Source organism: Girardinichthys multiradiatus, chromosome 11, assembly GCF_021462225.1.
Source record: "Girardinichthys multiradiatus isolate DD_20200921_A chromosome 11, DD_fGirMul_XY1, whole genome shotgun sequence".
Taxonomy (NCBI): domain Eukaryota; kingdom Metazoa; phylum Chordata; class Actinopteri; order Cyprinodontiformes; family Goodeidae; genus Girardinichthys; species Girardinichthys multiradiatus.
In genome coordinates this window covers 40,191,850-40,314,962 of record NC_061804.1, presented here as the reverse complement: position 1 = coordinate 40,314,962, position 123,113 = coordinate 40,191,850, and the positions used below count along the sequence as shown (strand labels likewise).

Sequence of the window (123,113 nt, the reverse complement as noted above, 5' to 3'; positions counted from 1 at the left end):
AGATCGTCTGTTAAGTTCTTGGAGGGTACTTAATAATTTGGCATTTTAAACACAATTCATTTGGTCACATATATTTCTAATTAAAGCCAATGTGTGGTAAAAGATATGAAAGTTTTTCCTGCATCATCAAAAACAGACCCAGAAGGATCCAGAGGATTCAATGCTGACACCATGTAAGGCACAGTTTAGCTGCACAGCAATTCGCTGCCACCACTATGTTTCACCATGTGGATGGTATGCTCAGGACGTTAGTTTTGTCACCTCATCACAGTGTTCTGTATGTATACCAAAACGTTTTGTCTTTGAATGTTGTTTTAGAACCTCTTCCTGCTTTAGAAATAGAATAGAAATATATTCATTAAAATATAGATTTTCAAAAAAGGACAAAAAGTGCATGTAAATTTGTGGATAAAAAACAACAACAGACTATTTAAATGATATGAGAAAAACTGTGCAAATAACAGCAAGGATGTAAACACTTACTGAGTTTGTTGGGAGCAGTGATGGTTATAAAGTCTAACAGCTGCTGGGAGGAAGGACCTGCAAAGTTTGTGCAACTAGGATGCAGTGGTCCGTCACTGAAGGAGCTCTCCAGATCTGCAACGGTTTCATGCATGTGGTGGAAGACATTGTCCAACAGTGATGTTATTTTTGCTTATTTATTATGTTATTATGACTATCTTGGCATTTTAGGACATAGCTGGCCTTCCTGGTGCGGTTTTCTGACCACTTTTGCTCAGTTGTAGATAAACTGATGCTTCAACAAACTACACTATAGAAGATTGGTGATTACCACCACAGTGTCCAAAAAGGTCTTTAGGAGCATTAAACTTCTCTAAAATTGTCTCCCCAACCCCTCTGCTGTGGTCATTGGTTTTCATGATACTGTTTGTTCTCTAATGTTCTCTAACAAACCTCTAACAACCTTTACATAGCAGCTGGATTTACACTCAGGTTAAATTGCATACAAAATGACTATATTTAACCCTCCCCTTTCCACTTCTCAGATATGAGCAACTTGGTGTTGGTCTATCACATGAAATCCCCGAAAAACACCTGAGTTTTTTGTTATAATGTGTCAAAATGAAAAATGGTCCAAGGTTCTAGGTGTTTGATTTTTTGCCACAGCATGCATACATAAAGAGATCTTTAAAAAAAGAGTTGTTGTTGGATAAATCAGGAAGTATGAGACTTAGGAGGTTCAATTCAATAGACTTTAAAATGCAGAGAAGGTAGATAATTCCAGATAATGTCAAAATGAAAAGAAAGGCCTGTGGTTTTCATGGCTGTTAACATCGGCATGTTAATTAGACTTCAACTGTCAACCTTGATTGCTCGGACGAATTATCTGGCTGCTGTAACTGAAGGTGGTGATGCACCAGTGGCAAAGGTCAATGTTTGGGAACAGGTCCATTCAGTCTACGGAAGTTTTTGCAAACAGCTTCAGCTTTTGTGGTGATGGCACACATTGCTTTCAGATTAGTGGAAATTTTACTGTATTTTATTTTACCTTTAAATGATCTACCTGTAGGTACAGTCACATCATCAGATTAGGTAAAGCAGGGAAATCACTCTATCAACCTAATCTGCAGACTGATTGCTATAAAAGAGGGGCAGATGTATTTGAAATCCTTGTCTTTTTGTGTAATCAACAGTTACCTCCAAAGACATAGCTGCTAAGGAGGAAGTGTTTTCTGGAGCATTTGGAGCTTCAAGATGATAGATTGAGCTGCTGTGTGGAAGGGTTGAGGATGTCTGTAACTGCAGAAAATGATCTTTGGCATGATTTTTATGTATTAATTGTATTTATTTTATATTCATTTTGTATGCAAAGGGTTGAGAGGGATTTTATTTTGAAGGGCTCTTACATCCAGGAAGTTGTTAGAGCAGTGTTTTGACATGGAAGAGCATTTGGGGACAAGCTGGTGTTCTATTAACTGAAAACGTTTGAGACCTACAGCGTTTGTTCCTTTGGAGCACATAGCCAATGAGGCATTTCATTTGTTTTCTGTTATATGGCATTTGTAAACGTAATTTTGTGCCATACGTGCAGTTTCTGTCAGTTGAATTTGCATCTGTTATATTTAGTTTTCACGGTGGACTTGCTGCTTGAAGATGGACTTAAAACTGTCAATAAACCCATATAAGTAATCACTTGCGTCTGTCGATGCTTCGAGGGAGTTACAATGTCCAACACCGGGACCATCTCCTACTGGGAAATTCGCAACAGGAACATATCGCCACCAATGCAAAGCTTGCTAAGCATTGGCAGCAGGTGATAAGTACAACAAGGGTGGAAGGCGGAAAAAAACTCATGAACTTCTTGGATGACTATCTAGTGTTTTGGAAGCTCTGGCGAGATAAGATTTGTGTCATATCATCAGTGCAGCATCCTGTGGGGTGGTCCCTCATCCATAGGAGTGAGCTTACTCACAGTTTATTTACAGTGTATTTGCTGACATGATGGAGCACCACATGACAAGGCACACGTGATAAAGTGGTTCAAAGATTGGGGCATAGATATTTTGCTCCTGGTGTCAGGAAAGCCATTCAAATCTTAACCCTACTGAGAACCAGTGGTCGGTTCTCACACGCTGGGTGGAAAAACAACAGCCAACAAATTCTAATTATCTCCAAATACCAAACAAACAAGAATCCATCAGTCAGGATTTTGTCCAAAACTGATCTCAAATGTATCTAAGAGATTGGCATGAAATGCGGGAAAAATGTTAGGCCTTCTAAAAAAAATTGTATTGTTCTTTTGCATAACATAGAAGTGGTCAAGAAAATAAAAATCCTAAAGCACCAAAACACAATTTGTCACAGTCAAAGCTTGTCGGTGATTCATTCAATGGAATTTTGAATATAATATCTGCAGGATCTTTGTTGTTACTTTCAGTAAAATTCTTACTAATCTCACTGTTTTTGCTGTAAATGTCCCCCCTGCAGGTTAAGGCAGCTCTGCAATTCCCATGAATGCTGGTGGAGAAAGGGGCAGGTAGAAAAAGTCAGGAATGTTAACAGAATACATAAGATTCAGAATAAGCCTGGTTGGGTCTGGTCTCCTCCTCCGAGAAGGTCTATAAATACGAGGGTCTCCTTCTTCATTTAAAGACACGTTGAGGAGACGTGCATGAGGCCATCTTGCTGTTCTTGTTGAGACAGGAGCATTCACACATAATAAGCAGGTGGTTTTGGTTGCTTTGCATCCAGCTCTGTTTGTCAGCTGTGCAGCACTGACGGATACTCTTACTCACACTTCTACCTGCTCAACATGAACCTGGTCTGCATGCTTGTTCTGACTCTTATGAAGCTCCACCAGAGTCCTGTGGTGGCTTCACCCCTCCGCATCCAACCTTCACAACTTCCTATTGGACTATCTGAGGCTGACCAGAAGTTTGCAGAGGTAATTTAACTTTTATCTGTTGAGGCAATATGAGTAAATATGTGAAATACAACCTGCTGGGTCTGCAAGTTTATCTGTTAAGATAATGCAGTTTTGTATATTAGGTGTCATTTTTTGACATCTTTAAGGCCTTATTGGTAGAACCTGAGTGAATTGCTATTTCTAATGAGTGATGCTGTCACCCCCCCCCCCCCAAAAAAAAAAATTAAAGTTGACCCGCTTAAAAGTTCGGAGGCAAACACACAGCAAACAGCTAAACGCATCACAAAGGTGCTGCAAACACATGAACGATGCAAACTCCAAAACAGAAAAAAAGAAAAATGCTGCAAAAGAAAGATGCTACAATGACAGAAATTAGACAGAAGAAAAATAAATGCAAATTCCAAAAACTACAAGAAGTTCAAAAAAAGCTGCAAGTTTGCTCTGCAAAATGGAAGTGTGCCATATTAAAGGGATCTTAAACAAGCTACATTTCAAGTCCTATTTCAACTCCTTTTATTGTGGTTGTGAAACAGACTCATTTCATTCTTTGGAATGATAATTATATAACTAATTTATCTATGTGCAATCTGCTTTTGAAGCTTCACCTGAAGCAAAATGTGGTCCGTGGATATTGGCAGACAGGATTCTCCGTGTGAATGGAAGCCAGCTGGCTCCATGTTCAATCTGCCAGGGATTTTTTCAGAAGAAGGCAGCAGCAGTGGAAGATGAGATATGTCTTCACAGTCAGCATTATCTCGTGGTGACAGTCAAAATATGCATGCAGCCACACGCTGAGTTGCTTTAGGCAAATGTAGTTTTACCCAGAAAAACATCCTTTAAGTTTTACCTTTAAAACTAGGGGATGGAATTGGTTACCAAATGTAATATTTTAACTGAATTGGATGTTTTAAAGTGAAACAGCAATGAATGCATAAAAGTTCTGTGAGACAGCGCTAAACTCTTCAGTGTTGGTTAGTGTAATGTTATTCTTGTTATAACTAATTCTTACAACATGGATAGAACAAGCAGAATTTACCCATTAAACTTGGTGTCACAAGTTGCCATGTGTCAAGATCCTGAGTACTTACGGCATAGTTTTGTATTATTCCGGTATTTCTGTACAGTTTTAGGTTCTGGTGTTTAGATGGTCCTATTGTTTGCTCACGTTTACCGCTTTCCCCTCTCTAATTAGTTTCCCTGACCTCTGTGCTTTCCTTGCACTTATTCTGTGAATGTCTACATTCTGGCAATTAAGATATACCATGTCCTTGCTCTACCAATCAAAGCTTCTCAGTATTTATAATATCCAGCCTTTATTCAGACCTTGCTGGTTTCCTCTGTTGTTTACTGTCCTGGTCCCTTTGCTTTCATTGCTCCCGTTGCTCCCGGTTCCATGCAGGATTTTGTTCTTCTAAGTTATGTTTTCTTTAGGTTTCCTATAAATCAACATTATGATGATTCTGCCTTTCCCCTGCTTGTGTTTAGGTCCTTCCAGTCCACAAGACATCACACTTACATTTATTTGGCTCGATTGTAAGTAGATGAGTTGAAATTATGAATGTTTTTACTGCAAAAAGGGATTAAAATGATGTAGTCAAATGAATAAAGTTACTCAAAGTAGCTAAATTTGAACTATTCTGTTTTATATTAATTTACATATCATGCAAACAAGCAAATTTTTATTTTATTAATTAAATGGAAGAACGAACATCTGTAGTTCTGAACAGTCCTGAAGCAACAAGATAATTGGCATTTATTTAAAATGTTTTAGTCATGAATAATCTTCCTTAATATACACTTGAAAACCTTTAAGGTCAGATCGATTATTCCTAAATGCAGTAGCTGACATAAACTCATTTTATAATATGCAACGATTCTGATAAGGTGGCAGGCGAGCCTCCTTGACAACACGCTAAGCAGGTAGCTTAGAGATGCAACTCAAAATATGCTGAATTTAACCCACAAGTGAATATGATTTGGATCGTGTTGACAGTATTCCTTGTTATACTCATGGTGAGAGATTGGAACCTGTATTTGACGTTGTGAGGTTGTTTGTGGGTTTTAGAATGACATCGTTGGCTTTAATCTGAAAATGTTATTTCTATCTGAACAAAGAACAAAATCCAGTTTTGGCTGTTTTGCTAAAATAAACATTAAGAATGTATAATAGATAAAAAATGGGCTGCACGGTGGTGCAGCTGGTAGCACTGTTGCCGTGCAGCAAGAAGGTCCTGGGTTCAATTCCTGGCCGGGGGTCTTTCTGCATGGCGTTTGCATGTTCTCCCTGTGCATGCGTGGGTTCTCACCGGGTACTCTGGCTTCCTCCCATAGTCCGAAGACATGCCTGTTAGGTTAATTGGTCACTAAATAACCATTAGGTGTGTGCGTGGTTGTTTGTGTGTTGCCCTGCGATGGACTGGCGACCTGTCCAGGGTGTACCCCGCCTCTCGCCCATAGACTACTGGAGATAGGCACCAGCTCCCCCGCAACCCACTATGGAATAAGCGGTAGAAAATGACTGACTGAAAGAGGAAAATTCTTTCAATTTGTGAACTGTTTGATTTATTTCAAAGACCTTTCATTATTTACTGTGTTTTTTAGTCTTAAATATGTGAACATGTCTTTGTTGTGTTTTTGTTTCTTTCTTATGACTATGAGATTGTAATTAGGTAATATTATTCCCAGTCCTGTTGTGTATTTATGTTTATGAATGTTTATGAAAATGTTATGAATAACATTTAAAAAAAAGTCTGCTTGTTGCTATTGCCGTGACCCAGCAATGAAAAGAGAGGAAACGTGTATTCAGTTGGGTCGGTGCTCAGTTCATGCTACCTCACTGGGTCCAGAGCCATATGGAAGCCAGACAGGAAATCGGGGGAGAGAGAGGGGGAAGACATTCAGCAAAGGTCTCCAGGTCTTGAACCCAGGACGGCCGCTTCGAGGACTGCAGTCTATACATGGGGTGCATGCTTAACCCCTGCACCACCAACGCCGCACCCACATCGATACTTTCTAAGTTACTAAACTGAAAAGAAGTCAACAAAAAACTTAGCAGATGTTGTTTGGGGGAATTTAATCAGTACTGACCTTTATTTTAAGAACTGAACATATTTGCTTTAAATCTGAATACTTTTAAATTCCTTAACTATAACATTCTTGCTTAGACAACATCTCTGAACACTGAAGCAGCTACATGTGTTTACTATAGAAATGTTATAATTCAGATGTTGAACATATTCCAGCAGCTCATAATGTTGGCAACTATAATAACATGTGTGCAGCAACATTTCTTGCAACATACTCATACTACAACTGTCACTTAAGTCCAGAAAACATGTCCGCTACTGTCTGAGTTTAAACATGAGTCACTTCACACTGCAGAATCACATAAATACTACCTTCTAAACACCAAACGTCCAAAGATATGATTTGATCGCTATCGCAGGCCGACCACACCTTGTCTTTATGTAGGCAAGAAAAATACGTTGAAAAACATTTTTAGTCCATGCAGTCCCTTTTAAAAGTATCCATACTTCCAATTCTTGTCACTATAGAACCACAATCTTGTACCTAAATTGGGATCTTCTGTGATAGACCAACACAATGTAGAGCATAATTGTAAAGTGGAAGCAAAATGTCATTGCTTTCACTTTTTGTTTTGAAATTAAAAATCTAAAAAACTGTTATATACATCCACAGTCCAGTCCAATCAATTTACTTTAGAAGCCACCATATTAAGAAATAGTGTGTAATTTAATTTCAACATAAGTCCAGCTGTTCTGTGAAGATCTCTGAGGCTTGTTTGAGAACAATTGTGAACAAACAGCATCATGAAGAAACAGCACACAGGTCTGTGAGAAAGTTGTGGAGATGTTATAAACAGGGTTAGCACTTAACACCTCACAGTTTAACCCATCATTTAAAAATAGATAAAGTTGGGCATTACGTCACACCTACCAAGACATGGCTGTCCAACAAAACCAACCGCAAAGAGCCACTTGGTCAGTCTGGCTGAGCTACAGAGATCCACAGCTCAGGTGGCAGAATCTTTAGACACAATGGCAGAGTGGCATGGAGAAAAAAAATCTCCATTTAAAGGGGAGAGAACAAAAAAGAGGAAGAAGGTGCTCTGGTCAGTTGAAAACCAAAACGGAACTTTTTGTACCTCTATGCAATTCTTCATGCCTTATGGAAAGCAAGGAGCATCGCCTTGATCTCACCACCCCCACACTGAGACAGGGAAGTTGATCAGTAGGTTGATAGGTATCAGGAAAATGGATGGAGACAAACATAAGACAATCCTGAAACAAAACCCCAAATTTACCCTAAAATAAACCTTTCACTTTCAGTCACATTTATATATTATTTAGATATAAGGAAGGCAGTGTTGCCTCTTCTTTTTGCTCAGGTGGTAAAGGAAAACAGAGTAAGCTTTTTGAGTTGTTTTCCACAGGAATATCTGCAGCACTTCTATGGTTACCAACCCAAGTCAGACAGACAAAAAAGGGCTGCAGACTATAATGAAGATTTGGACTGGACAACAGGACTCTGTGATAAGGTGAAGGAAATGCAGCGTTTCTTTGGGTTGCCTCCAGATGGGGAACTCAATAAGGAGACTCTTGCAGTGATGAAGAAGCCGCGCTGTGGACTGTCAGATGTGGAGCCATATGGGAGCACATTTCGGTGGACAAAGCAGACAGTCAGTTACAGGTGAGACAAGAGCTCACAAACCAGGGCTTTAAGGCTAAATGCTAATACAAGCAATGCATGTCACATCTTTGAAGTGAGGTTGCTTTGAGACTCCTGTTCTAAATAGCGCATGTATATTGGCATCAAGGGTTCTGATTTTGCAGTGTTCTGCTGCATCAGGATTGGATAGATTTCTTTTGCTGTGACCCCACCATGTTGTTTTATGTTATTTGTCTTCCTCTCTAAAAATCATCTGAATGTCTAAGGATGAAACGTCCCCTAAATGGTCAGATAGATGCATTAATCAAAAAGTAGGCCAAGCCATCAGTATTACATTCAGTATCAAGCCTCTTGCCTGCTGATGTAAGTAAATCTCCATTATTGCAGGCAGCAACATTCGACTGGCATTTGGGTCGATTCCATCTCATTTGGAAACAGAGATTTCATACTTAAGGGTCCGGTCTGGGTGCTTGTGCGACAGTTCTTTCCACACTACATTGGTTGTAAATCATTTTAGACATACCACCTCAACAAGAATATGTTCAATGCAGAAAAAGTATTAGTGACTCCAAAATCAAAATCCCCCCCAAAAAACAAAGACAACGGCATTTTTTACACCGTCAGCAGCATGTAAACCACCATCAAACTCAACTAAATTAGTCAGAATCGACATCAGAGGCGTTGGATGCAGAAGTCTCATTTCATGTCAGCCACCTCAAGCCTTTGCCAAGTCAAGTGTAGTAATACATCATACGACATTTGTGCAGACAGAGCTCTTGCATAATGTACAATGAAATTATGTAACAATATAGTTGAGTCACTGTTATGGAACGTTAGAACGTTATTGAAGTATATGTAATGTAATACCCTTGCTGGATTAATGATAAATTTTCAGGAACCTGCTGTTGTTGAAGACCGTTCTATATATTTTGGAGTTGTCCTAATCTGCAGGGCCAGTCCCCCTAACAGACTTTAATATCAAACAGGCTGTCAACATGTTTTGCACATATTCAAAATAATAACACACTAAGATGAATTAAAAAGAATAGCATCATAAGCTGATTGTATATACATTTCCAGATTTCCTAGGAGAATGAGGACAAAAAGACATATTGCAAAATCGAGCTTGTTGTCAAAATGAGAGCAAATCTTTCTAAGATAAAATTGTCCGGCCACGGAGCTGAGCGCAGGTTGGTAGTGTTTTGTGTGGAGTTTTCTCTCTCACTTCTTTCCACAGGGTGTGACAGGCAGGAGCACTACCCAGCTGTTGCTCATCGAGCAATCAGGGAGAACTCTTATGCTACTGGAAACCAGGAGAAGGCGTTAGATTTTTTGCTCGCTGCGATGATTACCGCCCTAGCCTGGTTTTTCTGTCTTTTGTCTGGTGGATAATATTTAAGTGTACTAAATCACCACTTAAAGCATGCCCTCATTTCTCTGGACCAGCAAATACAAGGAAAGAGGTGAGAGCACCAGGAACATAGCTAATGCTAAACTCTCTGCCTGTCCACCCTCCAACACCGTTTACCACCTGGAAGGAACTCCTCGCTGCTCTCACCAGCCAGCCAAACTCAGTCTTCCCGGATCCTCTTCCTTCACCTACAATCAACTCGTCCTCCTTACTGCAAATCCACCATGCACTTACCTCCTTAAACTCGCGCTCATCTCTTCCTCCAGTTCTGTGACCTGCTGTGGCCTGACGACGACTGGTCCTGAAACAGTCACTTCCTGAAAATAAACTTGTTTGACCTTTCTTTATGTCTCCGTGGTGGTTGCCTGCACTGGAGTCTCCTGATTCCGCACAATATCACAAAAATAATAGAATTCCTGTGCAGAATTACAAAAGACAAGGTAACTGTTTTCCTTTTGGTATTTGTGTATATGTGTGCACCAGTGGCGATTGCTCTAAGACTGCAAGGGAAACTCAGCTTGCCCTAAAATGTCAAAAAATAAGTGATCAAATATATATTGTTGTGTGTACATGTCATTGACTAAATATGCGCTACAACGTGCTCAACTTTTGTTCAGAATCATCTTCTTATGTCTGGTAACGACGTGGCTTTCCTCACTCATTCCCGCAGCTTCACGGTGCTTTAAACAGTGAGTTCAATAGCGAAGCAAAAATACTGGGCTTTGTCCCACCTATCGGATGCTCAGCGTCTCTGGGGGTCTATTGGGCAGTGGGCTGGCCTGGATGCTCAGCTTCTGCATGATGATTGGATGATCTGTCTGAGGCTGAATCCCTTTTTGATTGACAGCGAAATGAGCGAATCAGCGATCTTCAAATTGAGCTTCCCCTCCTTGAAAGACCAGCATCCTCCACTGGTGTGCACAAACATGAATGTGCACATGGGTAGCTGTATGTGCAAGTTTCCGCATGTGTGCACTGTGCAATAGTCATGCAAGCAAGAAGGGGAGCTCTCATTAAAAGAGGTTGGAAGCCACTGTTGGCCATGTTGTGACGTCATTTTTTGCAGCCATGCATCTCAACACACCACAGAAAGGCAAGGCGGACACACAAAATGAAAAGGATATACTAATCAAGTGACTATCCAAAGCATTAGTTCATGAACCTTGTCACCTGTTTAAAAGCAAGCGTTCAGATTCCTGGCTTCTGTATGAACCTGCAGCAGCTTGTGCATCCATTGGATAACATAAGCGTTTGTCAAGCCTGTGAAGGCAAACTTAAGGAAGGTTTTACTCTTTTTTTGTGTTAATCAAATATATTATTTCAAAAGACCTTATATGAATTGCATTGAATTGTGCAATTTTCTCCGCAGGATTGCTAGAATAAACCTACCGTTTCCAGCCACGAAAATTCACAAAGTCATCAAGGGAGCACTGAATCTGTGGTCCAGTGTTTCCCTGATTAAATTCCACAAGCGGAAACGAAGAGAGGCTGACATTGTTATTGCCTTTGTCAGCAGTGGTGAGCTTTGTGATTAGATCTCCCCAGATACTGAAATGTAAAATAAAGTGTCTGAAATGATAATGCAGTGAAGTTTTTTGCAGAGCATGGAGATAGGGCTCCTTTTGATGGTAAAGGGGGTATTCTGGCCCATGCCTACCTCCCTGGTTCAGGCATTGGAGGCGATGTGCACTTTGATACCGCAGAGGAATGGAATTTAAATTTTACTGGTACGTCAAGTAAAAAAAATTAAATCCTGCTTTCTTGCATTAGAATTATTCACATGTGAGCAGCAAAACCCTAACATTACACTGGATTTCAGTGAAGTTTTGTACTGATTCTGAATCAATATGACTTGTCATCCCGATTCAGGTATCAGCCTACTTGTTGTTGCAGCTCATGAATTTGGCCATGCTCTTGGTCTGTCCCACTCATCTGACCCTGGATCCATCATGTACCCAGCTTACAACTTTGCACCCAATTTTGAGCTTCAGCTCTCCTTTGACGATGTGAAAAACATCCAACGTCTTTACGGTGAGCATGAATTCAAAGGTCCATGTTTCAGTTGTGGGATCTGAGAAGTTGCTTTTCAGTGTGGAACCAATACATGTTCTTCAATTACATGGAAACAAGTAAGTTCCAATTTTAAGGGTTAATGCTTATATGTCACTCAGTATATGTAGAAAAAGTAAACACTCCATTGTTAAAAAGCTAGGTTTTTGTTACTGAAAAATGACACCATTTAAAAACATTTGTCACCTTGATGTGATATAATGTAGAGTTACACTGAGAGACAACAAATCTGTGAGGCGAAAATCTAAAAGCTGCATATGAGGGCACACCCAATCTAATTCAGTCATTTGTTCTTGGAGTCTATCAGCAGCCCACATCCTATCTTCTACCATGAAAAGTTCTCCATTGACCATTCTTGTCCACAGCATTCTTCAGGTGGCCCCACAGATTTTAATTCCCATTTGACTGATATCTTTGAACAGTTATTTGTAATCTCTCTGCAATCTATGACTTAACCTGAAGGCAATAAATAATCAAATATCTATAAAATGCTAAAGCTTATTTCAGGTTCATCAGATTTTGTAAACAGTTAAAAATCTGAAGACAAATTTTTAAATTATTAAAGCAGGCAAGTGAAAATATAGAAATGAAATTTATTTTCCCACAACCCCCCTCCCCATGAGATTATGATTTAAGAGAAGACATTTTTGAGTGCTCTCTATTCAAAAGCATTTTGTGGTGGGACCATAGCCTAATGCAACATCCACAGATTTCTGCATTACTGGTACCTATTTGTAACTACCAGACAGATCTAACGTCACCGCCTCCAGGGTTGCAATTAAAAACAAAAACCGGTTCACAGCCACTTGCTTCTGCCTGCACTTCCAAATGTTAGGAAAATGCAGCAACATTTGTGTTGTACAGGGTAATTCTGCAAACACAAGTGTTGCACTCTTTCCCACATTGCACACTCTTTGATGGCTCTGATCTGAACACCTCTACCATCAGCTACTGTGTGTGGCAGGCCCAAGAAAAGCAGGAATAACAATATAGGAGAAACAGTGTGCATGTTGAAGCAACATGTGGAGAGTAATGCCTAAACATCAGAATCAGAACCAGACATATATTAGGCTAGAAGAACAGAGCCACCATTCACAATATAGACTAATATAGAAAAGTGGAACAAAAACAGACTCAATGTGGCTACTAAGAGAACAAAAAGGAACATAGAAGATGAGAGAAAGCAGCACTTGCACTGTGCAGTAAATGTATTATTAGTCAAATACTCAGGTCTGACATGATCCAGTCTTTTACAGTTACAGCCTGAAATCTAAACAATACAGTAGCATTCTTAGAAATTGTCAGTTGCATTATGTTCAAATGGTTTTAGCACTGTATCATTAGAATTTCAGCTACTACATGGAAAAAACATCATACAAAATATCCCAATCTACTATATGATGAGTTTTCTCATCTGTCTTTCTTTGTAGAAGTGTTTGGAAATTAGTGAATGTTTGTTCCTGACAGCTTTCACTGATTTATTATTTTCATTTGAGGGGACTCATTGTTCAAAGTGATGTTTTAATAAGGATTTTTTTTGTTTTTTCTGTTGCCTCAGGTATAAACTCCAACTTTCCTTCACTACTCTTAAAAAAGCCTCCCCCTAGAACTCCAGACAAATGTGATCCAGATCTGTCCTTTGATGCTGTGACTGAATTACAACAAGAGGTTGTGTTTTTCAAAGACAGGTGTGTACATTTGCTCAGTATGAAGGATACGCTTTTTCTATTAAAGACGAAGGATTTGTTCAAAGGTTTCTGTCTTTACAGATTCATGTGGCGCAAACATCCAAATTTTGTTAAAACAAGCATCACCCTCATCAGCAGCCTGTGGTCAGACTCTGTACCATCTTACTTGGATGCTGTGTATGAGAATGGAGAGAAAAACCTTATTTTATTTTTCAAAGGTATTATATAATATATAAGAACTGTAGACAGAAGCTTCACATGAATTAGAAAAACAAGGTTCAGCTGATCTACAAGCACACAGGAAATGTTTGTGTGGAGTTTTTAAAGCATAAACACATTTTTCTTTTTTTCTAATTTTTCTTTAAGGTGATCAGTACTGGAAACTACAGCAGTTAATTCTGCAGGAAGGTTTTCCCAGAAATATCTCAGACCTGGGCTTCCCCAACAGAATAAAGTCAGTGGATGCTGCTCTGCACTTCAGAAATAACCGCTATACTGTGTTCTTCACTGGCCATGAGTGTTGGAGGTAGGTTATATCAGTGCATCCCATCTTTTCCATTGATTTGGGTATTTCTATCATGCTAGGATACATGGATAACACCACTTACATTAGATCTAGATAACATGGAATCTAATTGAGATTCTCACCTAACGGTACTTTCCATAAGTACAGTGACACATGAATGTGTTGGTATAAATACCTGGAAACTTTTCTAAAACTACATTTTGATTAGAGGTATCTTATGTCATTAGTTGATTAGGTTTTCCGAGGTCTTAAAGGAGTGGTTTGTGATGTACTTTAATATATGACAATTGAGATTAGAATATTGTATCAGACCAAGAAAAAAATATTAAAACAGAAATGTGGGCTTAATGAAAAGTATGTTTAATACCTGCTTAAAGGTATGCGATTTATCTGAAAGCATATTCTAAGTTATTGAATATGACTGTATACTGTTTTATCAAGGACAGGATGATATAGAAGTTGACAGACCTTATTACCTTGTCTCCTCTGTGCCAGAATGCCTATTTTAACATTCATCTGTAAAATCTTTACCATGCACATAACTCTAAATGGATCTAAGCTTTTGCTGAATTCGGTGAAATTAAAATCATTTTTATTATAAAAGACATTGTATTGTCCATATCTACAAATCTTCCTGTTTGGGGTAGCATTATTCATTGGAATCATGACAAAGTCTGTGTTATTGGTTAAACTAGAGCAGACCAGATGCTCTACTTCCTTTTCAGAGATGTTGAAATAAAAACACAAACTTTTTCCCATGTGAATGCAGAAGGATCTTAGTAATTACGTGCATCAAGTGCTTGTTAAATAAAATGTCCCACCGTGTATTATTTTGTAACCCACTGAAACCTAGAAGCAAGACACATCTGTCACCCATGATGCTGTTGTGTGTCACTTTAGGTACAATGAACAGCAGGGTGTGATGGACGGATCATCAATGCTGATTGAGCAACAGTGGCCGGGAATTCCATTCCCTGTAGATGCAGCTATCTTCTATGAGGGTAGTTAAATAATCTCTCCTGTGTTTTTTTTCTTTGTGGACAAAACACATATAAATGCAATTGAAGTTGTTTTTATAAAAGATTCTACAAAAACAGAGCTTAGAGTTTTATTTTTGGGATAAAAAATGTTATCATAATCCATCTTTCACTCTAATCTGTGGCTATATTTTTACAGTTTTTAAGCAGAATCCGTTTTCAAGTCTATATATATATGTTATCATAAGTCAATAACAGTTTTTTAAGCATGGTATATAAACATGTATATAAACATGTAATATCCCTCCTAATGGTACAATTAGCTTTAGACCAATAAAATTAAATCTGCACTTGTTACATGCAACATCTAACTATTTTAATGAGCATCATTATGCACAGAGTTTTGCAAAAGGATTCTTACCCTTGATTTTTCCACATTTATTTTTTATTTTATAGCCACAAACGTCAGTGTATTTTATTGGGATTTTATTGTTTTTACGAATGCAATCTGAAAAGTGCCACACCTTTGAATTCAGTCCCCAATGATGTATTAAGCTCCACCTGCTTTGCATCTATAGAATAACAAAACCTCTAACTGGCAAAACGTGAGCCGGCATGACATGAACAAACTAACGTGGACAGCTTGGCGTGGCAAACTTTATTTTCTAGCAAGGAGTAAACAGAAGAACAAACAAGGAGACTAATAGGCATACAGTAGGTGGACCGAATGAAGGTGGCAAGGGCTGAGAGTGGAAGCAAAAGATGACTTGAAATGTCTTCCAAAAATAACAGAACCAAAAAATGAACCAGGAACAGAAAATAAGAATAACTAAGAACCTAAACCTAATGGAATAATCTAATAAAGCACCACCTGGAGAACATAAACAATAATTATCGTAGCTGAAACTCAAAACAAAGCTCAAACATCTACGAATCACAACAGTCTGAGGTGGAAATGCAAAGAACAGCACACGAGGGATCATCACTAAGAAAAGATCTGTATCTGGATTTGTCAAATTTCATCAGTGAGAATGTTTGTTCATAGATGTAGGTAGCTACAAAGAGAACCAACATCCTCTGAGCAGGCTTCCTCAAAGATTTCCTCTTTTAGTAAGGAATAAAAACTCTGACAGTGACTTAAAATGCTCTGCTAGTAGATTATCAGACAGCAGATCAATGACTTCAAGTAGGACATGACTAGGTGCACGTAATGGGGGGCGAAATCATTTCACTCTTACCTGTATTGAAGTCTTCAGATCTTCTTGAAAACTAATCCTGCAGTTCCCCTAACATAGATGAATACATCCGGATGTAATTAGCTGATAGTGTCACTTCCTGCAGTGTTGTTCCTGAGTGAGAATGTTGCCCTCCAATTGACTTGAAAGAAACTTCAACTTTCTCATGAAAGCTGTCACCAAACTGTACTTTTAGGGCCTGATCTTCAAAAGGTTTGTGTGTACAAAACGCAAACCTGTTTCGTCCGCAAAGCTGATCTACAAATGAAGTGCTAATTGGATTGCGTGTGTAAATTCAGTGTAACAGTGGGCGCAAAGTTTTTAGCGTGTTTGCCTTCAGGAATATGCAAAACACATGATAATGACCCAAACTCGCAAATGTATGGGAGGAGGATATGCAAATGTAATCCCTTACCACCTGAAATGCATTTTATCAAACCAGAAATGGATCGCGGTGCTGTTTTATGTCTAGATTTGCAGGTACTAACTGGTATGCAAAAATCTCTGCTGTCACTGTGGCAAGAAGAAGGCATAGCTAGAATGACAGATGATGGGGAGAGAAAAAACCTTCTCTACGTGTGTCAACAGATTTGGATTGTCAAAACTAAAAATAATAAAAACAGATGAGAATAGAGCATTCTGTGTAGGATTATCTAAAGTCTGATATGGAGCCAATCACAAACAAGCCTATGATAAAACTAATTTTTTCTTGCATCTAGACGATTCTAGCACATCATCGCAGTCAGTGTGATCTGCTGAACAAACCTGATCATGGGAAAGTGCACACATAACTGATCAAGCACGCTCAGCCTGTTAACTGTAATTGCACATTATACAAAGGACCCACTGTGCTTTGTTGTGGATAATATAATTAATATGAAATAAATAAAGTCATTATAAGGCAGATTAAATGCTTCATCTGCTAAAATCACTTTTTTAGCAGATGAAAAATCACCATTTTAGGGCGGCCTATTCCATGTGGTGAAAAAGACTGTCACTTAACAAAACACATTGCATCATTGACAGTAACATTGTGTCATTACAGAGCACCCGGAGATGGACCAGTTTGATTACACCCTTTAAATGTGAACATATGCCTGGGGAGGGTTTATACAGTAAAAATGATTTCGTGTCACCAAAAAACAATTTAAACAATCAACCACACGTTGTATATCAATAACATATTGGCAAAACAAACAAAACAAATTCAGTAAAATCATTGGAAAATGATTTATTTTTATGTATATAAATGTTTGATTTAAATTCTTTGTAGGAAAGTTATGTGGTATCATGTTTTAATATTAGCAAAGCTATAATATAACGATTGCCAACTCCTACAACTATCTGTTTTTATGCTGCTAATATTACATTCAGGCTTAAATATTGTGGCTGTTTATGATAAACTCCAAACTCTTCAAACACACTCTGAAAAAAAAAGGAACACTGTGATTCTCCAAAAAGAATTAAAAGTTCAAGGAAGCAAACCTCTAATAAATTAATTGACAGACATGTTTGTCTTTTATATTGGCAATATTGATTGGCCAATCTGTTGTCCAGCAACACAGTTAACATGCTGTACGCGCTGCTGTGGTGCTGCCAGCCCAGTCCAGTTGCCCTGTGTGCGCACCAATGGCGGAGGGTGCACTATTTTGGACACAGCTCTGCCCTCCTGCGCAATAGCCTGTAATCCAACATTTTTATTAAAGACGAAGCAGGATGTAGTCTTTGTCTCACTGGGTCCGTCTGCACCACAAACAGAAAGCATCTGCTTACAGAACAACTTCAACCTCAGCCATGTGCAATTACGCACTCAGAGGCGCCCCGCACAAATGAACAGAAAGGAGACATATTCTTGTCAGGACACAGGCTGCGATGACAAACCTGCTGCTGTGAATAGCGCCGAGAAAAATTAACAAACTTTAACAGTCCAGAAAAGCAGAAGCAGAATAGAACAGAAGGAAAAAATCAGCAACTGGATCATTTATAATGTTGCAGCACAACAACCCCTGCATGTCTCAAGCAACACAGCTTTTTTTCATTTTTCCTTTTGTTTTGGGGCAATAGCAGCCAGCCAGTAGCACACGCAATTTCTTCATTTAAATGGGGCGGTCCGCACCTCTTTTGCACGTTTTCTATTGGTCGTGCAATCTTTGAACATCACGCCCACTTATTGCACATGCAATTTTTTTTGTACAAACAATTTAGCGCCCCATATTTGCAATCTTTGAAGATCAGGCCCTTAGTGTACAAAGAGGCCCTCACCTTGCAGCTTAGTATTTTTGTTCATCCATTAGTGCAGCAAAGGCCAGATCTGCTATCCAGTGTGCATCTGAGAGCTCTGGGGTGTTCTTCTCTTTCTTTGAATCTCTCCTCTGAGGTTCCATACTCTCTAAGTGTGTTTTGACACCTGCCAACTCTGGTCCGCTTTAAACGGACCAAAGTTCATTTCCCCCCTTGGTTCGGACCTTTTGTGCAGGTGTGAATACACTCAAGCGAACCCTGGTCCGGGCCAAACAACCGGACCGAGACCCACTTTTTGAGGTGGTCTTGGTCCACTTCCAAATGGACTCTGGTGCGGTTAGCTTATGGTCTGATTATGAATGAGTCCCGATCTGAATCAACTACAAAAAATGTATGTCTCTTTGGACTTAACAAGCCACCGTAGCCGGTAGCAAAGGTGTGTGTTGTATTGATATCATACCTGATAAGCTGTATGTTGCTTAGCAACGCTACTGGCTTGTTGTGAGACAGGGCACATGCATTCTCCAAGGGCGTCCCAAAATTATAAATAAAACTTCACAAAATCTGTGTTGAATGAGCTGCTCTTGACTCTCACAATAATATTGAAGCTGTAATAACGGCACAAATAAGCAGAACAGAGTTGCTGCACGCAGCACGTCTACAGATGTTTTCCTAAATATCCGTGTCTGTGTTCTGTCCCGCCCCCGTCATTCCTGTCCAATGGGAGCAATGATCGTCACCCGCGTAGCTTTATTGACAAGTAATAGTTCTCTTGCAAAAAGTACAATGTGAAAACAAATCGCACCAAATGAAAAAAAATAATGTCCGCTTTTTGTCAGGACCAGACAAGCGGTGTGAATACACCCTTAAGCACATTGTCCAGGCTGACCCATCTCACAGCAACTATGTCGCTTTGTTCACTGTCATGATCCTCCATCAGTGAAATAAACGTGTGTGATTCAGTGCTCTTCCCCTGATGAAATTTACTATTTTAGTTATGTCAACATGCCTAATTTTTAGCACAGACTTGCACAACATCTCCTAAAATGATATGATGCAAAAATGTCAGTTTCTGTTCTGGTTTCATTTCAGTCACTTTATTTTGGCGTCAGATTTGGACTGGACAGCCGTTGGTTGTAATGCCTTCCAGTTTGTCCCATTTTAGTCCCAGCGAGTGCATGGATGCATTTACCTCTGTGATCAAATCACTCTCAGTTGGAGTGCCTTTCATTGGCCACATAACTGCCAGCTCGAAGTCTTTTGTTAAATAAAATACAAAGGTAAGTACATGGACTTTATCACGACATCACAACTTTCCTCCAGAGCCAGAAAAACAACTCAAAATTATTTGTTTTCTGCAGCTGAGGCACTAAATTCTTCACGATGTCCTCAATTTGCCTCATTTCAGTGAGCCTCGAGTGGGACACATTTGCAAACGTATCTTTTTCTCAGGACAAATTAGCACTGCAGATTCCATCAAACTCCCCATTAGAGAATGGCTTACCATGCCAGTATTGCTCTGCATTTCTTCATCTATCTTCCCAACAACTCTGACCAGCTTCCTTTTCCCTGATGAAGAAAGGCATCATGACAGCATGATGTTGCCACCTCTATGTATGATAGTGGGGATAGTGTGTTTAGGCTGGAGTCTTAGTTATCTGCCACCCATAGGCCAAAAAGGTTTCAGGTTTGGTCTTCTGTCGCCAGAGAACCTTGTGATTCCTGTATCCGTTACATGGTTGTAACAAACTGCAGATGGGACTTTTAATGATTTTCTTTTAACAAATGCTTTTTTGTTGTCTTCCATAAAGGCCAACTTTGTGGAGTGTTTATAGATTGCTGTCCAATCAACAGATTCTCCTTTCTGAGCTCTGGATCTTTGCAGATCCTCCAGAGATACCTTGGGTTTCTTGGTTGTTGTTCTTATTAATGCTCTCCTTGCCCGACTTGTTAGTTCAGGTAGCTTCCATGTTTGGGAAAGTTTGCAGTTTTGTCATTGTATTTTCATGGATTGAACAGAGCTCTGGAAGATGCTTGTGATTTTGTTTTCTAACCTAACTTCGCTTTGAACTTCTCCTTAACTTTCTCCCAGACCTCATGGCTGTGTTCCTTGGACTTCATGTTGCTGTTTGTTCTCTAATGTTCTTTAACCTCCACTGTAAGGCCTCACAGAATAGCTAGCTTTATACTAAATTACACACAGGTTCACTTACTAATTAATTCACCTATAAATGCAATTGGTTGCACAGAATTATTTAGGGGAGCTGAACACAAATGCACTTCACATTTTCCGATATATTTGCAAATTCATTTTTAAAACTATGAATATCTGTTTCCTTCCATTTCACATTTATGCACTAAATTGTGTTTGTCTGTCACATGAAATCCCAATAAAATGCATCAAGGCTTATGGTTATATGAGACAAAATGTCAAAAAAGTTAAAGGTTGTGAATACTTTTGCAAAGCATTGTATCTGAACCTCATTATCAATTCTTGATTTCCTACAGGATTTGTGAACTTCTTCCAGGGAAACAAGCAATATAAATACGACTTTGTCCAGAACCGTGTCGTCTCCGTCAGCAGTGCTAATGGTCTGCTGGACTGCAAAATGGAAAAGAGCAATGATGACACACTCTGATGATGAAATAACCTGATGATGACAGGGCAGTGTGTGTGTGTTCACTGAAAACTGGATCTCTCCAGAAGTAACCACAATGTACCTAATTCTGAGAAATAATAAATAATGCAGGGAAGTGGTTAAAAGGCTTACCTCAGTGTGCAACAGTGTTGTAAGAAAGGGGATTTTTACTGTTTATCGAACTGTTGAATGAAATGAGTGAGAGCCATACTTGTATTGGATAATTAAGTAAAAAAAGAGATCTATATTTAAAATCTTTCTGAAACTATGACATTGTGATCAGTGATTGTTATATGGAGAAACCTAATGTCAGGTATGTTTATGCTTAAAACAATAAATAATATGTGGTTTTATTTATTACTGAAACACATTTTTAAGTAAGTATCTGCAATCACTGTTTTTGATCAATTTCCTTTAGATTGCACATGGCTCAGTAGAGTCATTGCTGTTTCTCTCAGTACTGGTGTTGTGCAGCTGTTGACAAAATGTAGCTTTCCATTTAGAATGCAGAACATACTAGACTTAGATTAATACAGATCTATGGGGATAAAACAAAAAAATCACCTGGTGACTCACAAAACTCCCTAATCCTAATAAGAAAAAAAACAGCGGAGTAAAGTAGTTTTCTTTTTAATCATATAGCAACGATGAGCCTCAGTATTCTATCGAAATTACAGTTACAGTAGAATCAATCATGCTTTCAGAGTTTAGATCTGTAAACATAAAAGCCCCATCTTGGTATCAAAGTCTTGCTTTGAAAGGCAGTATGAGCTGCAACTTTACTTTGAGAAAACGTAAAACTGGATGGCAGAACGGGCCACATTCATACACTTACAGCGAGGAGAACAAATATTTAATACACTGCCGATTTTCCAGGTTTTCCCACTTGCAAAGCCTGTATAAATCTTTCATTTTTATCATAGGTTCTCTTCAACTATGAATGATGGAATCTAAAAGAAACATCCAGAAAATCACATTGTGTGATTTTTAAGCAACTCATTTGCATTTTATTGCATGACATAAGTATTTGATACATCAGAAAAACAAAGCTTAATATTTGGTACAGGAACCTTTGTTTGCAATTCCAGATATCAGACGTTTCATCTAGCTCTTTCCAAGGTTTGCACACACTGCAGCAGGGTTTTTGGATCACTCCTCCACACAGATCTTCTCCAGATCCTTCAGGTTTCGGGGCTGTCGCTGAGCAATACGGACTTTTAGCTGCTTGGCTGTTTTCCTGTAGCCCATCCCTGCCTTGTGCAGGTCTACTATTTTATCCCTGATGTCCTCACACAGCTCTCTGGTCTTGGCCATTGTTGAGAGGTTGGAGTTTGTTTGATTGAGTGTGTGGACAGGTGTCTTTTATACAGATAACAACTTCAAACAGTTGCAGTTAATACAGGTAATGAGGTGGAGAACAGGAGGGCTTCTAACTGGCCTGTGAGAGCTGGGATTCTTACTGGTTGTTAGGTGAATACTTATGCAATAAAATGTAAATGAATAACTTAATTAAACAATGTGATTTTCTGGATTTTTATTTTAGATTTTTATTTTCGTCTTTGGTTTTTGCAGATGTGTTTCTGTTAGCGTCTTTAGGCCACAACCTCCAGCAAGCAATGAAGCAATTCACAGTTTTAGGTGCAGTGCAAAGAGCTCATCTAAAAAACACAGCTCATACTTATTACATCCATCTGCTTTTCGACCACCACCTAAGATCAAGAATTCTGGATCATAAAAAAAATAATGGTGTGCCAGATACAAGCTGCTAAAATGAACTATCTGTGTAGAGTGGCTGGGCACACTCAGAGATAGAGTAAGGAGCTCCACCATTTGGAGCTAACTTGAACTAGAGTTGCTTCTCTTGCTCAGAGAAAGCAACCGACTGAGTTTGTTGGAGCATCAGGTAGCTTCATGAACACCTTCCTTGAGGGGATGTCCCATTCGTAGGAGACCCAAGGTTAGACCCAGAACCCAGAAATAATTAAATGAATAATACTGCAACATATTGAAACCTGTCTTCCCTTTTGTTCTCTTTTAAATGGGGAAATTTTGTCTCGGATGAACAATCAGTAGCAAACTTCCTCTCTTATCCATAAAAGGAGCACGAGTCACTCAGTCAAGTATGTTTGCTCAACACACCCTGTCCAGGACCTATATAACAGCTCTCTCCAGGTGGGAGACACAAGTTGAGTTCAACAAGGAAACATGAAGACATTCACTCTGAGTTTTCTCCTGAGCCTTTCAGCTGCAGTGTTCTGCATGCCATTGTCGCAACCTACAGTGCAGGATGAACAGTTTGCAGAGGTATGTAAACCTGGTTTGATCTTACATTTGTCTACTTAGATAATTCTGCATATTATGTTTTCACTGACACATGGAGAGCGACAGACAAAAGCCTCTTTTTGTGGTCGTAGTTGTTCATGTTTAGGCAAACAAGTCTCTTTCTCTCCACCAGCATTACCTGAAGAGGTTTTTCAACCTGACAGAGGAAAGTGGTCCTGCGTTCAGAAGTGGCATCAGTTCAGTGGCTAAGAAGCTGGTGGAGATGCAAAAATTCTTTGGCCTTCAGGTCACAGGGAACCTGGATGCTGACACCTTGGCCATGATGAAGAAGCCACGCTGTGGTGTTCCAGATGTAGAGATTGCTCAATTCTCCACTTTTGGAAACAATCTGAAATGGGGTAAAAACGACCTCACATACAGGTGTGTGATCTAAGGACAGCAGCTGTTTAGAGATGTTTACTACTGAAGATGTAGGTAATGGTGAATCTTTTTCTCCTTTTTACAGGATAGAGAACTACACACCGGACATGACTGCAGCAGAGGTGGATGACTCCATGGAGAAAGCTCTTCAGGTTTGGGCCAAAGTTACTCCCCTCAGATTCACAAGAATTTACAGTGGCACAGCAGACATCATGATCTCCTTTGGTCGCGGTGGTGAGTATAAAACTGTTTTCATGGTTACTGTATTGGATGTTCTTGAAATCTTTTTTTTTTTTTCTTTCATTGTTGAAATTGACATGAAACATGTTCTTTCAAACAGCACATGGTGATTTTTACCCCTTTGACGGCCCTGATGGCACTCTTGCCCACGCCTTTGCTCCTTCTTCCGGCATTGGAGGAGACGCTCACTTTGATGATGATGAGACCTTTACTTTCCGCTCCAACACAGGTAAGTTTATTCTTTACACAGTCAGCGACCACTCTGTCAGCACTTACTGTGACCTGATTCAACCTAGAAAACGTGTAACTCATTTGCCTTGTCCGGCTTTAGGCTACGTCCTCTTCATGGTTGCTGCCCATGAGTTTGGCCATTCTCTGGGCTTGTCCCACTCTGAAGATCCCGGTGCTCTCATGTACCCTATCTACTCTTACCAAAACCCAGAGAGGTTCATTCTGCCGCAGGATGATGTCAGAGGGATCCAGTCACTGTATGGTTAGTACCAAGAAATGCCTGCTTGAACAAACTAGCACTGGACTGAAATCCTTGAATAAATTCTCTGTCACTGATTTCTCTGACTCAGCTGTAGTACACCATCTATTTTCCAGGTGCGAACAAGGATCCAATTCCTCCTGGACCAACTGCTCCACCCACTCCTGATGCCTGTGACTCCAACCTGGTCTTGGATGCTGTTGCCACACTACGAGGAGAGACGCTCTTCTTTAAGAACAGGTATGGTAGAAATGTAAAGCTCCAATAACTCAAAGCTGGAGTCAACTAACAATGAGTTTTTTTTTGTATAAAAACCTCTCCTACATGTGTTTTAAGTTTCTTTATGTGTCTCTTCTCAGCTTTTTCTGGCGTAGCTACCCTCAGAGTAACACACCTCAGCAAACTCTCATTGCAAACTTCTGGCCCGATGCCCCTGACAGTGTTGATGCTGCTTATGAGAGTCAACAGTCAGACAAAGTTCTTCTCTTTAAAGGTATTTGATTTCTGTCTCTGTTCAGTGGTGGCATTTTTATGTATTGCCCAAATGGCTTCATCTCAAAAACTACTTTGAACTTTTTCTTGACAGATCGTAGAGTTTGGGCTTTCAGTGGGTATGATCTTGTACAGGACTATCCCAAATCAATTTCCACCTTTGGTTTGCCCAAGAATGTCAAGAAAGTTGATGCAGCCCTCTATGACCCAGAAACTGGCAAGACTCTCTTCTTTGTTGGCAGCAATTACTACAGGTGTGTTCAAGCAAGACCTGAAATGAATTGTGAATTGTGTTAATTTAAAGTACAGCCCAGCAGAGGGCCTGGAGTGTTCTCTTTTGGAGTGTTTCCTAGCTTATTAATAGGAAAGACTGATTTTTTTATTTACTCTTTTTTAGCTATGATGAGACTAGGAAGAGAATGGATGCAGGATTCCCCAAGCGAGTAGATGAAACCTTCTCTGGAATGACCAGCAAGGTGACAGCAGCTCTAGAGTACAGAGGTGAGTAGCTGTTAAACACACAAGACTAATGAAATGACTAAATGACAGCAGTGACCCTGTTTATTCTGTAACACTAACATGTAGCACCTCTGGTCTGCAGGTTTCACCTACCTCTACAGTGGTCCCTACATGTATGAGTTCAGCTTGAGGACTGGGCGGATGTTACGGGTGCTTAGTAACAGCTACTTCCTGCCGTGCACCAACTATTAGATCAGCTTTGCCATAGCAATGAAGATACAATAATTCCGGAATTCCATCCATAATTTATTATAATAGAACCTATTTATGCTGTTGTATTGCCACACAGTTTTAGTTAAATAATTGACTCTTTATTCTGTTAATAATGATTTTTTAATGCCAAACTGTTTTTTTTTATATTCCAGCTTTAATTTTTGCCTTATATATTTAGATTGTTAAATTATTGCTGTTTTGGCTTTGTTACTTTTTGCTTTTATGTTTAAATAATTTCAATCGAACAGTAAGAACAGTGTTATCATTTTGTGTGTCCAATTGTCATGACTTTTTGACTGTATGAAAAAAACAGGTAATTGAAAAATAAAATGACAAAAAACACCTGGTGCTTAATTTCAGAATTCCATCCATAATTTATAACACAGCCTATTTATGCTGTTGTATTGTCACACAACTTTCTATAAAGTATTCTGTTAAACTAGTATTTTTTTATGCCAAAATGTGTTTTTATTATTTTTATTGTAATTTATTGTAATTTAAAATATTTGGAAAATGTAATTATTTCTGCTATTTCTATTACTATTTCCTTTTAATACGTTAAATCAAATTGTTTGTTGCACAAATGTGGAGAATTGTTTGTCCAGTGTCTATGACTGTTTGTATGCAAACATGAAGTAATTTTTAAAATAAAATTACATTATGAAAAAAGGTGTATTTTTACATATAAATATATTATAATTTGAAGACAACCATTATATTTACTCAAAAAACATCTTAAATAATAAAAACTGATTACATGACATGTTATGCCCAGAGCTAAGTTCTACGTTTTGCATGTTTTTATACACCAGCTCATCTAATTAAAATAAATGGGTTATGATTAGATATGGGATTCTGATTGTATAATGACCTTGAATAAAAATATAACAGTTTATTGCATAACTTTAACACAAAAATGCTGAATTAAAGACTAGCATATTTCTAAAAATGTGTTCCTTATCATGACTATAATTGCATTATTTAAAATATTTATAGCACTCTGGCTTTGATACCATAACATATATAAAGAAACACTGAGACAGCATAGAGGATGCCTTTGACATGTAGGCTACTATACGTCATCTATGCAAGAGATTATGATTATTGATTATAAATATTTATCAAAATTATAATTCAAAATCATAATTAACGTCAGAGCTGCGACGCCTGTTGAGCTGCGTAGTAACAGCCGTTTACCCGACCAAAATGGCGGTGGCCCAACATTAGTCAGTGCAACAATGTTAAGGCATTTTTGATCCTTATTTGCATTGCTGTAGACAGTGACGTGAGTGCTTCCAATGGGTGTATCGACATTTATGGGGTGCCAGAGCTGCCAAAAATGTGTGGCCGTTGTGTTAGGTGATAGGGCCAGCGCAAAATGCTCTAAGACAGAGTTTGATGAACACCAACCATCAACCAAGATGGTGCCGACGATGACAGCCTCGGAGCTTCGTTCTCTCTTTGTTTTTGTATTTTGTGTGTTTTTATGTTTTTCGAGCCACAGTACTGTGGTCTCGGGCCAAAATCCTGTGGTCTCATTCAGTAGAGAGGAACTTCTCAGCTGGCGCGCTGGTAAAGCTCCGTAAAAGAGGACTTCGCACACCACTGCCTTCAATCCACCTGGCAAATGTCCGCTCTCTAAACAACAAGATGGACGAGCTGCTTCTCCTCACCGGTAAAAACACGGACCTCCGCGGATCAGCGGTTCTCTGCTTCACCGAGACATGGCTGAGTGAAAACATCCCGGACCGCGCACTGCTGTTGCCGGACTTCCAGCTGTTCAGAGCAGATTGCAGCGCGGAGCTATCGGGGAAGAGGCGAGGAGGCGGAATCTGCTTTTATTTAAATGAAAGTTGGTGCAGAGACGTAAAAGTGCTGGGAAAAACATGTAGCCCGGATCTGGAGTCATTTTCCATAATCTGTAAACCGTTTTATTCACTGAGAGAGTTTTCCTCGTTTATAATAATCGGCTCATATTTTCCACCGCATGGCTGCACTTCTGCTGCTGAAAAACATCTTGCTGAGCTGATTACAGACCTGGAGAAAAAATACATGGACTCTTTCATCATAATACTGGGAGATTTTAGCAGCGCTAACCTCTCCAATGAACTCCCCAAATACAGACAGCATATTAAGTGTCCCACCAGAGATAAAAACACACTGGACCATTGTTACACAGCTTTAAAGGACTCATATCATGCAGTTACCAGGGCTGCTCTGGGTTTTTTGGATCATTATCTAATCCACCTCATCCCAACCTACAGACCTAAGAGCTTCCAAACCCAAGGTTCACACTGTTAAGAAGTGGACTGAGGAATCAAAGCAGATGCTACAGGCCTGCTTTGAATGCACAGACTGGACTGTTTTTGAAACCTCAGCCATTGACTTAAACCAACTAACTGATGTGGTGACATCATACATCAGTTTCTGTGAGGACATGTGTGTGCAGACCAAGACCTTCTGCACCTTTGGGAACAATAAGTTTACTCCACACCTCAGGAATCTGCGCAGGGAAAAGGAAGAACCTCACAGCAGTGGAGATTGGGCGCGGTACAGGCAGGCCAGGAACAGACTAACAAAAGAGATCAAAGCAGCTAAGAGAAGCTACAGTGAGAAGCTTAAGAACAACCTTTCTACTGGTGATGCTTCAGCTGTATGGACTGGTCTGAGAAACCTGACTGCCTACAAGAGCCCCTCCACCCATCCTGAACAGAGTCGTCTCCTGGCCAACCGTCTGAATGGCTTCTACTGCAGACATGACAAGAAGCCAGTCACACCTCAAATTATCCCCTCCACATCCCATTCAGGAACAAATTCCTCCCATAAAGCAACCAACCCCCTACCTTCAGATCCTCTGCCTGCACTAAAGATCTCCGAGGAAGATGTAAATAGGCTCTTTCAGCGCATGAAAACAAAGAAAGCTGGAGGACCTAATAACGTCTCCCTATCATGCCTGAAATCCTGCGCACATCAACTTGCTCCGATCTTCACAAGGATCTTCAACAAGTCACTGGAGAAATATGAGGTCCCCTCCTGCCTCAAACGATCCACCATCATCCCGGTTCCCAAGAAACCCACCATCCTAGGATTAAATGACTACAGGCCTGTAGCCCTGACGTCTGTGGTCATGAAGTCCTTTGAGCGGCTGGTGTTGAAGCACCTGAAAGACATCCCAGGCCCCCTGCTGGACCCCCTGCAATTTGCTTACCGAGCAAACAGGTCGGCAGATGATGCTGTCAACTTAGGTCTACACTTCATCCTGCAACACCTCGACCGTCCAGGGACGTACGCCAGGATCCTGTTTGTAGACTTCAGCTCGGCCTTCAACACTATCATACCAGACATCCTCCACCAGAAGCTCCCAGCCTCCACCTGTCAGTGGATCAACAGCTTCCTGACGGACCGACAGCAGCAGGTGAGACTGGGGAGCATCTTCTCCCGATCCAGATCAATAAGTACTGGTGCCCCCCAGGGGTGTGTTCTATCTCCACTCCTCTTCTCCCTCTATACAAATGACTGCACCTCATCGGATTCGTCCGTGAAACTCCTTAAGTTTGCAGATGACACCACTGTCATTGGACTGATCCAGGACGGTGATGAGTCTGCATACAGACAGCAGGTGGATCGGCTGGTACACTGGTGCGGTCAGAACTACCTTGAACTGAACCAACTCAAGACTGTGGAAACGGTGGTGGACTTTCGGAGAACACCACCCCCATACACCCCCCTCACCATCCTCAACAACACTGTATCGGCCGTGGACCACTTCAGGTTCTTAGGAACCACCATCTCTGAGGACCTGAGATGGTCTTCACACACAGACACTGTTCGAAAGAAGGCCCAGCAGAGACTGTACTTCCTGAGGCAACTCAAGAAGTTCAACCTTCCACAGGAGCTGCTGGTCATCTTCTACACTGCCATCATTCAATCTGTCCTGTCTTCATCCATCTCAGTGTGGTTTGGCTCCTCCACAAAACAGGACAGGTCCAGACTGCAACGAATAATCAGGAATGCAGAGAGAATAATCAGGGCTGACCTTCCCTCCATCCAGGACGTATACAGGTCTAGGGTCAGGAAAAGAGCTGCTAAAATCTCTGCAGACCCCACATACCCTGCACATAAACTGTTCAGAGTTTTACCTTCAGGCCGCCGCTACAGAGCTCTGTTTACTAAGACCAGCCGCCACAGAGACAGTTTCTTCCCCCAGGCTGTTTCTCTGATGAACATTCAATAGAGTACAGAACAACAGCATACAGATGTTGCAAATGCACCTTTTTATTATATATGTGTATATTGTACATTGTAAATTTGTATATTCTGTAATGCAAAAACAGAACAAAAGAGCAAAGTGTACCGGAGTCAAATTCCGTGTTTGTATGTACATACTTGGCAATAAAGCTGATTCTGATTCTGATTATGTCTTCCACAAAGTCATAATGAAGCTGTTTATTTTCCTTTAAAGAAGTATCTGGCTGGTTGGGGTAGGACGTGGGTTTAGGATTGGAGCTAATTATTTAAATTTTCTTTGTTCTCAATAGGAAAAATTGTTTTTCGCGTGCAAAGTTTAAAATACAATTTGCCTATTAAATGGCATAAATTTGTATTCAGAGGGCCCAATGTATTGTACAAAGTGTCAATTATACATTTCTTGAATCAGTTAGTATTATTTATTTCCACTACTTTATTGTTGCTACTCAAAATTCCCAGATCTAACACTAGAGATAAAAAATATACATTAGTTCATTTGCTTGCAGTAAAATATGTGGGTTAAAAACTAAAGCTAGAAAGGCAAAACAATAACTTCATTTCAACATTTAAACTTAAACAAAGAATGATTAGTCAAAGTTAATATAACAATTTAGTTATTGTTATCTTAAAAACTATGATTTTTTTGGCTATTTAAATTATTGAGCCTAAAAATAATTTTAAATACACAGTTATGTGTTAAGTGTTGCAGATTCTCACTATAATCACACAATAACCTAAAAACATGATAAAATGAACAATTATCACAAAAATCTGCAAATTTTACTACAGTAAAATTACATGTTAACATTTCAAGTATTCCCTTTTTTAAAACTGACTGATTTCCCCTGATTATTGTCTGTGCACTGCAAGTCTCTGTGCTTTAAACCAGAACCTAAGAAAGGTATCAGCACCATATTCATGTCTTATAAAATCAACTGATCTGTAAGTTCACTTTTAAACTATTTTAAACTATTTAATGATCTGAAGTTACTATTGAAATAATGCAAAAGCAGGTTTGTACTGTTGTAGTTGTTTTACAGATAATTTAATTTTGTACATAAATCCAGATACTTCTGTTATAGATCAGTTTCCTTGTTATTTTCTGTATTCACTGGCTCATTCATGTGTTTCAGTTTATATTTACTATTAAAAAAAACATCAGCACTGATTTTCAGACAATTTTGAAGTCCACTTTCTCTTGCTGGTTGTTCTGGGAAAACAAATACACCTTTTAAAAATAACTTGTAAGTTGTGAAATTGTTAATAATTACCATATGATTAAATCACATATTTGGTCAAATGACTTGTTGACTTTGGTGGCATTCCTCAACAATGAAAACCATTCAGGTCCATGTTTTGTTTTTAAATTTGAAATATTTCCAAAGAATCCACTTATTTTTCTTTCTTTCTCCATTGCATGCTGGGAGTGTGTTGGTGGTGGTGTTGCGGCATGTGGTGAGTGAATATTTTGCTTATAAATGTTTTTTCACATATTTCTTTTTTCCTAAAAGTCTTTATTGACTTTGAATTATATCTAGGGTTTGTAACTTAGTTTGCAACGCTAACTGCGCTGTTTGTTTATGGGGATGAAGACTCCAGGAGCACTGCCCTTCTCTTTGAGGAATGGGATTCTGTCAGAGTCTGAGTCTGTATGTGTGTGTGTTTGGTGTACTTGTCTACAAAACCATTCAGTGTTTCAGTTGGTGCTGGAGTTCTCAGGTGTGCTGGATGACAGGTGTTTCCTATCTGCTGATTGCTTGGAGGAGTACTTAAGCGGGAGGCTGCCAGCACTTCGATGCCAGAGTGTTTGCCTTAGTGGTAACAAGCTCAGCCTCTACTGATCTTTTACTTTGTTTTTGAACTTCAAGTAACTTTGTATTTTGTTCCCACGCAGGTTTTTACCTGAGGCTTTGTTTACCTTGCTGAGTTCCGACTTTGTTCCAGAGTTTCTCTAAGCATCTGGATTATTAACTACTGAGTTAAGGATCTATCTTCCTGTGGATTTCTCTCTCTACCGTCTGTACCTTTCGGACACGGACCAAGCTGGCGGCTTCCCGTTTCCTCCAACTCCAGGACACAAGCATCAGCATTCCCTATCCCTTCTTCCATCTCAAACATCGGCACCTGAGCTCCATTTGGCTGGCACCAAGATCACAAATATCTTCCAAATTCTGAGTTATGGATTTGGTCAGCTGGTCTCTCAATGCAATTGATCAAATGTTCTCGACGAGAAGACAGGGTGAAGGAGAGCCCAACTTGTCCGGACGGGACATTTTTCTCTGGATACACAATGGACTCCTGGCAGAAGTGGAGGATTGTGTGTCTGTCGATAATGTCAGTCGAGGATGTGGAAGATGTGTATATAATTGGATGTTTGATATCAGGATTTCTGCTTTTTGGAGTCAGCGGTTACCTGGCATATCAAGAAATTCGGAGAATGTCAGCAGCTGTTCTGGCAATTGTGAGGCTGCCTGGCATGTATGATGGGATCTTCAGGGCAATCAGCACTCAGACTGAGATGTTACGTGAGCTGAATCGCAGACTGGATGTGATCCTTACACAGGATCGCAGGCAGGTTGCGGTTCCTGGACTCAGGGGTGAAATGGGATAAATCTTGGAGAAAGTTGTTCGCTCGGATCTGGCGAAAGACCAGGAATTTGGCTATTTGGATTCGCCTTTGAGAAGCACCAGCGAGACTCTCAAGGCTGACGGAAAATTAAGAGTCAGCCTAACCCAAATAATTGTTGTTTTTCTGAATCTGGCTCCCCTGCACGGCCTTGATGGCTGGCTATCTGCTAATAATGACCAACTTAAACAAAAGAAAGAACAGTTAGTCTGTCAGTCATTTTCTACCACTTCTTCCATAGTGGGTCGCAGGGAAGATGGTACCTATCTCCAGCAGTCTATGGGCGGGAGGGGGGGTACACCCTGGACAGGTCGCCAGTCCACCGTAGGGCAACAGAGACACACAAAGGACAAACAACCACACATACATACACACCCATTCACACCTAAGGTGTGTGTGAAGGGAAACCAGTTAACCTAACATTCCTGTTTTTGGACTGTGTGGAGGAAGCCGGAGTACCCAGAGAGAACTCACGCATGAACACGAAGAACATGCAAACTCCATGGAGAACGACCCCCGGCCAAGAGTCAAACCCAGGACCTTCTTGCTGCAAGGCAACAGTGCTGCCACCGTGCCCAAAAGAAAAAAAGAGTTCAGCTTATTTTTACATGAAAGGGCTAAAGGAGCTTTGGTCTAGTCGAGGTTTGCCACTGTCAAAGATATGCATGCCCCCCCATCTTCCTTTTTTAACCTGAAGGTTTTCAACTGGCTTCCAGATCTGACTATGATCAGTGATCCCACTGCCATGAAGCAGCATGCTGTGGATTTTTGCAGCGACCTCTTCAGGCGCCAGGTTTGCAACAGAAGCTGCATGGATGCTCCACTTGATGGCCTTCCTCAACTGACTACTGCAAATAGGACTATTCTAGAGCCTGGAGTTTCCTTGGAGGAATTGACTGCTGCTGTTAGACAAAAGGCTTCTGGCAACACTCCAGGTTTGGATGGTTTACCTGCATACTATAATAAACACTTTTAGAGGCTGTTGGGAGAAGACTTGTTGGAAGTGCTTCAAACAGGTATAGTATCTTGCAATCATCGTGTCATTACGACTCTAATTTCCTTACTTCCAAAAAAAGGCCCTGGTAAAAAATCTGGAGACCTGTTACCTTACTTTGTGTGGATTATAAACTGCTTTCTAAAGTACTCTAACAAAATGAATAACTTTCTGGAATTATTATAGAATTTTAAATTCTCCTTCTCACATATGAAGCTCTTAATGATCAAGCTCCATCAAACATCAGAAATCTGATTGGTCCATATGTTCCTAACTGAGCACTTCGTTCTCAGACTGCAGGTTTACTGGTGGTTCCTAGAGTCTCTATAAGTAGAATAGGAGGCAGATCCTTTAGTTATCAGGCTCCTCTCCTGTAGAACCAGCTCCCAGTTTTAGTCCATGAGGCAGACACCCTGTCTACTTTTAAGGCTAGGCTTAAAACTTTCCTTTTCGATAAAGCTTATAGTTAGAGTAGTTTTGCTGCTGTAGGCTTAGGCTACTGAAGAACATAATGACCACTTTCACTCTCTCTGCTACATTATCATACTACTCTCCAATTTTGTGTTATTTGCTGTTATTTCAGCTTTTAACTCCATGTTCACTCTGTTTTTTCTCTTCCTAGAAGCTACATCTGATCTGGCTCTGTGTTTAGCTGTGGCACCTTCCTGGAGGGGGACATCGGCTGAGCTGCTGCTGCCAACAACTTAATGCTCTCTTCTACCGATGATACACTTGGCCCTTTCAGTGTTTAACCCTGTCTCTCCTTGACTGGCTGAGCTTCTACTGTGACTAACTGTATGTGCTCTCTTTCATACTGGAAACTGCCTCAGAGTTCATCTGCTTAGCTGTGTTTCTCTCCTAGATGAAGCCACTAAAAGAGCTATAACCATTAATGTTTCACTTTTCCTTCCACAGAAAGTACTACTGGATCAGTGCTTCTGTGTTCTTATTGTGTCTCTGCTCTGTTCTCTCAAACCCCCAGTTGGTCGTGGCAGACGACCGCTCACACTGAGCCTGGTTCTGGTTCTGGTGGAGGTTTCTTCCTGTTAAAAGGGAGTTTTCCTCTCCACTGTCGCTACATGCATGCTCAGTATGAGGGATTGCTGCAAAGTCAGTGCAAGCAACTACCCACTTTTGGTACATGCTCATCCAAGAGGAGTGAATGCTACAAGTCACTGACTCAATGCAATCTGCTGAGTTTCCACAGATAGAAGAACTTTGAACCAATTTGAATAATAAACAGAATCTGACTGCACTGTTTGATAGTTAGGATTAATTGGAATGTATGAACCTGACTTGAAATCTGTATGATTCGATTAAATTGACTTTGTAAAGTGCCTTGAGATGACATGTGAATTGGCGCTATATAAATAAAACTAAATTGATTTGAATTATACACAGAGATCAGTTGTATTGTGTACTTGACAGATCTATCGTAGATAATCTTTTACTTTTGAGAGACTTATTTCTCGTCTGTAAACTTTATGATATTAATGTTGGCATTATTTCATAAAGGCGTTTGATAGGGTTGATCATTTTATGTCCTTTTTCTACACTAAGAACTTTTGGATTTGTTGAAGGTTTTATTTCGTTTTTGGGTTTATTGTATAATGAGACTCTTTGTGTTGTTAAAGTCAGGGGAGGGTTGGGTTGTCCTGTTAAAGTTCAAAAAGTAGACTAACCAAGCTAACCAAGGTTTAAAATTCTTGGGTGTGTTTAGCCTTACGTTAAGGCTAAACGAAGAAACCTGTGGGTCTCTGCCAGACTCCATCAGAGCATTTGCTGCTAACAGTACTCTGTCTGACCAATGTCATGATGAATATGAGTATGTGTTTCCTCATGGCAGGATGAGCCAGAGAAGCTGCTGTCCCCACAAACTTCATAGCTTTTTTGTTTTGAAATCTTGGGGAAGAAAGATTTGTACTATATCAGTGTGAAGGTTCTGAATTTAGGTTCTCTGTCAGAGGTAGGGGTGTCAAAGTGGGCTACGTTTCTTGACACCAGCTCTATTCCAAGAGGCTGTTGTCCAAACCGTCCATTGAGAAACAGGTGGGAGACCTCCAGTGGAGGATTGTACATGGGGTCATAGCAACAAACAGGAATCTGGCTCTCCATGATCCTAACATTTGTGTTATCTGACCTTATTGTTCCCAAAAGAAAGCATTGTATCACATTTTTATTGAGTGTTCCAAACTGAATCCTCCTTTGTTCTTTTACATAATTTCTTTGGTGGACTTGGTGTAGTCTTCTAATTGTATTTTTATTTATGGTCCACGGTACTGCACAAAAAAGAAATCTGTTCACACACGCTCTTGTTTTATAGTTACCCGAGTTCGCGTGAAATTTCAGTTATTTAAGCTGACAAGAAATAAAGATGTCTCTGTTGGCAAGTGCCATATTAATAATTTCTTTCTTTCTCTTTCTTTCTTTCTTTCCACATCCCTCAATTTATCAGTGACTAATTAATGGTGAAAGAATTGTCATTATTTCCCCCATCAGATAGCTGTCATCAGTTTGTCAATACCAACTGCCACAGCAGATTGTAAAATCTTTGCCCTTTGCACATTTGCCATTCTTTCTGATGTCAACATACCACTTGGTCTAAATAAATATATTTAGTTAGATAATTCTTTAATATACTGGTTGAAAACAACAACTATCAAAGGAATTACAGTATTATTTATTACTTTACAGTAATTGTTTCATTTGATAATCCAAGAAAAATCTTCCCATGTTACATATAACAACAATACAAAGCACGTGTCATAATTACAGTGTCTTGTTTTGGGGAAATTTTGTCTCGGATGAACAATCAGTAGCAAACTTCCTCTCTTATCCATAAAAGGAGCACGAGTCACTCAGTCAAGTATGTATTTGCTCAACACACCCTGTCCAGGACCTATATAACAGCTCTCTCCAGGTGGGAGACACAAGTTAAGTTCAACAAGGAAACATGAAGACATTCACTCTGAGTTTTCTCCTGAGCCTTTCAGCTGCAGTGTTCTGCATGCCATTGTCGCAACCTACAGTGCAGGATGAACAGTTTGCAGAGGTATGTAAACCTGGTTTGATCTTACATTTGTCTACTTACACTGTAAAAAAAGGAACTGTAAAATTTACAGTAAATGGCTGTAATTTTATTACAATTTTACTGTAATTTTATTACAATCTTACCGTAATTTTATTACAATTTTACTGTAATTATATTATCATTTTACTGTGATTTTATTAGTTTTACTGTAATTCTGTAACAGTATTATTATTATTATTTTACAGTAGCCTAAGAACACTTCCTAAATTGTAATTTCAACAGTATTTGAACTGACTGGCTATTGCTAGCTGTTAAAATTGAAATATCAAAATTCAACTTAATTTAAACACAATAAATGTCAACAATTGTTATTTCAAGGAAACAAAAAACAATACATTTTAAACATACTTTATTTCAGTGTTAATGTTTAAAACCGACACACAGCAGTGCAACAAAATATTACATTTTTAAAGAACAGCATCATTTGCTTTTGACATAAATGTCAAAAGGTATTGCAACCTGAATGTAAAAATACTCAAGAATTGACTGAAAAATATATATTCATACACCGTTTTAAATGCATAACTCCCATGGTTATAACATAATGCACACAAGCTGTTAAATAACCAGAAAAGTAGAAGTGCCAAAGGTTAAAAATTACACACAAAAAAACTGCTTGTCAACCAAAGGCATAAGAACAAAGCTTTACAAGCTTATAATGTAAAATTTCCAGACCGGACGGATGGAAAAATAATGGACAGTGCAACAGGGAATAAAGTTTAGGCATATAAGCAATTTCAATACTCTGTTGTCTTCATCAAACTAATCCAGAACTGTAAAATATTTAAATCACATACACACTGCATAAGAACCATGCTGGTACATCTTTAAAATGTCAGCCAGTTTAAAACGTAGTGAACAGCCAAACAAAACCAACGAGAACAAGTAATGAGTCCTGAACACACCTCTGAAAATAAGGTAGACTGATCCAGGTCCTGCTGCTGATCCAAGTAATTCATCAAAGGGTTGCTAGAGGATAAAGAAAAGAAAATTTTTATTAAACACATAAAATGTACAGCAGATTTATGTCACAGGGAGAGAGAGACAGAGATTTTACTGTTTCTCACCACTGTTTTAGACTCTCCCTAAACAGAGTCTAAAACAGTGGTTGGTCTCCTGAAGCTGGTAGAATAGAGAAAAAAACAAAGAGCACATAACAGAGAGAACAGATTGTGGGTAAATGTGTAATCTTACCATTTTAAAAGTTCCACTGGTAGTCCATGATTTGGCAGAGGAGAGTGGAGACCTGGGTTCACTGCCATCTGTTTCTTTTGAACAAGTCTTCCTGTTGTTTTCGATGTCACTTTTCCTTTTGCTGCTTTTGTTCCTCTTTCAGGGTTGAGGCCTAAAAACCCGCCTAAAAACAGACGAGAGACATAGCTCAGAGTTCAAACTACCATCCATCCATTTTCTACACCCGCTTCTTTTGTACAGGGAGCTGGTGCCCTACGGGCAAGAGGCAGGGTACACCCTGGACAGCTCACCAGTTTATCGCAGGGCAACAGAGACACAAGACAATCAACCACGCACACACCCATTCAAACCTAAGAGCAATTTAGAGAAACCAATTAACCTAACAGTCATGTTTTTGGACTGTGGAAGGAAACCAGAGTACCCGGAGAGAACGTCCAGACTACCTGTTTCTTTATTTTAAGGTACATATTGCATTTTTAAATCAGACGCTTCTAAACTACAAAATACGTTTAGCAAAAGCATTAGTGAATTAGTTCTCACCTTTGAATAAACTCCAGTGTGCATGTCGCCTCCTCTGGATACTCAAGGTTAAATACATAGATGGTAGCAAAAAGTGCTGCAAGACCAGCCAGGAAGGTAGGTTGAGTCCCCTCAGAAACAATTTCACCCTCAATGCTTATCATCCATTGGTCAAAGGTAAAGCCGTCTCCTTGAAAAAAACAAAACAACAAAACAATATTAACAGATATTATTTTAATTTGATGTTCAGGTTCTTTGTTTCCACAATTTTCTTGGTTTCTGTGTTTCTAGGTGAATAAATTTAATTCAATTCAGACAATTCATAATTCTACAGACAGGGATTATAGAAACAGCAAGTCTGCCATCCCTCTGCCTATTGACACAGATACAGTGAGACGATGTGGAGTGTTCCACTGTCTATAGAAGGACATTTTTATAGACAGAGACAGAAAGGAGGCAGATACATCCCTGTCTATCCCCCACCCTCTGAAGGGATATATCTGCCAACCCTCAGATACATCCTGTCTCTGTCCACATACTGTTTCCTCCACATCATCTCACTGCATCTTCAGTTTTTAAATAGGGATGACACACACAGCAAGATGACAGAGTCCCAATGTATCTGACATCCATTTGTCTATAGACAGAGGGATAGGAGATACAGTGAGACACACTGAACAATACATTGTACAATATATGTTGTACTTACCAAGGGCAATGAGTCATGGACTTGGCGGCAGGTTGTGTGTTCCTTCAAGATCTGCAGCTGTAGCACACCTCTGTAAAAGTGAAGTCACAACATATGATTACCCACAACAAAAACATGTGATGTGAATGTAGACAAAATAGTAAAAGTTCTTTTGCACTTTTTAAATGGACAGGTTACACCTTTACCTTCCTTCAAATGAGTTTTTAAATGTGAAAGAAAGCTGATTAGGTCATCACAATGCACAGTGCAATGATTCAACATGACAGGTTAAATCATTGGTGTAGATTGGAGCCATAGCTGCAGGTTGCTGCTTATGATATCGGTATGTGTGTGATTTGAAAGCATTGAAGTTCTTGAACACCATGTTGCAGTTTGTCATTCCACATCGAAAAATGACATTTGGCAAATTCCTGTGAAATTTTATGTGCCTCACATAGGCAAAAAGAGTTTCAGTTTTATGTGGGCAAAACTGACAGGAAATCATCTTGATCCTGAACTTATACAAGTTACTTTAGTCCAGAGTGCAGACTCAAACTGTTCAGCAGTAAAAATGATCTGGATTGTCTACAACCACCACAAACAAACAAAAAAACTAACTGTGAATAGTAGGGATTTTTTTTTATAATATATGTGAGCGCTCATTTAAGCTGCCAGTAAAGTGTAATAAAAAATAAAAAACTCACAGTGGAGGCACCGTGCCTGAAAGGCGGGAGAAAAAAAAGGGCGCGAATCTATTGTTTTTTTTCCACAGCTAAATGTTAGTTGTCATTTAAACAAGAAAAAAAAAAAAAAATTAATCTGCTGATTGTACTATTATAACGGAGAACCTATATCTTTGTGTCGCGCAACTTAAAATCCAATAATGTAGCAGTAACCCATTACTGAATGTAAGAACACTACAAGAAAACGAAATATTTTTTTTTATTTAAGCAACAGCTCAGTATCACTTCAGTGAGAGGCAGCCTAAACTCTGACATCAAATCATCGGAGTGAGATGCGCTTACTCTGACAACAGTTTTAAGTGTAGGATGGGAGCACAGCAGAATAAACTTTATGATTAAATGCATTTGTTAAGTACGGCAAAGTACAATTGTTTTTCATTGGTGGAGTTGCGTATGGCAACTACATTGATTGAGTGTGAGCAGTGACAGGATGTCTGGTCCGCAATGATAAAATACTACAATGCTAGTTGCCTGAACATAAGTGTAAAATGCTAATTATTTTTGGGAAGAACAATTACAGTTTAACCGGACAAAGCAGCGATTAACACACTGTACAAAGCACTGTAAAGTCGCTTGAGACACTGTATGCCAGAGTTGGGATCAGAACATGCCAGTTTAAGGCTGCCACCGGACATAACAGAAAAAAATAAAGGATTTACCCCGAAGTCACTGCCAATATTAGTGTTAACTAATAATGTAACCACCGGCAATTCTGGATGAAAAACAAACGTTAAAACGGAACCAAACAGTACTTGTGTTGCACATGAAGGTAGCTTAGAAATAACCGAAGTTAGCTTTAGCAGACAAACTGATAGACGGGCGAGAGAAGCTAGCTCAATATAACCATATAAAATACGTTTTTATCCACTAACAGACACAAAATGCAATGAAAATGTTTGATTAAAAAGGTACTTACCCGGTGAAAATCCCTTTTGGCCCCGCTTTCTCGCCCGCAAAAGGTCGCCACCTGCCGGTCGGTTAATATCCCACAATGCAACTGTACGTTTAAAATTTACAGTACAGCTTTGCACATGATCCAGCGGTACAATTAAATCTCATATTCTTTCCATCCACATCTCTGTTCACAGCAAAAAGCTGTATTTTAAAAACACAGCCAGCTTACTGTGAAATCATGATGTAGTTTTTACAGCAATTTTTACAGTGTAGATAATTCTGCATATTATGTTTTCACTGACACATGGAGAGCGACAGACAAAAGCCTCTTTTTGTGGTCGTAGTTGTTCATGTTTAGGCAAACAAGTCTCTTTCTCTCCACCAGCATTACCTGAAGAGGTTTTTCAACCTGACAGAGGAAAGTGGTCCTGCGTTCAGAAGTGGCATCAGTTCAGTGGCTAAGAAGCTGGTGGAGATGCAAAAATTCTTTGGCCTTCAGGTCACAGGGAACCTGGATGCTGACACCTTGGCCATGATGAAGAAGCCACGCTGTGGTGTTCCAGATGTAGAGATTGCTCAATTCTCCACTTTTGGAAACAATCTGAAATGGGGTAAAAACGACCTCACATACAGGTGTGTGATCTAAGGACAGCAGCTGTTTAGAGATGTTTACTACTGAAGATGTAGGTAATGATGAATCTTTTTCTCCTTTTTACAGGATAGAGAACTACACACCGGACATGACTGCAGCAGAGGTGGATGACTCCATGGAGAAAGCTCTTCAGGTTTGGGCCAAAGTTACTCCCCTCAGATTCACAAGAATTTACAGTGGCACAGCAGACATCATGATCTCCTTTGGTCGCGGTGGTGAGTATAAAACTGTTTTCATGGTTACTGTATTGGATGTTCTTGAAATCTTTTTTTTTTTTTCTTTCATTGTTGAAATTGACATGAAACATGTTCTTTCAAACAGCACATGGTGATTTTTACCCCTTTGACGGCCCTGATGGCACTCTTGCCCACGCCTTTGCTCCTTCTTCCGGCATTGGAGGAGACGCTCACTTTGATGATGATGAGACCTTTACTTTCCGCTCCAACACAGGTAAGTTTATTCTTTACACAGTCAGCGACCACTCTGTCAGCACTTACTGTGACCTGATTCAACCTAGAAAACGTGTAACTCATTTGCCTTGTCCGGCTTTAGGCTACGTCCTCTTCATGGTTGCTGCCCATGAGTTTGGCCATTCTCTGGGCTTGTCCCACTCTGAAGATCCCGGTGCTCTCATGTACCCTATCTACTCTTACCAAAACCCAGAGAGGTTCATTCTGCCGCAGGATGATGTCAGAGGGATCCAGTCACTGTATGGTTAGTACCAAGAAATGCCTGCTTGAACAAACTAGCACTGGACTGAAATCCTTGAATAAATTCTCTGTCATTGATTTCTCTGACTCAGCTGTAGTACACCATCTATTTTCCAGGTGCGAACAAGGATCCAATTCCTCCTGGACCAACTGCTCCACCCACTCCTGATGCCTGTGACTCCAACCTGGTCTTGGATGCTGTTGCCACACTACGAGGAGAGACGCTCTTCTTTAAGAACAGGTATGGTAGAAATGTAAAGCTCCAATAACTCAAAGCTGGAGTCAACTAACAATGAGTTTTTTTTGTATAAAAACCTCTCCTACATGTGTTTTAAGTTTCTTTATGTGTCTCTTCTCAGCTTTTTCTGGCGTAGCTACCCTCAGAGTAACACACCTCAGCAAACTCTCATTGCAAACTTCTGGCCCGATGCCCCTGACAGTGTTGATGCTGCTTATGAGAGTCAACAGTCAGACAAAGTTCTTCTCTTTAAAGGTATTTGATTTCTGTCTCTGTTCAGTGGTGGCATTTTTATGTATTGCCCAAATGGCTTCATCTCAAAAACTACTTTGAACTTTTTCTTGACAGATCGTAGAGTTTGGGCTTTCAGTGGCTATGATCTTGTACAGGACTATCCCAAATCAATTTCCACCTTTGGTTTGCCCAAGAATGTCAAGAAAGTTGATGCAGCCCTCTATGACCAAGAAACTGGCAAGACTCTCTTCTTTGTTGGCAGCAATTACTACAGGTGTGTTCAAGCAAGACCTGAAATGAATTGTGAATTGTGTTAATTTAAAGTACAGCCCAGCAGAGGGCCTGGAGTGTTCTCTTTTGGAGTGTTTCCTAGCTTATTAATAGGAAAGACTGATTTTTTTATTTACTCTTTTTTAGCTATGATGAGACTAGGAAGAGAATGGATGCAGGATTCCCCAAGCGAGTAGATGAAACCTTCTCTGGAATGACCAGCAAGGTGACAGCAGCTCTAGAGTACAGAGGTGAGTAGCTGTTAAACACACAAGACTAATGAAATGACTAAATGACAGCAGTGACCCTGTTTATTCTGTAACACTAACATGTAGCACCTCTGGTCTGCAGGTTTCACCTACCTCTACAGTGGTCCCTACATGTATGAGTTCAGCTTGAGGACTGGGCGGATGTTACGGGTGCTTAGTAACAGCTACTTCCTGCCGTGCACCAACTATTAGATCAGCTTCGCCATAGCAATGAAGATTCAATTATTCCGGAATTCCATCCATAATTTATTATAATAGAACCTATTTATGCTGTTGTATTGCCACACAGTTTTAGTTAAATAATTAACTTTGTATTCTGTTAATAATGATTTTTTAATGCCAAACTGTGTTTTTTTTTTATATTCCAGCTTTAATTTTTGCCTTATATATTTAGATTGTTAAATTATTGCTGTTTTGGCTTTGTTACTTTTTGCTTTTATGTTTAAATAATTTCAATCGAACAGTAAGAACAGTGTTATCATTTTGTGTGTCCAATTGTCATGACTTTTTGACTGTATGAAAAAAACAGGTAATTGAAAAATAAAATGACAAAAAACACCTGGTGCTTAATTTCATATCTAAAAACATTACAACTCTAAACCAAGCACTTGTTTTCATCTAACAGACATACTAAATACTTAATAATAATAATAATAATTGACCACCCAAAATTCCCATTTCTTTTCCCTTAGCACCAGCTGAGTTGTATGTTTTTCATGTTTTTACTTTAAGTGTTTACAATAGGTGTTCACATTTTCAAATTCAAATCTTTTTTATTGCTAACAATAGTTGTAGATAACGCTCCTCTACTAGAAAAGCCATCCTGGTCCGTGTCTTTCTAAATTAAAAATATTTCCAAAGAACCAACGTTTTGTTAAGATTAAAAGTTCTGGCCCCTTCATTCAGCCAGCTGATGGGGAGGAGGAGCACTTCTCAGCCTGAAAAAATATCGGTTGCTCTGGCACTCTCACTGACATATCATTAAAAGGAAACTATCTGACAAAAAATGTTACTGGTTGTAAGCTGTATCTTCTTAAAAATATTGTATTCCTCAGCATCAGGAAGTTTCTATGCTCCGCATCTCTGGAACAAACTCCCTGAAAACCTGCTGTGTGTAGAAACTGTTAATTCCTTTAAATCAGGACTCAAAACAGTTTCACAGCAGCCTTTGATAAAAGAATCTAACTAATGAAATGTTTGCCCGATCACTGATGAGTTATGAAAGCATAAGATTAAAGGTGTTCCCACTTTTCCCATTTCATCATTTGTTTCTTTTTATTCATTGTTTTTAAATGGTTTTGTTATTTGAATTTTTTTTACTTTGGCTTTGTGTAAAGTACTTTAGACTGCTTGGTGTATGAATGGTTCATGTACCTTATCCTGCTTTACCTTGCTTGGAGGAACAGCTCAGTAGAGACCCAGCCATAGGTTACAACATTAAAGGCCAGTAAGACATTTTCTGGAACTTTCAAAATAAATTGCATTAACCTACTTCCAGCACAGCCAGGAACAGGAACAAGAAGGAAGTAACGGCAAACTTCACATGACGTCACTGTTTGAATAAAACCCAGCGTTCCAACAAACAGACCTTTTCCACACAGGTCCCCAGTGGAACTGGAAGGAGAGACACTGCGCTGATGTCTCCTTGGTGGGAAGCAGACATAACTCTTCAACTTGGATCCAGAGTGACTACGATCACATGCAACAAAGTTAAGTAATGATTTGCTGTTCGAGTATCTGGCATTAATTTATATAAAGGGTGTAATGAGACAAGGGTGACTTGACGTTTCTTTTGAGACCTCCAGAAGCAGCTCTAATCAAAGCGGATTTCCCCCACGGTCTAAATATTGTTCGTTTAATGACCTTTGTTTTTGTTTGTCTTGAGAATCTCAGCTAATGATGTGTTCTGTGTTGTGTTTTTGAAGTTCAGACAAACTTTACTTAAAGAGTGGTTTTTAAACACAGAAGATCAGCCATAACTCGCTGTCCACACTTATGCATATCAACCCTATTATTAGTTGTATTTTAAAGGTATGTGTTGGATTCTGGTTGCAGAAGCTGAAATTAACCTAAAAAATGTTTAGATATTTTGAGTTTATGGTGGGTAACAGTCAATAATTATAAAACTCATGATTGTACAAATGAAGGCGGTGCAATAATGTAATTAAACATTTAGGTTTGGTTCAATGTCTTTTAGTTTAACTGGCTTTTATAAATATCTTGGTTTAGTTTTTAATTGAAATACGCACCTTACTGAGGGAATACAAGTTCTGTCAAACTCAGCAGGAAGAGCTTTGGGATCCATACATGACATTATATCCTGACCTTAGTGTTTAACTCTTTCTATTCTGATTGACTCTATGGTATGTCCAGTGTTACTTTATGTTGCAGGGGTGGGGGGTTTTTGAGGATGCTCTCAGTAACAATGTTGTCCTCTACAAAGCTATAAGGTGTTTTTTGAGGGTGCACAGTTTTGCTACTAAGTGGGCTGTAGAAGGAGAAATGGGGTGGGAGTCTAGTACGAGGTTATGGACGCGCTTTGTTTACATGCCAGAGGAAAGACTAACCAGGAAGAGTTTTAATTGGGTCTGAGCTCACACTTACCCTTCGTTTAAAGAGGCTGCTACAATATTTTGTCTTTGAGATTTAAATATTATTTACAGCAATAATTAATTGTTTATGTAAATACAGCTAAACTAAAGATGTTTAAGACGTATAAAGATCACTGGGTTCTGGATATTTATAGGAACCTCAAACTTAGAACTTACACTATATTGCCAAAAGCACTGGGGCTCCTGGTGTTCCAATCACTTCCATGGCTGCAGGTGTATAAAGTTTGGTGTGAAGAAACTTGACTGGCCTGAACAGATTTCTGACCTCAACCTTCTTGAACACCTTTGGTATTGTAACTTTAATGATCGTATTGCTTGTAACAGTTTTAGCAGTCAAAGGATAGGGTCATCTAAATATTCTGATGAAGAGGTTTGTTATAATTAAGCTGTATATGATTTTAGATACCACCCCAATAATACACAGAATAACAAATTAACTTAAATGTAAAATATATAATTATTGGTTGCAACTAATATTCAAAACCACATTCACAAGTATCAACACTGTCAGGCATGTAATCTGAAAATATAAAGTTGAAGCAAAATGAAAAAGAAATTCAAATATAACAATACCCCTGAGTGCATTAAAAAAAAGATAGTCCTACCACCCCTTTAACATTCAATGTTCATCAGAAGGACGTTGAAGGAAAACGTTGCAACGCTGTTAGTACAGGTGTGGGCCAAGAAATCAGGCACCAGGGCAACCAAAGGTGATGAGATGAAGGGATGAACTACTGGAATCCAGATCCAAAAGAAATCTCTAAAAATACCACTCTACAAAATGTGTGCAGAGAATTAATAACTATACTTAAAATAGTGCATCTGGATCAAACAGTATAGAATGAGATAAATAACCTACAATCTGCGTATTTATGCTCAAATACAGTAGACATGATCTGTACTAAGCCAGTAACTTACAGTCAATGAACATCTCGCACAGAACAATAAACAATAAATAATACAAATGTACACTGAATAGCTAACACAGTACGTTCTGAAAACATCCCGACTTAGACATCTTTCTACACTCATTTACCCCGTTTTTTCAGTGACCACTAGTGCTAATTACAGAAAATGAGTCCTATGACTCATCGAGACAATCTCACTTCTTAAAGATTCGGGCATGAGTTCCAAGGCAATTTAATGGCATTCAAAGCTCCTCGAGGACATATCTGCTTGATCTGTAAGGTGATAAGTTCCTTTCTGAATCCCTTTTGCTCTTACAACATCTTATTCTTACAAATCACTTATATCAAGCATTAGCTCCAGTTTCTGCTCTTTCCTCTGCTCTTTCTACTATTGCGGTTTAGTAGCTTGCCACCCGATGACAATAATAGACATTGCACTTCCATCAACTTATTTGAGCACAATCAACACTACAGCAATAATGGCTAATTGATCAGGGTTTACACTGTTGCTGGCAACAGTGGGTCCATCAACAAATTTGACTTTATAGATTAAGGATAGGATGTCATCAAAGTTCATTTACATGTAAAAGTAGATAGACAAATACTTTTAGCAATATAGTGTATATTTCAATTTGAGGATGTGTTTCAAACAGTTATTTGCAAAGTTAAATATGAAAAGAGGACGCAGTCACTTTGTCCTCAGTTAAGAAATGGCACTCGTCCTCGCTGATTTGAAGTGGGCGGATTCAAAGAGGTTCCTGTATTATGATCTATGAAAATAAATTATTTAAGAAGATGCAACAGAAAAATCATGATTTCTTTTAGTTGACTGAAGCAGATCTGCTTTGGTTGTTTAAAGAAGAGACTTTTGTTTTGGCTAAATATATTGAAAATGCTTGGCAACACAGACGAGTTTTACTTCCTCTATAATGTACATTTCTTTATGTAATCTAGCTTTTATGAATGTTTTATCCTGTTGTCATCTTGATGTTTCTCCTTGAGTATATGTTGTATAGTATCGTGTAAGTCTATGTAGGCTGGGCACAATGCCATGGTGCCCATGGTGCATGACACTTTAATAAATGAATCAATCAAATCATATCAATACATGCTTCTTTTCTGTGCAAAGGTTAACTGGTATGGAGCCCCCTGCTAGTGTGTTACAAAAAGGTTTTGGTGATACCTGGTGCTTTGGTCACGTCAGGCTGTGCTTTTCTTTGCCCAAAGAACAAGGCTGACAGGGACTACTTCACCTAGAGACCAGAGACACAGCTTATAGGTGACAGCTTTTCCAGAAGTACCTGATGAGAAAGGAGGAAGATGTTTTCTGGAAACCAGTAGGAGAGAGAGAAGTAGGAGGGTTAGGCCTGGTTGCTTTTCTGTTTTTATTAAATTGTAATTAGGTTCTTATACATTTTCAGTGTTTTATTAAGATCTTTTTAAAGCTTGGACTATTTTCGAATGTAGAAGCTTCATTCTTTTCTCTCAACTATTTACACAGGATGAAAGCAGACTTGTTTTTTTCACAAAGACTGTTTGAGGCGAAGGTTCTCAATTGACTTTTGTTTAAAAATTTGAGTCCTGATGTCAAATGTGAACCTGATCCTTTGCAAGAAATGGGATTAACTATTGATTTTATAGTAATGATGTGTCCCTTGCCGTTGAATCAGAAAGAAAATACGGTATAAAATGTATGTTCAAGGATTAAATGCAGCTGAATGGAAAGAGATTCTATTTGGAGAAGTTAAAAGCTGGTCAGGTGACCTGTTGTGAAGAACTGTCAATGGGTTTTTGTCTAATATTTAAAGAAGCTAGTAAGTTATGTACTTTTTATCAGTGAATAAAAAAAATTTTTTATATGTTTTTTCTTGTTTAAATACATATAAAGTATGGTCTTTCGGGGCTTTTATGTTTTGTTCCAGTTACACATAAACAAAAATGATAAATGAAAATTGTTCAGTTTTGAGGTGGAACAAGCAGATTCTTCCATATATATTTCCTAAAAGCAGAATAAATAAACTAGTAATGGGGAGAAAAGTTGATCCAATTTAAATGTTCAGATACAGAGTTAAAGCAGGATCTGTGTTTTATTCATTGACGAAGAACCCGATTGATTTTTGTTTCTTGAAGTGGTGTTATAAAAATGTTTGCTCGATGTTCTGTGTTGCTGACGGTCAGATATATTTTAACCTTGTGTTTCTAGGTTTTGTGGCTACAGTGCGATCTCATAATGTTTATTTAAACAAACTGGCACAACGGCAGGTGTCAGGGGGTGGAAATGGAGAATGTGCTGCTATAATGTCAAAAACGTTCTTAATTGTTAAATAAATGATGATCAAAAGTCCAGATGAAACTATCAAACAAAATAACTTTTCCAGGTGTAGTTATGACAGTTCGGCCTTGACATGCAGGTGCATCGTTCCAAATTCCACATTATATAGAAACTCGGAGAAAAAGGTAGAAATTGTCATTTGGGTAGCAACAAGGTTATACAGTTACAGTATATTCAATAAATTAGAATATCATTAAGTCAATTTATTTCAGTAACTCAATTCACTAAGTGAAACACATAATATATAATAATTACACATTGACTAACAAAATATTGGTGTGTTTTTATTTCATATAGAAGTTTGCTAAGCTTACTACACCGTTTTCCTAAAACATTGAGTCATGCTACAAAATGCAAAACTCAGTTAAAAGACCATGGCCATACATGCTATAGTGCCGGACAAAGGTTTTCACTGTTTCACAGTTTGTCATGTTACAACCATTCAGTTTAATCTTTTACATTGTTTTACATGGATTGTAGGTGACAGACTAATCCATAGCAATGCATAAGGAAAATTAAGAATTTTTTACACATACTTTTATAAATAGATATCTGAAATCCTTCAGTCTGATACCCTGAAACAACATGAGGTTCAACCAATTATGTTTAGAAAAAACTGAACATACCTAAACCTTATTGTTCTGTGAGGGCCTGAAAGGTTTTTTGTTTTTTTTACAGAACATTAGCATACAAACAGCAATGAAGACCAAGTAACACAGCAAACAGGCTGGGGGGAAAAGATACAGTAAATTTTAAAGCAGGGTCAGTCAGTCAGTCATTTTCTACCACTTATTCCATAGTGGGTCGCGGGGAAGCTGGTGCCTATCTCCAGCAGTCAATGGGCGAGGAAAGCAGGGTTAGGTTAGAAAATAATATCTCAAGCTTTGAACAATTATCAATAATAAAACCATAATCAAACCATTCTGAAATAGAAATGAAATCATCCAAGACATGGCTATCAAGCTAAACTGAGGCTAAGTAAGAAGAGGATGTCACTTAATACTTGGCAAATCCTGAAAGAAAAAATAAAAAGGTTAGAGGCTGCAAAACATTTGAGACAGGGGTGATGGTTCACCTTCCAGCAGCACTGCAACATGCAGCCAAAGCTACAATGGAATAGTTCAGATCAAAGCATTTTCATGTTCAAATGCCCCAGTCAAAGTCCAGGCAAAGAAAACAGATGTGCAACAGAATAGATGTGCAAAGCTGGTAGAGACATACCCCAAAGATATATATATATAAATACATATATATATATATATATAAGAAAAGCTGACAGGAAAGTGTACCAGAGTCAAATTCCTTCTTTGTGTCACAAACTTAGCAATAACACTGATTCTGATTCTGATGTAACACTGTCTTCTATGCTGTCCTTAATTGAATAAACTTTGTTACTACTATATTGTGGTGCACCAGATATAATCTTTAGAATTGTTAAAAAAAATTTAAAACCAAATAGAACTTTTCTTCTACTTCACAATTATGTGTTATGTGCTACTTTGTGTTGGTAAAAAAAAAAACAGTAAAATAGCCTGAAGTTTTTTGCAAAGTGATGAAATATGAAAAAAATTTAAGATTTGAATATTTCAAGATAATGTATGGTTCAATCACAGAACCCAAAGATAAATAAAAAAGAACTTTGAAAGTACATATAGTCTAGAAAGTGGACCAGAAATACCAAGGTAAAAGAAAAGATTATAAATGTAGGAAATGTGATAAAGATGTAGGAGAAGATTATCTTATTGTCTGCATCCATGGTGAGCTGTCCTTCACCACAACATAGGGGTGCTTGGAGAAGGCATAAGAGGGGGCGGGGGGACCATATCATATAATTGTGCATTAAATTTCGAGTCAAACATTGTGTTAACTCAATAGAAACTGGTCAGAAATTCAAAACATAGTTTTGCATGATAAATGACTTGATTTTACATTTGTGTTTGTCACCCAGAAACATCTTTCACAAATATTTATTTGAGGAGTTATAAAACTTTTAAGAAGTTCATATTACCATATATGTTTGATTCTGATGCATGAATGCATGTGTGCACTTGATTTCTGCTACCTCTTTAGGACAGTACCTTGTCAAGACAGGTATTTCATGTTGGCTCCTATTCTCTTTTTCTCCTCTCTCTCCTTTGTACTACTTTTCCTCCTTTCTTTCTCTCCTTTGCCCCCTTTCTCTGTCCTCTTTTTCTCTCCTCTCTTTCACACCTTTCTGTCTCTCTCTTTTCTTTTTCTCTCCTCTCCTCTGTATTTTTGTTGTTTACTTCTTTCTCTTTTTGTCTCTCTCTACCTCTCTGTCTGCCATGTCTCCTCTCTCTCTATCTTGCTTTTCTCTGTCTCTCTTAGCACTTGTGTGTGACTGAAGCTGCAGTCCAGAATAGAATTTAAAATTCTCCTTCTCACATATAAAGCCCTTAATGCATGATCAAGCTCCATCATACATCAGAGAGCTAATTGTTCCATATGTTCCTAACAGAGCACTTCGTTCTCAGATTGCAGGTTTACAGGTGGTTCCTAGAGTCTCTAGAAGTAGAATGGGAGGCAGAAATTTTAGTCATCAGGCTCCTCTCCTGTGGAACCAACTTCCAGTTTTAGCCCATGAGGCAGACACACCATCTACTTTTAAGACTAGGCTTAAAACTTTCCATTTTGATAAACTTATAGTTACCCCCAAATTAGACTGCTCAATTCCGCTCACGTCTGTTCCCGTCCGACTGACGGAGCAACTGCATTGTTATGTTAATTAATGAGAGTGGTTCCGCATTCTCCTTTCCTACTCCGAACGTCACCGTCGATGGACCCGCTCTCCGTTGTCCTTCGACAAATTACGGAACAAGTACAATTTTCTATTCCCTTCTGGTCCGTCTGGTCCCAGCCGGGTCAAATTCCATAATTTCAATTGTAAACAGGATAAAGAACACCAACAAAACCTGGTGTGTCAAAGTTAAATAGAGTAAATAGAATCGTTAACCACATATTAAATACATTTTGTTTAATATTCACAAAAAGGGTAACTGTTTTACTTAAATATTAGATGCAAACCACTCTTTTTGCTCCAAATAAGGAAGCAGAATTGCCATTTAAAAAGTCAATTTCAAACGTAGTAATCCTCTCTAAATAGATTTGTATCCTGATTATAATTATGATGCTAACTGTGTTAGCTTTTTTATGGTCTATATTTTGGTGGTACCCGGAAAAACACAATGTCTGATTATATATATAGATTAATATGTTTATTTTATGTTTATATTATGTTTTATTTTGAAAGGCTTAAATTTCGTAACTCGTACTGCTTGCATACTCTTCAGGCTTCAAGGAACTCGGAGCGGAGCTCGACGGTTACCGCGGATGTGGGAGGAAGCAACACCTGACCTGACTCTGTGTTTAGCATCTGAAAACTGGCTCAGAGTTAATCTGCTTAGCTGTCTTTCTCTCATAGATGAAACCACTAAAGAAGCTATAACCATTAATGTTTCACTTCTCTTTTTTTTTGTGTCTCTGTTCTGTTCTCTCAAACCCCCAGTCGGTTGTGGCAGATGGCCACTCACACTGAGCCTGGTTCTGCTGGAGGTTTCTTCCTGTTAAAGGGGAGTTTTCCTTTCCACTTTCGGTACATGCCAGAGACTAAAATACACCCTTTAACCAAACTTTTTGACAGGTGACCTTTGACCTTAAGGGGGGTCATGGGGGATTGAGAATAGGTGGTGTGAGGGTGTGTCCGAGGGACGTAACCGTGGATGCTGATTGGTTGTCGTCATTAGGGGCGAGACCTTAAATGAACCAATTATAATACAGGGGTGTGTTTAAGGGTGTTATTAATAATCTGTATGTTTTTCAGGCATTAATACATCTAAAAAAGACATGCATCCTTTTATATTTTTAAAGGTATAATAAACTTAATGCTGGCCTGTCACATGAAATCCTAATAAAATGAACTGTGTAACCTGACAGAATTGTAAGTTCATTTTGCTTTACAGCAGGACCTATTTGCTGAATATATGAGCCAGTCTAAATCAGTTCAAAATAGAAAAGACCTAAAAGTAAATAAAGATTGTGCTTCACTACATTGGTAGAACGAGCAAACCTTCCACTTCTGCGTCAACATACTGGAAAACAGGAGAAAGAGGTAAGACAAATATGAAATTAACAGAAAAACTTTACGAGCCCTCAGTATCATGTTTCCAAGTTATAAATTGACTCTAGCGATGATGTGTTTGTAATAGGTATTATTTAGTCAACTCAGAGGTAAGGAACGACACAGACTCAGTTATACTTGCGGCAAGGGTAGGTCACACTCTGCAGTGCAAAACTATAAAGTGTTGGCACTCCTCTCTCTTTATTTATACATGCTTGGTCACACACAGTTCAACAAACATTCAGGGTGGGTGTGTGTGTGCGTGTGTGTGTGTGTGGGGTCAGAAAGGTTAGGGTTCATTTGTCTTAATTATAAACAAACAGAGGAAGTGGGAAGTGGGACCTGGTGTATAGCCCCCAGATGCTGCTAGTAAAATAATAAAATAATAAAAGAATAAAAGCATAACTCATTCTTGTGACCATCTCCCTTCCTGTAACATGTAAGGAGGGAAAAGCACTTAGATGAGTGATAAACAATACAAAAAGTCATAAAAACCCTAACAGTTTGTTTTGAATCATGAGAGACTCCATTTTAGGAAAAGGAATGATAATTTTAGTTACCTGTAGCTTTTCTAAAACATTTTCTTTTCATCTTAGAGCAAATGTTATTGAGAGACTTACTGAAACAGTTATTCTGTAACTGAACTCCCAGTCAACATCACCCTCGGCCTTCTGATTCAATTTCCTGACCAAGTGTGTGACACAGGGCAATAAAGTAATTAGAACTCTCTCAACCCCCCTCCAAAAGAGTCAATACATAGGTTCATGAACAGGTGAGACCCCCAGGGCCTGATGTATATCAAAGTTTGCTGGTTTCTCATTGCTAATACGTGCTTCTAAAAGGAAATTCTTGTTTTTTGATTTTGGTAAAGTTTATAGACACAGCTTCCCCATGTCAGAGCTCACTGAGTTAAGTCCACAAGAAACAGTGCAATGAATAGCCAATATGGTAATTGGACTTCTTTTTTTTGCATTTCAGTGTGTTGGCAATAAAAATAGGTTTAGTTTCACAGCAGTCACAGAGACCTCAGAGTTGCCTACATCCTCATCAGCGTCAAGTCTGCTACAGCTTAAAAAGGTTTAAACTTGTTACATTGAAAATACTAGTACTGACAAGAAAAAAATGTCGGTACATATTACAGGAAACGAAGAAATTGTTGCATCTGCTTCTAATGATTCTCAGAAGTACAATGCCATCTTTAGAAGTAAGTATTCATCTGTAAGAAATCATTAAATGCATGTGAATGTTCTCTAATATTGTTTATATATATATATATATATATATATATATATATATATTGTTTCTTTGTCTTAGAACCCTCCCCTGTTGACCTTGAGGATTTCATCTTGACACAATCAGAATATGGTAAGTAATATTAAATGCAACAATATTTTATAGTTAACGAATAAATTAGCTAACACTGAACAAATTTATAGATTTGATGAGAGAGGTAAACCTGAATGATCAAGTTGGAGGGATCAGCGGCTGGAATCGACCTTCCACCCGACAATCAAAGTTGAGAAGGCAGATTATCTCCAAAAAAGAAAACCCGACAACATGTGAACTTTCTTCTAACAAAGAATTAAAATCTGAATCGTTAAATACGCCTCCGCAAATTATCATCATTTCCCTGAAAACACACCGGATAAGTTACCAGCTGCTCCCTGGCCAGAAAGTAAGCTCTAAAAACTATTTGTTTTCTTTGAGAGTGAATGTGTAATTATTAGAAACTTGTTTTAAACCTCAGATAAAAACTGTTTACAGATTCGACAGAAAACGCTCTGGAAGACACAGCAGCACCAGCTGATTTGATCAAGCAAACTAAAGCCAAACTTGGAATACTGCCATCAGCTGTGGAGGAGCAAGGTGGGTGAAAATAAATAAAAAACAACAATATATATATATATATATGTATTTTAAGCATAGTTCAATAAAATATCATATAAATCTTACAGATGCACCCAAAGATGCGACACTGAAGCCGCCCACCAGAAGGTCGCGTTTCAAAGATCAAGGCAGCGTTTCACACAAGCGCATCAGTCCCGTACAACAAGAAGCGAAATCTGGAGGTTTTATCGCACAGACCCATCCACGGAGTAAGTTATAGTATTTCAAAATTCGTTTATAAACCTACATGTAATAAAGTTATAGGGGTTCACTTCCTCCCTTAAAAAAAACTTGTTTATTTTAAAACTATTATTATCATTTATTTATGAGCGCTGTGCTGCGTAACTTTATTTTATTTTAATTTTACAGAATATTTAACAGCCAAAAGATAGCGACTCTCTGCTCTGCATACCAGAGCAACGCTTGTGAGAGCCTTAATGAGCGGTACGTTTAATTCTTACCCACTGAATTAATTTGAATTCCCCCTTTTTTCAGCTTTAATTTGTTTATTTCAATATATATTTGTTTTGTTGTTCATTCTCTTTTACAGAGGTAACGTTAATGGTAGGACAGATCCGATCCAGACCCCGACAGCAACGTCGCAGCAAGAAGCCTCTCAAGCAGCAGCACGGGACCGTCGGAATAAGGCCTCTTCGTTAACGCTTCTGGCAGCATGTCAGATTCTGTTACAGAAGCAGTTTGGTAACATCAAGGTGATTTTAAACTGTTTTTAAACTTGTGTTTTTTTGTTTTTCTTTTGTTGTTTTTTTTTCTGTTGGGTTGTTTGATTTTTCTTATGCTCATATAAATGGATAACCGAATCAGACTTGCCCTGGATGAACTAAAAAATTTAGTAACTGAGCTTAACAAAATCCCTATAGCAATACATTGATTGCCTGTCCTTCATGTGTATGAAGTTGAGTGCCATGCCGAAAGCGTTAGGCTTTACCGATCAAAGCAAGGGTTTTTTCCCCCACCTATTCTCCTCCGAAGAGCGCCTGCGGTACGTGGAGTCATATCCTGCATCATCCTCCTACGCTGTAGAATGCATGAGTCTTCAAGAACAACAGGTGTTTAACAGCTGGTACAGAGAAGCGAGCAAAGAGGTCTTTGACTTTAAGAAAGAAGCTATTCGTTATTGTAAAAATGACGTTGAAATTCTTTCTCAAGGATGCTTAAAATTCAGAGACGAGTTCTTTAAGGAGACAAGTGTGGATCCGTTTAAATGCATCATGATAGCATCTGCGTGCATGAAGGTTTTTGTAACCAATTTCCTTCCTCCTAAAACCTTAGCCATTCCATCACCTCTGGATTACAGACGTAGCAGTAAAACGTTCTCCAGCGCGTCCATTCAATGGCTCGGCTGGATTGCAGACAGCAGAACCATATTTATCGAGCATGCTTTAAATAGGGGTGAAAAGAAAATTGGTCCATACTCTGTGGATGGGTATGCAGAGATTAACGGTGTCAAAGTTGTGTTTGAATTTTACGGCTGTTTTTTCCATGGCTGTAAAGTGTTACATGCCTCATGACAAGTGCCCGTTGAGAGGGGTCGCATTTGAACAGTTTTACTCCGCGACAGTCGAGAGAAGCAAGGTGCTCCAAACTGTGTACAGCCTTCGTCTCAAGGTCATCTGGGAGCATGAGTGGACTGAAATGAAAAAAACCCACCCGGGGGTGATCAGCTTTCTTGAGAAAGTTAATGCACCCAAACCGTTATCACCCCGAGATGCTCTATATGGTGGACGCACCTGCCCTGTGAGGTTGAGGTACACAGCGGGGCCGGGTGAAACTGTACACTATATGGATTACACATCTCTGTACCCTTATGTAAACGCCAACTGCGTTTTTTCCCCTCGGTCACCCCACCATCATATGCAAAGATTTTGATGACCCCAGCAGCTACTTCGGTATAATCAAAGCTGTGGTCTACCCACCACGAGGCCTCTTTTTCCCCGTTTTACCTTACAGAACTTCCCAAGGTAAACTTGTGTTCACTCTCTGCCGCACATGCGCTGAAATAAATAATCAAACAGGTCCCTGCAGGCATAATGATGAGGACAGAGCTCTGACAGGTGTGTGGGTGAGTGTAGAGTTTAGTAAAGCGTTGCAGTGTGGTTATCGCCTTGTGCTAAAATCCCAGAGGTGTGGCATTTTGAAAAGAGCAGTGACACAATCTTCAAAGGGTATATCAACACCTTCCTGAAGGGTAAGCAGGAGGCTTCAGGCTACCCGTCTGAAGCAGTGGATCAGGAGAGCAAGTCAAAGTATGTAAGAGACTACAAACTCCATCAGGGTATTCAATTAGACCCTGAGAAAATCGAGGTGAATCCTGCCAAAAGGCAGGTGGCAAAATTGTGTTTAAACAGTTTTTGGGGGAAATTTGCGCAAAGAAGTGATCTGTCTCAGACCACAGTCATCACTAACCCTGATGAATTTTTCAGCTTCATGTTCTCAAGTAAATATACAGTTAACTACTTTCATTTTTTCAACCCTGAAATGTGTGTAGTGCAGTGGAATTTCAGTAAACGTGTCATATATCCACCAAGCAAGGCAAACAATGTGTTTAGTGCAGCATTCACCACCGCTTATGCACGTTTAAAACTTCTCAGCTGCATGGAGAAGTTACAGGACAGATTGATTTATATTGACATGGACAGTTTGATTTATGTGACAAAAAGTGGTGAAACTCCTTTGGATCTTGGAAATTATCTGGGTGATCTTACTGACGAGTTAGATGTTTTGGAGTTTGCATCAACAGGACCCAAGAGTTATGCATACCAAACTAAAAACCGTAAAAAAGCAGTGATACGTGCTAAAGGCATCACTCAGACGCATGAATGCAGCGAGAGGGTCAATTTGGACAGTATCAAAGGACTGGTCGAGGGCTACTTACAAGGGTCAGATGTGGGTGTCATTGAAATTCCTCAGCACACGATCAGGAGGGATAAAAAGAGATTCCGTTGATAAACGCAACATTTCTTAAAAGGTTTCGATTGGTCTATGATAAGAGACGTCTTTTTTCTGACGGGACAACTCTGCCTTTTGGTTATTAGAGCTTAAGAAGAAGAAGAAAAAAAAAAAAAATAATAAAAATAAAAATAAAAGTTCCATGGATTTACAGGAGATTGATTTTGATCCTAGATTTAGAGCACCTTTTTCATGTTTGATTGTTGGACCCAGCGGCTGCGGGAAAACTTTCTTTGTAAAAAGTATTTTACAAAATTATTAATTAATTAATATGGATTTACACTTCTTTTCAACCCATGTATGCTGAATTGCAGAAGATGAATAAAAAATATTACCTTTGTGGAAGGATTGCCTCATTCTTTTGAAGATGAAAACCTGTTTCCTCCTGATCAGAATCATCTGATCATTCTAGACGATGTTATTGCCCAAGCCTCAGATGATGAAAACGTGATGAAGGTCTTTACCCAGTTTCATCACCATCGTAATATGAGCGTCATGATGTTGACTCAGAATGTATTTCATCAGGGAAAGTACAGTTACACCATCAGCCTGAACGCTAATTATATGGTGTTGTTTAAAAACCTGAGAGATAAACTCCAGCTGAATATACTGGCCCGCCAAATGTTTCCATCTCAAAAGGGTCTCTTCTTGGAGAGTTTTGAAGATGCGACGAGAGAAGCTCATGGGTATTTAATCATCGATTTTATGCCTACCTGCCCAGAACATTTCAGACTGAGAACGGGCATACTTCCTCACCAGCGGCCTGCTGTGTATGTGCCAAAAGGGTTCTTTTGAAGTGTAGTCTTACGATGGTCTTTCCGTAGACGCAATTTACAGGAACGTTTTGGTCCGATTTAATTTCTATATTGATATTTTCAATATGTCTTCTGGAAACTGGAAGATAGTGGGCGGGGTTAAACGTCAGAGTAACCATATCACTGAAGTCGCCTTGTACTTTGACGGTCCGCAGTAAAGGTGCAAAAGTGTCGCCTACTATTTGAGGGCTGACCACGTCACTGTAGCAGTATAGGTGATAGAAACTAGCCTTTATATCCGCCGGAAAAGGAGCCAGTTTTGGTTCAGATACATGAATCCATTCCCCTGGTTTCACGCCCATCATATAAGCTAGAGTGCTGAAGAAGCGTATTTCATACGGACTGTTTGCTTGAAATGCAAATCTCTTTTGAACTTTGCTGAATTTAATGCGGATACCCGAGTTCATTTTTTTGAAAAACATTTCCATCTCTGTCTCGAGTTGAATAACGCTGTTATAGTAGCCACTTCTGATCCTTTGCGTACTGATCTCCACATCGCCAACCTTCCTCCATTCAAAGTAGGCATCATAATCCGGTAAATTATGCCATGTATGAGGGTATGAAATCTCTGCTAATGCAACCATCCATTGGCCTTCTAAATCAATATGTTGAGCTAAATGTACACGGAAACTTGAACTGGTATTATTTTTAAACACTTCCATGCTAGCGTTAGACGGAAGGGTAACGTAAAAGCCATCATCCTCTACCTGATGGTTCATGATGCTGTGTCAACTGTGAGGTTTAGTGCAAACCTTTTTATACGTTTCGAAGTTCATCAAACCTGATCCAACTGTTGAATTTCTCAGGCCAGTTTTTCCAGCTAACAAAAACCTGTTTGACTCCCTTGACCGTACGTCGTTTTAATATTTTTTCCACTTGATACATCTTGTCGTTAAATATTTTTATTTTTTGAAGTTCCTCTGCGTAAAAGGAACCCTCAATAAGTTCTGCATCCAAATCTTTGAGTTTGTATACAGGAAGAGATCGGGGTAGTCGCTCATACACTGTAAACACTTCATCCGTAAAACTCTGTTCGTATTTTTTGTCAAACACTCCACGGACCTTGGATATTCTGACAAGATCCCCTTGTTTAAACGTTGTCACTGAGTCCTTGCAATATCTGTTGGACTTGACATCATACAGATTCTGAAACACTTGAAAGGCATTTTGTGAGGTCACTTCAATAGGGCTAATTTTAATGCTGGAGTGGTAGGTATGGTTGTAGCTTCTGGTTAGGTTTTGCAGGACATTGACGTACCGCCGGGTGTTGTTAGCTGTAAAATATCTCCACATCCTTGTCTTTGATGTGCGGTTAAATCTCTCAACCACTGAAGCTTTTGCTTCACTCGCTGTCGCGAAATGTTCAATACCGTGTTTCTCCATTCAAACCTTAAGTTTCTTGTTAAAACATTCTTTACTGGCATCAGTCTGAAGTTTTTTGGGGGTCTGACTTTCTTTAAAAACTGATTCAAATGCCTTTACCACCTCAGCGGCTGTTTTCCTCTTCAAAACTCGTATATACGACCTTTTTGAACAGATGTCAATGACGGTTAATAAATAATTATAACCATCATTTTCCTTGGCCAGAGCTTGCATGTCACAGAGATCAGCCTGGAACTGCCTCAATGGTCTGGTGACAAAAACTCTGTTTCTCGGGAACTTTATTCTTACAGGTTTATGTAGAATATAGGTATCTTCTCCTGATAAAAAATCTTTAACTTTTTCAACCGCAACCTTCTTTCCTGTTTCATCTTGCATAACCCTCCTCAGCCTATCTACACCCCCAAAACTTCCCAGATTTGAAGGGCTATAATATGCTTTCTTCATCAACCGTCTTCCTGCCATCTCTGCCTTATGCTCACTCTGACGATTACTTGTTAAATAATGAGAAAAAAACACAGTGGAGGGTAGATTTATCCCTTTTTTTAAATTTTTGCATTTAATAGTAAAAAGAAAAAAAAAAAAGAAGAAGAATCAGATAATGCAGATGAATTCAAACACTACTAGCCTTTAAACAACACTTTTGGGAAAGGTTAATATGTTCCCACTTTAAATGTATTTAATAGTAAAAAGAAGAAAAAATCATATATTATTATGAACATCCCTGAGCATCCTCTTCATGAGACTGTCCTACAACAACAGAGTGTCTTCAGTCAGAGGCTTCTTCAGATCTGCTGTATGACAGAGCGCTACAGGAGATCCTTCCTGCCCACAGCCATCAGCATCTACAACGGCTCTTTGTGGAAACCTTCATAATATGAGCTATAACAACATTTAATTTCCCTTTGGGATTCATAAAGTATTTTTGAATTGAATTGAATTGAATTGAATAATGCAAATTAATTAAAGTACTGGAATACTAAAAATTATACAACAAGTCATCAAACGTGAGATCAGTTTGTCAGTCCGTAGCACTCTGAAACAGAGTTACGTTGTTTGAGGTGTTTCTCTTCGACCATGCGATCATAAACGTGTGCTATTGCACTGTGGATGCCTTGTACCGATTTCACTTCATATAAAACCGTCTCTGCAATCGTCTTCACTCTGAAGTCATCCGCTTGTATGCGTCGAAGTACCAGAAGATTCTGAATAGCAGGAACGAGATTGGGGGTTACGAGTCGTTGTACGATGCGTTGAAAGTTGACTTGGTAATAATCTCCCCCAATTTCTCCAGGCATTGGTGCTGACGCTGGCTTGGGTGGTTCGTTATGCACCCATAGCAGGTTTCTCTGAGATAGTTCAAAGAGGTTATGTTGAATAAATGAAGTATCGCTGTTTTCACCATATTGATGAGGGTGGTTGAGAACCAACCGTCAATTTCGTCCCCCTGGTTACTCTCATCCTCCGTTAAAGCCTGAGGGTCCTCCATCGGTTCCAGGGTTTGTGTAGGGGCTTTGGTAGAGGGTGAGTAGCTGGTAGCTACCTCATCCTCCACGACCACCTTCATGTCTTCAGGCAGGACATTCGCGTCTACAGACTCAACCATGAATAGCGGCGATGGTGAGTGGAGGTCTGGAGAAAGCGGTTGATACATTTTCATGTTGTGTCCTGTAGGTGATGCAGGACTGAAGTGGGTCTCTGAGAATGAGGACGTTGAGGTGGATGGTGAGAAGAGGTCCGGGGAAGGCGGATGATATGGTCCAATGTTGAAGCTTTCATCGTGCTCAGGAGAGAAGTGGATCTCTGCCCAGTGGTTGTAGAGATCCCTGTATGGTGTTGGCTCACTCATTCTCAGGATTCTGTTCTCAGTGTCTGTGAGCTTGCTGTTATCCCCCCCCCGTATACATATCATAGGAAGGGGGCGTGTCCTCAGAAGAGGGTTTGTTTTAGACGTAAAACAGGAAACGTCAGCGTTTTTTTCACTGACATGACATCGATCCAACTTCGTGACTTTTGGAAAAGGTCGGAAAGACAATGTCCAATTTCACTCATCTTCTCTGCCCAAGCTTCAAACGGCAGAGCCAGCATTGTCTTGAATATACCGCAGTCCTGATTGAAAGCCTCCAACACAAACAGATCTGAGGGGTTCGTCCGGTTGTTCCTGTGTCTACTTGCCCGAAAAGACCAGCGACCATTTGCTGTGGTTTTGGACCCCCACACTGCGCTAAAGAGAGGTTCTCTCTCAGCTATTTCAACATCGGATGGTATATGAAACATTCTCGCCCGTTTTGCAGGTCGAGGAGACAGTTCATTTTCCTCTTCTTCTTCTTCTTCCTCCCTCTCCTGCATTGAGACTGCTTCAGGGCTATCATTAAGGTGCGGGATTGCAAGCCTTAACACAGCCCAGTCGCTGTGGGTGAGAGTACACAGAGCCAATGATCCATTAAATACCTCGTCTTGATCCAATTGATACAAGCAAAGCTCTCCTATTTCATACATGAAAAGTAACCCCAGCTACCACTCAGGCCATATGGCTCCAAAGACCGTTCTTCCTGAACGGGGGTCTTTGTACCCTGCAGATGTAGTATGTTGATTTCTTAGGAACATTCAATTCACGGGATGAATACTGGTAGACGGTCACTGGGGTTTCGCACAGAACTGATGTACCTCTTGGCCGACCCGAGGTCTGATTTTCAACCGTGGTTGTTGAAGTTGATGTTGGATCCTCATCATCGGTAGAGTATGTTATGACGGGAATTACGAGAGATATCGCAGATGAGGAAGTAGATGATATAGATGATGCAGTTGCTTGTTCATCATCTTGGCACGCATTGCGTTTCTCCTCCGCTTGATGATTAACTCTCTTAACTCTAGCCATTGCTGAACGGGTGTTCTTTTCCAATGTTTGCTGCATGTAAAGTGCAGAGTTTTATCCCTGTATTTAAAGTAAACACTAAAGCACGCTCCATTGTTTTCATTGGGTTATTCAAGGTTTAACAAGGCTTATAAACACACCCCTCTATTTTTAATTGATGCTGATGGCATACAGTTTCTGATAATACCATATTTGTCTTGTTCCCTGTATTATAATTGGTTAATTTAAGGTATCGCCCCTAATGACGACAACCAATCAGCATCCACGGTTACGCCCTTCAGACACACCCTTCACACCACCTGTTCTCAATCCCCCATGACCCCCCTTAAGGTCAAAGGTCACCTGTCAAAACGTTTGATTAAAGGGTATATTTTAGTCTCTCATGCATGCTCAGTATGAGGGATTGCTGCAAAGTCAATGCAAGCAACTGCCCATTGTCTCTTCATGCTCATCCAGGAAGTCACTGACTCAATGCTATCTGCTGGGTTTTCATAGATAAAAAGGTTTTAACCAGTTTGAATAAGAAACTGAATTTGACTGCAGTGTTTGATAGTTGACATGCATTGATAGAATGCATGTACTCGACTTGAAATCCGTATGATACGATTGAACTGATTTTGGAAAGTTCCTTAAGACAACACGTGTTTTGAATTGGTGCTTTATAAAAAAAAAACTAATAGTGATGGATCATGGCGTTTCTTGTTTTGGAACGCCATCTTGTGGCAGAATTGTGAGTTAATTTGCATAATGGCACCTCTATTGTACTGCTTAGGTTTCAGGTTAAATGTAACACATTTATAACATGTTTAGTGTAAATTAAATTAAACTTAGTTTATCAGTTCCATTCTTTACTCTAGGACCCAGGGAGGCAATAAAATGGTGGCCATTTTGTGTTAGGTACTTAAACAGCTTGTACAATATGGAAAGCCGTTTAATTCAAAATTAAATAAATGAATAAATACTGCTGTTGATAAATTATTAATAAATATTCTATGAAATAAATAAATATCCCCATGAAATAAAACTAAATAATTATGTTAAAAAAAAATTTCATCTTATTTTATTTAATTCATTTCAAGATTTATTTAATTTACTAAAATATTTATTTAATTTAGTTAAATATTTATTTATTTATTTATTTTACCTAGAGATTTATTTATTTATTTATTTCATAATGCGGTTTTATTTTGAAAAGCTCACCCCGTTTTTGATTTTAAGCTCTTTTTATTTCATGTTCTTATATTCAAATGAGGGGGCGGAGTTTTATCTGCTGGCTGGCGCTGGGACAGCAGGGCCGAGGTCGTTGCTGTGGCCGGCAGAAGCATGCCGGAGGGAGCTAGGGGACGCCCTGTCTCCGGCCGTAAAAGCCTGCCACTGCGGTTGCTGTTGTTTTTGTGGAAGCTGTTTGTGCAATAAATCTTCGTCATCCTTTCAACACGGTACAGGAAGCACCTTAATTTTTGCATCAATGTATCCAGTTTTTTCCATTTTTTAATGACATCAAACATATAAATTAGAGTTCTGACATTTGTCCATAAAATTTTTGTCACTCATTTTTGTTTTACTTTTAAATCCTTCTGCTATTGTTCCCTTCATCTTTTTCTTTATTTTCAAATCTTTTAACTGTTGTCCACCATGTTCCCTTTCAGATTACTTCCTCTAACATTTTTAGGCGTTCTTCAGCTAATTGCTGCTCATTTTTCACTTTTTCCAGTTTCTTGAGCATCTTCTGCTGCATTCATTCAGCAGGACAGCGTTCTCACGGCTGTTTTGCAGGAACAGAAGTCTTTTTGTTGATTTTGTTGTAGGCATGAAATGCACCATTTATTGCAACAACTGGTAACTTGTGGGTAAGAACAGAAGATGTAGACATCACAGTAGCATTAATGTCTTAGATTTAATGTGTTGCAGCTTTTTTGTTTCAACACAGTTCACATATGTTGTTCAATCAGAACTGAGATGTTTTACACAATGAAGACAGTAATGCCCCTCCCAACGTCCACTATTAGGAGACAGTAACCACAATACAGTCTGAAACAAAGCGATTCAGGTGCTATAGTGTAATGTACTTTGGTGATGCATGAATTTATTGAATAGAATAGAATCTAAATTGTCATGATTCCAGCCCTTCAGCTCCACCTTGACTGTGCTGATTATTCATTGCCTTCACCTGCACTGGGCTGCTCCTATTTAAACAGCTGCTCATCACCAGCTCAGTGCGAGATCGTCTGTTGCCTCTGTTACAGCTTTCAAGCCTTGATTCATGTTTCAAGACAGTTTTTCTGGTTACCTGATCCTGCCTGTTTTTTGGCCGCAAATTTCTGCCACGCCCTTCTGCTGTTCGGAATAGTCCAGACCTCCCGTTGCTGAAACCTGCCTGTCTCTGACTCTGTTTCTGGATTACTGGACTACCCCTGCCTGAAACCCTCCAGTGCTTTACCTTGGATTGTCTCACACCTCTGCATCTGGTTGGTGGAAATATTCTCTGTCCCCTGTTTGTTCCCGGAACCCCCAAGACCTCCTGTTGTCCACTTCCCCTTCGTCCCCGGCTGGATTTCAGTTCCCTGTGAAACCTCCATTCCTGTCCTTCCAGTCTGGCCACTTCCTGTGGAACCCCATCTACCCAATTATTATTTTTATAATAAATCTTTTGGTTAACCGTTCTCTTGTCTGGCTGCGTTTTGGGTTCTGGCTGATTTGCTTCATCGTTACACTAAATATCCTTTATTGTCCCTCAGTGGGGAATTTCAGGTGTACCAATAGCAAAGTGACAGGCAAGTAAAAAAAAAAGAAGCAGATTCACACAACGGTAAAGGTAAAAATGAGGGAGAGATGAAAAATATATATAAAAAAAAACATATATATATAGAAGGTCCGGGGTTCGACACCTGGCCAGGGGTCTTTCTGCATGGAGTTTGCATGTTCTTCCTATGCATGTGTGGGTTCTCACCGGGTACTCAGGCTTCTTCCCACATTTCTCACTTAATGGTTCCTTTTATTTTCATGACTATTTAAATTGTAGATTGTCACCAGACCCAACAATCCTGTGAATGAACAGACATGAAATTATGCAGTAAACAGAAAAGTGTGAAATAACTAAACATTTTTATATTTTAGATTATTACAAAATAGCCACTCTTTGCTTTGATGACTGCTTTGATCTCTTGGCGTTCTCTCCATGAGCTTCATGAGGTGGTCACCTGAAATGGTTTTCCAAAGAGTCTTTAAAGAACTTCCCAGATGTTCATTGAGAGACCAGAGGTTAATATTTCAGTCATTACAGCAAAGAGCGCTACTTTAAGGATTCTAAAATATAACATATTTAAAGTTATTTTACAATATTTGGTTTGCTACATAATTGCATGTGTTCATTCACTGTTTTGATGCCTTCATAGAAAATCTATGTACAATGTAGTAAATAGTCATAAAGAAAACCATTGCATGAGAAAGGCGTTCTAAAACCTTTTACCGGTGTGTAGAGAGAGAGAGATAGAGATGTTTTTTTTCCTTTTCAGGTTGCAACAGTGCTTGATGAGTAAAGTCATCTTAATGTCTGTCATGGTATTGTGGTGTGATCTATGGTAAAATTTAAAAGACGTAGAACGTCATATGGCTTTTGTTCACGACATGACCAAGCTTGTTCAGATTAGCACTCATTAGTGCCTTATCAGTCGAGGCAGGAGCCTCAGGACTAAAAGGTTGAGATCATTGGCCTCCCAGCATTGCCCTAAACCTACGTAAAACAGACGTTTAAAAGACCACTTGACATATGTGGACAGTTTGATGAAAAGACAATGACAGGCTTTTTTGATGCCTTTGTGATGTGTTGTCAAGAGGGCAAAGCACATCACAAAATAACAACACTACAACTATACATTTTTAAGGAGTGAAGGAAGGTAGGGTAAGCACAGATCAATGTAATTTATCAATGAGGATTCTTATGGTGTAAATAATCTATGGTTGGCATTAGAAAACATTCAAAATAAAATTCAGATTGCCAGTTTAGTTTTAACTCAGTATATTAAAATAATTCTATAGAGTACAAATTACTGCCTGTATTCAGATAATCTGCAAAGAGTATCACGGTCCCATTTAACTTAATTAATTTGGTAATGTTTAAATAATATTAATTCCACAAATCAGTCCAGCCACGCCATTGTCATGTGCCTTCTTGTTATAATTAAAGCTGGACTTATCTTCTTCTCCTTTCATCCATAAATGGAATACTTCCTGTGTCTCTGGCCCAAGAAGGTGATTGCTCAACACACCCACTCCCAAATCCGTCCACCCTATAAAACAGGTACCTCCAGTGGCTATACACACAAAACACAGTTAGAAAGGAAGGATGAGGTCTTTCTGTGTTTATGCGCTACTAAGCCTTGCAGGTGCAGTCTGCTGTTTGCCTGTCTCCAAAGTAACAGTGCAAGATGAAAGCTATGCAGAGGTATGTTTTGTTTCTTCTAGACTGTTCTGGAAACTCCTAGAAATTCATTGACTTGGTATTAATTGTACTGTCTCCTTTCACAGAATTACCTGAAGAAATTCTTCAACCTAACAGAGGAGAAAGGCCAGTCGGACACGAAAGGAATCAGCCCCATTAGCAAGAAGCTGAGCGAGATGCAGAAATTCTTTGGTCTCAAGATCACAGGCACTCTGGATACTGACACACTGGATGTGATGAAAAAGCCCCGCTGTGGTGTTCCAGATGAAAAAGTTGCCCGTTTTGCTACTTTTGGGGCCAACTCCAAATGGAACAAAAACACCCTCACATACAGGTGAATGGTCTGAAGGGACTCAGTAAAGTAAAATGTACAACACCCAATCCTGTTATAGATGTGCTTGACTGTTTTTTTTTTTTTTTTTTACAGGATACTGAACTACACCCCTGACATGTCTGAGGCAGAGGTGAATGACTCCATTCAAAGAGCTCTGCAGGTTTGGGCCAAAGTCACTCGTCTGACATTCACAAGAATTACCAGTGGCACAGCTGACATCATGATCTCCTTTGGTCGCAGATGTGAGTGGACACTTATTTTCTTGAACTCTGGGGAAAAAAGCTCCATGGGGAGTAAGACTGCATCCTTAGTGACTTGATCGAAAGGGCGAAATTACTTCAACAAAACATTTCTTAAGGATTCTTATGCATAAGGACTTCTCATGGACATTACATGAAGTGATATTTCCTATTTGTGTCATAACTGTACTTAGGTGCCTGAATCTGTTTCTTGGTATCTCAGTCTCATCTGAAATATGCACAGTCAGTGATAGAAACTGTTGCATAACATGTGTCACTCCTTACAGCAAAGACCCAATGACTCTATTAATAAAATGATCATACTTAAAGGTTACATTTAGAACTATCCGTTCAGGTTTCTCCTGATTAAAATTCCACCCTTTAAACTTCAGAAATCTTATCATAAGTAGACAAAGAAGAGAACCAACCTGAACACTATGTCTAACTTGAAATAACTACAGCTCAGGAGAGGTGTTTTGAAAGGTTATATAGAACATGGTTAGCAAATTAATAAGACACTTTTTTAAAACAGCACATGGCGATAATTACCCCTTTGATGGCCCTGGGCGCACTCTTGCCCATGCCTTTGGTCCTTCTTCTGGCATCGGAGGAGATGCTCATTTTGACGATGATGAGACCTTCACGTTTCGTTCAAGCAACGGTAAGTCTGTTATTTACTCTTTATTTTAGGGAACAGCTGTGCTTTCATTACAAAATAACATTTTCCTTCTGTGTTTTCCTGCTCTAGGTAACGTCCTCTTCCTGGTTGCTGCCCATGAGTTCGGCCACTCTCTAGGCTTGTCTCATTCTGAAGATCGTAATGCTCTCATGTACCCTTTGTACTCATACAGAAACCCAGACACCTTTGTTCTGCCCCAAGATGATGTCAGAGGCATTCAGTCGCTTTATGGTCAAAAAATATAAGAAGGTCATTTTTGTCGAAATTGGATTGACAAGCTTTATTACCCCCGAATTAAACCCCCCCACCCCCAATAAATAATTGTTTTATCTTTTCATCCAGAAGAAATATATTGAAAATGAACAATTAAAGAATTGTTTGACGCATTTGAATATTAACAGGTTTGTGTTCTTTTTGATACCTTTCTTTCTTCTCTGCCTCGGGCTGTAAGGTCTAAATGCCCAACTCATTTCAACAGTTGCTCCAATCAAAAAAGTAATTACTTCATCCATGCTGGAGGTTTGACTGGCCCTGTTAGTCCACCTCTCCCACATAGAGAAATAAATTAAAACAAAAGCACTATCAAACAAAACTCTATAAACATTAAAAAAACAAATTAAATTAAACAATTAACAGTTTCATCAACAATGTTTACTGGATTGCGTGTGTAAAATCAGTGGCGAGTGCAAGCTTTTTAGCCTTCATGAGTATGTAAAACATATTATAATGACTGATATGCTCAAATTTCTCTTTGTTGTCACCCGTAACGTGATTTATCAAACCTGAAACGGATTGTGGTGCTGTTTTTGCATCTATATTTAGCACGTTTGAAATGCAGGTGCTAACTAAGACGCAATAATGTCTGCTTTCACTTTGGCCAGAAGGAGGAATAGATAAAATGACAGATGACAGAGAAAGAATCGTCTGTACATGTGTCAAAAATAAAAATAGATGAGAATAGAGGATTATATGTAGGATTATCTAAACCCTGATTTGAAGCCAATCACAAACAGAAGCCATGAAATATCTGCTATGATAAAACGTCTTGCAACACGTCCTTTCTTGCACCATCGCTCTCAATGAGATCTTCTGCTGCTAAAGCGCACAAACCCAATCATGCAGAGATGTGCACATAATCGCGCATAATCACATAATCATGCAAATGACCTACTGTGCTTTGATGTTGATAACATAATTAATAGGAAAGAAATCAGAATCAGAATCAGAATCAGAATCAGAAAAGCTTTATTGCCAAGTACGTTTTTGGACATACAAGGAATTTGTTTTGGCATAGTCGGTGCAATACAATACAAATTAAACAGTATAAACATATCTACAATATAATATAAATATATGTGCACAGTTTTAAGTGAGTGAGAGTAAATATAGATAAGATGCAAGAGCAATACAACAGTGCAGGTGATCATTGTGCAAGTATGGCAGTGCAAGTAAAGCAGGAGTCCAAGCTGAGCGTTAATGTAACGCATAGAGTTACAAGTTACAAGTGTCCTGTCAGCAAAAAAAGGGGGGGTGTGGGGGAAAGGGAGAGTGTCAGTGTGGTTTCCGGGCTTTGTTAATCAGGCTGGTGGCAGATGGGAAAAAACTGTTCTTGTGACGTGAGGTTTTGGTCCGGATGGACCGCAGCCTCCTGCCAGAGGGGAGAGTCTCAAAGAGTCTGTGACCGGAGTGGGAGGGATCAGCCAGAATCTTCCCTGCCCGCTTCAGGGTCCTGGAGGTGTACAGTTCCTGGAGCGACAGTAGACTGCAGCCAATCACCTTCTCAGCACACCGAATGACACGCTGCAGCCTGCCCTTATCCTTGGCTGTAGCAGCGGCGTACCAGATGGTGATGGAGGAGGTGAGGATGGACTCAATGATGGCTGTGTAGAAGTGCACCATCATAGTCTTTGGCAGGTTGAATTTCTTCAGCTGCCGCAGGAAGAACATCCTCTGCTGGGCTTTCTTGATGAGGGAGCTGATGTTTGGCTCCCACTTGAGATCTTGGGAGATGATGGTTCCCAGGAAGCGGAAAGATTCCACAGTGTCAATTGTGGAGTCACAGAGGGTGATGGGGGCAGGTGGGGCTGGGTTCTGCCTGAAGTTCACAACCATCTCCACTGTCTTTAGAGCGTTGAGCTCAAGGTTGTTCTGGCTGCACCAGTCCAACAGATGGTCCACCTCCCATCTGTACGCGGACTCATCACCATCAGAGATGAGTCCGATCAGGGTGGTGTCGTCCGCAAACTTCAGAAGCTTGACAGACTGGTGACTGGAGGTGCAGCTGTTGGTGTACAGGGAGAAGAGCAGAGGAGAGAGAACACAGCCTTGGGGGGAACCGGTGCTGATGGTCAGGGAGTCAGCACCGGTTATAGTCATTATAAGGCAGATTAAATCCATTAGCAAACACGATGATCAAATCACTTTTTAGCAGGTGAAAAGTCACCCTTTTAAGGCAGCATGTGGTGAAAAGGACACTGTATGCTTTAAACTTGTGACTAAATAAAACAAACAGAATTTGACAGTTACAAAAATCCAGCTCCGATTGCAAAGCAGATTACATTCTTTGAATGTGAACATATGGAGGGGGAATGTTTATAGCATAAAGATATTTTTGTCACCAAAAAACAATTGAAACAAACATGTTGTATATCAATTAAAATATTTGCAAAACAAACTGAACGAATTCAGTAAAATCATTGGAAAATAATTTATTCTTATGTACGGTACTGTGCACAAGTTGCGGGTGTGAAAAAGTACTGCAAACAAAGAATGCTTTCAAAAAATGGAAGTGTTACTCATTTATTTTCCTCAATCAACAAAATGCAGTGAATGAGCAAAAAAGAAATCTAAATCAAATCGATACTTGGTGTGACCACCAAAACAGCATCAATTCTTCTAGGCATACTTGTACAGTTTTTGAAGGAACTCGGCTGGTAGGTTGTTCCAAACATCTTTGGAAAACCTGCAGATCTTTTGTGGATGTCGGCTTTCTCACATCCTCCTGTCTCTTCATCTAATCCCAGACACACTCCATGATGTTGAGATCAGGGCTCTGTGAGGGTGTTACCTGGTGGCCTTTGCGGCTGGATTTCCAGTGAGAAATAATAGTAAAGGCAGAGTAAGGTGGAAGTAGCAGTAGGTTTATTCAGGCGCACACCATTCAGCCTAACAGCATCAAGCCTCTTAACAAGACTCAATTGCAGCCTTAAATAGGCACAGCTGATAAAGGACTAAACCATTCTTTACATGGAATTTAACATCTCACAACTTCCAACTCAAACAGACATTTTATCAAATATATACATATTCCCCCTTACTTTTTATAAATATTTTATATTTTTTTAAACCTACACACCCAAACACCATAAAACCTCACAAATACTATGTGCACAGACCCCCAACATTTTCCATGGTTTCTCCTGGAACCTATAAATGGTGTCTGGACCCCCAGGGAAATATTTGTCCAAACACCCTGGAGAGTACACAGAAAAGACAGGTGAGTCACTTTCTTAGCACAACACTTCTCCTGCACTCACACTTTTAACAGATTTTACACAAACATTTGCTCAACTTTCAAAACAGTAGACCTTATTTGGTCTGAATAACAATTCTCTTTTCACAGACAGCCACCCCACTTCTCAATGAGGAGCAGCTGTGCAGAGCCTGGAACAAAAGGCTATATGCTCATTATTTAAATACACAATAAATATTCAATAAATAATTAAAACTTGTGTGCAATTGATTCTTTATGTGCAAATCCATGCTTAAAGTGCAGTGCTAAATAAAGTGTTTGTTAAAGTGTTAGATAGAGTGCTTTTAATAAAGTGCAAAGGTGCCCTTAAAGTGCTATGAATTACTTAAATAAGAATAGTCCAAGTAATGAAGACCTCTTCATTACAGGGTGCGATACCATCACTTCCAGTAACTCTTATTCTTCTTTACCCTGAAGATATTTCTTGATGACTTTGCCTGCATGTTTGGGTTCGCTCACTTAGCATTTTGTAAATTGTTAAAAGTCAACAATCATCAATTATATTTCTGAAACTATTCTTTGTTTACAGCATTTTTTTTACACCTGCCTAAAAGGTTTGCACAGTACTGTATTCGTCCATTTTATTGTTAATATTGATTGGCCAATTTTTCAGCTGCAACGAGTTGTGAGTTATGTCAAGCAACACAGTTAATAAGCTGTGCGCGCTCCTGCTGTGTTGTCATCCTAGACACAGCACTGAGCAGCTCCCAGTGTGCATACCAATGGCAAACAGCTCTGCCCTCCAGTGCAACGGCCTGTAATCTGTCATTCTGATTAAAGGTAAAGCAGGACGTAGTCTGTGCCTCAGTGGGTCCGTCCAAACCCCAAACATAAAGCATGTGCTCACAGAACAACTTTACACTCAGCCTTCCGCAGGTGCAATTACGCACTCAGAGGCACCCAGTGCAAATGAACACAGAGGGGAAATAATCTTGTCAGGGCAGAGGCTGAGATAACAAACCTGCTGCTGTGAAGCGACAACAAAAGTTAACTGACTGTAACAATCTAGAAAAGCAGGAGCAGAAATGCACAGAAGGAAAAAATCAGTAACTGGATCATTCATAAGGATGCAACGCAACAACCCTGCATGTTTCAAGCAACACAGCAGAAAGGATGTGTTCGGTTTTCCTCTACTTCTGCTGGGGGGAGTAGCTGCCAGCCAGTAGCGCACACAATTTCCTCATTTAAATAGGGCGGTCTGTACCTCTTTTGCACCTGTTATCCATTGCGCACGCAATCTTTGAACATCACGCCCACTCATTGCACGTGTAGTTTTATTTTTGTAGAAGCAATTTAGTGATCCTTATTTGGATTCTTTGAAGATCAGCCCTTTTATGTAATAACTTTTGGGTCTCTTTACTTCGAAAGGAAAGTTCAAAAGCCAAAAGACTTGTCCTAATTTAAAGATGCAAATGCAGTTAGCAGTTAAAGACAACAAATATTTATTAACAGATACACTAGTGTGAGGAGAGGCATGCCTTATAGTTCTATTTCTCTGAAAACCAAACCCTCCCTTACATGTAGGAAAATAATTATTTAAACTTTACCTTCATTTGTTACATTAGACTGTAATTATATGTATCAGCGTTAATCACATCTTTGTTGCTACTTCCTTGTCTGTGACACCAGAATGAGATTCAGTAAGGAATGTTGCTTAGTTTACCACTAAATACAGACCAATGTTTAGGCTTCACGTACCAATACCCTAGAGGGGCAACTAGCCCCCACACCCAGGAGGCGGTCCACTTCATTCCGGGGTGGAGACAGGCAGACCGCCCAAGCCACCAGTCCAGAGTGGTGCCGGTACCACCCGAACCCAGACAGCCCAGACCTTGAGCCCCTGTCCCGACCCCCAGCGACCCCTGTCCCCATCCAGAAAGGGAGCCAAACGGTCCAAACGAGTTCCATCCCAGGACAAAATAATCCCAACCCTTCAATTAATTCCGGTCTCAATCCCCTGAACCTCCAAGCCCCCATGAATTTCCCCACAGGGCTACCCCCATCCAGGACACAGATATTGAACACTTGCCCCCAAACCCAAATGCCATGAATCCCCTCCCCACAGAGGCACAGCCCCACAGGAGAGCTCCACCCCCGAAAAGACGTTGAAGACACGTCCACACAGCGCAAGCTCCACACACAGCCACGCTCCAGGCACCCCCGCTGCATCCCGCCTCCCACCACACAGTGCATTGCAACAGCAAAGCAAGGGCCCCACCCAACACTCCAGCCTCCACCTGCAAGTGCCACAGAGCAGACACCACCAAGCCCCATAATCACAATGGGCCCCCATTCTCACACCAAGATGGGAGCAACTCACCCAGCAAGCAGTCCTTGGCCGGCAGCATACACCCAGGGCCGTAGACCCCACCATGCCCCTGCAACCACACAAACAAACCACATCACCGCCACTGGAACAACAGCCCAGGGAGAAACACCAACTAGCTTAGCTCCGAACGTCACTGCTCAGCCAATCCAAATGCAGGCGAGAAAACATCCAAAAAGTGGGCACAACCCCCCCATCCTGCATGCTTCAACCCCTCTGCGCCACCCTCCTTGGTGTTATAACACAGGGGTGATACTCAAAAATCTGTAACTGTCCAAGTTGGAAGTTTGACTTCAGGAGGGGGGGCTCTAATTATTTTTTTTAACAAACATTTTAATGAGTGAGAATTGAATGTGCATTAACACTGGAAACACTCAAATTATTTAGCATTGATCATTAGGACAAGGCCCCACTTGTTAGCCTTAAAAAATATAGGTTACATAACAACAATGTACTCTACACTCTGGACATAGCCAGGTGTACAGATTTTAAGGGGTTTCTGTTAATAAACTTGCAAATTCATAATGTGAATAAAACCACAGGAAGTTGTCCAATATCTAAAACTAAAACATGACTGACAGAAACATTTTAAAATTCACTCTGCCATGCCAGACGTTTTCAATGGTTTAGGTCATGCTTAGCCTTATCAAACTAAATACAGACACATTATATACTGATGTTTGCAGGAAAATAAGACAGCCGATTTTTTACCACTTAAAATCTAAGAACCTTTAGTTTCTGTTTTGCAGGTTCTCCTTATATCTACAGTGGACTCTACATGTACATGTATGACCTGGGGAGAAGAAGGTTGTTATGTATGCGCAGGAACACCTGCCTGCTGGGCTGCAATAGCATCTAAAGGCACTTTATTATTGGCATTATGTAGCTATTCATCTAATATAAGAATGTAATGTATGTACAGATGGTGGAATTAAATCCAGGTACACATTTGAATCAATCAAAAGTGTGTGCTCTAAAACCACCCTAACCAACATAAAATTAGATGTAATAATACAAAACAGTGTCCAATTTTAAGTTTAGTGTACTTTATATTACTCCACATGTGTAAGCCACTGTGTGAAATATGTTCACTCGTCATTTGTTAGCATTGTTTAACGAATGTGTAAATAAAGGCTGACAATCTTTATTCTACATTTCAGTGTATTATTTCTTTTCACAAAAACACCTCAGTTGTTATTTAGGGGTTAAGAGTTAATGGAGCTGAATACCTATACAAACCACAATGTTTACATTTTATTTGTAAAAATGAAAAGAAATATCAATTTTCTTCCATTTTATAACTGTTATACTTTGCATCGGTGTTTCATAGAAACTCCCAATAAAATACACAAAAGATTAGAATGACAAAACGTGAAAAGTTCAAAATGAAGAATGTTTGCAAGGCAAAGGTGTTCATTGTTTTTTTTTTTTTTAACTTGTCAATTGTTTCGACTCTTTGTCATGTTTTACGTTGTGCATGTGGTTGACACCTGTGATGGAAAAGATAGACCATGTCATATCCACGGACTGGGTGTGGTGTGGTAGTGTGCTGTGTCTCTTTTCTTCCCCTCCTTTCTGCACAGGGTGTGGCGGGCAGGTGCTGCCGCACAGCTGATCTCCATCAGAGCGCAATCAGAGGAGCTTTAAGAGGAGTTGGAACCTGGAGGGAGACGTCAGCCCGTTGTCGCTATCTGTGTGACCTTGTTAAAGGAAGCCGTTCGTGATTCTGGAGTTCCAGCCTGCTCGTGTTTGCTCAGTCGTACTTCAAAACTCCTGCTAGACGTCCGGCTGTAAGTCTCCGCTCCGGGTCCGACCCACACAGCCCTGCTGCCCGTACAGCGTTGAGGATTCCGCCCACCTGCCTGTCCACCCTCCAACGGCACCCTCCTCGACCGCAGAAAGGATTCCTCCCAGGAAAAGAAGCCGCTGCACTCGTACATCTACCCACTGCCGGTCCCAGCTCCGTGACAAACACGCCCCCCTCCCGGAAATCCCAGTCACGGATCCAGTAAGTTCCACCAAAAGACTCTCTGATAACTTACTCTGGACTCTAGTAACCTTATCCTCTCACCTTCTAGTGAAGATCCAGAGCTCATGCCGATTCGGTCTGCCTCAAAACCTGCAATTGTTTTCCACAGCAATAAACTCTTTCAAACGCCCTCTGTTGTCCTCGTGGCTGGGTCCCCTTTAAGAGTCTCAGAAATGGCCGTTATGACACACCAGAGACAATTTGGCCCTCTCATTTAAATGAAGAAAATGTAAGACGTGATGTCTTCCAGAAAGCAAGGAGCCAGTTTGGACTATTTGGGCTCCGTATCAGATGAGTCAAAGAAACCGGTGAAGCAACAGAAATCATATGTAGGAATCCACACTGATTTACTGTCAGCAGAGAGGTTCTTTCATCTTGTTTGCTCTGACAGCGCCCTCTATTGTCCTGTGTCCTCTACTCTGAAGCATTTATCTTTGCCCACATCGGAGGAGGAGCTCCGATCCGAAACTACATTTTTTGTTTTATTTACAAGCTTCAAATAAAAATCTAAACATTTTTGCTCAAAATGAGAGAAATTCAAAAATGTTGGGTTACTGTTGCATTCTCAACCAAATAAGACTGCAAGTTAAGGTCTTTAGAAGGAAAAACAGACAGAATATTTAAGAACAAAATCAATGTGCAAAAAAACAAATAGTGCACCCCTGTTGCTGATATGCTTTATAAAAATGTCAGTTAACATCTCATCTATTGTCCCTCCATGTTTTTATTGGTCTATCCATAGCTCTCTCTCTCCCTGAGCTTCCATCTGGCAGCCAAAACATAAATAATTTCAGGAACCAACAAAGTAGCTCTATTAAAGACACATCTGAACGTCACCGGATAAATTACATTTTGAACTCAAACTATTCACTGATCAGGTGTGCTGTTTTGTTCACCTAAAAAAAAAAAAAAAACTCAAGTTATTATTTAGGGAAAAAATATTAACAGCTATTTCCAAGCAAAATCTGTTATTTGGTTAACAGGCCAATTACTGGATACACAGTAGCCCATGCATGTCATTACATCAACTTTTTGACTAATCTGCCAGTTAAGGGAGAGAAAAGACAAGCTGGTCTCTTTCACTTTTTACTTCTGTCCAGAGATGCACGCTGCCACCGTTCTACAGTAGGATCAATGTTAATGCATTGTCTTCCAAATGTTTCAGTTTAATTTTGTTTTCAGACAACTTTTGTGGAAAAATACAGTGTAACTGTGACAATGGGAGAGAACCATGATTACTCTATCCCTAATCCTGACCTGTTTCATGCAAAATGTCCCTAATACGTCAGTTGGCAATATGTAGTATTTGTGATTAAAAAAAACATGTATTTATTAATTCTTAGCATAAATCCAGCTGCTCTGTGAAAGCCTTCAAGGTTTGTTATAGAGAACATTAGTGAAAAAATTACATCAATACTTGATCCATAAATGGAAAGAGTATGACCCAACTGTTACCAAGGCATAATTCTCCACCCCAGGCTGGGCAGGGAGAGTATTTTTCAGAGAAGCAGCAAAGAGGCCAATGTTAATTTCAGAAGAGCTGCAGAGATTTGGAGATCAGGAAGAAACTTCAACTATTTGGCCTTTATGCAAAAAGATGAAAACCTAAAGTACACATTCAAATACATGTGTCATCTAGCCTTTAAAATAGGGTGGTGACCTCATCATGCTATGGGGATGCTTTTCTTTAACAGTGACAAAGAAGCTGGTCACAGTTAATGGGAAGATGGACTGACCTAAATACAGGGCAATCCTGGAATAAAACTTGTTAGAATCTATAAAATACTGGAGCTGAGGTTCACCTTCCAGCAGGACTACAAGCCTAAACATACAGCCAGAGCTGTAATTGAATGGTTTAGAACAAGAGTGTAAAACTCCTGTCCTCAAGGGCCTCTTAGATGCTTTAGATGTGTCTTTGCTCCAATACTTCTGATTCAAATAGCTGAATTATCTCCTCAGCATTCCACATAGCTCTGCAGAACCCTAACAATTAACCATTCAGTTGATTCAGCACTTCATACCACCATACAATAAATTCATGTCTAAAATAACGTTTGCTGTCATTTTAGCATTATTTGCAGCTCACTGCTTTGCTGTGTCTGTCATTTCCATAGACAGAAGGAACTAACAGGTTAATTAGATGAAGTCTTTTGGCAAATCCTGCTTGATACTTGCAGAGGTTGCTATAGCACTCGTCCTTGAAGTGCTTTGCGCAGACAAATAGGAATTGCCCCATTGATATGGGAACATTTCCATTAAAAATAAAATGTAACCGGGTTCTTGAAAGAGGTTCTGATGCTGATGGACGGTGATGAATTGTGTGGGTTAACACACCCAACAACCGAACATTTAGACTCTTCTTCTTCGGCAGCTCAGAACTACTTATCTCAGTTTTTCTCTGAAGTTGGTATCAGTTCTCCCTCTACAGGTCCTTCTCAAAATATTAGCATATTGTTGTAAAGTTCATTATTTTCCATAATGTCATGATGAAAATTTAACATTCATATATTTTAGATTCATTGCACACTAACTGAAATATTTCAGGTCTTTTATTGTCTTAATACGGATGATTTTGGCATACAGCTCATGAAAACCCAAAATTCCTATCTCACAAAATTAGCATATCATTAAAAGGGTCTCTAAACGAGCTATGAACCTAATCATCTGAATCAACGAGTTAACTCTAAACACCTGCAAAAGATTCCTGAGGCCTTTAAAACTCCCAGCCTGGTTCATCACTCAAAACCCCAATCATGGGTAAGACTGCCGACCTGACTGCTGTTCAGAAGGCCACTATTGACACCCTCAAGCAAGAGGGTAAGACACAGAAAGAAATTTCTGAACAAATAGGCTGTTCCCAGAGTGCTGTATCAAGGCACCTCAGTGGGAAGTCTGTGGGAAGGAAAAAGTGTGGCAGAAAACGCTGCACAACGAGAAGAGGTGACCGGACCCTGAGGAAGATTGTGGAGAAGGGCCGATTCCAGACCTTGAGGGACCTGCGGAAGCAGTGGACTGAGTCTGGAGTAGAAACATCCAGAGCCACCGTGCACAGGCGTGTGCAGGAAATGGGCTACAGTTGCCGCATTCCCCAGGTCAAGTCACTTTTGAACCAGAAACAGCGGCAGAAGCGCCTGACCTGGGCTACAGAGAAGCAGCACTGGACTGTTGCTCAGTGGTCCAAAGTACTTTTTTCGGATGAAAGCAAATTCTGCATGTCATTCGGAAATCAAGGTGCCAGAGTCTGGAGGAAGACTGGGGAGAAGGAAATGCCAGAAGTCCAGTGTCAAGTACCCACAGTCAGTGATGGTCTGGGGTGTCAGCTGCTGGTGTTGGTCCACTGTGTTTTATCAAGGGCAGGGTCAATGCAGCTAGCTATCAGGAGATTTTGGAGCACTTCATGCTTCCATCTGCTGAAAAGCTTTATGGAGATGAAGATTTCATTTTTCAGCACGACCTGGCACCTGCTCACAGTGCCAAAACCACTGGTAAATGGTTTACTGACCATGGTATCACTGTGCTCAATTGGCCTGCCAACTCTCCTGATCTGAACCCCATAGAGAATCTGTGGGATATTGTGAAGAGAACGTTGAGAGACTCAAGACCCAACACTCTGGATGAACTAAAGGCCGCTATCGAAGCATCCTGGGCCTCCATAAGACCTCAGCAGTGCCACAGGCTGATTGCCTCCATGCCACGCCGCATTGAAGCAGTCATTTCTGCCAAAGGATTCCCGACCAAGTATTGAGTGTATAACTGTACATGATTATTTGAAGGTTGACGTTTTTTGTATTAAAAACACTTTTCTTTTATTGGTCGGATGAAATATGCTAATTTTGTGAGATAGGAATTTTGGGTTTTCATGAGCTGTATGCCAAAATCATCCGTATTAAGACAATAAAAGACCTGAAATATTTCAGTTAGTGTGCAATGAATCTAAAATATATGAATGTTAAATTTTCATCATGACATTATGGAAAATAATGAACTTTATCACAATATGCTAATATTTTGAGAAGGACCTGTACTGTCCTGCGCAGCTCTCTGGACTCTTTTGAGGACACACTAAGAAAAATGCAGGAATTCTTTGGTCTGGAATGACAGGGCAGTTGGACTCGAACACTTTGGAAATGATGTCTCGTACTTGATGTGGTTTCACAGATGTGACCAGATATTGTTACTTTGATGGCCAACCAAAGTGGAACAAGGCTGTGGTCACGTACAGGTATAACTCAAATATTCAGATTCTCAGTGTGAGGCTCATCAAGATGTAATACCTTACAAGCGTCCTGTTGAAAAATCTATGGACAGCTTTCTCTCTAATCCTGATATAGAATAATCAACTACACACCAGATATGAGTCAAAGTGATGTCAATGACACCATAGCCAAAGCTTACAAACTCTACAGTGATGTTATTCCTCTGGATTTCAATCAGACCGACGGTGAAACAGCTGATATCGTGATTATGTTCAGACCTGGAGGTGACCATGTTCTACAGGTGTTTTTAACATGTGCTTGGTTTAGTGTTATTCAACCTTTCTTTTAAAAAATAGATCATGGGGATTTTGCTACATTTGATGGTGAGAATGGAGTTTTGGCACATGTGTTTTCTCCTGGAGAAGGCAATGGAGGGAATACCCACTTTGATGAGGATGAAAACTGGACTCTGACCTCAGCAGGTAAAAAAATAAAAAACATCCAATTAAAAACGTTTTGGTTAATATAGCTTAAAGGTGTAAAGGGATTCACTCTGTTTCATTCTGAAACGACACCATCTATCCAACCATCCATCCATCCATCCATCCATCCATCCATCCACCCATCCATCCATCCATGTTGGTCATTAACCACATTACCCAAAACTCATGACCATAGAGAAGCGTTGGACTGTACAGGTCCTTCTCAAAATATTAGCATATTGTGATAAAGTTCATTATTTTCCATAATGTCATGATGAAAATGTAACATTCATATATTTTAGATTCATTGCACACTAACTGAAATATTTCAGGTCTTTTATTGTCTTAATACGGATGATTTTGGCATACAGCTCATGAAAACCCTAAATTCCTATCTCACAAAATTAGCATATCATTAAAAGGGTCTCTAAACGAGCTATGAACCTAATCATCTGAATCAACGAGTTAACTCTAAACACCTGCAAAAGATTCCTGAGGCCTTTAAAACTCCCAGCCTGGTTCATCACTCAAAACCCCAATCATGGGTAAGACTGCAGACCTGACTGCTGTTCAGAAGGCCACTATTGACACCCTCAAGCAAGAGGGTAAGACACAGAAAGAAATTTCTGAACGAATAGGCTGTTCCCAGAGTGCTGTATCAAGGCACCTCAGTGGGAAGTCTGTGGGAAGGAAAAAGTGTGGCAGAAAACGCTGCACAACGAGAAGAGGTGACCGGACCCTGAGGAAGATTGTGGATAAGGGCCGATTCCAGACCTTGGGGGACCTGCGGAAGTAGTGGACTGAGTCTGGAGTAGAAACATCCAGAGCCACCGTGCACAGGCGTGTGCAGGAAATGGGCTACAAGTGCCACATTCCCCAGGTCAAGCCACTTTTGAACCAGAAACAGCGGCAGAAGCGCCTGACCTGGGCTACAGAGAAGCAGCACTGGACTGTTGCTCAGTGGTCCAAAGTACTTTTTTCGGATGAAAGCAAATTCTGCATGTCATTCGCAAATCAAGGTGCCAGAGTCTGGAGGAAGACTGGGGAGAAGGAAATGCCAAAATGCCAGAAGTCCAGTGTCAAGTACCCACAGTCAGTGATGGTCTGGGGTGCCGTGTCAGCTGCTGGTGTTGGTCCACTGTGTTTTATCAAGGGCAGGGTCAATGCAGCTAGCTATCAGAAGATTTTGGAGCACTTCATGCTTCCATCTGCTGAAAAGCTTTATGGAGATGAAGATTTCATTTTTCAGCACGACCTGGCACCTGCTCACAGTGCCAAAACCACTGGTAAATGGTTTACTGACCATGGTATCACTGTGCTCAATTGGCCTGCCAACTCTCCTGACCTGAACCCCATAGAGAATCTGTGGGATTTTGTGAAGAGAACGTTGAGAGACTCGAGACCCAACACTCTGGATGAGCTAAAGGCCGCTATCGAAGCATCCTGGGCCTCCATAAGACCTCAGCAGTGCCACAGGCTGATTGCCTCCATGCCACGCCGCATTGAAGCAGTCGTTTCTGCCAAAGGATTCCCAACCAAGTATTGAGTGCATAACTGTACATGATTATTTGAAGGTTGACGTTTTTTTGTATTAAAAACACTTTTCTTTTATTGGTCGGATGAAATATGCTAATTTTGTGACATAGGAATTTTGGGTTTTCATGAGCTGTATGCCAAAATCATCCGTATTAAGATAATAAAAGACCTGAAATATTTCAGTTAGTGTGCAATGAATCTAAAATATATGAATGTTAAATTTTCATCATGACATCATGGAAAATAATGAACTTTATCACAATATGCTAATATTTTGAGAAGGACCTGTATATTGACTCGTAACCTTACATTGATCCCTTTGGCTCACCTCTATCTGCTCTATTCTACCTCTTCTCATAAACACGTCCTCATGCAGCAGTAACTCATTCCTAAACAAAATGTGACAATCCACCCCATTCAGCCAAAGACCATGGCCTCAGACTTAGAGGTAGTAATCCCCGTTTCTGTGCTGCAAACCCCTCCTATGCCTACCTTGCTCCATGAGATTAGCAGGACCACACCATCCACAAGAAGCAGCAATAGAATCTGAACCCTTTCAAACAGTATATCCTATAGTTTTAAATTTGATGATTGCTGAATGGGAACCCTCGCAAAATTACTAATTTGGAACAAGTTTGACTCATTGCTTGGGATTCAAACCAAGTCCTCATTCTTGTTGATCAGAGACCAAAGATTTGAGCAGCCTGGAGCATTTTTATGATTATTTATCTAATACATGAAGAAACAGAATAACAATGAAATGTCATGCCATGTGATGGAGGTAGGGGGAATATGAAATGGTAAAGAGATGGATTAAACCAGAGCCTCTAATTATTCTCCCAGTCTAAATAACCCATGAACACTGGTCGGGTACCTATTGGTCCCGATCGTAGCAACAGGGGAAAATTGCATGTCCATTTGGATGCCTGAATGAGAGGAGTCAGAGGTGTGTGGCTACATTTAATGCCACGTAAGACATCAATGTTTTATGAACTAAAAACAAAGCTTGAAAAGTAAAAATAAACAGGCTTTAGTTAATAAGGGTTTAACAAATTAATTCAAAAACAGATTCTTAATACTATCATGCAGTCACATTAACTTTAATGGTGCGTTTTTGCAGGAGCCACCTTGTTCTTAGTAGCTGCACATGAGTTTCGCCATGCACTAGGGCTGGTTCACTCTCAAGTTAAGACAGCCCTGATGTTTCCCACCTACAAATATGTGAACACAGATTGATATATACTGCCAGATGATGACAGAGAAGGTGTGCAAGCTCTCTATGGTGAGAAGTCTTCTGCCGACACTCATAACAGCAACCTTGCATCTCATAAAACAGAGGGTTGAGGAATAATGGAGAAATAAACTCCACCAGTAACCTGTTCTCCTGTATTCTTCTCCTAAAGGGATGAGGGCACCATCAGATCGTCTGCCAAAACCACAACCTCTCTCAGAGCCTGAGCCTACATCAGAACCTGCTCCAGAGAGGTGCAACAGAAACCTGGTGTTTGACGCAGTGACCACAATCAGAAGGAAACTTTACTTTTTTAAAGACAAGTGAAACATTTGCTACATTAATTTAACCAACCAACCTAAATTCTATAAAACAAAAACAACAAAATTAAACGCTGACATTTTTATTTCAATTTTTTTTTTTTTTCTTTTTTATAGTAAATTGTAATCTTATCATGGGTTTTTTGTATTTGTTCAGATATTTTTGGAGAAAGGGCAACACCTGGGAGGGCATCACTATGCATAAAATTCAGTCACTCTGGCCTGGAGTCCGGAAAGTCGATGCATCTTATGAGAATGACAAACAGAATACTGTCATTTTCTTTGAAGGTATAAATTAACTGTAAATAAAATGTCATGTTGAAGAATTAAAAAATAAAGATACTAGTATAACACAATCTATAACCTTACCGTTGTGTCTTAGGGAATCGTTATTGGCAGTTTAGAGGTAAAACTGTCCCTGGTTATCGAAAACCACTCAGTGACTTTGGTTTCCCTCCACCAGTCACCAAGGTGGATGCTGTTGTTCATGTGTCCTTTACGAGTAGACCCTTCTCTTTGTAGAAAACAAATACTGGAGGTCATTGATGCAGAAAGCAGGATCAAATCAGATTTAGACAATTCCTTTATGTTAATGAACATTTCTCCACATTTTCTCTGCAGAGCTACAACGACAGGAAGGGCAGAATGGACCTTGGCTATCCAAAATTTATTCCAAGACAGCTCCCTGGAATTGGTCACAGAGTGGATGCTGCTTTTGAGATCAAAGATTTGTGCTTGGTTACAGGTTAGTCATTCTGCAGTTATATCATGCTGTGGCTCAACACAATGTTAATGATGCATCTGACCTTTTTAGGTCATCTATACTTTTCTTCTGGCTCAAGACAAACTGAGTACCACTACCAACGAAGAAGAGCACTTCACACTCTGTTGAACTACTTATGGCTGGGTTGCTGAACAATAACTGTACAGTGTTTCACTCTCTTTAGATTTTATAGGTTGAAACATGCATTAAACACTAAAGTTTCTACTCATTAAGGAAATGAATTTTGTCTGATTAGGCTGTACAAAAAAAATCAGCCTGTTCTAAAGAACATTACTTTTGTTAAATATATACTATTACAAATCCTGCCAAAGTGGATTGAACTGTCAGTACACAAAATAATTACATTTTGAATTTCCTGCAATACTTTCTGGAAAGTCCATCGCAGGGCAACACACAAACAACCATGCACACACCTAAGGGCAATTTAGAGTGACCAATTAACCTAACAGGCATGTCTTTGGGAGGAAGCCGGAGTACCCGGTGAGAACCCACGCATGCACGGGGAGAACATGCAAACTCCATGCAGAAAGACCCCCGGTCGGGAATTGAACCCAGGACCTTCTTGCTGCAAGGCAACAGTGCTACCAACCGCGCCACCGTGCAGCGACTTGTCCAGGGTGTACCCTGCCTCTCACCCATAGACTGCTGGAGATAGGCACCAGCTCCCCCGCGACCCACTATGGAATAAGCGGTAGAAAATGACTGACTGACTGACTGACTGACTTTCTGGAAAGACTGTGTTGGCATGACAACTACCAATTTAGCAAAAACAAATCTGTATAGAAAAAATACACTGAAGGCCCGCCTGCCAATAGCAAGATGGGCTCATCTTGGCAAAGAATGCACCATAAGACGGACAACATCCAAGGAAAACTGGGATGATGTTGGAGATAAATTCCTGAAACATAAGCTTGACTAAGAGTTCAGAAACTCCTGAACACCAAAGCTGGTTTAAAATAAATATTATCTTTCAATCCCATTACAATTGCACAAAGTCTTTTGTATTTTACTGTGTTTAAACGTTTGTGTGTGTATGTTTCAATAAAATTCAACACTTATTTCTCATTTCCGTAATATCAAAGATTCATATTCTGTCTGTTTATTCTTTTTGGGGTTATTTTTGCTTCAAAGTAAAATAAGCAAATGGATATTTTATAAGAACATAAATTCTAAATGCAGGTAAACATATTTTGATTAAACTACAACAACCATAATGCCATGCAACTGAGGACGTCATGAAACACACCCCTCACTGTGATTGGCTGATGTGTTGTTAACCCGTTGCAGTGCGGTGTACGACTGAAGGTGAAGCTAGCCTGCTTTGTGAGTCCTTTCCTTGAGTCCAAAATGTCTACCAGCAGACTGTTAACCATGCACACTCCGTTGTGTAGACGCCTGGTAAGTGACGGTGTAAGAATTTATCGCATATTAGCAAAGATAGTCATTTTAGCACGACTATGGCAGCAGAAGGCCGTAAATAAGAGCAGTTGTGCTAAGTGTTTGATGTTTGGGGCGTCCTTGGCCAAACTTTAACAGTCTGAGCAGCAGAGATGGGCAGTGTGTTATTGTGAAGTTATCTATGCTGACTGCGTTAATATTCACCCTGAGTCATAACACTTCAGTCAAGAAACCAACAAAGAAGCCAAATAAAAATAATAAGTATACTGTCACTAACCTAAAGGTTCAGCATGAAGTTTTCTTCTGCTGCTAGCTTGATGGAACCACTTCATGCATTTTAGCCAAATCTGTTTCATTGAATCTATTTGAAAGTTAAGACCTCAGTACCGGTGAAGTTGGCATGCGATTCTTAGCTGTCAGTGTAGGTCTTGACTAAGGGGCTATTTTACAGAGGTCTGTAAATCTGGACCACCTTTAATCCGTACTAGTTCGAAGTATCAAAACGGTTTCAGCTGGGAAACCCAGACGTCTGTCTCCCAGTAATATTATACAGGGTCCTAATGCGATTCTTTTACTGCAGATTATTTTAGTGAAGACTTAAAAACCAGCCTTTTTAAGAATTCTTACAAACAAACCGTATTTTACAGAATAAATCTTTAGGGTAAAATAATTCGAATGAAATTAAACTGGATGAAAGGTATTTAGGAGTTGTTAAATGCATCATAGTAAGTTCTGCAGCATAATTCATGAAGTTATTGAGCATTTTCATATTTTATATGGTTTTGTCATTGTAGGCTCACAAATACCTTTCCAGAACCTACACATCACGACCTTCACTTAATGTAAGTACACTAACAGCAGTATAAGAAAGTGGTGTTTGGATCACTCTTTCTAACATCTGTATTTCTCATGTAATCCTCACAGGAAGTCGTCATTGTCAGCGCAGTCCGAACTCCGATGGGCTCCTTCAAAGGCAGCCTGGCAGCAGTTCCAGCCACCAAACTAGGCTCTGTTGCTATTAAAGGAGCCATCGACAAAGCAGGTGTGTCCAGACAGTTGATTCTGTCTAAAATTTGATTTGACATCTGTTCATTAGCTGTTTGCCAAAACGTTTCTTAACCGACATCAGGGGTCACTACTATGAAGAAAACTCATCATTTCTAGAGTATATCTTTTGTTAACTGGCGTAAAGCTTTGATATTAAACATGTGACACAGTTATTTAAGTTCTCAACAGATGACTGCAAGCAGCATTACCACAACAGAATGAGTAAACCTGAATCCTAAACATAAAAGTGAGGTTATGAACAGGTTTCACAGAAAAAAACCTGTTCATAGCATAATAAGCTTTCTCTGTTCTGTTGTCGAGATATTTTTATTTTAGTTCCTGGGGTGGGTTGCTGCCACAGAAAATGATGCGGAAAACCCCCGGCAAATAAATTTGGGGAGAAACGTAGAGATGCACTGAGAAATGGGCTGATGAATCGAACATTGTTTTAGTTTTTTTGGCCCTAACTGGTGAGTGGCAGGTCAGTGAGTATAAACCTTTACACATGCTATCAGATCATTCTGACAACAAACTACGTTGTCCATGTTGGATAATGTCAGCATCAGTAAGGTGTTTAAAATGATGTCGGAGGACACAGAGATTTAAGCTATTTACAAAGAAACGGTTTTTTCTGACATGTCTGCGGTTCGTTCAGGCTGCGAGAGTGTGCTATGCTTTCTGCAGATAACAGTATGGCTGAACATACAACAGAAACGTTGCTCTGGTTTATCATTTGAGCTTTCAACTGGTTCAACTTTCTCTAAAGATGCCTTATTAAAGACTCTCTCCTGCACACTACATGACTTTGCCTTTGCCTCCAATCTACATAATTAAGGCTCATGGCAAGAATGCCGGGAAAAAATATTTTGAACACTGTTCTTATATCTTATAGTCCTTAAAGAGAAAGCAGAATCAGTTCACATCTGTATCGGTAGGTCAAAGCTTTACAAAATTGCTATGAAATTCCGATCAGTGCATCTCTATAAAAAAAAAAAAGTGAAAGAAGGATTGCTGCATAGAAACAATGTGGTGAGTTGACTTTGTTTCTTGAGTTTTTAGGAATTTCTCCTGAAGAGGTGAAGGAGGTTTACATGGGAAACGTGCTACAGGCAGGAGAGGGTCAGGCTCCCACACGACAGGCCCTGCTGGGAGCAGGTATGTTCATGTTGGTACTTATTTTATAAAATAAAGAACAAACTGATGATGTCATGGTCCTGTCATGGTATGGTCACTTTGAGCTTTTAATAATTTGTATTTGATAACAAAAACAAAACATTGTATTTTGTTTTAATAACAGATGTTGGAGAATACATGAAATATTTTCAGTTTCATGTTTATTAAACTATTGCAAATGAAAATCTCTACCTGTTTGTTCTCCAGGTTTGACCCTTGGTACACCTGCAACAACTATCAACAAAGTATGTGCTTCAGGCATGAAGTCCATCATGATGGCGGCACAGAGTCTAATGTGTGGACATCAGGTAATGCAAGCTACACATCTGGTTGTTCAGGCTTATAACAACGGGAAATATAATGTTCCTTTTTCTATTGCACCTGACCCTGATGGTCTTCTGATGTTCTGCAACATCAGATTTATCCCAGCAGGCTCGTAGGATACAGTTTTAGTGGAGGACTTCACCTGCAGTGTTTCATAATAAAAACAGTTTGTGTTTATCACATTTGTGTCTTTAGGATGTGATGGTGGCAGGAGGCATGGAGAGCATGTCTAATGTGCCTTATGTGATGGCCAGAGAGGCGCCACCTTATGGAGGAGTGAGGATGGAGGACCTCATCGTCAAGGATGGCCTCACTGATGTCTACAACAAATTCCACATGGTAATTGTGTATCCTTGTGTTTTATAATCTTTTTATTTTGACAGTATCACAACACTGCTGGCTGTTTGCAACTTTCACAGGGCAACTGTGCAGAGAACACAGCAAAGAACTGCAAGATCAGTAGAGAGGAGCAGGACGCCTACGCCATCAGGTCATATAGCCGCAGCAAAGCAGCGCACGAGTCCGGTGTGCTGGCAAAGGAGATCGTTTCAGTTAGCATTTCACAGAGAGGTGCAGAAGCCACGAGATATCACCATTCTCTATAGCAAGTGAAGATTAAGTACCACAAGGTTAATGTTTGTGTGGTTCTGTAGGCAAACCAGATGTGGTAGTGTCCGAGGACGAGGAGTGGAGGAGGGTGGACTTCAGCAAAGTTCCCAAACTCAAGGCAGTGTTCCAGAAAGAGAATGGTAAAGATAATGAACTGAAGAATAACATGAAGCAATTTGTTTATTGGTGGAACAGAGCTGATTTTTATTGCATGAGTAATATTCTGCTCTTTAGTGGGTCTTCATTCTTTTAATGAGTTTTGATTCTGTTCAGGCACAGTGACAGCAGCCAATGCCAGCACACTGAATGATGGAGCTGCTGCTCTAGTTTTGATGACAGCCGATGCTGCAAAGAGACTCAACGTCACTCCGCTCGCCAGGATAGCCTGTAGATGCTAAACACACAGAAAATGCTGCAAGTTGAAGGAACGATTTGTTGTGGTCACAACTTTGATTTTGCATCATTTCTTTGTTTCTTCATAGCTTTCGCTGATGCAGCTGTTGCTCCCATTGATTTCCCCATCGCTCCAGCATATGCTGTACCAAAGGTGGGTGAGAGAATGTAGGCAGCAGCTAGGCTCATTTAAGTGTTAAACTCCAAACGATACAGGTTGGTACTGTTTAGCAAACACACCAATATATAGTTGAAACCACATGTTTACATACAGTAAAAAAATACATGACCTCATTTCCCCCACTGTCTGACCATAAATCAGACTAAACCTTTCCTCTTTTAGGATTCCCATATGAATCCTGTTATGAATATCATCACCACTAACAGTGTTTGGATGGATGGGATCCACATTTAATTGGCTGAGCTTAAAAGAAATGACAGATGATTGGTTTTTATTTGCAAACAAATCGAGTGGAAGTACAAAGAATGAGCAACCTTGTAGCAACAGATTTTAGTAACCTTGCCAATTCCTTTGGATCTTGAATAGAAATTTTAAACCATTTAAAATCTTTTATTTCATCTGTGCTGAGAACATCAAATCAAATTTAATAGTATTCTGATTCTCAATAAATAACTTATAAGGAGTTTAGATATATGATCTGTGTTCAAATTCAAGAATTTTTGGGAGTTTGCTTATAGCCCAGGGCGGCTCTCATAGCCATCATACCGGTTAGGAAGTAGATGCGTTCTGTATGCCAGAGAGGAACGTGTTTTGGTGTGAAATGTGAAAATCAACCCTAGGGCATAATTATAGGACTTTATGAAGATGCTGGCTGAAACTGGTGGCGGAGTGTCATTAAGACGAGTCAGCTGTATCATCTATAGGAAGAGAACAAAATGCTATTGGCAGTAGTAGCTCAGCTGATGCCCCCCTCCAGGAAGTTGGCACATCCAAACAGAAACTCAGGTGCAACTTTTATGAAGGCAAAGAAACAGAAAGGGAACATAAAGTGAAAGCTAGAAGTCGCTGCAAATAATGAATAATTGGAGAGTAGTAGGAGAAAGAAGCATTAGGCAAAGTAGTCACTATTGTCGCTACATGTTTGTTCAGGAAAAAATGAATGCTGCAAGTCGGTGACTTGATGCAGTTTGCTGAGTTTCCTTTAGATAGAAAATCTAACACTTTCAATTATAAACTGAACTTTACAGCATTGTTTGCTAACTAGAACCAGTATCTGCATTATTGGATTGAATTGTCCTTATTTCTGTACATAAATGGGATGTTTTTGGTGTGCCTTGCCTATAGATGACATTCACTGTGAATCTGTACTATATCTGGGTTTTAACTACATGAATAAACGCATGTCCTCATCTGTGTATGAAGGTGCTGGATGCAGCTGGGCTGAAGAAGGAGGACATCGCCATGTGGGAGATCAACGAAGCCTTCAGTATAGTTGTGCTGGCCAACATCAAAATGCTCGATATCGACCCGGCAAAAGTCAATGTCAATGGAGGAGCTGTGTCTTTGGGTCACCCAATTGGGTAAGAAGTTGGGTGGCCCTCATACAGAATTGCACTGAAAAAAACAAATTTTTTGGGATGGTGATCTAAAGATGGTTCACAAGACTAATTTAACCAGAACCCACTTTAGGTTTCCAGTTCCACGGACTGCCAGTTTCACAATCTGTTCAGCTTTAAAGAGTACTTTTATATTATATATAGTTTATATTATATATTTAAAGTTAGTTGGCTTTTCTACTATTAAACCATGATATGCAAACGTTGCAGCTCAGTTGTTTTTCAGAGAATCTATTCTCAACAACTGATCGCTAGAAACAGCCTAATACACAGACTTATTCTCTGAAGAATCTGTGTAAACCTGTCCACACAGTTTCCTGGGCCCTGATGGACGAAGCGTACTTACGCACAAAAATCTTGTGGCGCAGTGTTTTACGCACAACTCGGCATGTACAAAAAAGAACGTTGCGTAAAAGTGTGCGGAAGCCACGCAAACTTTTTCAATCAACAATAATAAACTGCAAAAAACTAAAACTCACCTAAATCAACTGAAATATTTCAGGTCTTTTATTGTCTTAATACAGATGATTTTGGCATACAGCTCATGAAAACCCAAAATTCCTATCTCACAAAATTAGCATATTTCATCCGACCAATAAAAGAAAAGTGTTTTTAATACAAAAAACGTCAACCTTCAAATAATCATGTACAGTTATGCACTCAATACTTGGTCGGGAATCCTTTGACAGAAATGACTGCTTCAATGCGGCGTGGCATGGAGGCAATCAGCCTGTGGCACTGCTGAGGTCTTATGGAGGCCCAGGATGCTTCGATAGCGTCCTTTAGCTCATCCAGAGTGTTGGGTCTTGAGTCTCTCAACGTTCTCTTCACAATATCCCACAGATTCTCTATGGGGTTCAGGTCAGGAGAGTTGGCAGGCCAATTGAGCACAGTGATACCATGGTCAGTAAACCATTTACCAGTGGTTTTGGCACTGTGAGCAGGTGCCAGGTCGTGCTGAAAAATGAAATCTTCATCTCCATAAAGCTTTTCAGCAGATGGAAGCATGAAGTGCTCCAAAATCTCCTGATAGCTAGCTGCATTGACCCTGCCCTTGATAAAACACAGTGGACCAACACCAGCAGCTGACACAGTACCCTAGACCATCACTGACTGTGGGTACTTGACACTGGACTTCTGGCATTTTGGCATTTCCTTCTCCCCAGTCTTCCTCCAGACTCTGGCACCTTGATTTCTGAATGACATGCAGAATTTGCTTTCATCCAAAAAAAGTACTTTGGAGCACTGAGCAACAGTCCAGTGCTGCTTCTCTGTAGCCCAGGTCAGGCGCTTCTGCCGCTGTTTCTGGTTCAAAAGTGGCTTGACCTGGAGAATGCGGCACCTGTAGCCCATTTCCTGCACACGCCTGTGCACGGTGGCTCTGGATGTTTCTACTCCAGACTCAGTCCACTGCTACCGCAGGTCCCCCAAGGTCTGGAATCGGCCCTTCTCCACAATCCTCCTCAGGGTCCGGTCACCTCTTCTCGTTGTGCAGCGTTTTCTGCCACACTTTTTCCTTCCCTCAGACTTCCCACTGAGGTGCCTTGATACAGCACTCTGGGAACAGCCTATTCGTTCAGAAATTTCTTTCTGTGTCTTACCCTCTTGCTTGAGGGTGTCAATAGTGGCCTTCTGGACAGCAGTCAGGTCGGCAGTCTTACCCATGATTGGGGTTTTGAGTGATGAACCAGGCTGGGAGTTTTAAAGGCCTCAGGAATCTTTTGCAGGTGTTTAGAGTTAACTCGTTGATTCAGATGATTAGGTTCATAGCTCGTTTAGAGACCCTTTTAATAATATGCTAATTTTGTGAGATAGGAATTTTGGGTTTTCATGAGCTGTATGCCAAAATCATCCGTATTAAGACAATAAAAGACCTGAAATATTTCAGTTAGTGTGCAATAAATCTAAAATATATGATTGTTAAATTTTCATCATGACATTATGGAAAATAATTAACTTTATCACAATATGCTAATTTCTTTAGAAGGACCTGTATTTCTATAAGAGCCCCATCTGGATGTGAATATGCTTTTGTAAATAGAAGGCATTTTCATCCAATATATGTGCAGCCTATTTGTGATGAAAAATGTGTCTCACTAATGGAATGGCAAGATGGCCTGAACTCATGATTCTTTTATACTATAAAAGTCATTCTAATTAATCTAATAAAAATTGTTGTGTTGGGAAAAAACCTCCCTGTGAGATGACTAGATTCAAGGTGATTTTCAATTTTGTTTTTATGTGACTTCCTGAATTGTAAAGATTTAAAGTACTTCACATAGTGTGTGTGGTGTCAGTCTTACTAATAGAAATATGGGAGGCATATTCACGTCATTATGATGATCAGCATTGAGCTATGAATGAGGTTAGTGCAGCAGCTAGACGGTGTCATTTGCATTTAATGACATTGTAGAACTAAACGGGTTTGGGCCAACAAACGATTTACTTTCAGTCAAGTTTGAGTCGCTGATGTCATTCAAGTAGATGGTTTGCTGTTATTCACTACAAACATCTGTTATGGTTGGTTAGACACAGTCTCTCAGCCTTTTTCTGCCAAAAGGAACTGGTTTGGACTGTCACAGCACACTGCCACCTGCCATGGTTATTTGGACACGTGGTGGGTGCTTTCCAGTTATTTATACTACTTTGTATATGTATTCAGGGGAGGGGATTGGGTGGTCCATGTGCAGCTACGCAGAATCCACTGCAAATTGGGATTTATGAAGGCAATGTGTGTGGCGACATGTTTATGCACGGCTTCGTACATCAAATTTTTTTTTTTTGTGCGCCGCAAGTTTCAGAATTTGTCCCTACCACAAACTTTTAGTATGAAAAGTGCACACTCATTTGTACATGTGGCCCCTGATCTTTGGAATGTTATGCAGATGTCCCATCTGGCATTATTTTGCATCAGCTGTTTTTATCTGTCTACTGAGTAGAAGTTAGTTCTGTTATTCTAAGATTACATAAACATCTGAGTCTTGGTTTCATCCACTTAATAGAAACAAGGATGAGGAGTGACTTCTGTAAATTCCCATAGTCATTATAGTTCATGATTGGAAAATGTAGAAAATACTTTTTCTAAATCATTGTATATTTTACTCCAACCTGGTTGTTGTGCTTTGGTGCCACCACAAGATGGCAGTGCTGTACCAAATTGTTAGCTGAGGAACACTGCTTTTAATGCAAAATACAGATATGAGAACAGTTGCTGTCAAAACAAACTCACAAAACCTGCTGATGGCAGGTTAGAAGTTATGGAGAAACTCTTACATGTCCTTAACTCATTTAGATTCAATTCAAAAATACTTTATTAATCCCAAAGGGACATTAAATGTTGTAGCTCATTATGAAGGTTTCTTCAAAGAGCCATTGTAGATGCTGATGGCTGTGGGCAGGAAGGATCTTCTGTAGCGCTCCGTCTTACAGCAGATCTGAAGAAGCAGCTGACTGAAGACACTGTTGTTGTAGGACAGTCTCATGAAGAGGATGCTCAGATGTGCTACTGCTGCATTGCAGTTCTCATTAAGGAACATCATGCCTGCTTTTTTTCATTACCGAACGCAAAACCTAATTTTAAATTTTTTTCCAGGATGTCTGGGGCGAGAATTGTAGGTCACATGGTGCATAACCTGAAGTCGGGACAGTATGGACTCGCAGGGATCTGCAACGGCGGAGGTGGAGCTTCTTCTATCCTCATCCAGAAGTTGTAGGAAAAGCTGAGAAAAGCCATCTGTTTTCCTGATGTTTCATTATGTGGTGACTGGTTGTTTCAAAAGGTTAAAACAGAGTGACTATAAGGCATGCATTTGTTACTACTTTAGTGGCAGGGCCTTAATCAAACAAAATGTAGGATTCAACTATTGTTGTCATGACTCCTGTGTTCCAAACACTCCTTTATTTGAAAGAATGTCTTGTGCAAATCACGGATTAATATTTAACTGTTAAGAATATGATAAAATAGTTTTTCAAATTGTTGTGTGGTTATTGACTGTTTAATGCTCGTTTGACTTTCAAGAAGAAACTTAAAAGACTTATGATGAAATTTATAAGCTTGCCACTAGAGGCTGGAATGGAGTTCCTCATCTCGCAGCTCATGGTTACGTTCCATAGATGAAGCTTTAAATCTGGAAGTAAGATTTAAAAAGTTAAAAAAGGAGGAACACTGCATGTTCCATTCCAAGTGCTGTAAGGAATTGGCTGTTCTGCAAACTAATATTTAGTCATATCAGCTCTGTTTCAGAGACCTGTTTGACATCTGATCTGTGGAGTGGAACAATGGCAGGTAACTTTAAACAGGTACTCCAGTCCAGGATGATTGAACAATGTACCACTGTTCCTCTGCATGTTTCGGATTTGCCTCCGAAACAGCAGGTTAGATGTTTTTCTATGCATTAAGGGTTAGGCATTGGACCAGCCACTTTATACCCTTGATGTTGTTGGTCTGGACAAATATGCTGATATCTAATTTGTGTGTTTAGGGTTTTTCTCTTGTTGAAACACCCGTTTCATTCCTCTGCTGGGGACAGCAACATGACCTAAAGTATTTTTTAATCATGATAAACTGGCCTGAGACTATGAAATGAGAAACATACCCCTATCATGATGCCTGAGCCTCCATGCTTTACTATGTACTGTGGCTTGAATTCAGTGTGCGGTTTGCCCACCCAAAAAGAACAATCTTGCATCCATGAATCTATAAAACGATGCTCCGTTTCTCTTTAGGCCAGTCTGTAACCACTTCAGCACATGTATTTTGAACAATGCGACTTTATGGGGGGGCTTCTTGTTGATAGTTTGGTTTTACACAGTCATGACTCCAGATGTGACTGAAATTGTTAGTGCTCACATATAATCGTAGACGTTCATTAATCAGCGTACAGCTGATTATTGGCTGAGTCTCACAAATTGCGGTATTCCGTGATTTGCTCAAATAGTTTTCCAGGGTTTTCCCCTTGCATTTCTAGTTCATCCGTAAATAAGGGCCACCAGTGCTTTTACACAATGAATGACCTCACTGAACTTAATCCTGCTGTTGAACTCCTCCCTGCTTTGAATTTGAACACACCCTTTAGACAAATGAGTCAATTCCATATCAGCAGCATGCATGTTTGTTGCATTTTATGGCTCTTCTGCACCTACTAATTAATTATTTGCCATGTAGGAATATAATTTCAAGGAAAAATAGTGATGGCTCTGTTCAGTGATGTTGGACTGTTTTATAACCCCAATCCCAATAAAATTGGGACATTATGTAAAACGTTAGAAACAGAAGTCAATGATTTGCCCATCCTGCAGCAGTGCAAACAGACCGTGTCCATGAGCAATTGCAGCACATTCCAAGTGTTTCAGTCTTTATAATGGGAGATTTTAACCACTATAATATAAATATTGCACCACCTCAAGTTGAACTGTACATTCATTGTGCTTCTAAGCAAAGTCACACACTAGATAAGTGCCATGGCAACATACAGAGCCATAGCCAAATCTCCGATCATATCATTCATCTCATACATCAAAACGGCTCTGAAAAGCAGTAAGCACCCGATTAAGACAGTTAACATCTAGTCTGCTGACAGCATAGAGATTTTGGAAGACAATTTTTTTCTACAGACTGGGACACTTTCTCTGAGGGGAAATGATCGCCCAGAATTAAATATCATACAAACGGAACTGAACCAGAAATGACAAAACATGAGAGAAGGCTGTTAAGGACAATCTGTTATCCCTGAACTCAAAAGAACCATGGCACTCCATGAAAACAGCTGCTGACATGAAGCCTTATATGTGCATTGTATGAATTAGCCAAAGCACATGATTTGAAGGCTTTTATGGACCTTCTGCTAATTGTGATTTTTCTGCTAAAAATTACACAGTACTTGGTAATCTGATTTGCTTTTTTATGAAGAACTCTAGCAGATGAATTAACACCTGCTTGGACGACAGTTTTTCAGAAGTCTTTGGACACATCATCTCAGTGGAAAACAACAATTTTTCACCTGTTGCTAAAAAACTTTGCCCGCAAGAGAACAAAGACTTTAGACCCATCCCTTTAACATCTATTTGGATGAAGCTTTTACAAAAACTGCTGGTAAACCATCTACAACAGGATGTGGATCCACAACTGGACTCTTACCAGTTTGCCTACAAATGTAAGTGAAGCACTGATGATGCCTGCAAAAGACTTCTGCACCTGCTGGCTAAACATCTAGAGAACCCCAGGACCTATGCTGAAGTGCTTTTTGTTGACTTTAATACTCTCCAACCCTGTGTTCTTTTGACTAAACTGAAACAAATGAGTGTTAATCCATACATCATCAGATGGTTTCACTCATTCCTCATCAGTTGTTCACAGCAGGTCAGAGTGAACAGGACACTGTCTGATTCTCTCACTATCAGTCCTGGTGCCCCCCAGGGGTGTGTCAGTTCACCTGTACTGTTCACTGTATATACCAATGACTGCATCTCTAATACACCAAACAGCTAAATATTAAAATCCTTTGGTGAAACAGCCATTCTCTGCCTCATCTCAGATTGATCAGATTTAATAACCTACCGAGAGAAGATCCAAGCTTTGTCCAGTGGTGCGAGGGACATTTCCTGTCCAAAAAAACAAAGGAAATAATCTTCAACCCAAAGTTATTCCACTTACCATTGGTCACCCACAATCACAGTATTGCCCAGGTGGATTCATACAAATGCCTTGGAATACAAATAGACAATAAGTTACATGAATGCTCAGGTTGACTGTCTGCACCAGCATCCAGCAGCAGCTGCATCTTCAGTTACAGCATCTCAGTCTGGTTTGGTAACCTGTATGTCCAAATCAAGACCCAGCTCACCCAGCTCTCGCAAAGAGCTATGAAGTTAACGGGAGTCAAGTCACTTTAGACCATCTTTATGTAAACAATAACCAGTAATCGGACAGCCAGAAAATTATCTCAGACCCCACTCACATCCTTCATTCAGAATATAAGCTTCTTCCTTCTTCCTGCCGGCAGATTCAATCGTTACAAAAACAAATTTGTCTCTCCATCAAAGCATCAAAAACACCAATGTGTGATTGCAGGCTATGGTCTATAGAATTTTAAACTGTATTGCCATGTTTTTATTTTACTTGTTTTTTTGTTTTATTGATTTTATAATTCAGTACTAGGGCAATGTGTTACATGCAGTAGGAGAAAGTGGATATAAGTATGAATGTTATGTGATTTTCAAAGATTTTATACTGAAGGAGCAGCCAGTGTCTGTACCGAAGACAAATTTCCTTCGGACAATAAAGATAATCTAAACTGGAAACACTAAAAACACTGGTAAGTGTTATGATTGGGTATAAAAATTCACAAGCAAGGATTTATGGAATGCCAAAAGTGTTCAAAATCAAATAAATAAAACATAATTAAACATAAATAACAGATAATGATTTAATGTGACAATGAAATTGTAAAATAATTGAATGCATATTAAATTCTCAGCTCATTATTATGAAATATATTTCATTTTCCATTAAAAATCTGCTTTATAATATGAAAGAATTTTCATAAAAATCTTTACCTGATAATTTAAATGATTGTTGAGGCTATTTTTATCTAATTCCGGTGTTTTTTTTATTTCAAAATCTCATTTTTTAAAAGTCAGCTTTTATTTCAAAAAGCCAGCTTTTATTTATAGGGGGAAGTTTTTCCCGATGACCTATTTATTTCATAATGTCACTTTACAACTGAATGACTGTGGACCAATCAGCGTCAACGGGCTGGACCTGCATCCTCATTGGCTGAGCCTTACATAGAGATTAGTTTCCTGGGTACCTGCTCCCTGAGCAGCTACTGCCCCAGCCCAAGGTTTAGGAAGGATGGTGGAGTTTCTTTATTGTCATTCAGCTCTGGTTATCTTAGCAGATCAAATTGAGGGAATAATTTATCATATGATGCCATTTTGAGTTGTTTGGATGACATCTTTCAAATGATTCAGATAATAATTGCTGTCCAGAATGTTAGCATCGACAACACCGGGGTCAGAAAAAGAGCTGTTAAAACCTTCACATAAACTGTTTAGAGTTTTACATTCAGGCCGTCGCTACAGAGCACTGTTTACTAAAACCAGCTGCCACAGAAACAGTTTCTTCCCCAAGGCTGTTTCTCTGTTGAACATTCAATAGAGTACAAAACAACTGCATACTGAAGTTGCAAATGCACCTTTGTACACTGCTCAAAAAAATAAAGGGAACACGTAAACAACACAATATAACTCCAAGTAAATCAAATTTCTGTGAAATCAAACTGTCCACTTAGGAAGCAACACTGATTGACAATCAATTTCACAGCTGTTGTTCAAATGGAATAGACAACAGGGGGAAATCTTTGGTGATTAGCAAGACACACTCAATAAAGGAGTGGTTCTGCTGGTGGGGGCCACAGACCACTTCTCAGTACCTATGCTTTCTGGCTGATGTTTTGGTCACTTTTGAATGTTGGTGGTGCTTTCACACTCGTGGTAGCATGAGACGGACTCTACAACCCACACACGTGGCTCAGGTAGTGCAGCTCATCCAGGATGGCACATCAATGTGAGCTGTGGCAAGAAGGTTTGCTGTGTCTGTCAGCGTAGTGTCCAGAGCCTGGAGGCGCTACCAGGAGACAGGCCAGTACACCAGGAGATGTGGAGGAGGCCGTAGGAGGGCAACAACCCAGCAGCAGGACCGCTACCTCCACCTTTGTGGAGGGAGGAACAGGAGGAGCACTGCCAGAGCCCTGCAAAATGACCTCCAGCAGGCCACAAATGTGCATGTGTCTGCACAAACGGTTAGAAACCGACTCCATGAGGACGGTATGAGGGCCCGACGTCCACAAATGGGGGTTGTGCTCACAGCCCAACACCGTGCAGGACGCTTGGCATTTGGCAGAGAACACCAGGATTGGCAAATTCGCCACTGGCGCCCTGTGGTCTTCACAGATGAAAGCAAGTTCACACTGAGCACATGTGACAGACGTGAGAAAGTCTGGAGACACCGTGGAGAGTGATCTGCTGCCTGCAACATCCTTCAGCATGACCGGTTTGGCAGTGGGTCAGTAATGGTGTGGGGTGGTATTTCTTTGGAGGGCCACACAGCTCTCCATGTGCTCGCCAGAGGTAGCCTGACTGCCATGAGGTACAGTGATTAGATCCTCAGACCCCTTGTGAGACCATATGCTGGTGCGGTTGGCCCTGGGTTCCTCCTAATGCAGGACAATGCAGCCTCATGTGGCTGGAGTGTGTCAGCAGTTCCTGCAAGATGAAGACATTGAAGCTATGGACTGGTCCGCCTGTTCCCCAGACCTGAATTTGATTGAGCACATCTAGGACATCATGTCTCGCTCCATCCACCAACGTCACGTTGCACCACAGACTGTCCAGGAGTTGGTGGATGCTTTAGTCCAGGTCTGGGAGGAGATCCATCAGGAGACCATCCACCATCTCATCAGGAGCATTCCCAGGTGTTGTAGGGAGGTCATACAGACACATGGAGGTCACACACAATACTGAGCCTCATTTTGACTTGTTTTAAGGACATTACATCAAAGTTGGATCAGCCTGTAGTGTGTTTTTCCACTTTAATTTTGTGTGTGACTCCAAATCCAGGCCTCCATCGGTTAATAAATTTAATTTCCATTGATGATTTTTGTGTGATTTTGTTGTCAGAACATTCAACTTTGTACAGAACAAAGTATTCAATGAGAATATTTCATTAATTCAGATCTAGGATGTGTTATTTGAGTGTTCCCTTTAATTTTTTGAGCATTGTATATATGTATATTTAAAGACATAAAGATAAATGCATAAATATATTTAAAATATATTTAAAAACCCAGAGAGCAAAATGTACCGGAGTCAAATTATTTCTTTGTATGTACGAACTTGGCAATAAAGCTGATTCTGATTCTGATTGTGGATACCCTAAGAGCCATTGAGCACCGTGTCCGGCAGGAATATGCAGAGCACAGCACTCAAGACCTTAGTGCTGTCTGTTATAACCATCAGGGTTATCACTGTTATGTTTTCTGTGTCATCCAGCACAGTTCACTGCGGTCAAGAGAGCCGACATTCACACCAGCCGACGTTAGCTCTGTTAGCTTCACCCATACAAGGTGCATTACGGTAATAGAGCAGACCAGATGCTAATCCAGGCAGCGGTTGATGACATATTTATAACTGTCACATACATGTTTATGTAAAAAATAAATATTTAATAAATTTACTGTAGATTTTTGGGGAAATAACAGGTCAAAGTACCTACTGATTTATTAATTTATTAATATAATATAACAATAATTTCAATTATGAGGTAAAAATTTTATATGAAAATTCTCAAATTATAAAGCTGATTTTTAATGGAAAATAAAATATATTTCATAATAATGAGCTGAGAATTTAAAATGCATTCAATTATTCAATTATTTCATTGTCACATTAAATCATTATCTATTATTTATTGATGTAGATTCTTATTTCATAATGTTTAATTTATTCATTTAATTTTGAACACTTGGTGTTCCATAAGGATTGGACAAAGTTCAACAGTTTGTTAACAACTGCAGGAGTAAGTGGACCAACAGTTTAAGAATTGCAAGGAATTTAGGGATGTCATCATCTGCAGTCCATAATATTATCAAATGATTCAGAGAATCTGGAGAGGTCTCTGCATGCGACAAGGCCAAAAACCAGCATTGATGCCTGTTATCTTCGATCCCTCCAAAGGCACTGCATTAAAAGCATTATTCTGTAACAGTTATTCCCATCTTTATTAGGAGCCATCCGGTCTCTGTACAAGCGAAGCAGGAGTTTGGTCCGCATTGCCGGCTCTAAGTCGAGCCTGCTCAGGGTGCATGTTGGACTCTGGCAAGGCTGCCCTTCGTCACCGGTCCTGTTTATAACTTTTATGGACAGGATTTCTAGACGCAGCCAAGGGCTGGAGGGGGTCTGGTTTGGGGACCAGTGGATTTCGTCTCTTCTTTTTGCGGATGACGTGGTCCTGCTGGTCCCCACTAGCCAAGACCTACAGCATGCACTGGGGTGGTTCGCAGCCAAGTGTGAAGCAGCTGGGATGAAGATCAGCTCCTCCAGGTCCGAGGCCATGGTTCTCGACCGGAAAAGGGTGGCTTGTCCTCTTCAGGTTGGAGAGGAGTTCCTGCCTCAAGTGGAGGATTTCAAGTTTCTTGGGGCATTGTTCTCGAGTGAGGAGAGAATTGAGCGAGAGATTGACAGATGGATCGGTGTGGCTGCCGCAGTAATGAGGACACTGTGACGTCCCGTTGTGGTGAAGAGAGAGCTGAGCCAAAATGGGAAGCTCTCGATTTACCGGTCGGTCTACATTCCTACTCTCACCTATGGCCAGGAACTTTGGGTCATGACCGAAAGACCGAGATCCCGGATACAAGCGGCCAAAATGAGCTTCCTCCGTAGGGTGGCCGGGGACTCCCTTAGAGATAGCGTGAGGAGCTTGGCCATCTGGGAGGGGCTCGGAGTAGAGCCGCTGTTCTTCCACATCGAGAGGAATCAGTTGAGGTGGCTTGGGCATCTATACCGGATGCCTCCTGGACGCCTTCCTTGGGAGGTGTTCCAGGCACGTCCCACTGGGAGCATGGCCCAGAACACGCTGGAGGGACTATGTCTCTCAGCTGGCCTGGGAACGCCTTGGGTTCTCCCCGGAGGAGCTGAAGGAGGTTTCTGGGGAGAGGGACGTCTGGATGTTTCTACTGTGTCTGCTGCCAACGCAATCTGGTCATGGATGAAGCAGAAGATGACGAGTACGAGTACGGGTTATTGCCACATGGGCTCAGGAATGCTTCAGAAAACCATTGTCAGTTAACACAGTTTGTTGCTAAATCTACAAGTCCAAGCTAAAACTCTACCATGCAAAGCAAAGCCATATATCAACAACAACCAGAAACGCTGCCGGCTTCTCAGGGCCTGATCTCATCTGAGATAGACTGATGCAAAGTGAAAAATGTGATGTGTTCTGAAGGGTCCCCATTTCAATAGTTTTAAGAAATAATGGACGTTGTATCCTCCTGGCCAAAGAGGAAAAGGACTATCCGGACTGTTATCAGCGCAAAGTTGAAAAGCCATCATCTGTGATGGTATGGGGGTGTGTTAGTACCCATTGCATGGTTAACTTGCCTATCTTTGAAGGCACCATTAATGCTGAATGGTACATAAAGGTTTTGGAGTAACACCAGCTGCCATCCAAGCGACATCTTTTTTAAGGAGGTCCCAGCTTATTTCAGCAAGAAAATGCCAAGCCACATTCTGTACATGTTACAACAGCGTGGCTTCATAGTAAAAGAGTGTGGGTAATAGAATGGCCTGCCTACAATCCAGACCTGTCTCCCATTAGAAAATGCTTGGCTCATTATGACAACGAAGACCCCGGACTGTTGAGCAGCTGAAGTTATACTTCAAGCCAGAATGGGCAAGAATTCCTTCTACAAAACGTCAACAATTAATGTCCTCACTTCCTGAACACTTACTGAGTGTTAAGGTGATGTAACACAGAGGTGAATATGCCCATGTCCCAACTTTTTTGGAACGTGTTGCAAGCATTGAAATGAGTGAAATTTTGAAATGAGTGAATATTTGCAAAAAATAGGGACAAAATACAAAACAGACTCTTTTTCTTCTTTTTATTGTAGACAGTACAAACGCAAAGCATTCTGTGTTTTGTTGACGTCCCACCTGTTCTGTGTGTGTGACTGGACTTACCTTTATAAAGGACGTTATGACAGGAAGCAGTCATAAATTCCTCCCTTTTACTGACAGTTATTTCAACACTGAGTTAAACTTCAACTGGCTTTAAATATTTTTTTTGTCCTGGAGTGATAGGGAGCTTAATCACCCACTTATTTGAAAGGCACAGGTAAACACCATTTTAAACCAAAACAATACATGTACATCAAGCATTAAGACTGGCCCTTATGTTTTTTTTTTCTTTTTTACAATAATCGTGTTATATTGTCTGAACTCAGGCCAAATGTGACCATCAATATAAATTGGGTTTCAGGGATCATTGCAGGGCCTCGAGTGGATAAACATCATGCTTTCCTAACTATTCTGTCACCTTTCACCACATCTGGTCACCTGTCAGTTAAAAAGGGAAGCAGCTGAATACTTAATAACTACCTGCCCATTCTCGACCATGTGATCGTTTTTTTCCCCTAGTGTTGTAATGACCAGGGCTGGACATTAGGCTGCTGTGTGTGTTCAGTGGAAAAGGTGTGGTTAGAGCTCTAGAGTAAAGGTGCTGACCATGTGACAGAGCTAAACAACAGAGCTGAAGGACAGCCCGAAAAAAGCACTAAAGGAATTTGCAGGATTTTTATTAAGGTAAGTTAGAATCTATTGATCCAATAAGATTAACTAAAATGTCAGTATTTCAGAGCAGCTGTTAGTGAATTTTGTTTTATGTACACAGTACTAACAGTACTTTTTTATTTGCACATTGCCATTTTCTGCATGTTTAGTTAGGTTGCTCCAGAGCTGTGAAACCAGTTTCTCTATGGAAAACAACCAGGTAAGTTTTGTTTAAAATACGGACATAGTTTATTTATGTTTGAGGTCTGTGTTTTATATGACTGAAATGATCAAGATTGTTTTGAACAAGTTGGCACTCACTGTTTGTCTTTCGCTTTATGTCCAGGCAAATAAACATGTCTATGACAACACAGGGTTTCAGCATGACATAGGAGAACCCCCTCCACATTCTTATCATGCGTACCCCCAGAACTCCAGCTACATTGCTGGCCCTACTCAGATCAACACCCAGCAGAATACACTTACCCCACGACAGAGAAAAGGTATGGCGATATCTGATTTGCAGCTTATAAAACCTGTGTGACACTGCTTGGAATGATAATGTGGGTGAAGAATAACTTTAATCAGGCATTTGTCTAATCAGTTGGGTGAACACATTCGTTTTTAATTTCACCTTTTAAAGACAGGTTCACTAAGGGTTTTAAAGTCTAATCCATAAAAAAAAAAAAAACCTTCCTTGTGCTGAACAATAATGTATGACTATAGTTTCACTTGACCTGATTCGAACCAAAATTACTCCTTTTCACATTTACTCTTTTTCCAACAGCAAATTTTAATATGTTTAGTGGGTTTTTATGTGATTAATGAACAATATGCAATATAATTATGAAGTGGGATTTTCATAAACCATAATCTGAAAAATGTGGATTAATTTATTGCCTTCAGAAGTGACCTAAATAGTTCTGTTCTGTTAAGGGCTCTGAGGTTTGTTACTGAACATTAAGGAATAAACAGCATCATGAAGACCAAGAAACCTCTAAATTCACCAGCTGGCCAAGAAATGTAATAATTATGATAACTCTGGAGGAGCTGCAGTGATCTGCAGCCCAGGTTGGAGAATGGACCTGCACCCCACAAATCCAGCCTTTGTGGCACAGTGGCAAGAACACAGTTGTTGAAAGAACCCACATAAGGGCCTGTTTGCAGTTTGCCACCAGGTCTGTCAAAGGCACAGTTAACATGTGGAAGAAGGTGCTCTGGTTTAATAAGAGCAAACATTTACTTTTCATAATATTTTTGAAAATGCTTGGCAAAAAGTTCAGGGTCAACACACCTTAGAAACATGGTGGTGGCAGCATCATGCTGTGGGGTGCTTTTGCCAGCAAGGACAGGGAAGCTGTTCAGAAAGTAGATAAAGATGCATACAGGATAATCCTGTATGGGGAAAACATGTCAGAGGGTGCAGAAGACTTGAGACTGGGTGGAGGTTCACAGTGACCCCAAACTAACAGAAAGAGCTACAAAGGAATGGTTTAGATCAAAGCATATTTATGTGTTAGAAGTTTTCGATAATTGCTGTTTACAGATGATCTCCTTCCAATTCAACTGAACTTTATTAACGCTATTTTGAAACAAAAAGCTAGCAGCTACAGTAACTACACTAAGAGGTGATTCTAGAAAGAATTGAGTCAGGGGACTGAATAGAAATTGAAGTTTGTTGTAAAGTAACAAAATGTGAAGAACTGCAAACATTATGAATACTTAAGCAAGGCACTGTATTTATGGACAAAACAATCTTTTGTTAATAATCAATACCACAGGGATATTGTTGAATACTAAGCTGGATGTTTTTGTCAATGCAGTCCTTATTCTCTGTGCTGTTGTGACCTGCTGTAATAAATAGAATATATGGGAGGTTTAACTGTGGGAAAGAGGTAAGGTAAATAGAAAGGCTGTCTCAGTCTGAAAAAACCAAATATCCCTTTCCAAGTTTGAACCTACTTTATGTTGTTGGTATAGACAGCTGTTATTACTGCATAGCTAAACTTGCTTGGTTAGCAGTGTCAACATGATACACTGTGCATTTAAACCTGCTTCAGGCTGCAGTAGTGGGTTTAAAAGTGACGGATTTTGAAAACATCCTCTTAATTTGAGGAACTTGTAATAGCAAAAAAACCTTTCTAGATTGTAAAAAGGTTGTAAAACAACCTCAGGGAAACAGCATGTCATGACATATTACATTACTGCATTATTAAAAGTCAAAATACAAAAGGCAGTTTGTGGGGAAAAATGGTCACATTGTTATTGTTAGCTGGCACAGTGGGTAAGAGAATGCCATTATCCTCAATGAAATGAATCATGTACTGACTTGCTGAGTGGCTGAAAGGCCACTCAGCTATGAAGAATCCATACAGTATTTAGCCAGATTACAGTATTCAGCCAGATTACAGTATGTAGGGACAAAGACCTTGATTATTGGAAACGCCTTTCTCATTTAATGGTTTTCTTCATGTTTATGACTATTTACATTGTACACAGATTCTCACTGAAGGCATCAAAACAGTGAATGAACACATGGAATTATGTAGCAAATGAAAAATTGTAAAAGCACTTCAAATATATTACATTTTAGATTCCTTAAAGTAGCCGCCCTTTGCTGTAATGACTGATATATTAACTAACCTCTGGCCGTCTCTCAATGAACCTCTGGGAAGCTTTTTCAAGACTCTTTGGAAAACCATTTCAGGCGACCTCCTCATGAAGCTCATGGAGAGAACACCAAGAGATCAAGGCAGTCATCAAAGCAAAGAGTGGCTATTTTGTAATAATCTAAAATATAAAAATGTTCAGTTATTTCACACTTTTTTGTTTACTACATAATCCCATGTGTTCATTCATAGTTTTGTTGCATTTGGTGAGAATCTACAATGTAAATAGTCATGAAAATAAAGACCCATTAGGTGAGAAAGTGTATTTAAAACTTTTGACAGGTAGTTTAGGTGGCATCATGAGGAAAGAATAATAAGTGAAAATATGGAAGCAGCATCTAAAAAAAATCAACCAGCAATTTGAAGCTTGAAAATACATTTGTTTTCCAAACGAACAATGACCCTGAGCATACCGCCAGATTAGTTCCAAAACATCTTAAGGACAGTAAACGCAATGTTTCAGAGTGGACATCACAAAGCTCTGATGTCAGTCTCACAGAAGATCTGTCAGCAGAACTGAAAAGGTGTGTGTGAGGAAGACAGCCTGACTCAGTTACAATAGTTTTGTCAAGAGGAATTGGTTAAATTTCAAATAGTTTTGAGAAGCTTGTGGAAGGAAACCCAAAATGTCTGAGCCCATGTGGCCTGGAGTCAGTTTATAATACAATTCTGCCAAAAACGAAAGAATTATATGTAAACTTCTAAACCAGAACAAAGTTGAAATAAACCTTTTTTTTTATTATCTCATAATACATTTAGCAAACAAAAATTATTTTGATAATTCTATATCTGACCTAAAGCAGGAAAAGTTTGGTCTGATTTAATGTCAGACAGTGAGGACAAAAAGGTTGTGTTTTTAAAAAAAGTATATACAAATATCTGTTTTAACTGTGGTTGGCAAAGTTGCATCTGAACAAAGATGTCCTGATTGGTGGCCATAAACAAATGAGAAAAAAAATAAAATAAATGGCGATGGCAATGAAGAGGACTTAGAACTTAGAAGCGCCTTGTTGGATACATACCAAACAGAGTATATCAGGACACATACCTCATACCAATTATCAAGCACAGGGGTGGAGGGTGATGATTTGGGCTTGTTTTATAACCTTTGCACCTTGCAGTTATTTAATTGGTAAATAACCTCTCTACAGTCATATGTGAGGCCATCTGTCTAACACCTGATGCTTGGCAAAAAGTGACTCATGCAACAAACAACATATGAGACTGACCAAAAATCAATGAATCAAAGGATTTATTATTAGGTTTACATTTTCTACATGACTCTTCTGTGTTTAATTTTTGTGTTTAGTGTTACAGACATTGACAATGTGTAATACCTGATCTTATTTTTAGTTGTTATGCAGGAGAAGAACCAAATAAGCCCTTCTTTCTTTGTCAGTCCAGTCTAAGGCCTGATGTCTGTGTAAGTGTTAGTTATTGCTGTGGTACAGTGTCTTTCATTGGCATTCTAATATGAATATTTTTCTTTTTCCATAGGTAAAAAGTCATGTCCCTGGAAGTATATCCTCTGTGTGTGTCTGTGTGTGCTTATCATCTTGGTAGTGGCGGCCCTCTTGCTCTGGTACTTCTGTACGTTCATTTAAAGAACTTTGCAGCTTTAACATAGTTTTTGGACTTAATTGTGATACTGTATGTGTCCTTCTACATCCATTTCTTATAGTTGTTGTATGTGTGTGTTTGCAGTATATTACCAGTGTCTATTTGGGAAATCATGTGGACCTGGTGGGAGATGTCTGAGCTCCACCCACTGGTGTAATGGTGAATTGGACTGTTTGAACGGAGAGGATGAATCTTACTGCTGTGAGATATTCAGATCAACACCCTAAATGTTCCTCACTAAGACACACATTTTCTTGTATAAGTGTGTTCATGTGCCATTGTTTTCCCTGAGTACAGTTCTTTGTGTTGCACAGTTCGCCAAAAGGGGAACAACTTCTTGCTGCAAAGTTATTCTTCAATCACCAAGGCCTGGTTGCCTGTGTGTGCTGAGAACTGGAATGACAACTATGGGAAGACTGTGTGTATGCAGATGGGCTACAGGAGGTGAATAGTTTACTCTTTTTTCTACTGAATGTACAATAAAACTGAACTGTTTGACCAACTGCTTTTTAAATAAGTAACACAAAATAATAATTTTAAGCTGGAAGGAAACTTATACACGGGTTTTAAAATGTTTTACGAATAACATTCTAAAATGTGTGGCCTGCATTGGTGTTCAGCCCCCTGACTCAATACTTTGTAGAGCCACCTTTTGCTGCATTTACAGCTGCAAGTCTTTAGCAGCTTTGCACATCTAGAGAATAACACTTATGTCCATTCCTCTATGAAAAAGCTCCGGCTCAGTTAGGTTGCATGAAGAGAATCTGCAAACATCAATTTTCTAATTTCGACACAAATTCTTAGCTAGATTTAGGTCAGGACTTTGACAAGGTCTTTCCAACACACACCATTTTTATGTGTCTTAAATCTAAACCATCCCATTGCAGAAATGTTTCTATGTTTAAGGTTGTTGTCCTGCTGGAAAGTAACCTTCCTCCCCAGTTTCAAGTCTTCTGCTGCTTCTCAGGCGTTCTTGCAGGACTCCCCCCAACATGATGGTGCAATCATAAAGTGTCACTGTGGTGATGATGTTCGAAATGATTTGGTCTCATCTGACCAGAGCATCTTCTTCCACGTTTTGTGTGTTCACATTGCTTGTGGCAAACTGCAACCTGGATTTCTCATGGCTTTCTTTCAGCAAAGAACCACTCTTCCATAAAGAGCAGTTTTGGGGCGTGCATAACAAATAGTTGTCAACAGGTTCTCCCTACTAAGCTGTGGATCTCTGCAGCTCCTTCTCTGCAGAGTTACTCTGGCCCTCTTGGCTCCTTGTCTGACAGATGTTCTCCTTGTCTGGGTTGTCAGTTTAGGTGGACAGCCATGACACCTGTCTGCTGTGTTCCTTGGTCTTCATATATTATTTATTTACTAATGTTCTCTAACAAACCTCTGAGGCCTGTTACAGTAAATAGACTGTGTTTAAATTACACACAAGTGAATATCTACTACCTAAGTGACTTCTGAAGGTGGCATTGGATTTTATTTAGGGGGATTTGATTAAAATAGGCTTAACGAATACACACGACACTTTCAGTTTTTTCATTTTTTTACTTCAGAATTATCTGCTATTTATGTTGTTGTATTGCATAAAATACATTAAAGTTTGTGGCAACATGACAAAATGTGGAAATGTTTAAGGCATCTAAATACTTGAGAATAATTGAATATTTTACTATTGGTAGTGCTAGTGATCCTATGCACCCTAAAATTTCTAGAAAGATTTTCCAGAAAATGAACATAGGATATGGAAAACAATAATTTTCAGACCAATTTCCATCCGTCCGTCCGTCCGTCCATCCGTCCGTCCCTCCCTCCCTCCCTCCATCCATCCATCCATCCATCCATCCATCCATCCATCCATCCATCCATCCATCCATCCATCCATCCATCCATCCATCCATCCATCCATCCTTTGTGTGGGTTTTTGCAGGTTCTATTTTTAAAGTTTGTAGAAATATTGGTCATATGTATAGGCTAGGCATTAAATATTACATAGATATTTAGTATTTTTATTCTGTCTTTCAGTCAGCATTTCTGTCCACAAAGTAGCTGCATTCATGAAGCTAGCATTTAGCATAGAGTGGAAGAGCTCCAGAATCTGTGGCTGTAACAAGTAATCGTCTTTTTGTCAACTCTTTTCTTTCCTTTTAAATATTAGTTCATTAACTGTTTTTCTCTTAATTTTTCACTTTATATGATCTAATTGAGAAAGATATGTAGCTTACTAAAAGGACCATACGAAATAGCTATGTCAACACTCATCTGTTATTACCTTTTCGGGTGAAATTGTTAAAAAATATTATATTTATTTTGTGAAGTTTTGTAAAGTTTCCTGAAAAACGGACTTAGGTCATTAATTTAGGGAGGTGACTCTATTGTGGTTTCATGTTTCTTATGGTCTCACTGTTTCTCTTCTCTCTGTGTATCCCACAGGCAGGATTATGTGAGCTCCAGTCAAATAAGCCCTAGCACCTCAGCCCCAGAGGGATACCTGAAGCTAAAGTTTGGAAGCAGCTATGGAACTCTAATACAGTCACAGCTCATATACAGGTACACCTTCATTTTAGACTGGACAATGATTTATACAAAGTAAACTAATATGGAGAAAATAATCTTGTCTTACATTACCTTGCAGCCCAGGGTGCTCAGCTAGAGCTGTTAAACTGCAATGTTTAGGTGAGCTTCTAACTGAAACACAAGATATTAGTGGATGACGCATGACAGCTGAATGTAATCAGACAAATAGGGATACTTCCTGTTAATAACACTGTGAAATATTAAAATATAACAGATTTTTGTTTTGTTTCTGTGGCTTGCAATGTTCAGAATGTGGCAAGAGTTTAGCAGCTCCCAGCACTCGCATCGTAGGTGGCACTCAGGCATTGAATGGAGCTTGGCCATGGCAGGTCAGCCTCCAGATTAATGGCCGACATATGTGTGGAGGCACCATCATTAGCCCAAACTGGATCCTGTCTGCAGCACACTGCTTCCAAAAGTGAGATTTTACTTAACATTTTCTGAATAGAACATGAAAACGTTTACGCATTATGGTCTAATGGTCCGATTTGGTAATAATTTGCAGAAATGTGAACTGTAACTAAATAATTCAACTTACAATAAACTGACATATCTACAATGAGCCCCAGACATGGTGGCGATGGTGTGATCAGGCAGTTGCTGGAGCATCCAACAGTCAGTCAAAACTGTGACTAGCAGCATTATCCACCCATGAGGGTTTGAAAGGGGTCATGTTGAAGCTATGCATGAGGCTGGTAGGTCATCTCATCATCACTGCGGTATACCATACCATACCAACCTGATTTATAGAGCACTCTAAACACCCACAGAACCCAAGGAAACAGCAGTCACATCATACAAAAGTAAACCAATACTAAAATCAATAGGACAGAAAAATAAATAAGATAGCCCTGTATTTAAATAATAAAACAATCAATAAGTCAAAATGAGGTAAAAACAATTTGAAAGTCATTATCTCGGGAGAAGGGATGGGTTTTAGGAAGGGATTTAAAACACACAGGGAAGAGACCTGTCTGATGTCCAAGGGAAGATCATTCCATCATTTAGGAGCTGCTACAGCAAAAGCACTGTCTCCTTTGAACTTATGCTTAGTCATTAGGAGCAACTGATCAGTTGACCTGAGGGAAAGGGAAGGTGTGTAGGGATGTAGCGGCTCAGACAGGCAAGGCCATTCATTACCACCCATGCATTGCATGGAGGCACCTATTACTCTCTATGTTTAAACTGGAGTCTTTATTATTATTCTTCAGTCTATGTTAATGCGGCCTGAACCCTAAGATGAACCCCACAATTTATATATCAGCTTTTATTGGCATTTCAAGTTACCGTGGCAACGTAATTAATGAAAAACCATGCCCCAAAGACCCCATAGAAATGAACAGTCAGGGAAGGAAGGAATTATCAAAATTCACTGTTTTTGAGCCTTTGCTCAAGGCTTTGTGTGGCCATACTTTCACCTAGAAACACAGTTTAACTTTGAGTTTGTAGAAAAATCTGTCATCTTTTCAGAGGTGAAAACGGTATGTTGCTATCTGCTACAGTTTCCCTAAATTTAGACTTCAAGTGCCACAACGTTTGCCAGATAATACAGCTCCTACCGTGGCGATGTCAATTACCTAGAGTGCAGGAAGGCATTTTTTTCCGGGAAAATGATTTTTAACTCGCCCTCACGGTCACAAATTTCACTCTGCAGTCACTATTTTCGGTCAGTTTGTATGACTGGGCATCTGATTTACACAATCTCTTTGTAATTGCTCTAGGTCTCACAATTTTCCATCAAACCCTTCTCAATCGTTCCATAGCGCCGTCCTAAAGACAAAAGTCTAAACCGTTTGTGTCCCAAATGTGTGAGGTTGCAGAAAGCTTAGCTGCCCTTTTCCTGATCCTATACACAAGTCCTGGATGGAGGGAATATCTGCCCTGATGACTCTCCCTGCAGACCTAATTGTTTGTTGCAGTCTAGACTTGTTCTATTTTGTGGATGAGCCAAATCACACAATGATAGAAAACAGTACAGACTGAATAATGGCAATGTTGAAGATGACCAGCAGCTCCTGTGGAAGGTTGCGGGAAGGTACCCGCAGGAAGTACAGTCTCTGCTGGACCTTCTTCTGAACAGTGTCTATGTGTGAGGACCTTCTCAGGTACCGAGAAAGGGTGGTTCATAGAAACTGGAAGTGTTGCCATAGTTGCCATAGTGCTGTTGAGGATGGTGATGGGAAGCAGTCTGGGGGGAGTTCTCCGGAAGTCCACTTTCCTCTTTTAAGCAGGTTAAGCTCCAGGTGGTTCTGACAGCACCAATGTATCGACCAATCCACCTCCTGTCTTTATGCAGACTTGCCATTGTCCTAGATCAGACCAATGGCAGTGGTGTCATCTGCAAACTGAAGGAGTTTCCCAGTCGACCCCACTGAGGTTCAGTTGTTTTTTGTACAGGGAGAGGAGGACTGGGGAGACAACCCATTCCTGGGGGGCTCTGGTGCCCTGGTGAGCATCTGGTAAAAAATATCTGAGTTGATGGTATTGAAGGCTGAGCTGAAATCCATGAACAGGATCCTGGCGTACGTGAGATGATTTTTCACCATCTCAACCACCCACCAAACAGGTCGGCAGATGATGCCGACCTGTTTGCCTGCCTGTGCTTCACCGGTCCCTCAAAGGACTTCATGACCACAGCATCAGGGTAACAGGTCTGTAGTTATTTAATCCTATGATAGTGCATCTCTTGGGGACAGGGATGATGGTGGAGCATTTGAAGCACGAGGGAACTTCACACAACTCCAGAGACTTGTTGAAGATCTGAGTGAAGTTGGGGGCCAGTTGGTCAGTGCATGCTTTCAGGCAGAAGGGGACCTGAAGCCTTACTGGACTTCTGATGCTGAAAAGGCCTATTTATATCTTTATCAGTGGTTAGTGCATGGGATCAGAGGGAGAGAGAGGAGAGGGAGTTGTAGAAATTTTTAATTTCTGCCTATAGGTTGGGATGAGATGAAGCAGACAGTGATCAGAGAGTCCTTAAGCTGCAGGGGCAGCGGTATGCTTTCTTTAATACTATGTAACAGTGTTTCAGTGTGTTTGTGTCTCTGTTGGGACACTTTACATGCTGTTTGTATTTTGGTAGCTCGTTTGAGACATTTGCACTGTTAAAATCCCCAAAAACAATGATGAGAGAGTCTGGATGTTTTTTCTCCACATCTCTTATTAGCTCAGTGAGCTGTTTTTCAGCCTCTGATGTGTAGACTTGTGGTGGAACGAAACACCGGCTAGAACAACAAGGAAAACTCCCTTGGTGAATGAAAAGGTTAACATTTTATGAAAAAAACCATCCGGTGAGAGCTACATGGCTTCTGTAAAAATGTGACATCAGTACACCAACCTTCACATATATATAAGCAGATTCCATTTCAAGTCGTTTTCCCCCGAGAGCTCTACACTGCAACTATCTTTCGGTAAAGCACAATGCCGCAGATCCGTGGAAGTCCGAGTTCCTTATGCTAAGAAGGTCCAGCTCAGCGATTTTGTTCACCAGGGAGTGGACATTCGCTAGATGGATATAAAAGGGAGTGGAGCACTGGAAATACACAAAAAAAACACAAAGTACGAGTGAGCATAGTACTGAGGCGACCATCCGTGGAGCCATCTTGAATGACCACAGTTATCAAGCAGCAAAGATGAGCCCCTTTCTTAGCAGCCTCTACCCATTCATAAATCACTATGCAGGCCGGCCATTTACTGCACAGGTGAGCTTTCGAATTAAAAATCCGGCATTGCAGAATTTAAAGGAGCTCTGAGGTAGTACTCAACAAATAGAAAGTGTTGGTCATCTCGCATTTTAAAAAGGTAAAATATATCTGTGGCATGCTACATGTCATTAAATTTTGTTCTATTTTCTACTTTATCGATACCAAAGAAACTACCATGGGCTGAGTCCAGAGATCTGTTCTCTTTTGATACATTTCATTGCAACCATGCCTTCTCAGTACTTTCAGGAAACAGAAAGCAAAAACAAGAAGGCCTCCAATTCCTGGCTTGTAGTGTTTAGTGAAAGCTGCTACTGTTCTTGATGTTCATCAACTGAGAGCAGCAGCTGCTCCATTCGTGGGGAAACCCATGCCCTCTGGTACCTGTCCTCTCCTTGCAAACTCAATCAATACAAATGCACCTCTGGATGGACTGTGTACCAAATTATATCCACATTGGGCCTTTCTATCTGGATTCTTAATTCGTTTTATTTGTCAGTTTATTTTTCTTCAATCATTGCTGACCCAATAAGGTCTGTACAATATACTTATTTATTCATGATTCTTATCATGCAGTGGCAATGTGCGTCATGTTTACCACTCAATGATTAGTGTCCTGTTCTTGATAGTTATTAGTACATTGTGCTTTATTGCAACAGCATCCTCTTGATTTACTTTCCATGACAGATACAACCGAGCCACAGAATGGAGGGTAGTCTATGGGGATGTGAAGTTGTCAAAGATGTCATATAGGGGGTCAGTTCAGAGGATCATTAATCATGAGGATTTTGACTCTGTGACAAATGCCTACGACATTGCTTTGCTGAAACTCAAGCTGCCTGTGACTTTTACAGGTAAGCGCTTCTTCTTTGAATCCACTTTTCATTTATTGAGTAAAATTAATGAGAAACATGATTTCAATTTTTGTGACAATATTTATGATATTTCTTTATATAACAGAAAGAGTGAGACCGGTGTGTCTCCCCAATAGTGGCATTAATGTTAATGCCGGTGCTCGAGCCTGGATCACTGGATGGGGAGCCTTGATTTCATCTGGTGAGCTAAACGAATATATTCAGCTTTCAGATTTTATGCTATTTGAAAGTTTGAAAACTTTTTATGCTATTTGAAAGTTTGAAAACTTTCTCCCTGTGGACAATTTAATCCAAATATTTCAGAATTTTTCTTCCAGTTGCAAGTTGAAGAACAGTAATTGTCATGATTGACTAATTTAATTATAGATTTGCAATTATTTTTTCTTTCTCAGGGCCAACCCCTGATACTTTAAATCAAGCTCAGGTTACCATTTACGATAGAAAGACCTGTAATGCTCCTTATGTGTTGGATGGGGAGGTCACTGAGACCATGTTCTGCGCAGGCAAACTGGAAGGAGGCGTAGACACCTGCCAGGTTGGTTTGAGTTCCTTCTCCTCTGACAAAATGTCAAGCAAAGATACACATTTGTTATACTCCCAGCACATGACTGTATCTGACTTTCTTTTGATGACATAGTAAAGCATGATGCCATGGAAAAATGATGCTCCCACTTCACTTTCCTACCAATTGGACAATGTACAGTGTACAGTTTGATCACTAGATAAACCAATCATAAATATTTTGGAAGATTCAAAAGATTCTGCCACATGAGGGTCACAGCTCTCACATGCTCCACTGCTACATAATCACAACTCTGAATCAAATATCACAGCAATGTCCTAATAGTAATATCTACCTGATCTCACACCATACTATACAGGGCTATTAGCAACTATTAATAATTACAAATAATATTCATAATTATTAACTAATTAGGGCTACACAGTGGAGTAGTTTGTAGCACTGTTGCCTTGCAGCAAGATGATCCCAGGTTTGACTGGGGTCTTTCTGCATGGGGTTTTCATGTTCTTCCCGTGCATACGTGGGTTCTCTCCAGGTACTTCGGCTTCCTCCCACAGTCCAAAAGCATGGCCATTAGGTTAAATGGTCTCTTTCAATTGCCCTTAGCCATGAATGTGTGTGTTTATGGTTGTTTGTCCAGTGTGTCTCTGTGTTGCCCTGCGATGGATTGCGACCTGTCCAGAATGTACCCTGCCTCTCGCTCACAGACCGCTGGACATAGGCACCCGCTCTCCCACGACCCTGTATGGAAGAAGCGGGTATAGAAAATAGATGGAAGGAATATCAAATTTTCAGTCAGACTAACAAATCAGAACACTGCTGTTGGTCAACAGTTATTGTTATGAGAAACTATTAATAACTATAACTATAATTAAGGCTACATTGTTAACAGAATTGCTAATAAAATTAGAATATAACATATTTGTCAAACTAACAAATCAAGGACCCACCTGATCAGGAACACATATATAATTTCAATAAACACACATGACTAACTGATATATAAGAATTTCTTAACAAAAATAATTCAACTTTAGGTTAAATATTTAAATTAATTGAACTAACTCTTCTACTTGACTAGTAACTCTTAACTACGCTGCTAAGTAAAAATAAGAAGAATGAGGAAAACTAATTACTACAAAAAAGGAACAAAGAAATGAACCATAATCAATAAAATGATGCAGTGTTATCACAGTTCAGTGTAAATATGTTTGTTTAAGAACCAAGGAGTTGAGGAATTTGGAAAGAGGCTAAATTAGTTAATAATTAATAAATAATTAATAAAACTAATTAAGAACTACAATTTCCATGGGTTCAAACAACCAATGCAAATCAAAAGGGTAAATAAAACATAATTTCTATAAAATAATATTTTGAAAGTATTATTTGCTGAATAAGAAATCAATAACCTTTGGGAAATTGATTCTTAATGTGGTTTCCATCAGCCATCATTATTTTATTGAAATAATATTCAAAAATATAATTGGTCCAATTAGAAATCAATAACCTTTAGGACAACAGATTTTGAATGTTTCCTAGCAACCTCTGTGAATGGTTTTTGTGATGGACCAGTAAAACTGGCCCCGAGGAATGTTTATTGTCTCTTACAAGATGGCAAATGAACAGCGAATGAACATACAGTCGGCATGGTGATGTCACGTTCAGATTAGCGAAATTAGGACATTTAGGCGCATTACCTCCCCTGTGAAGGCTGTTGGTGATGAGGGCAAACAGGACTCCAGAGTTTTTTCCTATGATGTCATGGGGTTTCAGCTGTGACTCCTCCTTCCTGGGGCTGTCCCAAAAGTAGGCTGATGCTGTGCATACTGGGATTCAGCGTTTTGCCACTGTGCTTCTGTTGTTTTCTGTGTACAGGTCAGTCCATGTTTCATCCCATGGCTGGGGCACAACAATATCAAAACCAAAACTGCTGCACGACTTCTGCTGAATTTATTCTACCGTCCCGCTGCATGTTCAATACAGATAGTTAGTTTGCGGAGAAATGTTTCTGTTTATTTATACGGCACCAATTGACGTTCAATGCAATTTAAAGGCACTTTACAAGACAAATAGGTACAATTCATATCCAGAAATACATACTCCAATTCGTTTCATACATGTTGAAAAAATCAGTCACATACATTCCAATGTAACCCTTGCCATAATTGAACATTCTCTGATTCAATTCATCATATGAATTGGTAAAAATTGGTTGGTGTAATATTCTACATGGCTAATATTTTACCAGTAGGTGTTGCAGAGTAGTAGAAAATCAATAGGCCCAACTGTCATAAGCTGTTGATTCTGTGTACATAAATCAAATTAAAAGAGGTTATGCTCAAAATAACAGCAGTGTGAAGGTCAGAAAGGCCATTCCCTCTATAAAAAACACAAAGTACCAAAACAGGAGACTCTTCTTTAGGTATAATGCCAGCAAGACATGTATAAGCTGTTTATAGGGCAGTCCTCTCTGAAGATCTACTATTCTAATTGATTATACTATATTCAAAATGAAAGACTCCAGAGTTATCAAAGGTCAACAGTTACCTGTGGGTAACTGCTACAGTTAGAAGACATTTATTTAAGCCCAAGCGACTGACCAGGAGAGTCCCATTGTTAAATAAAGATATACTGTATGCTTAAAACATTATAATTTGCCAAAGAACACAATGACTGGCCTAAAGAGAAATGGAGACAGTTCCCCCAAACTCTAAATAATACTTAAAGATGTCATGTTGCCTTATAGTGAAAAGAAAGTCCCATTAAAAATTGCCATTAAATTTCAATAAAATAATACCTGAAGGTTTGTAGAAAAAAAAAATTAAGAATGTTGTTTTTTAACTGCCTATTTTTTCTCACTTTATTTACAGTGGCTAAAAGCTGTTTTTCTTCAATGGTTTGTATCGGAACAGAAAGTTCCCAAAACATTTACATATACAGAAATAAGAACGGTTCAATGGACTTTTTTAAATACTCCATGCTCTTATTTTAAACAGAACTGTTTCTATTTTATGATGCCGAGTCAATTGCTTCAAGTCAATGATTTTGCAGCAAGCCTTCCTCCTTCCTCTAGTTCGGTTGTTTGCATCGAGTTGTTGACTATGCAGAAACCCTCCTTGCAGCTTGTGGATTGGACATGTGTGAATAATTTTCATGCCATTTAGATATTTATTTTTGATCAAAATATGCTCAGTGGAAAGTCTATAGGAAAATGTGTCATATTAAAATATTTTAAGGAAGTCCAGCCTCTGCAGTCCTGGAGGGGTCGCATGGACCCCATGTGTGCTACTCAAGTTTTCCTGTCTCTTTCGTGGTTTTCCCTCACGCCGGGCTGCAGGGAGCCCTCCACATCACATTTCCAACCACTGCCCTAGATTTCAGAGCAACCCTACGTGCAGTTCTTTCTGGCGCCTCCTGTGATATCTGCCACGCACTGTACTAGAGCTTAGCCAGGACTGCGGGAGGGTTAAATTGTATATTAGCTACATTATTACTTGTTTGTTTATTTTGTTATATAATGTAAATGTCTGCTTTTTGGTTGAGAGTATTGTGTCTTCTGCTTTTATAAGTAAATGTTGTTGTATTATGCACAAACTGTCATTTGTAGTAAATGGCGTGCACTTGTACAACTCTTTATCAAGTCCAAGGACCCCAGAGTGCTTTACACTACAATAAGTCATCCATCCATTCACACACTGACAGTGGTAGGCTACATTGTAGCTACAGCTGCCCTGGGGCAGTAGCTACACCGGCAGACTGACAAACAATTAGCACCACCTCTGACCACCATGAGTAGACAAGCTGAGTGAGGTGTCTTGTCCAAGGACACAATGACTAAGAAACCAAACCACATACCACTACCACTGCTGCCACCTTGTCCTATTTAACCTTGTCTTGCCTAACGAAAGAAATGCTATTTATGGGACATCAGAAATGAGCTTGGCAGCTGCAGCATCTTATGTATATACTAAAGCCACAATGTTGAATTTCATTTGTGTGTCATAAGTCCTGACAGATTTCTGTCCTGTGTCCTGCAGGGTGACAGTGGAGGACCCCTGGTGGTTAACACAGGAGATGTATGGTGGCTGCTAGGGGATACTAGCTGGGGTTATGGATGTGCTGTGAAGAACAAACCAGGCGTTTATGGCAACATAACCTACTTTAGTGAGTGGATACAGAAACAAATGCAGGTACAGTAGTGTACATTCATCTACATTTTCCTTAATTTGCTTGTTAAATTTTCCCATCCACTCCAGACATTGATTTTTGCATGTCAGCAGGTTGCTGTTTCTTGCTGCCAAATGCTGTTAAACTTTACATATTAGCTTTTTTTATAATTATTATATTGCTTCAGTTAGGCAGTTCTTCAGAGATGTTTAACTCTTTTTGTGGAATCTGGAGATTTTTTAATGACCTGGTTTAAACCTATGTGAAGCATTTGCAGATTTTAAAACTATAAACAGGAGCACACATCAAATTCTGCCTTTTCTTTTTAATCTTCATAGGATGACTGACAAAGACAACTCTGAAGTTCCTCCCTAAGCACTTTGAATCTAGAATTTTGTGGAAACTTATTCATTAGATTTTTTATTACAGTAAATAATGAAAATACGTTTTTTAAGTAAGTTTGTTTTTATATGCACAGTGTTTGCATTTAGAAAAAATCTAGCTATTTATTTGTACACGTACTTGAGAAGACTTGCTGGATCTATCTCATCACCAAAATACCTCCGTGTTCACCTGGAAGAGCTGCAGGAGGTGAATTGGGAAGGAATGGTCTAGGGACGTTTGCTTTGACTCCGTTTAACCTGTTATCGTAAAATCACCATAAATTGTGTGGGGGGAAAAACATGTCATTGTGTGTTTCTTTCCATCTGATAAAGGCCCCAATTTGGCACATTCAATCTAAACCTGTACACACAATCAATGCGTTTTTTGCATGAATTTGAACTTAAACGTAAACCCTTGTTGAGCAACTATGTAACCTGATAATTTAGCACAGATTTATTTGAAGATGGAGTATTGCCACTAGAAATGAACGGTTAAACTTCTCCATCTGGACGTGACAGGAAAAAGCCACTCACTTATATCAGATGACAGCTTGGAATATGGTGTGACTTTACAGGAACTGCTCCGTTTCTGTGTTGGGAAATGAGGAAACAGTTTGAGGAAATATTTTGATTGAGATTTTTTTATTTAACTGGAATTATAAATTGAAATTCCATGACATCTTTTTCTACTTAATTGTTTTGAATTATCTTATTTCCTTTTCTCTCTCATGATATTTGGATTATTCCCGCAACTGCAGAACTGTGTGAGGTGATTTCCCAGATGCTGCATTGTAAAACTGCTGTAAATGATTCACAGAATGTTTATGGAACTCCTGAAATAAAGCCTGATTCAGAAAACAGTGATGTTAAAGAGTGTTTACTAGCATGTTCTCTGTACCAGGGATCACCGACCTTTTTGATTCTGGGGTCTACTTGCAGGATGTCAGCTGTGTTACCTATTGAATAATTATAAAATGATGATTTACCATGATAAGAAATACCAATATTACAACATAAAGCAGTACTTTCTTTTATCTGTTGGTGTTATCACATGTAATGGTTTTATCTTACTAAACTGTTATGAATGAGACCTTTATAGCCTTTTTTTTTTCTAATGACACCTGTTTTGCTTTGGTACAACTATAAAATAATAGTAAAAACATAAACTTTTCAAATTTTTAAATGAGTCATACCTCTTTTGCAACAACCATCAAAGCTATTCGATTTTTAACATATCCCTTCGCAATATTTGCCAATATGTCAGTGTGTAACGATACATCCAGCTTATCAGATAAGACAAGAGATTTTCGCAATCACACTTTTGTGGGAAACCTAAGAGTCCCCTTGTCCCCTTTGCAAACCCAGTGAATAGGTAGAGTGCGGTGGTCAGAGGACAGAAACTGGGTCAGAGCCGGGAAGACTGATTCAGACGACAGGATCCGAGGGAGAGACTTAAATCAGTAGTCAGGGCAAAGAAACAATGTCATGCACAGGGAGGCAGATTCTGGCAGGCGGCTCTGAGGGTTAGGCAGAAGGCGGTAGTCAGGAGGCAGCAACAAGGTCGATGTCCAGAAATCAGAAGCCAGGGAGATATCAGATATGGGCAAGGAATCCAAGAAGCAAAATTAAGAGTGCTGTTTTCTTTGCAATGTTTAGAACTGCAAAAAGCTTGTGAGATCTATTTGTTTCCAAATCAGCATTTGTGATGTAATCAAGCAGCCAGAGAAATTGGCAGACTGGGACTGTGTATGTAAGCAGAAGTAATTTTTTTAGAGTAACAAAATAAATTCTAATGATTAGAAAAGTAGTGTGT

The 123,113-nt window shown here is 39.8% G+C and overlaps 5 protein-coding genes, 2 long non-coding RNA genes and 1 pseudogene across 8 annotated transcripts; 7 read left to right on the top strand and 1 right to left on the bottom strand.

Moving 5' to 3' along the window:
• Positions 1–3,151: 3,151 nt before the first annotated feature.
• Positions 3,152–21,221, top strand: LOC124876752 (neutrophil collagenase-like). Its single transcript, XM_047379743.1, has 10 exons — positions 3,152–3,406; positions 7,842–8,098; positions 10,858–11,006; positions 11,090–11,215; positions 11,358–11,519; positions 13,117–13,246; positions 13,328–13,464; positions 13,613–13,772; positions 14,673–14,773; positions 20,734–21,221. The coding sequence occupies exons 1-10, from the start codon at positions 3,275–3,277 to the stop codon at positions 20,862–20,864; spliced, it is 1,485 nt and encodes a 494-aa protein (XP_047235699.1). The 5' UTR covers positions 3,152–3,274; the 3' UTR covers positions 20,865–21,221.
• Positions 21,222–23,009: 1,788 nt separating this feature from the next.
• Positions 23,010–25,863, top strand: LOC124876487 (collagenase 3-like). The gene is made up of 10 exons (XM_047379316.1): positions 23,010–23,168; positions 23,320–23,567; positions 23,653–23,801; positions 23,908–24,036; positions 24,139–24,300; positions 24,414–24,537; positions 24,657–24,790; positions 24,884–25,043; positions 25,187–25,290; positions 25,391–25,863. The coding sequence occupies exons 1-10, from the start codon at positions 23,070–23,072 to the stop codon at positions 25,498–25,500; spliced, it is 1,419 nt and encodes a 472-aa protein (XP_047235272.1). The 5' UTR covers positions 23,010–23,069; the 3' UTR covers positions 25,501–25,863.
• Positions 25,864–36,333: 10,470 nt separating this feature from the next.
• LOC124875995 (collagenase 3-like) lies at positions 36,334–43,449 on the top strand. Its single transcript, XM_047378454.1, has 10 exons — positions 36,334–36,441; positions 40,904–41,151; positions 41,237–41,385; positions 41,492–41,620; positions 41,723–41,884; positions 41,998–42,121; positions 42,240–42,373; positions 42,467–42,626; positions 42,770–42,873; positions 42,974–43,449. Exons 1-10 carry the CDS (start codon positions 36,343–36,345, stop codon positions 43,081–43,083), a joined length of 1,419 nt encoding a protein of 472 aa, XP_047234410.1. The 5' UTR covers positions 36,334–36,342; the 3' UTR covers positions 43,084–43,449.
• LOC124875996 lies at positions 36,813–40,638 on the bottom strand. The gene is made up of 5 exons (XR_007040186.1): positions 40,541–40,638; positions 38,903–38,972; positions 38,215–38,383; positions 37,675–37,837; positions 36,813–37,449 (listed from the first exon to the last, which is right to left on the bottom strand). It is a non-coding gene; the product is annotated as an uncharacterized LOC124875996 (long non-coding RNA).
• A 23,650-nt stretch (positions 43,450–67,099) lies between the features above and the next one.
• Positions 67,100–85,306, top strand: LOC124876183 (annotated as a pseudogene).
• On the top strand, positions 75,657–77,092 carry LOC124876972. Its single transcript, XR_007040419.1, has 2 exons — positions 75,657–76,367; positions 76,438–77,092. It is a non-coding gene; the product is annotated as an uncharacterized LOC124876972 (long non-coding RNA).
• An 884-nt stretch (positions 85,307–86,190) lies between the features above and the next one.
• acat1 (acetyl-CoA acetyltransferase 1) lies at positions 86,191–95,432 on the top strand. Its single transcript, XM_047378455.1, has 12 exons — positions 86,191–86,335; positions 87,130–87,177; positions 87,260–87,377; positions 88,442–88,537; positions 88,763–88,863; positions 89,075–89,218; positions 89,299–89,449; positions 89,533–89,628; positions 89,762–89,875; positions 89,971–90,035; positions 91,266–91,423; positions 95,052–95,432. The coding sequence occupies exons 1-12, from the start codon at positions 86,285–86,287 to the stop codon at positions 95,170–95,172; spliced, it is 1,263 nt and encodes a 420-aa protein (XP_047234411.1). The 5' UTR covers positions 86,191–86,284; the 3' UTR covers positions 95,173–95,432.
• Positions 95,433–104,705: 9,273 nt separating this feature from the next.
• tmprss2 (transmembrane serine protease 2) lies at positions 104,706–122,160 on the top strand. 2 transcript variants are annotated; one of them, XM_047378324.1, is made up of 14 exons: positions 104,706–104,818; positions 104,956–105,005; positions 105,132–105,288; positions 108,952–109,044; positions 109,159–109,275; positions 109,389–109,518; positions 111,508–111,624; positions 111,710–111,750; positions 111,901–112,069; positions 116,040–116,206; positions 116,313–116,408; positions 116,620–116,762; positions 120,788–120,940; positions 121,256–122,160. In XM_047378324.1, exons 2-14 carry the CDS (start codon positions 104,991–104,993, stop codon positions 121,262–121,264), a joined length of 1,407 nt encoding a protein of 468 aa, XP_047234280.1. In that variant the 5' UTR covers positions 104,706–104,818; positions 104,956–104,990; the 3' UTR covers positions 121,265–122,160. The 2 variants fall into 2 exon arrangements, with proteins under 2 accessions (XP_047234280.1, XP_047234281.1); XM_047378325.1 differs by having other exon boundaries at positions 104,732–104,818; positions 104,960–105,005.
• Positions 122,161–123,113: the final 953 nt, after the last annotated feature.

Coding starts and splice junctions, on each gene's coding strand:
- acat1 (XM_047378455.1), top strand. CDS start 86,285: ATGTCTACCAGCAGACTGTTAACCATGCACACTCCGTTGTGTAGACGC. Junction 89,876..89,970: donor TCCGCTCGCCAGGATAGCCT/GTAGATGCTAAA, acceptor GTTTCTTCATAG/CTTTCGCTGATGCAGCTGTT. Junction 90,036..91,265: donor CAGCATATGCTGTACCAAAG/GTGGGTGAGAGA, acceptor CTGTGTATGAAG/GTGCTGGATGCAGCTGGGCT.
- LOC124876752 (XM_047379743.1), top strand. CDS start 3,275: ATGAACCTGGTCTGCATGCTTGTTCTGACTCTTATGAAGCTCCACCAG. Junction 11,520..13,116: donor AAACATCCAACGTCTTTACG/GTGAGCATGAAT, acceptor CTGTTGCCTCAG/GTATAAACTCCAACTTTCCT. Junction 14,774..20,733: donor TGCAGCTATCTTCTATGAGG/GTAGTTAAATAA, acceptor GATTTCCTACAG/GATTTGTGAACTTCTTCCAG.
- LOC124876487 (XM_047379316.1), top strand. CDS start 23,070: ATGAAGACATTCACTCTGAGTTTTCTCCTGAGCCTTTCAGCTGCAGTG. Junction 24,301..24,413: donor AGGGATCCAGTCACTGTATG/GTTAGTACCAAG, acceptor TCTATTTTCCAG/GTGCGAACAAGGATCCAATT. Junction 25,291..25,390: donor AGCAGCTCTAGAGTACAGAG/GTGAGTAGCTGT, acceptor TCTGGTCTGCAG/GTTTCACCTACCTCTACAGT.
- LOC124875995 (XM_047378454.1), top strand. CDS start 36,343: ATGAAGACATTCACTCTGAGTTTTCTCCTGAGCCTTTCAGCTGCAGTG. Junction 36,442..40,903: donor AGGATGAACAGTTTGCAGAG/GTATGTAAACCT, acceptor TCTCTCCACCAG/CATTACCTGAAGAGGTTTTT. Junction 42,374..42,466: donor CAAAGTTCTTCTCTTTAAAG/GTATTTGATTTC, acceptor TTTTCTTGACAG/ATCGTAGAGTTTGGGCTTTC.
- tmprss2 (XM_047378324.1), top strand. Junction 112,070..116,039: donor GCAGCACACTGCTTCCAAAA/GTGAGATTTTAC, acceptor TTTCCATGACAG/ATACAACCGAGCCACAGAAT. Junction 116,763..120,787: donor GAGGCGTAGACACCTGCCAG/GTTGGTTTGAGT, acceptor TGTGTCCTGCAG/GGTGACAGTGGAGGACCCCT.